At 35.2% G+C, this 133,408-nt stretch overlaps 3 protein-coding genes across 7 annotated transcripts in view; all 3 read left to right on the top strand.

Annotated features, from left to right (window-relative positions):
• Positions 1-4,900, top strand: part of LOC123682447 — an 8,078-nt gene extending 3,178 nt beyond the window's left edge. Inside the window, exons 3-6 of the mRNA XM_045621054.1 lie at positions 1-15; positions 4,308-4,463; positions 4,529-4,615; positions 4,683-4,900. The exon at positions 1-15 is cut by the window's left edge and continues 87 nt beyond it. Coding sequence (XP_045477010.1) covers positions 1-15; positions 4,308-4,463; positions 4,529-4,597 — 240 coding nt within the window. The 3' untranslated portion in view covers positions 4,598-4,615; positions 4,683-4,900. The remainder of the gene's footprint in view (positions 16-4,307; positions 4,464-4,528; positions 4,616-4,682) is intronic.
• A 58,773-nt stretch (positions 4,901-63,673) lies between these two features.
• LOC123681649 (uncharacterized PE-PGRS family protein PE_PGRS54-like) lies at positions 63,674-112,463 on the top strand. Of its 4 annotated transcripts, none has more exons than XM_045619875.1 (7): positions 63,674-63,865; positions 91,736-91,837; positions 99,629-102,205; positions 102,302-105,864; positions 106,506-107,891; positions 108,832-109,695; positions 112,044-112,463. In XM_045619875.1, the coding sequence occupies exons 2-7, from the start codon at positions 91,777-91,779 to the stop codon at positions 112,353-112,355; spliced, it is 8,763 nt and encodes a 2,920-aa protein (XP_045475831.1). In that variant the 5' UTR covers positions 63,674-63,865; positions 91,736-91,776; the 3' UTR covers positions 112,356-112,463. The 4 variants fall into 4 exon arrangements, with proteins under 4 accessions (XP_045475831.1, XP_045475830.1, XP_045475832.1 ...); XM_045619874.1 differs by having other exon boundaries at positions 102,248-105,864; XM_045619876.1 differs by having other exon boundaries at positions 99,629-102,530; positions 103,251-105,864.
• A 632-nt stretch (positions 112,464-113,095) lies between these two features.
• On the top strand, positions 113,096-132,548 carry LOC123681650. Of its 2 annotated transcripts, none has more exons than XM_045619878.1 (3): positions 113,096-113,114; positions 125,403-125,576; positions 131,342-132,548. In XM_045619878.1, exons 2-3 carry the CDS (start codon positions 125,426-125,428, stop codon positions 132,472-132,474), a joined length of 1,284 nt encoding a protein of 427 aa, XP_045475834.1. In that variant the 5' UTR covers positions 113,096-113,114; positions 125,403-125,425; the 3' UTR covers positions 132,475-132,548. The 2 variants fall into 2 exon arrangements, with proteins under 2 accessions (XP_045475834.1, XP_045475833.1); XM_045619877.1 differs by lacking the exon at positions 113,096-113,114 and adding an exon at positions 125,221-125,345.
• The last annotated feature ends 860 nt before the right edge of the window (positions 132,549-133,408 follow it).

Below are 133,408 nucleotides of genomic sequence, written 5' to 3'. Positions count from 1 at the left end.
ATTTTCAGGGATCAAGTAAGTATATCTCAAAAATTATTAGTTTGAAGTGAGATGCATAGAAAACCGGGTGTGTCTACTTATACACCTGTATAATGGCTGTTTACGTATGTTATAATGGTTGTTTACGTATGCGCTCAGCAGTGTCTCAAAATGAACCTCAAGGGGGCGCATATCTACATCACCACGGACAGCCAAACCACGCTGAGATCCCTGGAATCGTGTTGAACGGGGTCTCTGCTGACTGGGGAGTGCCGTAACACCATAAGGCAACTGGCCAGAGGAAATAAGGTGACTCTACAGTGGGTACCAGAGCACTGTGGGGTTGAAGGAAATGAAAAAGCTGATGAACTTGCAAAAAGTGCCTCAAGGTTAACATCTGCTGGACCTGAGCCTTTCTGTGGGCTAGGAAAAGACCAATATAAAGCTGCGGTCCAGCTTTGGGAGTTGAACAACAGGATAATCCACTGGACTAACACTCCTAGACTTGCTCAGGCAAAGAAATTCGTGACTATTTCACCTACCTATGCCAAAAAGCTCCTGAAGCTGTCGCGAGCCGAGCTTCGGGTGATGGTGGGACTGCTGACGGGGCACTGTCGGTACAAACATCATTTGTTCCGTATGGGAAAGTCAGCAGTCGAGATTTGCAGGCTCTGTGGATCGGAAGCAGAAACAGCCGAACACATGGTATGCAAGTGTCCGGAGCTGGCTGGCCTAAGAATCATTCACATGGGTAAGCCGGTCCTGGATACCAGACCGTTAGGCCAAGGCCCCTAAGGAGGTTGTCAGTTTTATTAACGTCATTGACTACCTCCTTAGGTTTCTATAAATGAGTAGGGTAGAGAACAAAAGATCTGCATGGTCGCAGTTCCCGGAAGGCTTACCGAACCAAAACGACCCCAGTTCAAATAATAATAATAATAATATACACCTGTAAAACTTTCATAGAAAACGGGCGATTTTTGAGATTTATACCTACTTGATTTCGAGGGATTGCGTTTGTTTCAGATGGCGCATACATCGTTTATATTTCTCTTGATTCTCGTCTCTCGTGACCTTTTAGTATAGAACAATAATATTTTATATTCTATGCTCGTAACAATCTTCTATACTCTGTCATTATATTCCATTCATTTCATTGAAAATTCGATAGGAACTGAATTGTAATTTATTGTGAAAGTTTGTAAAGTCTGAAATCAGTATTTTGGCGCGAGGCAGATAGCGGGAATTTGAAAATTTCTGAAGAGCGCTACCTTACAGAACTCTGGTGAAGCAGAACACCAAAGCAAATATCTCAAAAAGTCTGAAACAGAATCGAATCAGTACACACCAGGGATTCTATGCATCTTAGTTTGAAGCAAAGGTCTACGAGTATCATATTCTTATTTATCTAAGTTTTATTTGAAATTTTTGAGACTTCAAAAGCTTTAGCAGTAGAATGCCGGTACTTCTAATCAGATTAGAATATCATATTTCTCTGTAATTCAGAATATACTGCAAACTATGGTTTATTATTTCCAGTAGAGTACCTATCTAAAATCAATTAAAAAGAGCGACTAGCAATAAGAAATATATTCTGGAGAATCATATGTTTTAAAATTTAATTTCTTGATATATCGCCTTCAAAATCAATGAACTGGGAGGATGAACTGATTTTTGTACCAAAAGATTTTAATTTAACTTGAACATTATACACATTTCAAAACATCTTTTTCTTCGTGTTCAGCTCAGAACGAAAAGTTGCCCTGGGGTTTTTCAGCCATGATATTCTTTCTTTACTGTAGTGACTCCAAAGTAGACTGCAATTATTTTGATCTATGTCTATGTTATTCTGTCTGGTTATTGATTTTCGTGTTCTACTGGAAAAGTAGAAAGACTAGGCAATCTTGTATGTATTTATCCTGACTTTTCTGATATCCAGGTACAATTTTATCACAGGTACGATTTTATCAACTTCGTTCATTTGGTTTGAATTTTACTCATCTTCATTTTGTATAATAGTCCTTGGTGCCATATTATATCGAATGCTATATCGAAAGTGATAATATATACACCCATCCAATCCAAAAATATAACACTGGTGGCTGCAGATATAATCATATTCTTCTTTATCATCGGTGAGTCGTACCAATTGGTGTATTGTTGAGTGCTCTTTGTGATCAGGTATTATTTTCTACGAATCCTTCTATGCTTCAATGGATCCGTTTTTTTATTGATTTGCTCGAAGCCTATAGTAAGCTTATCGGTCGGTAGTTCATTGATACTTTTGGGTACTTTCCTTTCTTGCATATTGTAGTTGTATTGTATCTGCCTTTTTCCATTTGTTTGGGTAATATCCTATTTTTCATATGGCTTTTGCTTTATTTGTGATTTTATGCCAAGCTCCAACTTTTTTTGTATACCATCTATTTCGGGTGATTTTATATTTTAGTGTTTCGATAACTTCATGATTTCTTCTTTAGTCACTTCTTTCGGATTTTTTTCTCCCAATCTTTGTTTAATACTCGATAAACTCTGCATTTTACTTGGTTGATCAATTTTTTGAGTACAGTTTTGTCTTCGGGATTGAGTATTCGTTTATATTGTTTCTTCGATTTTTTTTTGATCTAATACGTCTCTTTCTTTCACGTCTGAAGCTAGTGGACTCTTATTTCGGTATTCAGAGGATTGAGCTTGAGCTTCTATTATTATTTTCCCTAAATCCTCGATTACTTAATCTATCTGTACTTCCTTTTCTATCTACATGCTTCTTGTTTGAAAAATTTCTTGGAATTCCACCCAATTAAATGATTTTCGGCCCGTGGCAGTTCTAATTTCCTCCTTTTGGTAGTTAAAAGGTTATCGATTGTTTCAACACGTAAACTGTCAAAATTTGATGAAAAAGCCCTGAGAATAATTAATAATAATATAATAATAATAAGGGTTCTCACTTCTCGCTAAGAGGAACATTCACTCAATCCCAGATATTTTAAATATCAGAAGGGTAGAGCTCGGTCGTGTCCGGTCCTAGTGGTCCCCCTGGTTCTCGTCGAACTTCTGGTCCTCTTACACGCGATCCTTGGACCTGTCCTTCGCTTCCTAGGAATTTTCTCACCGTTCTTGCAGTACCTAAAAGAACAGCTTTTTGCATTATATTATATATATATACTCACTAAGTCCTAGTTGCTTGATATTTCTCTTGAGATTTTTGGGTACTATTCCTGTTGTTGAGATGATAATTGGAATAGTTTTCGTTGATATCATTCCCCACTGGCGCTTTATCCGAAATTCGAGGTCCCTATATTTTGAAATTTTTTCGACCTCTTTTTGACGCATGTTGTTGTTATTAGGTATTGCTACGTCGATGAGTATTGTTGCTTTTTGATGTTTATCAATTAGCAATATATCTGGCCTGTTGTGAGGGACTGTTTTATCAGTCAAAACTGTACGATCCCAGTACAGTTTATAGCGTTCGTTTTCCAGGATGGTTTCCGGTCGGTACTTGTAGTATGGCACTTCTTCAGAATGAATAAGTGTTAATTTAGTTGCCATTTCTTGGTGTAGTATCTTTCCTACTGCATCGTGTCTCTCTTTATATTCATTTCCTGCAAACATTTGACATCCTCCCGTGATATGTTGCATTGTCTCATTCGTTGGACATCCATAACGGCATCAATCGTCAGTAATAGTTCGATCCTTTATGATATGCTTGCAGTAATTTCTTGTTGAGATCACTTGATCTTAGATGGCAAAAAAAAATTCTTCCGTTTCTGGATACATTGCACCTAATGTGAGCCAATATTTCGACGCTTCAATGTCGACATGATCCTGGTTCACCTCGTTGAAATGTCGTCCATGTAGTGGCTTTTCTCTCCGTCTTTGCAGTTTTTCTTGGATTGTCTGGAGGTTGTATGAGAATTGCTCCGTGTGCAGTTGTAAAGGTGATGATTCGTCTGCTTCACACAGTACTTTGTAGACCTCTGACATGCCTGATTTGTCTTTGAAGTATATTCGTAGGCATTCAATTTGCCCATGGGCAAGTTCCATGATGACTAGCAGACCTCTGCCTCCTTTATTCCTCGGCAGTGTCGTCCTCTCAATGTCATGTCCAGCGCCGGCTCCAGACACGCCCTGACGAACCTCAGGCAGCGGTTGTATATTCCTATTCCTCAAATAAATAATAATAATGTTTATTCAACATAAATAAACATGGTGAGGTTTTCAATTCTAAAATTAACTACCTGTGCGTAACTAATTGGACATAATAAACCAAAATAGAAGTATTGAAGTCAGAAATTGACCAATACTTTATCATTACAATAATATTTAAGAGAAATGAATTATGGGATGTTCTCATGGATTGTCAATGGTTCAATTGGAATAACAGGAACAAAAGGACTTATCAAATGTTTCTCAATCATGTCAATGAAGAGAGGTTGATGAAACCTGGAGGACTTATTATATTAGACTCAACTTTTATTATTTGGGTAATATTTTCTGAATTTTCCTCATGAATTTTGAATACCCTAACTTTCATTCATGCAATTTTCAGTTCGGAAGGAAAACAGTTTCTGCAGTTGCATTTCTATCTACTATAGAAGAAGTGAATGCTTCAAAATAAATCCACCTGGATGCAACTGTGAGTTGAACGAATGAGGAATATGCTAAATAAACATATTTTTAGTTACTCACATGAATTCTTTTAGGATCGTTAACTACCAAAAATTTCGATGGAAACCTTGGATCTGCTCAGCCTACTACACTTAATAACATCTGGACCAATCCCTCACCAACGTTTTTTTCGATCGTAAAAAAAATAGTGTCTGCAATCAACTTCAAATTATATATCTCCACAAAGTTAATTTGATTATAATTTCACAATGAATCTGATTTTGTGAACTGAACAAGTTAATCAGTATTGGCAATATTCATAACAGTATTTTGATCTTATCCTTTTTATTTTATAGCCGTAGCCTTGGTTCCTAGAAAAGCATAATCGATAATTCACTTTAGTTATGAGATGAGTATTTATCTAACTTGTCGTGATTCTGTCTGCCCGAGAGGTGGCGTTATAGACTTCACATCACATTCTAGTGCGGCCCGGCGGGTTTACAGTGGCTGCCGCAATACAGCAGAGTCACTCCTCCACAATGTATTGGGAAGGTGTATTAGACAGAGATCACTGGGTTGCCTAACCGAAGATTTCTCCAAATTTCGGGATGTAACACCGGAATCCACAAAGAGAATTCAACGCAATGAAAGAACTCGTAAAATTCAGGAATGACTATCAAGTTATGAAAGTACTTGTTTGGTCCAGTGCGCAGGACCCCATGATCCTAAGAGGGTACTTCACGAAGCACAAAAGAGCTTTTGTTTTGCGAACTGTGATTGCAAAATTTCATTGCGTTGTTAAAGCGTGTATCTTTCCATTTTATGGTGGATTTATGCACCAGTCCTAAGAACTAAGACTAAACCTAAGAACTTAGAACTAAGAATTGAACACTAACAAATCAATGAGGGCGTTTATGCACGTTTCCTAAGAACTAACACTAGCAGACCAACTGTTAACTAAGAACTTGGGGCTCAGGTAAAATATAGAAGTGCGCGTGCGCCACATAGAATTGCAATATTAACAAGTACCAGTTTCTATCATTTTATGTTCTTTATTCGTGTTTATCGATAAAAAGTATTAGGAGTATTTGAAAAAATTAAATTAAATTTTTTCACAATAAATATCAATGTCAACCATCAAAGAATAGAACAAATAGAAAGTAGTTCGAGCACGTGCGCATGCCTTAACTAAGAACTAACAAGAGTGTGCATAAACGCCACTGAATTCTTAGGTTTAGTTCTTAGTTCATAGTTCTTAATCCTTAGTTCTTAGGTAGGTACGGTGTATAACACCACCATAAGTAATGACTTAGTTTTTACTTATCAAATGTTCAAAAAATGACAGCTGCCCAGAAAGTGCGGGCTATTCAAAATGAAACCTCTTATTGGAAAACACTTTAGGTGAGTGTAGTTATTTCATCAACCTCGAGCACTTCCAAAATTTTGAAATTATTGTTTCACGAAATATTTATCGATGAATTTTTAGAGAACTGAAGTCTTGATTCTTGATGAGGTGCATTGGAAGTCTCGGTTTGCAACTCTTCAAAGAACTCGTCATCAACAGCGATTATTATAGCGTTATTGGATCGTTTGAAGGATGAAATCATTGAGAAACGGCCCCATTCGAAGAAAAAAGGTGCTGTTTCATCAAGATAATGCGCAGTGTCACAAATTAATGAAAACAAATACAAGATTGCATGAATTGGGCTTCGAATTGCTTCTGCATCCACCGTATTCGCCAGATCTGGCCCCCAGCGAATTTTTTCTATTCTCAGATCTCGAAAGAATGCTCGCTGGAAAGAAATTTAGCGCCTTGAAAAGTACACGCTGAAACTGAGGCTTATGCTCTCGTGTTAACTGAATTTTATAAGCCTTTATGTCTTTATGCAAAATACAGTGTAATCTCGTTTTTGTATTTGCCAAAATCGATGAGGAATCCATAAATCTGGGTTTTCGTCAACACTTCGAGCTACAGTAGTAATATTCTCATTTGTTCTTGACGGACGCACACGGTTTCGATTCTTCCCATTACTAGCTTACCTTAACACCTCGAATTTTCCACCAGTTTACCTATTGACGTGCTTCAATACGACCCAAAAGTTCTCTAGTTTGGCGAACTGTGACTGCGAAATTTCCATCATGTTTGTAATCAAAATCAATGCGTTGTTGAATCGTGTATCTTTCCATTTTGGCATAGTTTTTACTTGTCGAATATCAAAAGATGACAGCTGCCCAGAGAGCAGGCTATTGCTGCGGGCCATATGCAGGGGTGTCAAAGAAAATTTCTCAAACTTCTCAACTAAACCACATTCAATATATTGTATTAGACAGAGATCATTGGGTTGCTTAACCGAAGATTTCGCCAAATTTCGGGATGTAACACCACAATCTCCACTTTCAACGCTATGAAAGAACTCGTAAAATTCAGGAAGGAATATCAAATAAATACAAATGGGTGACACTTGGTAATGAATGAAGGAAAAATGAAAAAAGTAATTGGAGAAGTAGTTAGGTTTTTGTTCGCTGGGTGGCGCATCGCAGTAATCATACTGCTTTGCATCTGCCAGCGTTCAATAAGGTTCGTTTGTTCGTCATCTTAGGTTGAGTTATGGGGTACTGATGATCCCTAACAAGGGTGAAACTGGTATATCGCTACTCTCCTTTGATGACGTGCATTCTCCTCGGGTTACTTTCGATTATGATTCCTACGTAATAACGTGGAAATCTTCTAATTGACAATGGTTATGTGGATGGCATTTTGCCGAAACATTAACCAGATAAGTAATATCTTATGATATTTATATACACTTGGAAATCGTACTTTTTTCATTTTTCATTCAAGGAATATCAAGTTATGGAAGTACTCGTTTGGTCCAATGCGTAGGACCCCATGATCCTAAGAAGATACTTCACTTCTTGTTTTGCGAACTGTGACTCCAAAATTTCCATTGCGTTGTTAGTTTTTACTCATCAAATGCCATAAGATGGCAGCTTTAAAAAATGACAGCTGCCCAGATAGCGCGGGCTTTTCAAAATGAAACCTCTTATTGGAAAACCCTTTATGAGAGATTAGTTACTTCATCAACCTTGACCACTCCCAATTTTCGAAATTATTGTTTCACGAAATATTTATCCATGCATTTCTAGAGAACTATTGTCTTGATTCTTGAAGGGGTGCATTGGAAGTCTCGGTTTGCAACTCTTCGAAGAACTCGTCATTTCGAGTGCTACAACCTACAGCCCATATCTGGATAATAGGCTCTAGACCTCATATTATTACTGTTTGCTTTACCATTTCTAGGAAGCTGGTGTCCTTGCGCTTCGGAACGACCCCAAGATTTAGTACCCGTTGTCGATGTCATCGTTCTGCAAGTCTGAATTAATTTCTTGATTGTGTCACGTTTCGAACCGTTACGACAATATTGAAGCTTTAGCTTTAGCTCCGGTCACGATCATAGCATACGTGCCAGAACGTATGGTGATTTTTCATTCGGATAAGCATTGTGGCAAGCAAGCGGTTGATCTTCCTCATATAAATAATCTCAAGCACGATTTTTTCGAATTTTTTTTTCCGCACATAGTGTCGTTAACAACATTGGGTTTCCATTTGTCTAACAGGGTTTTACAATATGTGGTCTCATTTTTCGCAAAGGCTGCCCAGATCCCCCGATCTTTCGGCCTTTGGGACATCATGGGTAGAAATTTACTCCAACACCCACGGACTTTGGCGGCTATGAGATATGAAGTACAGGTAACTTGGGATAGTATCCCTCAAGAAGAACAAGAATAAATAGATCATCTTATTGCATCAATGCCGAGATGTGTTGGGGAGTGTATAGATAATCGCGCTGGACAAACACATAATCAACAAATTTATTAAAAAAAAATGTAAATCATTTGGTTTTTTCTCCAAATTTCAATCATTGACTTCCTTCCTATTATATGTTTTTCCAGAAAAAAATTAAAATTTAAGCAGCTTCTTCTGGGTATTGCAGTTTTTTTGTCAGTTAGTATATTACATTATTTCGAGAATAATGAACCGATTTTGAAAATTTTAACTGGGTTGTGAACAGAAAATAAATAACTTTTGAATAAACCAACACTCTATATCCCTTTCCTTTTCAAAAAATGTTGGGGATTGATGCCACCTTCATGGGGGTACTTCTTTCGGAACAAACTCATGATAGAAATTCAATCCCCCTAAAATAGAGGCTGACTTTTAAAATCTTCGAGAATTCTTCGTTTCTGAGTTATTGGGGAGGGATTAAATTTTTGTTGAGACACCAAGTATACTTTTCCAAGGACTCTGCAAGAACTAATAGTTCACATTAGGCAGGACTTGACGAAATACTCACTATCTGGTAAAAAGGTATAGAAACCTATATCTGGAATGATTTTCCAAGTGGACTAATATAAATCTATCGATATATAAATATAAAGAATTTACATCTTTGTGTCTATTCCTTCACAATAAGATATCTTTGTAATATATTTGGTTTATTTTTGTCTTGGAATATAATTCCAATTCTAAAAATAACGATAATTACCAACCGAAAATGAATTCAAAATAACTAAAACTGTACGAATTGGGTAAACGGTTATCAAATTGAATAAAATTTAGATACAAAATTCCGAAACGTACGTCTATCTTTATATTAATTCAGTTATTCGATTTGAAAGCCGTTTACTCAATTTTTACACTGTTAGTTATTTTGAATTTTTTATCAGTTTTGTCATTTTTAGAATAGGAAATATATTACAAGACAAAAATAAACCGAATATTTCACAAAGATACATTATTGTGAAGTAATAGATACAAAGTTGCCAATTTTTTATATTCATATTGAATATCCTTCATCATTTATTGATTATGAGTCATTACCAATCAAAGGATAGATTTAAAATTCCTAAAATTGTGTAATGTCGATTTGTATATGTATTTAATGAGAATAACAAGAAAGAAATCTATGACTACCTGAAGTAATTGCTTTCTCTGTGAATCCTTTCTAGATAAAAAATTACGTTTAGTTAGTTTGAACGTCCTCATCAATTTCAATTTTTGTGAAGTATATATAAAAGTGGAGAGTTGGTAAATTCAGTAATTTTCTTGAACAATAAGGCACTGATGAGGAAAAATTGTATTATTCAGTACAAAAATTTCGAAACGTACGTCTGACTTTATGTTAATTTAGTTATTCAACTTGTTAACCGTTCACTTAATTTGTACAGTTTTAGTTATATTGAATTTTTTTTGGTTTATTATCAATTTTGTCAGTTTTAGAATTGGAATTATATTCCAAGTCGAAAATGGACCAAATATATCACAAAGATAAATTATTGTGGAGGAATAGACACAAAGTTCTCAATTTTTATATTTATATTGAAAATCCTTTATCATTTATTGATTATGAGTCATTACCAAACAAAGGATGAATTTAAAATTTCTAAAATTATCTTTTCAATTGTAAATGATGATTTGTATATGTATTTCATGAGAATAACAAGAAAGAAATATATGGCTACCTGAAGTAATTGCTTTCTCTGTGAATCCTTACTAGATAAACAAGTACGTTTAGTTAGATTGAATGTTCTTCATCAACTGCAATTTTTGTGAAGTAGATATACAAGTGGAGAGTTGATAAATTCAGTAATTTAGTTGAATTATAAGGCACTGATGAGGAAAAATTGTATTATTAAATACAAAAATTCCGAAACGTATGTCTGTCTGTATGTTAATTTACTTATTCAATTTATTAACAGTTTACTCAATTTGTACAGTTTTAGTTATTTTGAATTTTTTTTGGTTGATTATCAATTTTGTCATTTTTAGAATTGGAATTATATTCCAAGTCGAAAATGACCAAATATATCACAAAGATACCTATATTATTGTGAAGGAATAGACACAAAGTTGACAATTTTTTATATTTATATTGAAAATCCTTCATCATTTATTGATTATGACTCATTACCAACCGAAGGATAAATTTAAAATTTCTAAAATTATTTTTTCCATTGTAAATGCTGATTTGTATATGTATTTCATGAGAATAACAACAAAGAAATATATGGCTACCTGAAGTAATTGCTTTCTCTGTGAATCCTTTCTAGATAAACAATAACGTTTAGTTTGAATGTTTCTCATCAATTGCAATTTTTGTAAGTAGATATTCAAGTGGAGAGTTGGTATTTAGTAATTTTCTTGAACTATAAGGCACTGATGAGTAAAAATTGTATTATTAAATACAAAAGTTTCGAAAAGTACGTCTGTTTTTATTATAATTTAGTTATTCAATTTATCAACAGTTTACTCAATTTGTACAGTTTTAGTTATTTTGAATTTTCTTTTGGTTGATTATCAATTTTGTCATTTTTAGAATTGGAATCATATTCCAAGTCGAAAATAAACCAAATATATCACAAAGATATATTATTGTGAAGGAATAGACACAAGGTTGTCAACTTTTTATATTCATATTGAATATCCTTCATGAAGTAGACTCATTAAACCTTCATAATTTATTGGTATGTTCCTTTATCATAAAAAAATTGGGAACACTTTCATTCGTCATTTTTCTTTTGGAGATTCATCATATAATGTGATGGCTTCAGTAAAAATTCAAATAGGTAGCCGTCCTTACTAGTTCTTCTTTGCACGCCAATGCAATTGAAAATTTCAGCACAATGCAAATAGACAAGTACAGAATCCGAAACGTCGGTGCCCTGTACATAACTCTAAAACAAAGAAAAACCCATCTTGTTCGACTTTTGTTCATTCCAGCGCGTGGGTAAGGCCGAAGAAGACGCATAGAGTCAATTACTGACCTCCCATATCTACGATAGCAGCAAATATTTCGCGAATTTTCAAACTACATGTAGCACGTCGACCGGCGAAAGAAGTCCAATAAAATTTTCCGAGAATTGGCAACTTCTGTCCTTTTTAAAACCGTTTCGATGTTTACGTGGGAATAAATGGCCGTGTTTCGAGTAGGTATTCGAAGAAGGTTCGAATGTTTGCTATCTTCGAGTGGTATAGGCTGGTCGATAGCCTTTTTTTTCGATGCAGTAATTTTAGGTTGGCTCGCATCGTTTTGTATAATTAGATGGTTATGATGTTTGTTGACGAATCGTTAATTTGTTAGTGTTATCTGAATGTGTAGCCGAGAATGCTACTATTGATAATCATGGTAGCCTGGGCTAGATACAGAGCCGTCGCTAGCTAAACTGACGCCTAAGGCAGAGACCCAATTTGCCGACCTAACATAAGTCAATTCTGCGGAATGCAGAAAATTTTTATTGGGTAAACGTAGAGCTGCATTCAAGTCAAACTAGTTTGATTTTACTTACAAACTTGACTTGACTTGAAAATCAAACTTTTTATGTAAAAAAGTTTGACTTGACTTGATTTCTGTATCTTTAGGTTTGGCATGAAATCAAATAGTTTGGAGCTTAAATAACATATTGCGCAACGTGTCTGAACCTGCCCAGGATGGGCAAATTTCGATGTTTTAGCACTACAACTTTTAAACCAGAGGAGATAGACAAAATCTGATACCCCTTCTCGGTCTTTTTTTCCGAGAAACTAACAAGGGTACTATTCATTTTTGGCCTTCTTTTGTTTTCGAGTTATGAGCGAAAATTGGAAAAATGGCGATATCGAAAAACATTTATATCTCCGCTAATACTGATGATAGAGCTCTGAAATTAACACATTATACAGGCTCTTTTTTTACGTAGAATCCAGTGGCGTGCTTGTCCTTTCGAAAGGGTCTTTAATTACGAAGCTATGACCCAAAGTTATGTTTTTTCAAATGGGAACAAAAGATTTCTGTGCCATTTTTTGAATACTTTTTCCTGATTTCAAAAATAAATAACATCGTATGGTTTGTATAAAATAAATAACAGAAAATGGTCAAGAACCTTTTTTCATCTAAGAGTCTCAATATTTATGTGGTTTCAACTGTTGATGAGCACAGAAAAAATTGAGCTTTCTATAACAAGAGCAGAGTCCTTCCGTCAATCTGATAAGTTCTATGCTTTTTACTAATTTGTACAAAATTCAAATCTAGATAGATTTTATAAAAATAGTATTATTAGTATTATTGTACGCTTAATTTTTATTAGCAGGTGGCTCTAGTGCCAGATTTCTTGTTGACAGCATTCACTTAATTTGTCAAAAGTACTGAAGTAAGAACTTTACTTATCACGAAGAATTTTTGAGGTGACAAATTGGAGTTGATTGAAAAAGAGTATGAAATAGTGTATTTTTTTGTTTTCAATTAATGTAGATATTTGTTGTACCTAGTTACTATATCTAACATAATATTTTTCCCATTCAAGGTATATCTACTAAATAAACTCTTTCAACCTAGTTTGACACAGTTTGAATTTTCACACCTGTAACAATTGTCCAGTTCGATTTGACTTGAATCATTTGTCAGAAAGATTGACTTGAGTTTGACTTAATTTCAAGTCAATCTCCAACATTCAAGTTGAACTTGTGCAACTGTAGGTAATCGGCGTCTTCAACCGTGAGTTGAAAAAAATTATTTCATCACTTTGAAAAAATTTTGATAATAACATAAAGGAAATATTCTGTACCAAAAACCAACAATTTCAAACCTGTACCAAAATTTAAATTCATTTTAGGATTAGTAGGAAAAACTAAACCTTTGTCTTTTCTCTTCATATTACTCGCATTATCGTATCCTTGTTCTTTTATATTTTTGAGCGGTCGAGATTTTTTTTCTAGTTTGCTGATAATAACGTTTTCAGATTATCTCTAGCAGTTTTCCGAAAAGCACAAATCCTGAAAAATACTCCATGATTCTGATAATTTATTTATCGATATCATTCACTAAATGATTTGTGGAACAACTTGGTATACCTAGAAATCTTGTTATAAATGTCATCTATTTTACTTACATCGTAGATATTACCCATTGCCAAAAAAATTATTTAAAAAATTTGAAAAATTATAGAGCTTACTTTCATTAACTTAATTTGAAGTCCTCCAGGGCCATCGGTAGGAGGAGGCAGGATAGGAGGTCGCCTAGGGCGTCAAAATTCAAGGGGGCATTTAAAGCTTGATCAACACAATCACATGTATAAAATTCCAAAGTAGGTACTAAATGAGATTTAATTTGGTCAACAACAACAGTAAAAAATACCGTCAAATTTAATTAACATTATGCATTATACGCATAAATATCCCGATGTCGCGTTATTGACGTTAAAAAAACACATGTACCCATCAGGCGTTCGCTTTGCTGAACGTTTCCGAATTTCATTGCCACTTGGAGCATCTTCTAGATTATTTTTCTTTTCAATTCTCCAATCAGAATGTTGGTTCCTCAGAATGGAATGTAAAATATATGAGAAACGATTCCATTTCATCATATCCATGTTTTAATTTCAAATCACATTCCATTATATTAAAATATTTAAAATTTTTTATATCAAATTAACTAGTGTTCGGCATGAACGCATGCGAATTCAAAATAAAGGTTCATACGATTGTTTTACTCGATAATCCTAACCAAAAAAAAATTGCAAATTTTTTATAAAGTCGAAACTGAGCAGGAAGAATCTGAAACTGCAGAGCCTGCTCTAGAGAGACGGAAAATCATGGAGGGCGGCATTATCTTTCGAGAAATTTGAATTCCTGGAAGAATGAAGAATTTTGTTTTCAATTCCAACGAATTCCACAATTAAATATTTCATCTTAAATATCTGTTCATCGGGAATGTTTGCAACATCTTATCGAATCAAAAATGATGGTTCATCCGCATCATTCGGTTGTTTTGTTTTACTTAAGCATATTAAAAAAAACGAAATGTTCGAGTGTTTTATGAAGTCGAAACTCAACAGAAGAATCTGAAACCTGAATTCAACTCATATACTTCAGTTGAGTACGTTTATTGTTTATTACATTATACATTATTGTTTCCTAAATCATCTATTCGATTCAAATTTGAATCCATAAAAAATAACTACACTTAAAATACATTTTTTTTTCTGAAATAGTCTTTATGAAAAAATGTGGAGTTTTTCTTAGTTGAATCTCTGAATACAAATTCACCCTCTCCCCCCACTCTTATACTTAGTACAAAACCCCAAATCTGCAAGGGCGTCGACTTGTATTTTTGCTGGGGTGGCAGAAACGCTAGAGCAAGCCCTGACCCCGATTATCTAATTATAAATTTTTGACATTCTGTAGAGTTAGCTTCTGTTAGGGCGACAATTTGGATTTGCCTAGCGACGGCCCCGAAGTTCTCAAATCCAAAGGTAACTTGAAAAGTAAGATCACATTCACTTTGCTCATACACTAAACGATTAAACAATATTGTGACATGAAGAAAAAACAATTCCTATATTTCTTTAGAATGATAAGATGGAAATGGTTTTTCCAATTTTTGGATTCCTTTGAGGAACGAACATTTTGGTTAGAGAATTGAATATAAAAATTATTCCTGAATCAAAGAGCCGCCCCAAAAATGGAATAAAGTCTGCAAAGTTTATCAAAGAGAATACCGAGAGGCGGCAAGCCTGATGTGGTGAGTGCATGAGTTATTACTAGGAGGATTACGAGTCATCTGAGATATTTATGATTATTATGCATAATGCTGTACTTCTGGTGGTTTTTGAAATTTGAAGTTGTCTATTCATTCCTGTTGTTTATGAAGAACTTCGATACATGAAATTTTTGTTGATCAAAATTGAAATGCCGCCACTGAATTTTGCCGACCTAGGGCCTAGGCGACCGCCTATCCTGCCTACCTTCTAGTTACGACCCTGACTATATATCACCGTTTCATGGTTATTCAATGAAAACTATATCGTTTTGGCTTGGTGGTGACAAGCAGATTCCTGAAATTTTCAATCAAGGAATTAATTATGTCCTTAGTGAAGACAAGATGAATCAACCCATTAGTACCAAATTGTTTTCATGAATAAAGATGGCATACTGAATTAATAATCATGCGAATTTTTCGAGTATATTAAAATCCGTTACCATATATCAATGTTAAATATATTCACTAACCGAATGCCAGTTGCAGAAGTCTGGCTATTCATCAAGAAAGTTGCCAAGTACCTATGGGATAATTTATTGTGAAGAATTGAGTAGTTGGAACATGTATCCGAAAGTATCAAATATCTCAACTGCTTTATTATTTGAATTAATGAAAGAAAAACCATAAATAATTTTAGACAAATTTCCGAATTTGAATGAGAGCTATCTAGGTACATTGTTTTCTTTATTTCAATATCGTAATGAGTTCATTACAGTACTGAAAACACTGCTGTAATGAACTCTTTACAGCAAAATTTTCAGTTATATTTTTCGTTTTACACTGACATCCGAACCTATCAAATTTCAATACACGTCAATTGTCAATATAATATAATTTGGATATAGTGAAAGGATATGCAACATTATTCGCAATTTCTCTTAATTCTAGTGGTGTTAAATCGATTTCGTCAGACATAATTCACGAAATTAGTGCGTAATTATAAATTATTTCAAAATTGAAACGTACGATTCAAATTGTAATTCCGTAATCTGTCAATTATCGTAACAGTCACACCAACTGCCAAGATACAATACAAAAGTCACTAGGATGTATAATCTGAGAAAATATCTTCTGATACTCGTTGCAAAAGGCAATTCCAACACTCATTGGTGTTGGAATAGGAGCCCATTCTGCAACTTGTCTTAGAATATACTAGGTATTATTAAACGTAAAAGTTCGACTTTTCACTATGAAATGTTTCACAGTTTTTGTCGAACCATAAGAAGAGATTTTGTCTGAATGGGACACGATTCTTTTCCGAAAACAGAATTGAAATTACAGGACTCAATTTGAAAAAAAAAAGAATAATTTCAAAAATTTCAAATCAGCTGAGATTTTATAACTACTGTAATAATAGATTATATGTGGCTATCATTAAACAATAAAAATTCTACAATAATAATTGTCAGAAATATTCAGAACCTAGCACGTCACTCAATAATGAAAAATGAAAGTTACAGTTAAGTAGTTAAGATGGAAAATATTGGGTAACGAATACAATATATCAATGAAAACCTGTTAATTTCAATCAGAGCTTTTGGCTATTGTCACAACCATCTTCAGTGATCGAAAAGCGAGTTGTTCGTCAAAAAACTGTTTCATCCAAGAAACTGATCCAATTGAAAATGTCACACAATAATAATCATCAATGATCTTACAATGTCCAATAATTATTTCCAATTGTCCCATAGAAAAACTCAATATCTTTGAAACTGATGATATTTTCAAAAAACCTATAATGGGATGCTGTTGAATAAATTTACGGCTGAAAAACTGGTCCATAAAATATAGGCTGTTCCACTTAAAAAACACCAAACTCTTCTCTATATCTGATTATCATATGAACCAGAAAAATTACTAAAAAAATACCTTTCAGAATTTTTTGAATACTTCAAACAGAAACCAAGATATATCGAAATATTTGTAACAGTAATTTTTTCAGAAAGGCCCTACGATCTACTTTCTGATATCATCACTGTTTCGAAAAAAAGAGATCGGGGTCCGTGAAGATTTCTTTCTCTAAGTCTTATAATTCTCTAGATTCTCTCAGTGATCGTAAGCATCAAATTTAGGACTCCCTGCACAATATAAAAGTGTAAGCTTTACCCCATAGAAATTCGAAATATCCAGAGTACCTTTCCATACTAACAGTCAGTACACTCGAATATCTTTGGAAGACATTCCTTAGGGCATTACATTTATTAAAGTCACACGTGATCCGATTAAAACCAGTTGAGTATTTTTCGCAGAACACATTTTTCAATATTTCAAGGGATTATTTCGACCTCTATATGGCTCAACATTCCGAGGTACTTTATGTTTAATTCATGTGAACAAAATTGGCCGTATCTATGACGGAATCGGCAGAATTATAGGAGTAATGGACCATATAATTTTGGAACGTGGTGTGGTTCTTCAACCAGAAGGGGTAATTAAGATAGTTGTATCAATTATGTGACCATTGCTGAAGTGATCTCTGAAAAATTTATTCGTTCGTAAAGATAATTTTGGCGTCTTCCGAAGAGGAAATATCATAATTAGTTATCGGTTTTTATTGTTTAAACTGCTTTTCGGTGGTGGACCTACTGAATAAAATAGTCATTGGAATAAATTGAAGCACACAAAAGAGTATGGTTTTCAAGGTTTAAATCGATTATTTTAGATTTAACATTTTCGGAGCATTAATAATTATGATGCCAAATCATAATTAGATGTGTTATCTTCACGGGTCCTTCCAATTCGACTTTAATTTCTTTGTTACCACGCAGATTGAGATTGAGCTATGAGTTTGCATCCAATTCTATAGCTTTAAATAAATCTAATAACTATTACGATAGCATTTATAGCTTTTTATGTATAAAATCTCCATTACTTAAATTTAAATTCAGACACAACAAATTATATATCTCAGAGGATTCTGGTGTTTCATCTCGGGGCCTCTGATGGAATCACCAGCATGGCACTCAACGAAGCCTTTGACTCCATCTTTCGAGCTCGCAAACTTCTAGCACAAAAGAGTAGATATGTTCACCAAAATTCTTATCACATCTCCATCATAATCCTTGATCTATTATCTGAAATGAGAATAGTAATGATGTGAAATCCAAATTTCATAAAAATGGTATTTCTACGACCAATCATTCCCCTCATTGGGAAATGGGTAAAAACATTTGAAGAGACCAGTTCAACATTAGATAAACGAAAACTCCAGGCTTCCAAGATTATCAGATTTTGAATGTATTGGCTCCATTCTGAAATCAGTTTTCTACACTCGATCGCTATGCAACGCGAAACACGCAATTTGACCCAAGAGGAATGTGCCCAAGCGGTAGTTTTACGAGAAGAATGGTGGACATACACAAGAATTGCAGAAAGGTTTGGAGTTTCCCATACAAGTGTGTCCAGAATGTTGCAGCGATTCAGGGAGACAGGTATGAATGTCCGAAGACCAGGACAGGGTAGACCACGGGTAACAACTGCCATTCAAGAACATTACTTGAGAGTTTCTTCGTTGAGACAACGGTTTGCAACCGCTCGCCTCCTTCAAAATCAGCTTGAGCAAACTCATGGGGTGCAAATTAGCACTCAGACAATAAGAAATTGCCTCAGACAATATGATATAAGGACTCGTGTCGCGGTAAGAAGCCCAGCTCTTACCCCAGCCCATCGAAGGGCGCGTTTGGATTTTGCGAGAGAGCATATCCATTGGGAAGAGGCTGATTGGGAAAGAGTTCTCTTCACAGATGAGTCTAGATTCAGCCTCTACCATTGTGATCGACGTTCCCTTGAAAGATATGCTCAGTGCAATTTCCTGAATACTACTTGTTTCGGGGGAGGATCGATTATGGTATGGGGTGGAATATCTTTGACTGCCCGCACAGACCTAGTGGTCTGTGAATGGCTATGAATGCTGATAGGTATATAAGGAACATTCTTGAAGAGCATGTAGTGCCATTTGCCCCATACATTGGTGAAAATTTCATTTTTTTGGACGGTAATGCCAGATTCCATCGTGCGCGCATCGTTCAGGAGTACTTTGAAGAGGTTGGTGTTTCTCGAATGGAATGGCCAGCAAGAAGTCCAGATCTTAATCCGATTGAGCAAGTTTGGGACAACCTCAATAGAAGGCTGAGAAGTTCAGAAAATCATCCAGCTACTCTTAATGACTTAGGAATCCAACTCAGAGAAATCTGGGAAGGATTAGATCAGAACATTTTAAGATCACTCATTTTGAGTATGAACCGTCGTTGCCGAGCTGTAATTAACGCAAGGGGTGGAAATACCAAGTATTAAATCACTTAACATTCCAGTATTTTGAAAATTGGTTATTTCTTTCCTTTCACATAAGATTCGGTGAAATCCTGAATTTTTCTTCTATTTAATGTGTCTTGTTTCATTCAAAACCTTCCCGAGAGAACATAAAAAATAAGTTATAAAGTTAATGTAGAGTTGACTTTCATTAAAATTGAGATTTTCAGAATGTGCGTTAATTTTTTTGCGCAGTGTATATCACAATCCGACAACGTAATCTAACCATGTTGGGGACATGTAAAAATTGCTTATACTCCCTCTATCTATGTTTATTACTCTATGGAAAAAACCAACCAAAAGTCATTCAACCTCAAATATCGAACAATAACAACATCAACGAATAACCCTCCAAAACAAAAGAGCAGACTTTTTCAACCAGACGTTTTAAGGCGTCAACTTTCCAAGTGAAAAATCACTTCGATAACCCGTATATCACAACCCATAAAGTATCAGCGTTCATTAAATACATTTTCATTATCCGACAAGGCCTCTCCACTTAAAAGTGCGCCTCCTCCAAGCAGAATTAACTCGTTTTCTGTACAGTTACACGGCTGAATAACGGACACGTCAGGGTTCATCCCAGATCTACTCCAAAACGCCGATAAACAAAAATATATTTCGACAAAAACAAACGACCTACAAGAAGAATTCATTAACTACCACCTCATCGAAGCCACAATTCATTTATAATCGGTGACATTAGACGTGTTGAACTCTGGCAGATTTTTTTTTTTTGTTCACATTATACATTAGCAATTTGCTCAATGACAATGCGAAGAGCCAGAACTTCAGTTTCTTAGATGATAAAGCTTTTTTTTGCGAAACAGATACTGTTATTTTACTCCATCAAAAGATGGGGTTAAGCGAGTATAATAATAATAATCTTCTTCTTTATGTGCCGTCTCCTTTAAGAAGGTTGGCTATCATCATGGCGATTTTTACCCTTGAAGTTGCGAATCTGAATAATGATAATAATAAACTTTATTTAGCACTCGGCTATTGAAAACAATACAAATCCACGAGTCTTTAACCCCCCAGACTAAAAAACCATATCTTACTTAATTATTCGAGATTATTTCAACATATTTATTTGATTATTGATACCTCCCCTAAAAAAAGGTTATTCGTTTTGTGGTTCGGAAAGTAAACGTAAATAAAACACATTCTCATTCAGATTATTGATCAACTTTTCATTTCAATATAATGCTTGCATTCACAATCATTCAAATTTTTTTCTTGTGATCTCTTACAGGACTTAATCCTTATGAGGTAGTTTAGATGACTCGCCGGCAAATTTAGGGCAATATCTCACAAATAACTTCACATATGTTGGTTTTCAGATCGTCAATAGTCTGAGAATTATCAGCATAAACACAATTCTTCGCATAGCACTACAAAAAAATATCCAAAGGTGATAAATCACAAGATCTTGGTGGCCAATTCACGCCGCCGGAACAAGAAATTACGAGTCCTGGGAATTTTCTTTGCAATAAAGCCAAAAGGGGTCGTATTTTGGCTTATTGCACCATCTTGCTGGAATCACATCTCTTCTAATTCCATATAATTTATTTCAGGACAAAAAAAATCGGTAATCATTTGGCTATAGCGATTATAATTTATGGTTTGAGTGACACCTTCATCATTTTCAAAGAAGTACTGGCCAATCGCTCCACCAGACCAAATTCCATATCATATATTGACTTTTTGTGGTGCTAATGGTCTCTCAGCGGTTACATAAGGATATTCACAGCCCCGTCTGCAACAATTTTGCTTGTTTACATAGCCACCAGGGGAAAAATGATTTGATCGCTAAAGAAAATTAGATGCGAAAAATCGTCATCCAAACGTTCTTGTTCAAACACCCAATCAACAAAAGTTCTACGCATTTCAAGGTCAGGTGGCCTCAGTTCTTGTTTCAACTGAACCTTATAAGAATATAAATTCAAATCCAAATTCCAAATAAGCCAAAGCGTGCCGTGAGAGAGGCCCAAATGTTGAGCGCGCAGGGAATAAATAAATGTGGATCTTCTTCAGCACTTTCACTAGCAGCAGCAGTAACAGATCCAGTCTTTTCGAATTTTTTCACTCACACTGAGATGAACAATGATGTCGACCCCGACCATAATCTGCCCGGAATTCACAATTTTCACACGTTTTTCGAATTCTATTGCCGGCTGATAAGGTGCTTCACGATTTACCAAAACTGCTTCAGTTTTGCAAACTGCGACTTCAGAAAGTGACGGTTTTGAAGAGATTTTTAAAAATTTCGTGTATCGTTCCATTTTTAGTAATGGCGTAGGTTTTACTTGTCAAATGTCAAAAGAAAATAGCTTCAAAAATGACAGCTGTCCAGATAACGACCTATTCAGAATGAAATCACTTATCGGAGAACCCTTATAAGAAGGGTATTTTATTATTTTCGGTTCTTGTTAAATTGTAAGTATTAATATAGACATCGGTAAGACATTGAGGTTTCGATAAAATTACTTACAGATGCCTTTTGTCCAGCAGTTATCATTTGAAACAAGACCTACAAGCAATCAAGAAAGCTGGATCATGCAATAAAAATTTCATCCTGAAGGTGATCACAAAGTTTCCTTCTACCTTCGGTAAATTAGGAAATGAAATCACGAATTACTAATGATTCTTTTTGGGCATAACAGTTCGTAGCTCACAATTAAATATTTGATTTGATTTAATTTATTCACAAAGGAATACACACAGGTGATTTTCACAACCAAAGGGTATTCATAAAATATTATATAAAAATTTTCAGGCTGTCCCAGATCCGATGCTCATTGGAAGCATCTCGAGAACTATAAGACTTTGAAAAAAATCTTCAAGGACCCCGATCCCTTTTTTTGAAATAATAAGATAACAGGAAGCAGATCATATAGATATCTTGATTCGTTCTCAAGTTACAGGGCGTTTCTGAAAAATAACCATTTCAAATAGTTCATTCTATCTTGGTTTCTATTCGGGATATTTGAAAAATTTTAAAATGATTTGTTTAGTAATTTTTATGGTTTATATGATACCCATACTCATAACTCATAACATTAATAATCGTTCCAGAGATATGCCGCAGATTTGTCGAATAGCATCCCCTTTTATCGGTTTTTCAAAAATGTGACCCGTTTGAAAGATATTGAGGTTTTCAACTTTTTGATGGCACACCTTATATAAACATTTTTTATAAAAACATTTTTCATTTATTTCGAGTTTTAATTCATTATGTGACCATTGTTTAATTGTAACTACAAAAAACTGCTTGATCAAAGACAGAAGGAATACAAAAAAGCAACGGAGATCAAAAGTAAGAGATCAGCAAGTCTGCGAGAAAGTAGAAGCAGTGTAAACAGTCCTTAATTTAGATAAAAAAAAATCGAGTCATATTTAATGAAAAATTATTTATCGTTTAAGAAGTATAGGGAAGTGTTGGTGTTTTTTAAATGGGCCCAATATATTTAACTTGATTACAATTTCGACAATGTACATAAAATGAATCAAATCTTGAAATAAATGAAAAATATTTACTCGTTTATAGAGTGTCCCATCGAAAAATGAAGTAGAAAAACGGAATATCTTTGAAACGGATAACATTTTTGAGAATGAAATACTTTTTGGCAAATCTGCGGCTGAAAAACTATAGGGTGTTCCAGTTAAGAATCACTTTTTTTCTCTATATCTCTAGGACAGTAAATAATTTCTATGATCTTTGATGAATATCATAAAACCATTAAAACTACTGAAAAAAACGTTTTAGAATTTTTCGAATATCGAAACCAAGATATAGCGAAATATTTGAAATGGTCTCTTTTCAGAAACGCCCTGTACCTTGAGATACCTATGAATTGCTTTCTAATATCTTATTATTTCGGGGTCCTTGGAGATTTTTTTCTCTAAGTCTTATAGTTCTCAAGATGTTTTCAGTTGGTATCGAATTTGGATACCCAGTACATTTGATAAATTATCGGTTCTTTTTTAAAGAAACACTATCACATTGCCAAAAGATGAGAAATCTCGTTTTGGGTACAACCAACGTCATAGAGTATGTTTCGACAAAAACAAACGGCCTACAAGAAGAATTCATTAGCTACTACCTCAGTGACGTGGTTATCGTCGACTCTTTTTATTTATTTAGCTCATCCAAACGACTGCATAGAATCGTGTTTATGAAAATGAGTTAGATTCGCGAAGGTCCATCATTTACCTCCTGACACTAGACCAGCGTCCCCGGGGTACAGTCCGTTGTAAATTTCATTACGGCGTAAGATCCCGCCGTTTGAACGGGCCTTAATCGTTCATCTTTAACTTTACGGAATTACCTAGAAATATCGCGAAAAATTTCACGAAACGTTGTATATAAAAACAGCGGGACGTCGTCCGTTCCGAGAAGTGAGGGAATAAAGTGTAATTTTAATTGGCTCGCATGCTGATTCCTCGTTTGATAAAATTTGAATGATGTATGGCTTTCTGCGTAATCGGAAAAACGTTCGAGATGGATACAGATGCTCTATTGAGGTTCAGTGTTCTGCATCTTAGATGGAATTGACTGAGAATAGTTATTTATAATACAAGTGCAGAAGGCAGTGATATTCTTCCACGAGTTCAAAATTCAAAAACGAGCCACGAAGTGGCGAGTTTTGGAATGAACGAGTGATAGAATGAGCCTTCTGTATGAGTATTATACATTATTTTCTCTAATTCATTGCATTTTCATTGAAATTAATGAAATATTTCCATAAATATAATTTAGTGATTTTTGCATTGAAAAATGTTGGTTGGCAGAACTAATTTCTTTAAGGCAATTTGATGAATTGACAGATAAAGCCGTAGCGGAAAGTTCGGAGTGCCAACATAGAATAATAAAATATAACCATGAAAACTGTGCGTTTCTGATATATTCTCGCACGATTTTGTTCTACAAGATGTGGAAGAATGAACGGAATAACCACAGAATTAGAGAAAAGCAGTTTTTGACACTTTTGACAGAATTTAGCGGGAATGTTTTACTGTGAGATAAACAGGTCCTACATAATTAAAGGTACAACGTTTCTCACGAATCTCATTTGAGAGATTCCCTGGATAATTTTGAGAAGAAAAAGTTCGATAAGCATGGGTTTGCATTCGCAAGCGCTCTGTTTTCGAGATACAGGATGTTGAAGTTTTTTTATTATAGCACTCTTCCTTCACAAGATATTGAACTCAAAGAAACAGGCAGTAGCCTAAAAATTATCACCTGTTAAGTTTTCTGAATTTTTCGTATTTTGTAGATCTGACCTCCTGGACAAGAAAGACTATGGGGACCCAATTGAATCCTATGACTAGTTTCCGAAATACAGGGTGTCGAAGTTGAAAAATTGCATTTCTTTGGAGTAACACTTCACATGGAAAACATCAAACATGGGAGCATCTCGAGAACTATAAAACTCAGAGAAAAAATCTTCAAGAGCCCAGATATATTTAATCGAAATAAGAATATAAAATAAACAGATACGCAGATCATAGATAGATAACTATTCGCTTTCGAGTTACAGGGCATTTCTGAAAAATTACTATTTTCAATATTCCGAAAATTCACATCATAAAAATCCAATCAGTAGATAAGCCGTGATGAATAAACTAATAGTTAGTTTTGGTGTTTATTTTCCCGATATGTAGCAATAAATCGTAATAAATTCGTATAATCATCACAAAAAAGTAGGATTACAAGGAATACCCTGTATCTCGAAAACAAAGCGTTTTTGGGTCCATCTTCATAGGACATTTTGTTCTTAAAATTCAATAATACCCCATTCTCGTTCTCTTTTTCTGAAACACTAACAAATTTATCATTCATTTTTTGCCACTTTATTTTTTTTTCCAGTTTTAAGCGAAAATTGTAAAAATAGCGATATCGAAAAAAATGTATATCTCGTTAATACTGAGATAGAGCTCCGGAATTAAAACATCATAGAGGCACTTTTGTACGTAGAATCCAGAGTACGTTTTTTTTAAATGGTTTTCAATTACGAAGCTATTCCTATTTCCCAAAGTTATATTTTTTCAAATGAAAACACTAGATTTCTGTGCCATTTTCTGAAAGCTTAATTTTTCCTGATTTCATTATACAACATCGTCTGGTTTCGATGTAAGTAATAGAAAATGGTCAAAAACTTTTTTTTTTATCTAAAAGTGTCAATATTTCTATGGTTCCAACTGTTGATGAGCTCAGAAAAATAAAGCTTTTTTTAACAAGAACAGTGTCCTTTATAGAATAGATAGATATATTTTCTTATATAAAAATTTTAATAAAAGTGACATTTTCATGTAAAAAAATCTTTATTGAACCCAACAAACAAACAAAAGTTCAAATCGCTATCCGTCAACCACTTATAAATATTTTTGCACTTATCATTGTTATGACATCTGGTTCATATTTGGTGGATGAAACAAAAACAATTACTCTTGAATTTCACTTCTTAAGAGCAACATTTGAATGATTGCAGTGAGATTGCAAGGAAGGCATATCAAAGTTTTAGGCGAATAATTTTTTATGTTGAAAAAATGGCTCATTTAAGAGGGATCACCACCACGTGGCATTATTACGTGGCATATCAGTCAAACTTTGGTACTCATTCATTCCTCTCTGACGCTCCTGCGATGACCAAATTTTATACGGTGTTCAATGTTGTACATTCACTTCATCTTCTTTTTTTTATCGAATCGAATAAGAAGAGGGCAGCTTTCACGGAATAATGATTGAACCTATATTGTTATGATTTTTGATAGGTTTTTTTCACGAATATTTCAAAAATATATCAGTGCTTTGTATAAAGTACATATCATAAAGTTGCGAAAAACGAAAACTTACCAAAATAATTTGTTTTTTATCCACAAATTATGCAAATATTTGCATCCTTTCCTGTGGATTATCAAAAATTATATGATAACCCCATAAATATCGGTGATTTGTAAGAAGACATATCTCTAATTTCGTTTTGATCTGAGCAGCCACGTGGTGGTGTTCCCTCTTAACTGAACGGGATCGATTAGAAATTTATATAATGGTTGGATATGTTGATAAGCTAAGCATACATGTGAATTATTCAACTGAGGACATCCTGACAGTCTGCCTGTACCAAGATGCACAGTAAGTATAAGAATATAAGAGAAAAATTGAAGTAAATTGGTCCATCCTTGATTTGCCTCGGTAAAGTCGACTTCGGCCAAATGAAGAAACAATATTAAATGTGTAAGTTGAAGCTGAAGAAAATCATCACCTTTCTACAAGACTGCTAACCCTAAATCATAACGTGGACCACTTTTTGTCGCGAATTTGTTCAATAAAGAGAAATATCATCCTTACAAAATTCAATTGGCTCAAGAATTAAACGAGGATGATCCAGACCGACGTTTGCAGTTTAGCGAAGAATCAATGTTACGCTGCGATGAAGACACACATTTTTTAATGAAATCGTATTTTCTGACTAAGCCACTTTTTGTCTGGACGGGACTGTAAATCGTCACAATTGCAGGTATTGGTCAAGAGCAAATCCTCACTGGACTCAAGAATGTCAAAGTAAACGCCGCGACAAATTGAATGTTCACTTCGCAATAATCGAAAGGCGTTTAATAGGGCTTTATTTTTTTGAAGAAAACCTTACAGACGAATGTTATTTGAACTTTTTGCGATTGGATTTAGTGCCTGCTCTGGCAGCAATGATTCCAAATGATGACGAAGCAGATGTACCCAATAAGGATATTTGGTATCAACAAGATGGGGCTGATCCTTACTTTGGAATAAACGTCGGTCAATATATTGACGCCACAGTTCCTGGAAGCTTGTTCCTCTGACTTACCCCCTTTGTGGGGTCATTTGAAATAAAAGGTTTCTTTCAATAAGCCAATCAATTTAGAAGAATTACAGCAAATAATTTGCGTTGAAATGGAGCAGGTCACTCATGAAATCATCATGAAAAGTGTACAAAATGTTTACAATCGGTCAGTGTCAAATGATTAACGAAGCACAAATTCAACATTTGCTTTAATTTCGTTTGTTTTTTGGAATGAATAAAAATATTTTCTTCCATTGTTATCTGGTACCAATTGATCTGTCCAAGCATTTTGATTGAAAGCATTCAGTTTTTTTTGTTACTCACTTTATCCACACACTGTATTCGTTTCAAATGTTGATCATATAATAATAGATAGATATATACCAACACAAAGTTGTCCAGAATAGTATCATCTTCATTGCTTCCATAATTTGACGTGTTGTCTGGTCTAGTCTCTGCAGTATGTCAGTAGAGACTTATGGTAGTCTCAAAGATATTAGCTCTGTTCTCTAATCGAAGATATTAGTTGGAAAATATCGTATTATTCGGTTGTGATGCTTTTCGGGCTGCCTTGATCGCTTGTCCATAGACCTCAGCTTCCAGGTTACCAGAGCTTGAATTTTCTATACCGAAGTAGCTGAATTTCATTTCTGGTCATCGACAGCTGAATTGCCTCGATGTTTCAAAAATTTTAAGTCTTTGCCAGGTGATGCACGTATCACTATTTGAAAAAAAATTTCTTCTTCTTCTTCATCTTACGTTAGGACTTAGTCCTGTGTTTTCTGCAATGTTCCTCATTCTTGGGATGCCGACGTCCAGCTCTCGTACCATCGTTTTGGTGGTCTTCCTGGGAGTCTCGAGGTATTGGGCTTTTCTGTTTTTGCAATTTTGGGTAGTCGGTTGTCGGGCATCCTATCTACGTGGTCTCTCCAGTGTCTTCGTCTTATTCTGGCCCATCTCACCACGTCTTGTAGTCCACAGATCTCTCTGATTTCCTCACTTCTCTTATGGTCGTACAATGTATAGCCCGTTATACTTCTCAGTACTCGCATTTCCGTTGTTCTCAGTTGTCTTTTGGTTTGAGCATTTTCGGCTCGTGTTTCAATGCCGTATGTCATGACTGGCCTCACACACGTCTTGTAAATTCTGACCTTGCTAGCTGTGCTCAAGTGTTTGTTCCTCCATACTATATCGCGTAGGTATCCTGATATCAGGGAAGCTTTTGTTGTTTGGCTCTGCACCTCTTCTTTTAAATTTCTGCTACTTGTTATTTTAGAGCCAAGGTATGTGTACGACATTACTTGCTCGATACTCTTATTATACACTGCCAGCTTGCATCTTCTCGGTTCCTTAGATACAGAAAGGCATTGGGTTTTTTGGGTTGAGATAATCATGTTGAAACAGTCTGCCGCTCGTTCGAAAGCATAGAGAAGTCTCTGAAGGTCATCCTCATTTTCAGAAATTATCACAGCGTCGTCCGCGTAGCACATGATTTTAATTTCTTTTCTTCCCATTCTGTATCCTCGACTCTTGCTCTTAACCTGTCTTATGATCTCGTCCATGACCACGTTAAAAAGTATTGGGCTCAGGCTGTCTCCCTGTCGTATCCCTGACGCGATTGCTATTTCCTTCGTCAGCCCCGATTCCGTCTTGATGAATGTTGAGGTGTTGGTATTTAGTTCGCTAATGAGTCTTATTATGTTTGTATCTACTTTTCGTTGTTTTAGTAGTCGCACTATGTCCGTGAGGCGTACTCTATCGAATGCCTGGGTGAGATCAATGAAGCACATATAGGCCGTTTTGTTAAATTCTATGGCTTTTTCGGTGATCTGTCTGATGGTAAATATGGCATCTATCGTCGATCTGTTCTTTCTGAAGCCTTGCTGTTCCTCGGATATTCCTGTTGAGACTACCTCGTCTGATATTATTTTTGTTAGTAGCTTCGATACTGTGCTTAGGAGGCTTATTCCTCGATAGTTTTCGGGGAGGGCTCTCTCTCCCTTTTTGAATATGGGTATTGTAATACTTTGTTTCCACTGTTCTGGTATTCTTCCTGTGGTAATTATTCTGTTAAACAAGGTGTGCAGCTCCTGAATTAGGTCATCCCCTCCGCACTTCAGCATTTCATTGGTTATCTCGTCCAAACCAGGTGATTTTCTATTTTTTAGTGCATTGAGTGTTTGACGTATTTTCTCTTGGGATATTGACCAATTCCCATGTTCTTCCACATCCCCATACTCACATACCACTTTGTTGGTTTTGCCATATAATTGATGAAAGTGTTTTTCCCAAGTGTCCGATGATATCCTTGTCATTTGTATATGTTCGTTAACTGGCTTTTTCCTATTTCTTAGCATGTTCCATACCTTCTTTTGTGCTCCATACAGATCATGCTCCATGTCCGAAGAGAATTTTTCCCAGAAGCTTCGTTTTATTGCCTGTATTTGCTCGTTTACTCTATTTCGTACTAATTTATACCCTTCGCATGTTAGCTTCTTACTTCTGAACTGAAGGTATGCGGTGCGTTTTTCTTCAGCTAGCGTTTTCACATCCTCTGTAAACCAGGGTTTCGTCTGTCTTTTACCGTTTGAAGTGGTTCTCCTTCGTCCCAGGGCTTCTTCTGCGGCTGTGATGATGTTCGTCCTCAGTTTTTTCCAAGCGGATTCGACGTCATCAGCTTCCCTGATCTTGTTGTTGTTTATCTGTAGTGCTAGTCTCCTCTGATATAGATCTTTTGTTGAATCATTTGACAGCGATTCAATGTTAAGCTTTTCAGTTTGAATGGCTTGGGTTCTACGCTCTCTTTGTACTTTGTTCCTGATTTTCGCTAGGACGAGGTTGTGGTTGGTTATGGTGTTAGCTGAGCTCAAGACTCCCACGTCGAGTATTTTCGATGGATGGACGTTTTTGTTAGTTATCACATAATCTATTACTGATTTTTGACCTCTTGAGTTTTCGAACGTGAAGCTGTGCTGCGGTTTGTGTGGGAAGAATGTGTTATTTATTCTTAATTCATTTTGTGCGCATGTTTGAATTAGTTGTTCTCCATTTTCATTGATGTTTTCTTCGTTGAATCGGTTTTTCAGTCCTCTTATCACACCGTTACCAACTCTAGCGTTGAAGTCTCCGAGCAGCATGATTTCGTCCTTTCCTGGTATTCCGTCGAGTACCCTTTGCAGGTCTTCATAGAAGGCATCTTTCTCTTCTGAGGGCTTAGATATATCCGGTGCATATACGCTTATAATATGGGTAATACTCGTGTCCTGAAATTTAAATATTGCCTGCAGTATCCTGTCATTGACATATATGACATTTTCTATGTTCGCTTCGAGTTTTCCATGTACCATCAAGCCGACTCCCGATGTAGCTCTTTCGTGCTTTCCTTTCCCGCTATATATGAAAATGTAGTCTTCGTATTTGATGTTGCCTTTACCTTTCTTTTTTGTTTCCGAAAGAGCACATATGTCAACTTTGTGTCTTTTGATCTCTATCAATATCTCTTGATCCTTCCTGTTAAAAGATGTCACATTCCAGCATCCTATCCGCAATATATTCAGTTTCCTTAATCGTTTTCTCCTCTTTCTCGCCGTGTCGTTATCCGATTGATCAATCCTGTCCGAGGCAACATTGTTAGTCCTAGGAGCATTAATTGTTTTTACCACAAGTAGGTTGCTAGCCTCACTTGTGAACCCTCCTCCTTTATCCGGGCTTGGGACCGGCAGTGACCCCGATGAGCTACTCAATTCACCCATGGAGAATCACCGGCGGAGTTAAAAAAAAAAAAAAAAAAAAAAAAAAAAAAAAAAAAAAAAAAAAAATTTAGAATCATAAATTGTTTGGATCAAATAAGAGAATGTTCTTTTATTTATTTAAAGGTCATCGAACAGGTGTTCTTGTACATGGAAGATTATTTTAACCCATCAAAAGTATATGGGGAGTCAACATCTGAGGTAGAAACAATATAAAAAAATAAACACTGCCTGAATGTTGAAGGGCAAGGTTGTTAGCGTGTGGTAGAATAGTCATGATGAAAGTTCTTCTTCTGAAAAGTATCTAGTTTATCATGAACAAAGAGTACACAGGCCAGGATCAGGAGAGATGGTAACGTTAGTATAGAATCCCTAACGAACAAACCTCTGCAGCTATCCAGGCGTCCTGCACCACACAGTGCCCTAATGGCCTGTTTTTGCTTAATAAATATCTCCACAGCATGTGAACTATCACCCCAGAAGAAGATGCCATAAGATATTACACAGTGAAAGTAGCTAAAGTATGCTTTCTTTGCAGATTGCTGGCCGGCAAGTTGTTGAGTTCTTCTCACAGATTTCGGATGGTGAGCGCGTCTTGTCCTCCTCATCAGCTGAAACAATAGATGGCAGGTCATTTATGTACAATAAAAACAGTAAAGGTCCTAGGATGGATCCCTGAGGAACACCGACTTCAATTTGTTCCGTATCTCATGTTTCATCGTCAGTACTCGTTGGGTTCTATTAATAAAATAGCTATTTATCAGGTCTAGAGCAACCTCTCTAATGCCATAGTAATTTAATTTACTCAAAAGCACCACATGGTCTATCCTATCAAATGCCTTGTTGAGATCGTACGCAGAGAGTCCACACTTCTCCACCTCATCAAATGCCCTCGCAACCGCATTGAGAAGCTCAGTTAGTGCCGTACCTTTTGATCTTCCATTCAAAAATCTATGTTGTTCATCGAAGAATATACTATTTTTAGTCAAGAAAGACACGATTCTACTCTTGATGACAGCCTCCAGTATTTTGGAGAAAGCTGGTAGAACCGAGATTGGTCTATAATTACTCGGACAGCCTCTATCTCCGGCTTTGTGTATTGGGATCATTGCTTCTTTAAGTTGAGATGGGAAGTTTCCCTTAGAGAGACATCTGGTGAAAATCTGGCTGTCTATATAGACCAACAAGAGGAGACTGAATATGAATACCAATCACCAGACATCGATCAAAATTATTCGGCAATTAAAATCGTCAGTCTTTTGTCATCAATAACGATAAAGAAGAAATTGAGAATCCTACTTTAGGGTATTTAGAAAATATGATTGAGATGTCATATTCGAATCCGAAGAAAAAACAAGGCAAATACTTGTACCTAAACATATAGAGCACGTTATCATTCGTTCTTTTATTTGAATGCATTTTTGAAAAAATAACATGAATGAGCTCATTCATAATGTTAAGTGATATAAAATGTTGTTTTGCTAATAACGACTATCAGTCATAACGACCGAAATTTTCCGGTCTCGTCAATGTTGTTATAGGCGATATATATGTAATTAGGCAAACATGATTTTCCGGGTGTCATCTACACGACTATGTAAGTTTGTCCAGTTTATAACGAAGCCTCCTGTATACTAGTAAAATATTCTCGCTATGAATTTCATCTATTTCTGTCATCACGTAAACCAATAACGAAATTCTTTGAATCAAGCATTTTATTCCCTTGGTGTATAATCTACTAATGCAAGCGGTTCTTATCTCTAGTGATTCAATATGATCAGTAGGAACCCATACAAGACGTTCAGCAAATAAGAACAAACTACACATTAGCGTTCACAAATAGTGGCTCTGTTTAATTCAATCAATAAATGGACTCCTCCTGAAAAAACTTTCCCATCTTTTGGGACAGTCAACGTGTTAAGACAAGTAAACAGGAATACGGATCATAAGTAATATTGGGTCCTTTCAGATGGGTCGTTGACAATGCTTGAACATGAAAAAACATCATAAAGTGCTACATAGTTAACAAATTATGCGGAACATTTTGACCTTAGATGCTTTGTTCGTAGGAAGAACTGTAGCAAATTTGAAATACAAAAACATAATCATTAAGAATAAGCCTTTCGAACCCCAACCTTCAGCAATGTAATACAGCTTTTAAGCAGGAGGGATCATTGGAGATTATTTTTGATCTAATCAGTAAATTGATTGTGACTTGTTTAATGAATTCTACAGCCAGCATTGAAAATGATTCTACATGCTAACATGATTTTCGAGGCTAACTTATTTTTCTTCTCCTTTATTGGCTCTTCAAAATCCACTCTTGGATATAGGATAGGCCTCTTTTCTTCTCTATCCCAGGCTAACTAAGTTTTCAAAACGAATGTTTTTCAACAACTTTTTCTTTTGAGGTTGAAGTGAAAGAGGATATTATAACGATGTTCTTCAGTCAATACAGGAAACGAAAGAGAAAATGCATTCCATTATCAACGAAAAGAAGCGCAAAATGTGTAAAAATTCAATAGAAAGCCTTTTGGTGATATAATAAAAAGTTTCCCAATAAAAGGTTTCATTTGAATAGCCCACTATCTGGGCAGCTGTCACTTTTGAAGCTCTATTCTTTTGACATTTGACAAGTAAATACCAAGCCATTACCAAAAATGGAATAATATACTCTTCAACAGCGCATTGAAATGTTCAAAATTCACTTCAAAAATGGAGAAAATTTTGCAGTCACAGATCGCAAAACTGAAGCAGTTTTTGGTCATAGTGAAGCAACTTATCGGCAGACAATAGTGAAAAAATTTGAGCTGTTGAGACAAGTTCGTAGTTTGAAGAACCCAAAACGTTGCGTCGCTCACGAACAGCTGAGAATATTGCTATTAGAGCCTGTAGTGTTGACGAAAATCCAGGTTTGTCGATTCTTCGTGTATCTATGAAATTTTGATTAATGATTTCTTATGACTGGAATTGGAAGAATTGATGTGGACGATGTTTATTTTCAACAAGACTGGACTATGTGCCACACAAACGATGAAACAATTGCAATTTTGAAAAAAGTTTCCTGCCTGTATTATTTCTCGAAGAGGTTATCACAATTGATCGCCTAGACCTTTTTCGACTTTTTCTTTGGAGACACGTGAAAAATAAGATATCTATGCCAATGCTCCACAGGGGATTAAACACCTTAAAGATGGAATTCGTGACATTATCGAGGACATAGATACAGCCGCGAATTGATCGTGGAAAATTTTATGACAAAAATATGGTGCTGCAACCATAGGTGTGACGGTCATTTGGCTGATTTTTCATCCTTAATTGCATACGTTTTCTTTCTACAATCAAAAGAACATTCATTGATTTCTCAAAATAAAGCCTCTTATTGGAAAACCCTTTGCGTCGTTTTAAATGGCAAGTTTTCTTCTATTGAATGAAGCAAAATTTAATTATTTCAAAATAAAACAATAACACGTTTTGCAAACAAATAAAAATGAAACATCTAATTGAAAACCCCTTTATGTACAGAGTAGGTCAAATTGGACATACGTCGACCATGACTTCAGAAAAATATCAAATTTGCTATATTTTTGTAATCGTAATTTCAGGCTCTATCGAAATATATGGGGTGCCTGATCAAAAAAAAATTATGGCTATATCCCATAAAATATTGGTATTGCGGTTTTCGCCAATTGAGTTTCTCATGAAAATTGGCCCTCAGACATCGACATCAGTTTTCGTCTATCTAGTATAGAAAAAGGACTCCCAATGTGGTCCACCATGTACTTACGAGGTGAATAATGCTCTCCTTACAAATCACGAACAACCTTCAGATATTAGGAACATTATCTTCCTACGTTATTAACTGTTACACCTGTTATTTCGAAAATCCTCTATGTGGATAGAACCACAGCTAGAGTATCATCACAAATTACAAGCTGCCAAGTGACGTGCAACTTAACTCATCTTCCTCTTCGAAATAACCATAAAGATTATACCTCTTTAGTGAGAAACATTTTTGTAATTCTTCTTGCCATTTATCGAGAAATACCTTTTTTTCAATCATGGCACACTGGTGAGCTTATTTTTACATTCTGAAATGTGTTCCTACAATTCAAACATTGCTAAGCATAAATAAGATGATTCTTTAAGGTATTTTTACATTCTACCAAATTCAAGTCATTATCTCATTAAACAGAACGTAGACACCCTACTGTCCCAAACCTGCAAATACCAAGAGTTCCAAGAAGAGCTTTAATACATACCATACTTTCATCTTAACGATCTTTGCGATAGCCGTTTAACCGATAAATAAGTAGGCCATTTGTCTTATTTTTTGAAGGTGTAAAGGTACTTTGGGAAGATCGGAACAGGTTCCAGGATTAACCGTTAAATCTGCATTGTGCCCTCGATTACGTAAGATAAGTGCATCATCAACAAAAGAAGCCTCTGGCCGAAATTTGATCGGCCGCCTATACTTTTTGCCAAATCATGACACTTGAGAATGCAGTGAACTTGAGTTTGTTATTGTTTTCTTTCGAAACTTGTTCTGGACGGAAGAAGTTGGACTGTTATGTGTAATGAAGGTATGATACAAGTGTTGAGAAAAATTCCGGTGCTTTTCTGTATACCCACTCGGATATTGTAATGATCGAGCTAAAATTCCTTTGAGCTATAAGATGATTCAGACAATATTGTGGATTCCTTCAAATACATCGTCAAAAGTCTTGACCGCCTTAGGTTTCACAAGAAATGAACAATCTGTTCTGGAAATGATATAAATATTTTCCTGTTTCAATTGCAATATACAGGGTGGCCATTTGAAAACGAAACAGACGAGATTACAGACGAAATAAAGTTTTTCGATAGAAATGCTCGGACAGGACAGGACAGGAGGACAACTTAAGATGTAGGTTACGGACGCATAGCGCTTCAACCCTTGCTGCTACAACCCCCACCCCCAATTTTTGAATAGGGAAGATGGGGTGAGTGATACCTCAATTTGAAGGTATTTTTATACTGATTTCAGCACAGTAATTGTTTTTTCATTTTATGCATTAGTTCTCGAAATATTCATGCGTTAGTTAGTTAGGAAGGAAGCCACAGTCATGGTTGTTTTGAAGCTCAAAATGTCGATTTTTCACAAAACACTACAAGTGCCATGAAAACACCACTTCATTTTCAAATACTTAGTTAAGAATATTTCGAGAACTAATACATAAAATGAAAAAACAATTACTGTGCTGAAATCAGTATAAAAATACCTTTCAAATGAGGTATCACTCACCCCATCTTCCCTATTCAAAATTTGGGGGTGAGGGTTGTAGTAGCAAGGGTTGAAGCGCTATGCGTCCGTAACATACATCTTAAGTTGTCCCTCTCGAAACAGAAATCGACCTGTCCGAGCATTTCTATCGAAAAACTTTATTTCGTCTGTAATCTCGTCTGTTTCGTTTTCAAATGGCCACCCTGTATATATTTGATAGCAAAACTTCGTTTATTATTCTTTGCTTCATGCAGGATGAGACAAAATAGGAAAAATGAGGACAAACCTAAATTTATCGATATTCATTTTTGACGAATTATAGTTATTCCACAACTGAAGCAAAATTCAATAGTATGCATTACCACCTCTTCTTTAAATCAACTGCCAATATGCATAAGCAGCCCACGAATCCAGTCATTAATGAAATTTTCAGGTATATCCATTCTTCCTGGAAGGCTAAACTCAATTCCTGAAATGTTGAAGGTGAGTATTGGCGATTGGGTATTGCTCTCCCTAAGTTATACCATACATGCTGAATTGAATTTATGTCTGGTGAGTTTGATGACCAGTTCATTATCTGGATATTGTTTTGAACACTTCGTGTGCGGTGTGGTGGGGAGTTTGAATCCTGATAAATGAAATCATCCCCAAATTCCTTGTGCAGAGGAACAATGATTGGTTCAATGATGCTTTTTACGTAGTTGACACCAGTCATTGTTCGTTCAACGATGATAATAGGGGTACGGCGACCGAACATTATACCCTCCAGGACAATATTGATCCACCTTGAAAGGGCACAACTTTCCAGGCAAAATTGAGTCGCTCTAGTCTGCCTGGACCTCTCCAAATCCTTTCTCGTCGACTATCACTTTGTAAACCTAATCGTGACTCGCCCGAAAAAAGTACGTTGCACCATTGTGGTAAAAGCCAGTCTTGGTAGTTTTCTGCCCATTGCCGACGGGTAGCTCTATGCCAAGGTGATAGCCGAGGTCTTCTTGTCCATCGATTTGAGGAATGCAACCATCTCCTTATGGTACTAGTTGAGATTATCTGTCTATAGCTCCTCAAAAAATTACTTCGAAGGGCTGCTACAGATACCGTTCGAGTAAAATTTGCGATATAATGGTTTTCCCTTGCAGATGTCACTCTAGACTCTAGAGTCTAGGTCGACCAGGCACCGATCTTCGGGCAACGCTGAGGTTTCCATGAAAAGGGCCACTATGCACCTCACTGAAGTCCGTGGAATATTCAAACGTTGCGCAATCTGGTGATTCGACAAAGCTTCTTGATGTAGGGCTACTATTCTTCCCGCATAAACTGAGAAATTGAATGTTCCGGCATTTTCCGAAGAATATTCTCAATATTACAACTGTAATCTCACGAAGAAAAAACATTTTTTGCTGGTTTATCAGTTTCCTTCAAGTGATAAGGTAGTGAAGATTCCACACACAAAAACTGTCATATTATACATTCAACAAGTTTAGAGTTGATAGATGGGGCAAGATTTATGACGGTATGTGTATAATTTTATTTATGTAAAACTAATGTCATAACATCATCTCAAAATCAAGTTTAATATCTAAAGATACTTTCAGTGCAGTACTTTCGGTATATTTTTATCAGGAACACTCCCCTCTGGTGGGATCGTATATGCAAGTAGGTAGTGGTTGGAAAGAATGCGTCTGGTTTAGGTGCATAATATGAAACAGTCAACAGAAGATATCAAAGACAGTCAGCATCTAAGGTTGTAAATAAAATTATGTTAAATAGAGTTCCTTTATAATTTACCAGTCAACCACGTATTAAGATCTACATTATGAACCACACTTTTCTTCCAACCTTTTTCATTTCAATGAAATATTGTTTGTATTATAATTGGATATAATTCCTCCATGATTTCCAGAGCTACTTATATTTGCACCTTTTTGCGAATAAATATAACAGATACTTTCCCCATTAGATTAAAGAATTCATTCTTTACATTTCAGTATAGTTGGGTTCTGGTGTGATCTATTCTTGGGGACCAGGCACAATGGATGATTAGTGTTTCTTCTCTCTTTTGGAATGCTGTATATTTCAATTATTCAATAGCTTCATATTTATCCTTGGGTAGTAAAGCTGTTGACATTTGAGAGAATCTTTCGAACAATCAAATCCTTCCATATCATGATTAAACTGGTTGGAGCTCAATAGTTGCACCACCTAGTAGCGATAGTAGTGCTATACTCCACTAATAGTTTCATAAGATCCGCTCCATTTTTCAAAATTGTAGATAGTAACTGATAAAATGAACTATAAGATTCGATAAAGCTTTCGTAGGCATATTGATTTAACTTTCAGAGGATGAGCTATCAAATGCAATAAACGGCTATGAGCAAGATGAGTAACAACGGTTAACAGCAGAAAGGACCAGGCATCAGCCTAATAAAAAAATTGTCACCCGTTAATATTTCTAAATTTTTCGTCTTCCTGAACAAGAAAGTCTATGGGTCCAACTCATATGACTTGTTTTCGAGATACAGAGTGTTGAAGTTGAAAAATTACATTTCTCTAAAGTAACAGTCCACATAGGAAATCATCTTGAATGAAACACTTTTGCTCGACAAATATTGCTTACCCGAAAGGTGATAATTTCAGGCTGGTTATATTATTGTTATTATTATTATTATTGTTGTTTATTATGGTTATATTTATTGTTAGATACGGAGTGAGCCAAACGTTATTAAAAAAAATCTTTTAGTTCATGATTCGCCCTTATTATTCTCAGTTCAACATTGTTATAATGTCAAACAGTATTGGCTTTACTATGACCAGTTTTTGAGATACACAGGATGCCTTTTAGTGCCTGGTGTGCATATCGTTTTCGAAAAAGGTTTCGCTGTGCTTACTGCACTATATTTTTATATAATCGAGAATCTACAATTTCCGATTTTTACAACATGAAAATCCCCCTTTAATTTTGTACAGAGATTCCCCCATACAAACTTTCACACTTATTTTTTAACACCCTGTATAAAAAGAAGATTATTTATGAGAAAAGTGAGCTGATCAATAGCAGAGGAGATAGAAGAGCATAGACGATGTTGAATACTTCAAGATCCTCGCATAGCTCGCCTCCGTATTTCTATATCAATTAGCAGCTGGAGAATCCTATTTATTTCAACAATTCTCTGATAGTTAATTGCTCACATGAATAAAGCAAAAGGGAGCTCGCGATAGAATTCTTTTATTTCAAATGAAAAACGAGAAGTTTGAGTTATTTCAGCAGATGTAATGAGAAATGCAAATATTACTAATCATAGAATGGATTCGCCTTAGTCCTTTTCTCAAGTCGACATTTGAATGAATGGATAAAACTGATTCAGAATTGAATAGATATATGGTAAGAACCCAAGAAATTTTTGAAAAGTTATATGATGAATTGCTTCCCTTGAAGTTTAGTTGGGGGAATTCAATTCATTTGGCAATTTTGATAAAGATTGGAAGAAAAGAGAATTTTCGAATCAATAGTTATGCAAACATGTTCATTAATTAATTGATTTTAACTGAAGAGTGTCCAATAAGAAGTTTCATTATGATGATAAAAAAAAGCTAGTAAGAGAAATCAATACATATTTATTTCATTGTAAAGAGGAAGGTATGTCAAACTATGGGATTCTCCACATCACTTACTTGTCCCAACAGCTCAAATTTTTTCTCAAATTTCACTTTTGCCTTTTGCCATCCGAGAAGGAGTTTCACAACGACCCCAAAGTGCTTTAGTTTTGCGAACTGAAACTGCAAAACTCTCATCAATTTTGTAGTCAATTTTTACAATTTCAAAGCGTTGTTGTAGTATGGATCTTCCATTCTTAGTAAATTCATTTGAAATCAAATGATATGATTTTCGCTATTTGACAAAATTTGACTTGATTCGAGACAAATAATCTGCTAGAATATTTTTTGGATGGTAAGGCTCAATATTTATCGAACCATCATGTGAATTATTAGTTGCTACACGAAGCATAAAATACAGGTTGTTTCCAAATTAGACGTGTTATAGTATGGCTCATTTGCTGTCGTTCGATTCATATTTAGTAATAACCAAAAATCAACAGTTTATGAGATATTCGAGTTCTTGTGATTTTCAAAAGATTTCTCACCTTACTTCGTTTTTCGTCAATTTTTTTAGGTTGACCAAATTTGATTATAATTTTGGATTATTTTCGTGGCCAGACCTAACACCATAAGAATAGACAAAGCTGAGAAGATAGAAAATAAATTTCAGGCGGAAAGTAATAATTGAAGAAATAAGAAATAGGGCACGTACTTGAATAAGGAAGGGTGGAGGTCATTTCAAACATAATTTTCGAATACCTACATTTTCTACTGAAATTTTGAGATTACTAGCAATAAAAAATATTTAATTCATTACTTTCCTTTCTCTGCTTCTTTCCTCTTTCAAATCAAAATCTGCTGAAACAAAACTAGTGCCTGCATTCTAATGAAAACTATTTTAGGCAATGAAGAAGAAATTTACCAAGTTTTCAAAATAATTTCGTCATACCTAAATTGTGGAATTCGAAAATTATATTAGAAATTTACTATTCTTTTTTCATATAACAACTTCCAAATCATACTAATTCTTATTCTACATCTAATACAACATTGTTTTGCTTTTTTCATCTTATCCTAATTTTTTCTATTGGAAATAATACAAAATTTGAATCAAACTTGTTCGACTTAGAAAAAATTGACGAAAAATGAATTAAGGTGAGAAATTAAAAAAAAAAAGAACTCAATTATCTCCGAAACTATTGATTTTCGGTTATCAATAAATATGGCTCAATCGACAGCAAATAACAAATAAGTGAGACTAACACCTCCTTTAAGGTTCAAGTCTAATTTGGAAACACCCTGTATATTGTTTATTAAAATGTAGTTCGGGGTTACCGTTCACGTATAACATTTTTGCGAAAAAATCAAAATTCTTCCTGTGGAGTCTGGGATGACCTAATCTGAATTATCAATATTTTGTATTTAAAATCATGAAATGATTTATTATTGAGATTGGGCCCAGACACTGTTGTTTTTTTGGTAAATTATATAATTAATTTGTTATTGTTATATTTGATGATCCACAAGAGGGAAACCATCATTATTCTCTCTTCAAATGTCAATTTCAAGTCTTGATGGAAATCAATAATTAATTAATTAATTAATTAAGAATGACATTAAGGAATTGTTGTTGATGAACTGTTTTTATGGTGTCAGCGAATACTTGGATTACTCTTTTGTTTAAGGAATTCTAATCTTTTGTAGATCAAATTTTCTGTTTCAGTTACTAATTTGTTTCTTTTTTCGTATTATTATTGTTATTATTGTATGCATATTCATTTTGACGTTTTCTATACAGTGTACTCTGTCTTAAGGAAATAAAGAAATATTATTATTATTATTATTAATAAATGCTAAACCAAATACCGAATTCTATAATCAATGAATTCAAAGATTTTTTCATGAACGTAAGTTATGCAAGTTTGATAAAAGATAAACTGCAGTGTGAAATCAACAAATATACAAACATTCATGTCTGAAAACTTACAACAACTTCAAAACAATGCAAAAACTACGATTTTCACACATTCAGTAAAAAAAATCAACTCAATTCGTTGAGAAACACAAATAACAGTCTGATATTAATTCGTTTCTATATCCTCATCAATCAAGTGATGCTTTACATAACTATTTCTAATGAACCCATCACTTTCTTCAGACTAAAAAGTGTACACAATGATAACATCTCTGAAAGAAGAGAATATTTGGCTAATACGTTTTATGGCATCATGGAAATAAGATGTTGACGATTGTACGACAGCAATCAAACGTAACGCAGGCATAAAAGTGAGGAAACAACTTTTCATCATTGATTATTATCGATTGTTCCCTTCCTCGTCAAGAGGTCTTAAATAAATATTTTGTAAGAGTCCCTATCGCAGCTGATCTGATTCCTGACAATGGTAACTGATCGAATGATGAGAATGACCTCGATGATGGTTAGATTCATCTTCATGTAGCGTTGCAAGCTTTGTTGTTTCACTCGGAAATTGAACAAAACATTTGTATAGGGTGTCCCAAATTTGATGGTCACTCAAACCATCTCGAGAACTAAAAGACTCAGAGAAGAAATCTTCAAAGATCTCTTCTTTCGAAATATTAAGATATCAGAAAACAGATTATAGATATATTGATTAATTCTCGAGTTACAGGGCGTTTCTGAAAAATTATTGTTTCAAATATTTCGCAGTGTCTTGGTGTCTGTTCGAGATGTTCAAAAAAATCTAAAACGTTTTTTTTTTCAGTAATTTTTATGGTTTATATGATACTCATAACAGATCATAGAAATTATTACTTATTATTAGAATTACAGTTTTGCAGATATAGAGGAGAGTAAGTGTTTTTCAAATGGGACACCCCATAATTTTCAACGAAGCTTTTTAGCCTCAGATTTGTCGAAGAGCATCGTATATATTCATAGGGAAAGCAGGAAGTCACTATTTTAAATGCTGGAACAATTGATATAATTTTACCTGGATATGATTTAACAGTGGAAACAGTGGAAACTACAAGGAATACCACTCATCTATAAATGTACAATTATTTCATATATTCATGTGTTAGTTCACAGATCAGATGATGAATTTCAAAAATTCTCTGTAGAATTACTGAAACTAGAACACAACCAACAAAACCGACATCAAGCTATAAATAAGATCTTTAAATAATAAGTCTTGCTATTTCCATCTATGGTTCACCTATCCAATATTCTATTCTGAAATTAAATATTGTTACATCTGTTTTTTGTTTATTATTCAGTAACCTGAAAATGAAATTAATTCTAATGAATTTTATTTATCCGGAAGATAATCTTGTGGCATTACATTTCAAATATGATTTCTGGCATATGACCGCCACGGCTGGCTCGGATGTAGTCCAATCTGGACGTCCAATTTTCGATGACTTTTTCCAACATTTGTGGCCGTATATCGGCAATAACACGGCGAATGTTGTCTTCCAAATGGTCAAGGGTTTGTGGCTTATCCGCATAGACCAATGACTTTACATAGCCCCACAGAAAGTAGTCTAGCGGTGTTAAATCACAAGATCTTGGAGGCCAATTCACAGGTCCAAAACGTAAAACTAGGCGGTCACCAAACGTGTCTTTCAATAAATCGATTGTGGCACGAGCTGTGTGACATGTTGCGCCGTCTTGTTGGAACCTCAGCTTCTGGACATCATGGTTGTTCAATTCAGGAATGAAAAAGTTAGTAATCATGGCTCTATACCGATCACCATTGACTGTAACGTTCTGGCCATCATCGTTTTTGAAGAAGTACGAAGCAATGATTCCACCAGCCCATAAAGCGCACCAAACAGTCAGTATTTTTGTATGTAACGATGTTTCGACATACACTTGAGGATTAGCTTCAACCCAAATGCGGTAGTTTTGTTTGTTGACGTAGCCATTCAACCAGAAGTGTGCTTCATCGCTAAACAAAATAAAATGGACGTAGTGCGCGATACGCACAGAACCATTATTTTCGAAATAAAAGTGCACTATTTGCAAGCTTTGTTCAGGCGTGAGTCTATTCATGATGAATTGCCAAACCAAACTGAGAATAAATCACTTGACAGCTGTTAAATCGGTCGCCATCTTGAACAGTAATGCCAACTTAAAGTTATATACCTCGAAAAAAACACCCGTTACATGGTGGTTTGAATTACAAAAAAGTTGCTTATTTAGGGATTAGTGTGTTGGTATGAACAGATCTGAAATATCTCCATAATTACATAATCATGCTGATACCAACACTCTACTAGGTACTTCAGTAAGTACATAAATCAAAATTCGAACAGTATTTGGATTTTTCTCTACTATGAACAAACCTGTAAATAAATTATGTCATTTTGTCAACAAAATTACATCGATCAATATGGAGGTTTATCTTAGATTAATCTTTCCGAACTGTAATTTGCCTATGTTTTAAAATGTAGAAATAACTGTTCTGCCTACCAACTTTCAGGTGGAAAAGTCGTTTCCTAGTCCGGTGATTCATCAAGAGTAGAGACGCATAGAAAAATGTGATCGAACGGTTAGACCATACCTAATAATATAAGCAGTGACATAGAAATCGCAATGCGAAGAATGAATAGGAATTAGAATTTTATCATCGAAATTAGCCAAAACAGAATTACTTAGTAATAACGCGAAAAATTTCACGAAACGATGTATATAAAAACAGCGGGAGGTCCTTTATTCCAAGAAGTGAAGAGATAATATGAGATTTTAATGCCAATTAAAATTATATGAGGGACCTCTCATGCTGTTTCTGCGTTCGATAATTTTTGTATGATATATGGTTTTCAGCGTAATTGAATGTAGGTGCTCTGTTGACATTCATGATTTTGCATTTCAACAAAATGGAATAGAGATAGCTATTTGTTTAATAATATTCGGCAGAAAAGTTGGGAAATATATTGTAGACACATTGAATAAAGCTCAGGGCATTTATGAAAGGAAAAAGTATTCAAAAAGTATTCAAGATTTAGTAAAGCCTTTTGTTATTGTTAAAAGAGGGAAAATGTGAGAAATATTGGAGTAAGGAAGAGACTTTCTTTTTCAGAAAATAGCAAATCTATAAAAGCTTCAACTTTATGAAGTCAATTTTCGATGTTAAAAAGCTGTCTGGCAGAAAAAAAACATGTTGATAATTCACTGCTGCATTTCTTAAACGAGAAAATTTTGACTGAAAAACACTGAAAATGAATTATTGAGAAGATATGGTATGGAAATAAATAAAAAAAAAGGCAAAGATCTTGTCAATCAATGACGAAGAATGAGTTGAAGTTGGAAATTGATGAGTAAAAAATTGAAAGGGTGAAATATTTCAAATATCTAGAAGTGAACAATGGACAACAATGAAAACCAAGAGCAAGATATTGAAAGGAGAATAGAAGAAGCCAGAAAATTGTATTTCACAATGATTCGAGAATAACCTTAGAGATGAAGAAATAAAGGACAAGACGAAAATGACAGCGTCATGACTGTAATAACACCAATTTAATATGACAATAATATATGATTAATTTTATCGATTATGAATGCTAATACAACACATTTCGCTATGGTATAGCTCCATCAGATTGGCGTTAAATTTGTTTTTATTACTTTTGAGACGACCCACTGAGCTTCTAACTGAATAATCTTAACAGAGTTGCCTGATCATTTAGGAGAATGTTTTAAACTTCGAATAACCTATATTTAATTATTTGATGAGTAGGTACAACTTGAGGTCTTCTTTGCTACCAAGTCTAGGTAAGCTTCGTGATCCGATTTCTGACATTTCGCTCGTGAAATCCATTCCAGACCATTTTGAATAACTTTTTTTCGTGTCTGTTGATCTGTGTCCTCAAATCGGTATAACAGGCTTAACTTTTGATTTCGATGAAATTTGGTTTAAGTAGGTATGTAATTTGGGTCATAGATGCTCCGGTACCAATTTCAGATTTTCCAGATACCTATTGTGGCGGCTTCTCATAAAGCTCCACATAGCAACAATAAACACCGCAGTCGGTAGCCTAGTGGTTAAGACTGTAGACTCACTCACCGAGATGCGACAAGGTGCCGGGTTCGAGTCCCGGCGGCTCCCGATAATAATAAATTCCCCAAGCGTCTGTGACACGGCACACACAAATATACCAAAGTCACACTGATGAGTCCGGTGTGTGTGCCAGGGACGAAACGCATAAGTAGGAATATGTGAAATCCTACACTATAAAAGGTTTTCTAATAAGAGGTTTCATTTTGAGAAAATCGTTTCCTGGAAAGCTACCACTTTCAAAGCTGTCTTTTTTTGATATTTGACAAGTAATAACGACACCATTACTGAACTAAAACGATACACGCTTCAACAACTCATTGAAATTGTTAAAATTTTCTATAAGAATGGTGTATTTTACAGTCACAGTTTGCAAAACTGAAGTAGGTACTTTTGGATTGTCGTGATGCACCTTCTCGGCCGGCAATAGTGAAACAGACTTTTGCTCAGGATTTCCATCTTAAAGTTCTTGAATCGATTGTGGAAAATTGGCATATACCTTTTCTGTCCCTTGGCGCTAAAGAAAAAAATCTAAAGGTGTCGAACCACTAGATTTCAGTGGCCAATTGTAATCACCTTTTCGAGAAATAACTAGCCAGGAAATATTTCTTGCGAAATGCTATTGTTTCGTTGCCTGTGTGGCAAGTAGAGCCGTCTTGTTGCAAATGAGCGTTATCTACATCAATATCTTCCAATTTCGGCCTTAAAAAATTGATCCTAACTCAGTAGTACAATCCATTCCCAGTTGCATCAGCCTTATTTTCGAATAAGTAAGGTCCAATCACACCACCAGCCCAAAAACCACACAGTAACACCTTGAGGATGGAGAAGCATTTCAACAATCATTATTGGATTTTCCGAGCCTCAATAGCGACAATTCAACTTATTATCGTATCCTCCGAGGTAAAAGGTGCCTCATTACTGAAGATGAATTTTCGGTGATAATCATCATTTTGATGACCAATTGGCTTGAGTTAATGTGTTTACTGAACTTCAGAAGCTTTAAGACCTTAGTCTTCATGAGAAATACGTTATAATGTTCTTTGTGAAATGCCTTATTCCCAAGATCAACAAGGAATTGACAATCCTCGATCTTCACCAGCACTACGGGCTACAGAAATAATATTCTCACTTGCTTTTGAGCGATGAACACGGTTTTGATTCTTGACATCACTAACTCGTCAAATTTTTCCAAATTCTGTCGGGAAGGTGATTCACGAAGACCCAAAAATGCGTCAGTTTTGCAAGCTGTATTATTATTATTTCATTGAATCGGGGTCGTTGAGGCTCTGTTAGCCTACCGGGAACTGAGACCAATATTGATCTTCTGCCCTTAACCTCACCTATTCATATAAACCTCAGGGAGGCCGTCGATACTGTTAACGAAACCGAAGATATCCTTAGGAGCCTTGGCTAATTCTTGAGTGGTCAAAAGATGACAGCTTTGAAAGCGAAAACTGCTCAAATAGAGGGCTATTCAAAATGAAGCCTATTTTTGGAAAAACCTTTATTTGCAAGCACAGAGGACCGACATTCATAATAACGGGTGTTTTTTTTCGAGGTATATAACTTTAACTTGGTATTACTGTTCAAGATGAGAACCGATTTAACAGCTGTCAAGTGATTTATTCTCAGTTTGTTTTGGAAATTCATCATGAATAGACTCACGCCTGAACAACGCTTGCAAATAGTGTAATTTTATTTCGAAAATAATGATTCTGTGCGGAATACGTATCGCGCACTACGTCCATTTTATTTTGTTTAGCGATGAAGCGCACTTCTGGTTGAATGACTACGTCAACAAACAAAATTGCCGCATTTGGAGTGGAGCTAATCCTCAAGTGTATGTCGAAACACCGTTACATCCGGAAAAACTTACTGTTTGGTGCGCTTCATGGGCTGGTGGAATCATTAGTCCGTACTTCTTCAAAAACGATGATGGCCAGAACGTTACAGTCAATGGTGACCGGTATAGAGCCATGATTACTAACTTTTTCATTCCTGAATTGAACAACCATGATGTCCAGGAGCTGTGGTTCCAACAAGACGGCGCAACATGTCACACAGCTCGTGCCACAATCGATTTATTGAAAGACACGTTTGGTGACCGCCTAATTTCACGTTTTGAACCTGTGAATTGGCCTCCAAGATCTTGTGATTTAACACCGCTAGACTACTTTCTGTGGGGCTATGTAAAATCATTGGTCTATGCGGATAAGCCACAAACCGTTGACCATTTGAAAGACAACATTCGCCGTGTTATTGCCGATATACGGCCACAAATGTTGGAAAAAGTCATCGAAATTTGGACGTCCAGATTGGACTACATCCGAGTCAGCCGTGGCGGTCATTTACCTGAAATAATATTTAAAATGTAATGCCATAAGATTATCTGCGGATAAATAAAATTCATGTCAATCGAATAATCCATTGTTGTTTTATTGTAGTTTAAAGTTCTATAGCTCTAAAAAAACACCCTTCACAAGACAACAATGTTGTTCAGAATAAGACCAAACATTTAATTCATTCCAAAAGCGATTATAGCTATTCTCTCTACCTTCTACCGGTAGACTCGGAAGAAATAACGTAAATAGCACTTAAGCCCACCTCGAATGCATCGTGTTATTCACTGAACGTTCTTCAGATTAGAAATGAACCCCACACGGCTTCTTTGACGTCTTATAGCGCTCTGATAACGAATTATTTTTATGCATCGAATGGTATTCGAAGCTGGGTGATGCGTCTATTGTTCATTCGGCAAAATAAACATTTTTCAACCCGTTTCCATTGTCGAAGGCAACGTACAGGTGGGTCAGGAATGTCGCATATAATTTCCATAATGAAGTTAACGATAATATCGAAGTTTGGAGCAATAACCATGTCTCTCTATCCGTGATATATCCTCGAAATGGATAATAAACTATAACTCGGGTATCAAGTTCGGGTTCCGATTGAAGTTTATGGTTGGGATGACTTGTAAAAATTACAGCATGCTTTGTATTGTAGAAAATTATTACGAGTTGCTTCTCGAATGTCTTGCATATGCTCCCAACTCTGCGTGATTACATTCCTATAACTTATTCAACTATCGGAATACAATAACGAGCATGGATTTTTAGATACTAGTAGTTTTTAAATAATAACTGCAACGATTTTGCACGCTTCGGTCCATGTTACGTTACTGGAATTTTCGAAGACGCGGTAATTTGTCCGTTGATCGTGTACCATCGGTCGGAGCGCGGATCTAGAGAGAATCTTCTGAGAGATTTTCAATAGTTGTCAAGACTTCAGCAAGGATACGTACCTATGATTTAGATTTCAGTCATTACTAATTTAATTTGAGATTTGGAATATAATTTATCGGCGAGAATTGTGTCGGGATTCTCGCACCTCCCGTGGAATTGGAACAACAGAAACCTTTCTTGGGATTGAAGAATATCAAGAAGTACTTCCTTGAGATACATAATTTGGAATAGTACGTATGTTAAACCACTTTAGTTCCTCAATCTGAAAGAATACCTGCGTAATACCTGGCATTATCACATCAACTATGTGGCGGCTTCTCATAAAGCTCCACATAGCATCAATAAATACAGCACTCGGTGGCCTAGAGGTTAAGAGTGTAGACTCACTCAGCAAGATGGGACAAGGTGCCGGGTTCGAGTCCCGGCGGCTCCCGATAATAATAAATTCCCCAAGCGTCTGTGACACGGCACACTCAAATATACCAAAGTCACACTGATGAGTCCGGTGTGTGTGCCAGGGACGAAACGCGTAAGTAGGCATATGTGAAATCCTACAACTTCGTTGAATGGAGATTGAAGTACTATAGCTTGCTGATAAGATCTGGTAAGAAGGCTGAAAATAATTTACAGAAGAGGTTCCATCCTAATAGCAAGGTAACTCATTTAAACCCGATTTAAATTAAGTTTTTATTTCATTATTTGTTTAGAGTGAAAAGGATCGATCATTGTATATTTTAATTTTATTAAATTTGTAAAAACCTGGGTAGGAGTTTTGTTGCCAAATAAGCCAAACCACCCCTAGAAATTAGTCTTTAGAGTCTCATGGGCAATTGTAACCTTACACAACTTAAAACTATAAAACTTCTCCTCTTTGATGGTGGTTTTATATTGAATGGCCTTTTTCGTTTTCTCCAACACTTTACATTTATTGTGCTGTATGACGAGTGAGTGTGTAGAAATGGTGATGCAATAACATTCTGATGTCCAATCCCCTTTAGTTTTTAGTGAACAGTTCAGACCCAAACAATAGTGTTATGGCCTCTTAAATTTTCTGGTGTAGGGTACCTCCGGTTTTCTTGCTTTACAGGAGGGTATTTTAAAACCCTATAATCTGCTCTGCTTCAAAACTCCGAAATTTTTTTCCTGTGTAGGACCTCGATGTGTTCAGATAATGTATAGGTATTGAAGCAAAAATGTATTCACTTCGATGGCTGTTTATGGAGAACTGATCACAATTTTGTGCTGAAAATTTACATGATGGAGTTTGAGATAATGATCTTTCTCCCTAAAATATTTTCAGGTCTCTACAACTTCCGGTTATACCGGAAACAGACCACTACTTCCTTATTTCAAATAACACATCCAGTATATTATGGCAACATTAGATAGCTTTTTTTATGATAATTTCAACTATATGCCATACCTTGGGTGAAAACTCAACGATTCATGAGTTAATGGAATTCTCATGAAAAAATGATCGCGATGAGGACTCACATTTTTTCGAATATTTCTGTAGAAAAAGTTGTTTTCGAAAAAATCTTCATCATTTTCGATTATGCAAATACGAAATATTATAAAACAGTTTGCGGTTCAGATGAAAAATGTACAGGATGTTCATCAAAAGATCATAAACTTGGACAACTCAAGTTCATCAAAACTCAAGATTTTCAAATTAAAACTTATATTTTTCATTATTTCAGTCGATTCTACATACAAAAATAGAGGGGTTACATGAGCAAACCCTATACCTGAAATAATTACTTTGAGAGTTATCGAGTAAGAACTTTAAATAGGAAAAACTGCAATTTCTAACTGTTTGAAGTAGTCTGTGACACAGAAAAAAACTAAAATTCAATGTTTCCATAACTATGAATTTGGCATTTTAAGAATTGTAATGAATTATTCGTAATGGAAAATTGTATTGGTTTTTGAATTTCTCAACAATGCCATTGAAAAATTAGTTCTTATTAATGAAATGTAGGATTTAGTTATCCAAACATCGAATTTTAATTTCTTTCTCTGTTTTCCGGAAGTCACAGACTACTTCACACAGTTAGAAATTGCGATTTTTCTCAATTCAATGTTCTTCCTTGATAACTCAGGGTAAATGGTTCGATAAACTATTTTTGTACGTAGAATCGACTGAAATAATAAAAATGTATAGGTTCTAATTTGAAAATCTTGAGTTTTGATGAATTTGAGTTGTCCAAGTTCATGATCTTCTTATAAACACCATGTACATTTTTTATCCAAACTGCAAAAAGTCTTTTAATCATACGTATTTGTCGAATTAAAAAAAAAAGGTCCCCGTCGCCACCATTTTTTTTATAAGAATCCAATTCACTAAAGAACCTTTGAGTTTTTACCCAAAGTATGGCATATTGTATTCAAAAAAAGCTCTAATGATAGAATAATGATTTAAAATAAGGAAGTAGTAGTCTGTTTCCAGTATAACCGGAAGTTGTAGAGATCTGAAAATATTTTAGTGGAAAAGATCTTGTCTCAAAACCCATCATGCAAATTTTCAGCACAAAATTATGATTAGATTTCCATAAACGTCCAATAGGACATCGCGGTGAATCGCCCTGGGTAAGATACGTATTTTGTGAACAAATTAGATAAATACAAATTTAAAAACAAGGGAACCAATACTGGTGACTTTACGTCAGTGCTTATCTCATTGATCTTGGCAGATCTACCATCATCTAGGTAGTGGCAAGATGCGTACCTACCGGTATAGCTCTAATTTAGTTCCAAGCAAATCATAGCGAAGAAAGATGAAGACAAAGTCAGCAAGCCGAACGGAACAAATATCAAAATATAGATGACGATATACCGGATGTTCCAGCTCGTTTTCGCCATCCCGACGGCACTTGGCCGAGAACAAAAGGAGAACGATACTAATCTCTCGGAATTATTGAATCTGAAATGATTCGCACGTCGTCCGCAATCCATTTCTCGTTGTGTTGTCCTAGATTTACGACTTCCCGTGCACGTAACATTCAGCTAAGCGATTTTCTAGGAGCAATTTTTGGCACAGAAAATCGATTCGATCTCTCGGATAGGACCGAGATCGTAAATGGTTCGGATTTATGCAGAGTTGCCATGTTGCTTCATGGAATACCCCAGATGATACCAAATATTCCCCCAAAATCATGATATTTTTTCGGAGAATCCCCGAAATTTTCATATGTTGATTTGTAACCTCAGAGTAATGAACATAGGTAGAGGAAGCATATGTCATTTTCAGTGAGCAAATTTTGTCCCCAACATGAACTATCAAATTTGACATGAAGCTCACGGAAATGAAAACATATCAGTGATACGATATTTCACTCAATTCGCGAGTTTCTTCACAAAGAACGCACTTCTTATGACCTATAGTGGATCAACGTTTCATATTAACTCAAAATATATTGAAATAAATACCTAAATATATCAGAAATTCAGAAAACAAACTTCAAGCGCGCCAAACAACGTGAAATAACCGATGACACAAGAAGGGCAAAAGTTGCCAAACCTTGGATTTCAGCAGATAGATACAGAAAATAATAAATATTCTGCACATTATAAATTCGACAATTAGGAAAATATCGGATTCCAAATATTCAAACTTCCATATTTAATCGGGAATCGCTCAAAGAAATATATTTCATTCAAATTAATATACATTCATAACGATATAGTACAATTTGAAAATATATCACAATCCGACAACGTAATCTAAACATGTTGGGGACATACAAAAATTGTGGATACTCCCTCTATCTATGTTTATTACTCTATGTTTGTAGTGTTTGTACCACTATAGTTTATATGTGTCTGCAAAATTAATATTGGCTGTCAATCGAAGAAAAAATAATTTTTCATTCCTTGAGTAGGCTTCAAATACCTGATTTTTTCATTAAATGAAATCGCTCTCAGAATTGATTCTATGCTTGAAATGGATAACCTATTTCTCAACTCATTTTTTATAATGTTCACTAAGAAAATTCTCTTTCTACAGTTGCATTTGAAAAATTGAGCGATAGAAGAGACTACATCTTAATTTGTTGTTTCATAATTCTATTCGAAAGTTGTTTATTTTCATTGATAAATAGTAATGGGGTTCAGTGAACAATTTGGCATACAGGGTGTTCCTAAATTGGAGATACAAATTAAAAGGAGAGATTCCATAGATAATTTCAAGAAGAAAAGTCCCATCAACATGGACCTGCAATTGCTTAATCTTCGCTACAGATTGGGTAAAAAAAGTACCAAAACTTATGATTAATTCATTAATCATGGCTTACTAACTTAATCTTCAAAAAAATTCGGATTTCCTTGAGGATTACTAAAGAATTTATCGAAGAAGTTCTAGAAATCAGTGGCAAATACCAAAAAGTATAAATAAGTATAAGTACATAAAAGTAAAAGTGAAAGTGAAAGCAAAAGAAAAAAAGAAAAATTAAAAGAAGAAGTGAAAATAATGGTAAAAGTAAACGTAAATCTGAAATTGATATTACAAGTATAAGTATAGGTAAAATTAAGTATAAAGAAGTAGTACTGCATTAAAGCTTTTTTTTTCGCATTTTTCTGAACTACCAGTGGTCCACTAAAAAATAGTTTTTGTGGAAAGAAGTGGCCACTCTTCCTGAAAAAATATCACCCTTTAGATTCGCATACGAAATTAGCTCATCACATGACAATTGGAATATCTTTTTCAAATTTAAGTCGAATATCTTGTCAAGGGAAGGTAGGTACTACGACAAAAAACTTGAAATATAATCAAACTTTACCACCCTGTATCTCAAAAACAAAAAGTTTGTAGGTCCATGTTTATAGGACTTTTTTCTTAGAATGATCCTTGGAATCTGCCATTTTGTACCCCTCCAATTCAGAAACACTCAACACCCTGTATAAATAATGTTAAATTTGAATATTTCTACCCTAAAAATGAAACAACTGAAAACCCTAAAAATTACCCTTTGGACTATTGTCCTTCAAATTTTTCAAAAATCTCGCAAACTTGGAGCAAAATATCCCAACACGGCAACCCTGGATTTATGAAAGAAAAATCGGACGGATCATGGAAGATTTCCGGTCTTATAATACGTCGCTATGAATTTCATTTACATACGTTCTTGAGTTCGTTGATTCCACTTTTAATTATGCAGAAGGCGGAATTTTTGGCGGTGTAAACATCGCTGCAACAATTAGGAACTGGGCGTATCGGATGATCTATTTGAGCGAAACAGCCTTGAGGCGTGATAATGGCCTGGAGATTTCAGCTTCTTGATTTGTTGCTTCACTTGTCAGCGTATTGATACGACGCAAAAATATCCTGCGAATTTCATATTATCCTTTGGTATTTCATTATATGAAAAATTTTCAAATCAAATTAAAACGGATCTTCGAAAATAAAAAAGCACTTGACCTTTTTAGTTCTCATCATTCATGCACTTCTCATGTTTTTAGAGCTATAGAACCTTAAATTGCAATAAATCAACGATGGATTATTCGATTGACATGAATTTCATTTATCCGCAAGATAATCTTGTGGCATGATTTCTGGCATATGACCGCCACGGCTGGCCCGGATGTAGTCCATCTGGACGTCCAATTTTCGATGACTTTTTTCAACATTTGTGGCCGTATATCGGCAATAACACGGCGAATGTTGTCTTCCAAATGGTCAAGGGTTTGTGGCTTATCCGCATAGACCAATGACTTTACATAGCCCCACAGAAAGTAGTCTAGCGGTGTTGAATCACAAGATCTTGGAGGCCAATTCACAGGTCCAAAACGTGTAATTAGGCGGTCACCAAACGTGTCTTTCAATAAAACGATTGTGGCATGAGCTGTGTGACATGTTGCGCCGTTTTGTTGGAACCACAGCTCCTGGATATCATGGTTGTTCAATTCGGGAATGAAAAAGTTAGTAATCATGGCTCTATACCGATCACTCCAAAACTCTTGTCTGGGATTCATATATTCCACGTGGACAGGTAGTATCTCATAAGTTTGCGGAAGCGGGTTGAGTAAATATGCAGGTTTGTCGTCTCTATCATGAGCCATGTTTTATCTATGAAATTTTAAAAACAAATACTCCTGACTATCTGATGCAGCCTTTACTTTTCAGGGAAAGTGTTCATAGTAGAACATCACGATTACAAAGTTTGCTGACCATTCCTAAGCCTAAGCATATAAATCCAATCTTCAAAAGATTTTTCACCAACAGAATCACTCATGTAATCAATGAGGTCAGGATTTTTGATTTTGTTCCTTCGTACGCTTATTTTAAAAAGAAAATCGAGTAAAGGCTTATGTTGCGTTCCTGATGGATGTTCACTTCCTCTTTTCCGTTTGTTTCCGGTACTAACTTGAATCCAACATGTGTACGAACTGCATCTTGTTGATTCGTTTTTCCATTTTTTTCTATCTATATTATGTATTATCCCTAATACTGTATTATCCCTAATACTGTATAATAAACCTTATTATTCTTAAAAATTATAGAACGATTGGTTCGGAGAACGAGCACTTAAAAAGTGCCATAATTTGCTTTCAAACTTGATTTTATTGCTGAGATGAGAGTTTTTAAGGAATTAGTGAACATATCTATTCCTACATAATAGAAAGTGATTTCAAGATATGGGTTCTAGCCTATTGTAGAGCTGAAGCTGTTTACAAGAATTCACGGATATGCAGGCAGACACGAAAACAAAGTTGTCCAGAATAATCTGAAATGCATTTTTTTTTCAGCCCAAAAGTGATCACGAAATCTGAGTGAACTGACACATGTTATGACTTGCGGTTCCTTTTATTGTTGAAGGATGGTTATTTACCCCAGCGGTCATTTTCCTGTCAAAACCTCAGCAGAGGAGATTAGTATTTCCTCCAGGCCATTTATTACTCCATCGGATCATGTTAAGCAGAACGCTAATTATCAAATTCTTATACCGGTAAAATCGATCATCAATGATCCTATTCTCAACATCACGAATTAATTTACATAAATTTCGTAGGTTCATCGATTCCTATAAATTATAGGTGCCATCATCATCAACCATCGAGATAGTTTCTGGGCGAAATGAAAAAATAAGTTTTCGATTTTTTTCGCGATCAGATCGATTGCGGAGTTCTCGATAAACGTTGGCGCGTTTGAGGTCGAACTTGAATAACTCTATTCGGATTCAGACAGTGCAACAGCACGAGTGTAACAGCGGGCATGGGTTTGAAGAACTTGCCGGGGCTTACAAGTCTTTCTATTTACATGAATTTCGCGTAAAGATAGGATCTCCCTACGAGAAATCAAAACTGGTTCGGAAAGAACCATTGTACATTGTGGTTGAGTTTCTGTACTCCTCCTAGAATGTTAGTTCGACGTCTCACCTACGTTACTTCGGGGAGAATGATGCCCCATGGAGGATGGTGGATGTTTCTTCTTGTTTCGAAGCAAAAAAATGCTGCGAATTTTACGGGTGGTTTATTAGTGCCTTTAACTGACAGAATGACTCAGCCAAACGACGAATACTTGTTAATAAATTTTCTCCTGCTGAATTTTGACTGTGGGTACTGGGTAGTTCGATGAATATTCGAGACAGGACTGAAAAAAATTTAATGATAATACTGCAAGAATGTTTCTTTTTCGAATACTTAGACCAATGAGAGGAGCACTGACGTGAAATCATTATCTCTTGGACATTAGTTAGTTTTTCACGAAAATTGATTAGCTTTTGGCTTCAATATAAAGGATGTTTTTTTAGAGCTATAGAACTTTAAATTGCAATAAAACAACGATGGATTATTCGATTGACATGAATTTCATTTATTCGCAAAATAATATTGTGGCATTACATTTTAAATATGATTTCTGGCATATGACCTCCACGTCTGGCTCGGATGTAGTCCAATCTGGACGTCCAATTTTCGATGACTTTTTCCAACATTTGTGGACGTATATCGGCAATAACACGGCAAATGTTGTCTTCCAAATGGTCAAAGGTTTGTGGCTTATCCGCATAGACCAATGACTTTACATAGCCCCACAGAAAGTAGTCTAGCGGTGTTAAATCACAAGATCTTGGAGGCCAATTCACAGGTCCAAAACGTGAAATAAGGCGGTCACCAAACGTGTCTTTCAATAAATCGATTGTGGCACGAGCTGTGTGACATGTTGCGCCGTCTTGTTGGAACCACAGCTCCTGGACATCATGGTTGTTCGATTCAGGAATGACAAAGTTAGTAATCATGGCTCTATACCGATCACCATTGACTGTAACGTTCTGGCCATCATCGTTTTTGAAGAAGTACGAACCAATGATTCCACCAACCCATAAAGCGCACCTAACAGTCAGTTTTTCTGGATGTAACGGTGTTTCGACATACACTTGAGGATTAGCTTCACTCGAAATGCGGCAGTTTTGTTTGTTGACGTAGCCATTCAACCAGAAGTGCGCTTCATCGCTAAACAAAATAAAATGGACGTAGTGCGAGATACGTATTCCGCACAGAACCATTATTTTCGAAATAAAATTGCACTATTTGCAAGCGTTGTTCAGGCGTGAGTCAATTCACGATGAATTGCCAAACCAAACTGAGAGTAAATCACTTGACAGCTGTTAAATCGATCGCCATCTTGAACAGTAATGCCAACTTAAATTTATATACCTCGAAAAAGACACCGGTTACCTACTCAAATCAGTCTTCCAAAGTAAAACCTTAAGTCAACATTCTAAAAAGTTTTCGAATAAGAAGTTTCATTTTGAATAGTCCGCTATTTGAGCAGCTGTAACTTTTAAAACTATCAGCCTCTGACATTTGTTAAGAAGAAACTACGCCATTACTTCAAATGGAACGAAACACTTTCAACAACGCATTGAAACTGTTAAATTCACTACGAAATGGCGAAAATTTTGCAGTCACAGTTCGAAAAATTGAAGCACTTTTGGGTCGTAGTAAAGTCCCTTCTCAGCCGACAAAAGTAAAACTGACATAAAAATTTGAGCTCTTTGCATAAGGTATTGAATCGAATCAAAAATCGAAACTACGTGCGTCGCTCAAGAACAATTGAGAATATTGCTGATGTAGCCCGAATATCCATGTTTGCCGATTTCTCATCGATCTTACAAATTAGGCATTCCACAAGACTATAAAGGGCATTAAATTGAAAGATATTGAAGTGGACGGCGCTACTTGCCACACAAGCAACATTCGCAAACTTATAAGAAAACTTTGCCATCCGTGTTATTTCTCGAAGAGGTGATCACAATTGGCCTGCGAGATCTACCGATTTAACACTTTCAGATTTTTTTTTACCATTCCTTCACAATCGATCCAAGACCTTAAAAATATAATTTATGAATTTATTCGAATTCCTCTTAAAATATTCTAGATGTTTTTTTTCAATATCAAAATGAATCCTCCTCTTCACAATCTCATACATATTTCATTTCTTCGAAAATAATTCTTTAGGACAAAGATAAACATTTATAAAAAAATGAGAAAAGTACTGAAAGATATAGTTGAACGCTCATTTTTTCATGCACCATACATACCAATTGCGCCTGAGACCCCAGCGATGTCTGAAAGTAATGCGCAATTGACCCATGGATGTTCTGCTCAAATTTTCCATGGTTCTAATGATGCGAAAAACAAGTAAAGTAAGATTTTTTATACTAAACTGCAAAATTTGAATTCAGTAAGATATGTTGCGGCTATATAAGGTAATTTTTTTTCGATATTCTGGTTGAAGTTTCTTTGATTCTAATGACATGATCTGCTTGAAATGAGTGGGAGTTGCTTATGCAAACCCTTTACCTGAAATGAAAACGTTAATAATTATCTAGAATGAACTTGATAAACTGCAATTTCTAACCGAGTGGAAGGAGTCTGTGACGTCCGAAAACTTAGAAAGAGGCCAAAATTAGCTGTTTCGATAACTAAATTGGACTCTTCTATATTTATACGTCGAATTGACTAAAAGAATAAATAATTTAGGGGGTAATTTGAACTTGAGTTTTGATGAATTTCAGTTTGTCCAAGTTGTCACCGAAAATTGTAAAGGTTTGAAAATATTTAGGAAGAAATATTGTTGTCTCAAACTTCAACGTGCAAATTTTCGGCACAAAATTATGATTAGTTTTCCATAAACGTCTAATAGGCCATCGCGGTGAATCTCTCTGTATTTACTTCGTAAATCTCAACTCACTTCGTTCTGTAGTAGGTAGGTATATCTGATATCTGTAAAATCAAGTTTTCTAATGATGTGATCAACTTGAAATTTCGCACAAATCATTGACTTGTTATTTGACATTTTTATTTGAATTGGCTTAGACAACGGATTCGTTATAAGTGACTCGAATTTGATCGTTTGAGACCAAAATTCTATAATTGCAGACCAAAAATACAACAGGCGACAAAAATGTCATTTTTCAACGAGATAATGATCATGCAAAAATAGTAGGTATCACATATTGGCTGTTCGGAACTTCGCAGCATTTCGTGACGTCAAAATCCGAAAATTACAGGCATTTTGACGAAATTATAGAGCGTTCTCTCAAGCAACGAGTGCTCAATAATTAATACATGCATTCGATTATTCCCTTTTGTTGTATGCCATTATACATCAGCATAAAATCATGAAAGAAGAACACACAACATAGTGTTTTTTATAAATGAATTCTTGATAAGATTCAATTTTACAGAATTCGATAGAAAATATTGAATATCATTCAAAATTCGTTCAGACCATCTTGGTGCTCTTCGCAATCACAAGACTGTTTAGGCATTTTCCGGAAAAAACTCATACTGGACGAAATATCAGGCTATATTGTTTCATATGGGCCACCCGTTATAATTATTATTATTTTTTATAATTATTTTCGATTTTTGAATTCTTCAGAAAGAGTAAAATTCATGTCAAAATATTCCAAAATAATATGTCAGTAATTCCCTTAAAAATGATGATTCAAAACTGTCTGGAAAGACACGATCTAATTCAATTCTCGTAAAGGTAACCTTACTCATGTATTGAATAACCAGAAGTGACGGAGTGAAATATTACTATCGCTTATGATTTGGCAGTTCAATACCGTTTTTACATTGGACAACACGACAGGGGGTCCTAGTCAATTTATATGTTCCCAATATTGTTAAGGCATGTTATTTTTCTTCGTTCGTTATCGTTTTCTAGTATAATCGCAATTCTTATGAGTGAAAATGAAACAGAAAGATATAATAAATGAATTTTGATTCATGATTTTTCTTCTTATTTTATTACATATCGAAAAATTAGTTATTACAATGAGGCCCAGTTTAATCAATAAATTCTCAAAACTCAGTTATTATGTACAGGGTGGGCAAATTTCGATGTTTTAGCACTACAACCCTTAAACCAGAGGAGATAGACAAATTCTGATACCCCATTCTCGGTCTCTTTTTCTGAGAAACTAACAAGGGTAGTATTCATTTTTGGCCACCTTCTTTTGTTTTCGAGTTATAAGCGAAAATTGGAAAAATTGCGATATCGAAAAACATTTATATCTCCGCTAATACTGATGATCGAGCTCTGGAAAGATAAACGCTTCGAAAATCCATTGAAATGATTAGAATTTAAGTACTACAAAAACACTTCACAAAACTAAAGTACCTTTGGGTTGCAGTGAAGCACCTTCAAGTCAGGAATTATGAACTGGCGGAAAAGTAAGTGATGTGAAGAATCGTAACCGTGTGCGTCACTCAAGCACAATTGAGAACATTGCTGCTGGAGCTCGAAGTGTTGACGAAAATCCAGATTTATCGATTCCTCGTCGATCTTGGGAACTAGGCATTCCACAAACAACATCGGAATTGGAAGATATTGATGTGGATGACGTTTATTTTCAACAAGAACACTCTACCTGCCACAGAAGCAACAAAACACTTGCAATTTCTCGTGAAAAATGTTATTTCTCGGAGAGGTGATCACAATTGGCCACTGATATCTTGTGATTCAACACCTTTAGAATGAATTATTTGAGGATAAGAGAAAGATGAGGTATATGCCAATTTTCCACCATCTCTTCAAAACCTTAAAGATGAAATTCATAAAGGTATCGAGCCGCAAATGTCAAATTGATCATGGAAAATTCAAAGGATATGGTGATGCAACCTAAACCGTGGCGGCCATTTGGCTGATATCGTTTTCCATCGTTAAAGGTATACTTACCTTCTTTTATACAATGAAATAAATATTCATTGATTTCTCTCAAAATACACGATGTATAGAGGTTCTTCCTATAAACTTTTTTTGAGCCTCCCCCTGCTTAATTACAGGCGTTACAGCCCCCTAAAGATGGCGCCTGAAAAGTAGTTTTAATTTTGTGAAAAGTTGAAATTGTTTTTTTTTGTTACATTTATTTTATATTTATTTCAGTTCTAAATGAAAATATCGTTTTGGCATACGTCTATTGGATAAATTTCAAGTCAAAAATAATTCCAGCCTACAAAACTCAGGCATATTATCTGCTGATAATTTTTTTCTCAAAAACCGTGAATTTTAGCAAAAAAGTACAAAAGACCTTATTCATTAAAAATGGATCAGTCTATTCAAGATTTTTTTTTATTGTAAAATAAAAAAAAAGCAAGCAAAACAAGTTTGAGGGGTGGATTTTTCACCACTTGGAATTATAGAGGAACACCACCAAAATAATTTTTGAATGCCTTCTCGCTCGTATAGAATGTTAGCTCAAATCCATTTTTGTGAGTTTTTTGGTTTTTAAGAAAAAAATTGAAGTGGTTTTAACTAAGCAGAAAAGGGCTAAAAAAAAACAAGGACATGGAATCACCCCCTTTTTCATCATCAAACAGAGAAGCACCTATACCCACGTCTGATCATAACAGATTAGAAAAGTTATTATAAAATCTATGGCTATTGCACAATTTATCATATTTCGAGAATTGAATAAAAAAACATTCATTTCCTTAGTATAATAATAATGATATGAATATTTCTAGATTTAAAAAAAATCAGTAACAACTGCACAATAATTAATGGAAAATTTTGGAGATATTGTAAAAAACATTGTTTACTTACTAAAAGACAATGTTTTTAAAACGAAAATTATAGAACTTTCAGTCAATATAAATTTTTTTTCCAAAGATTACTCTGATGAAAATCGGTATCAGAACTTGTGAAGTGAATCCTTGTCGCCATTAAATGCTAAGAGTACGAATTTCGTTATGTGATTCGATTATTTAATTGAAGATTGAAAAGTGAAAATCAGAAGATCAAATTTTGAAATCCATTTTGAAAACAAATTTCAAAATGGCCAAAATTATGCATTATAATGAAAAATTTACAGTTTATTTCGAAAAAGAGAGGAAAACACTTCCTTCATAATCTGAAGGCTTTTCGTGTTAAGATAAATTTGCAAAACGATAATAGAATATTCGTCAAAATTTTTTATTTTATAGAAATTATTTTCAGAACAATTATTTCATGTTTAATGATACCATTACATCTTTAGGTGAGGTGAAGATTCAGTTTTGATATTCCCAAAGAAAAGTCATAGTATTCCAAATTAACATTAATCTGGTAGCAAACGTATTCTGGAAATATCTCACTGAAGTTGAAGGGAACCCTGCAGGTACATCTCAATAAAAATCAAATTTAAACAAACATTTGTACCTCAGTACTCTTGTTAGATATTTGAATGCATATTTATCCGATAGCAGTACCAAGTTTCCTGGAGATATTTCAGTAAAAATCCCTGGTATTCAATATCCAAGAAGCCAATTACTGAACATCTAGTCCTTCAATAGTCACTTTATGGAGAACAATATTGAAGGATCTAGTCAATTTCCACTAATAGTACTCTGGTACTCACATAGAGATATTTCAATAATAATTTCTTTTATTTGAAATTCAGTCGTACATAACTAATATTCGATTGAAAGAAGCGAACTTATGTAATATTTGGTACTTCAATAATCATGATGTAGTAAACGATATTGAGGGAAGCGATCTAGTTCATTTCCTCTAATGGTACTCTGGTACTTACATAGGGTACTACCTGATCAATAAAATACGAACTTCAACGAGAGAGAATAAAAAAGTGGTGGTTTTTTCTTCTAATGATTTTCACTACTTACAGTACTCAAGGTGGTACTTGGGTATATACATAAGTACTACCTAAATAATGAAAAGTTAGCGTAACGAACTTTTTTACATCGGAATAACCACAACGTTGAAGGAAACATGATGAAAAAGTCGTGGTACTCCGGTACTTCGGTGAAATTTTAAGGACAACGATGGTACCTCGACATTGACACAGCCGGATCCTTCCGCTCCGGCAAAACTGAACAAAATGTCTTGGATGGTACCATTTTCAGGCGCAAATACGTCACACGCATGCATCCATTGCGGTGTATCATCTTCGGTGGCTCTTCAATTCGCGAATCTGAAGAATTGTTTCACGGTCAGAGTGGGGGATTATAAGTAAAGCGAGCACCTTTGGGCGTCCAAGTCATGCGAAAAGAAGCGTCGTGACATTTAGCTAAACGGTGCCCAAAAAATTTTCAGTGCGAAGGGTAGGCTCTTGTAACAGTGAGAAGAGTCAGCAATAGGGAGAGTGGTTGCAGCGAGAATTTTCGTGTGAAAATTTTGCTAGCAGATCCGAAACAGTTGGAGAAGAGATTTAGCCTTAACTTAGGGGGTGAGTACTCAACTATTTTTCGTTTTTTTTTTTTGTAATTCCCCTGAAACGAAAAAAAAATTTTTTAGTACTCCGATTTTTATTTTTTTTTTTGTAATTTTTGTTTGCAAAAACTTATAGTATGGTTTGGAGGACTTCATTTTCAGAATATTTTCATTTTCGCCTTGATTTCAATAAAAAAAAACGAAATATGCAAACTTTCACGAAAATTGAGTTTTTATGAGAATATCAGAACACTCTATACAATGAACTGAAATTGATTTTGAATATAAAAAAAAAATAAATAAATAAAGATTTAGTTGAAATTATTACCTTCTTTTATAGATTCTTCCGGATGAAGTGTGAATTTAACAAAAATTATTAGAACATCCCCTATTGGACCCTATTAAAATTAATATTCTCATCAATATTTCTAACAATTTTGCTCTTCCAAAAATCAGAGAAAAAACACAAAAGTTCTTCATTATAATTCTCAGGAAATTTTATATGTCCCATAAAATGTTACTAATATCGGATACATTCATCCAAATTTATAAACTAAACAAACATGGTAAACGTCTACATTCTGCTTCCATTTGAATTATCAATCGAAATGGGGATGAATGAATGAAATTTGAATGTTTATGTACTGAATCAATGTTTTTTAAATTTCTGTACAAAGTTGAAAAAAACTGTGTCTGTAAAGTACGCACCCACATTTTCGAAAATAAAGATTTTTTTGCATTCGTTACTAACTATTTTTAACACCTAAATTTTCATTTGAACCTCAAGGATACTACTAAAAAATATCGTTTTCTGCTAGGGTGCTAACGATACTTTTCGATTTTTCTTAAAAAAATATTCATTTTGAAATCATTATTAACTGTTTTTCGAAAAAAATCGTGAAGTTAGCACCCCAGCAGAATTCGATATGTTTTTACCAGTATCCTTGAGTACAAACGAAAATTTTGGTGTTACAAATAGTTACTAACATCACGAACACAAAAAAGCCAAAAAGATCGCAGTTATATTCAAAGTCCACTACTTTTAGGTACGTGAAGAATTTGTCTTCTTCGACACATTCAGATTATCAATTTGTAATATCTATTTTCTTATGATTTAAAAACTTAAATGCTCCTTCAAGGTTCAAGTTCAATATGTATTTACAATCTTGCATTCAACTATTATACATCCCAAGTCAGTAATTATTCACCGCTTTCATGGTAAAATTAAGCAATTAATATTATACATTTTCCATTAAATGTAAGTGGATGAATCTTATTAGGTATATTCAAAATCTATAATGATTCCAACGTATTGTCTTATTTATTTTTAAATTCTTTACATACAAAAATGAAGATGAACTACAATTTTCAATATAATCGAAAATTGTTCACGTCAACTGAATCTTCATCAAATTTTAACTGTATCAATTGGATTATGAATGTTATGATGCTAGAAAATTCAATTTAACCAAAATTATCAGGACCAAAAAAACTTTTCAAGGATGAATATTGTATTCAAAATCATCGTACCATTACTCGATGTCGAACTCATCACAGTTAACATTTTTAAACCGTGGGAAATAATTTAATTTTTATTTGAAAACCTTTCAAACTTTATGGGCAGAATTTTTCAGCTATAGGAAGATTAATATTAAACAATTTTTTACCAAATTTCAATTAAAATGCTTTCGAAATTTCCAAGGAGATTCTGAAAAACTCAATACAGATTGTTTTTTCGATATTTTTAATTCTCAACTCAACTGGATTTTTTTCTTGAGCACTTTGAAACATTGTTGACAATCATAAAAAAACAATTTATTTGAATTTTGAGCCTAGAATAGTCTATAATGATTGGGTTCGAGTCACTTATGAAGAGTTGGAGCCGCGTAAACACCAGACTGTTTTTTTTTTTTTGAATTGGCAAAATAAGCTAGATGATTCCGAAAATATACATATATTTAATTTTGTTTGTCCAATTATTGGGAAAATCAAATTTCAAATTAGTTGCAAAATACCGAAACCAATTTTCCTCCAAAGGGATATATTTCATGAGAATCGTATAATTAGGAAGATTTCATAAGGAATAAGAAATGTTAAATGTATTGTATAAATAAGTTTTTCTGATCTGATAACGCCTTGAAAATCAAATTATTTAATGGAGAATAGACTGTTTTATATAATTCTTCGGATTTTTCCGGTTATTTACGTGGATACCTAACCAGATCTGAAAATATTCAAGGACGAAACTTAAGTAGAGTATCTAGTTTATGGCAAGAACATGCATTATTCTTCTTGAACAATCAGCATTCTTAAACGAAAAATCAATCTTATCCTAAATAAACAAATTCAATCCTTTTCTCTAATACTGAGGTAATTCTGTTCATTTTGCCATACCTTGTAGAACAAAATCGTGCGATAATATCACAGTTTCACATAGATTCAATGGTCATATTTTATTATTAAATGTGGGTACTCGGAACTCTCCTGTCAAGGATTTATCTGTCAAATTTGTTATACAGAAAACAGTTTTTCCTACCTACATTTTTCAACGCAAAAATCACTGAACGATATTCATGAAAATATTCCATTAATTTCAATAGAAATTCAGTGAATTAGGGAAAATAATATACAGGGTGTATCTGAATAACACCGAAAAAATGTGAGAGGTGATTCTGTGATGAAAATCAAGGTAGGTATTTGGTATAAACTTTTTCGAAAAACCTCCCCCCAGAAAAGTTATACCTTTCTGAAGATCAACAATAAATTGTTTTTTTTTTGTAGTTTTCATGTTTTATTGAACAGAAGACACGAAACTTGGTAAATATTATTTTTCAATAAAACTACACATTTCGGAATTTGTTCAACCCTGAAGTATGCTTAGAAGGGGTTGAAATAGTCAACCATTAAAATATTTGAGTTACAATTTTTTTGGATGAAAATTTTCCTTTCATTAAATATGGCTGGGAAGCTCAATTTATTTACATTTTTATCTTTAGAAGTTTTCCAAAAACTTGAACATTTACGAGAAAAACATAAATGTAATGCAAGCTCATGTCAAATACCATTTCATTTAACAAGAGTCAACCAAATTATGATTCTACTAGGCTAAGACTTTTACAAATGAAACAATAGTGAACCTGTCGAATATCGACAATACAGTCAAAATATTTGTTGAAAATGTTTTTGTTAATCTTCGGAGGGGGAAGTTTTTCAAAAAATTTTTTACCAAATACCCACCTTAATTTTGATCATAGACTCACCCCCACATTTTTCGGTGTTATTCAAATACACCCTGTATATAACTTCTACAGAAGGTTCATGCTAACACTCTGTGGCTTTTTTTTTAATTTTGAACTCATCAATACCTTCTGCACTTGTATTATAAATAACTTCCACTATTTAGTGACGATGTATAATGGAATAAAGTGAAAGGGAAATTTCCATGCATGCGTTTATTTTTTTCAAATGCGTAATCTATTATGATAGTTTGGAAGAAAGTTTGGTTGTCTCCAGTTGAAAATCAAGACAGGATTACTCAGGACGAATAAAAAAATGCGTAGTAAGAAAATTCATTTTTTCAATATCTCCCAAATTAAGGTAAAGCAGGTTAAGTCCATAAATTGATTGGTACATAACGGTTTGAAAGTCCATTGGAAATTTGAAAAAATTACATAAACGCGAAACAAGCTCCTGTCATCACGTCGTTCTCGTTTTTTGTAATTTTCGTGTGTGTCTTTAATATAGTTCAAGTAATAGCTTGAAAAAGTATTACATTATAACTTCTTCAATCAAGATAATATAAGAAAAACTGTCAAGAAAATTTAATTCTCCATCCCCATTGGATAAATGAAATATGTATAATGTTGATATTGAGGAAATGCTCTACCTAGGTTCGATGGATCCTTCTACCTATTGTTTTCTTTGAAAAATAAAATCGTCCTTCAAACCTCAAAATGGCATGATATCAGCTGACTCATATAAATTCATTGAACATGAGAAGATAAATCAATAATAAAATCAATTATGTCTAGCACTATACTATCAATTTGTATACATTCAATAATAATTGATAATTCATTTATCATCAAATTTATCACCACCAGATGGTCAAATGATGAACACATAGGACTTCTTTATGGTTCACCATTCATTCTTGACATAGATTTCCTTACAGTGCAATCATTGATGATATTTAAGTAAAACTTTTTCAATCTTATCATTTTCGTTATGACCGGCTGAATCAGTTACAGTACATATTCAAATAGTTTTCAACTCGAATATTGTTCCATCGCATCTTTCAAACTGAATTGGTGAAAAAATCTTGAATACGCGAAATAAAGTTCTTTGTTTGAAATCGAGATCAAGGAATCTATTACTGACTACTGACATGTATCGAATACTGCTCAAATGCAAATTATTGTACATTTGAACAATGTTGTAGATTATGGTGATAGTTAGACCAGGAAACACGCTGCATTTCAATTCCTATGGTTTTGTTTCTAGTTTTCATTTCAATACGAATTTTTCAGAATAATGATATTTTGAAATTGTCGATGAATTACCTACCCCCTTATTTTCCAATACCACATAAATAAAAATGAAATTATTATTTGTACATAATAGCAGGTCACTCAATAAGATCCTTGTCCAAATTATGGAACGTTGGATCTGGATGAAGATTGAGTTCTACATTTGATGTTTGAAAAATAGATATAAACGAGTTTCGTTGAATGATAACACGCAGTTTTTTATGTGAGAAAATACTGTGCAAGCAATGCAGTGTTTCGATACTTAAGTGTTATTCAGACTGACCTTAAATTTGGTCGAAGAATATTCTAGTCGCTCGAATTCGGTAGATGAAAACATAAAAAAAAAGTCCAAGAAATGGTTTTTGGCGATCGTAAATTGAAGTTACCTAAGATAACAGTGCAGTTGAAGATATCAGAAGGCATTCACTATTTTGCATCACCATCCACTGCTGATCGAGAGCAACAATGCATCATCGATTCTGAACTCTATTTGGAGGTGTTTGAATGGAATAAAAAGGATTTTTGGCGTCGATATATGACAGTGGATGAAACATGGATTTATCACTATACTTTTTAGTTGAAGACAGCGTCAGCTGAGTGAAAACCACTGTCCAAAACAACAAAATTGTCAAACATCAGCTGGAAAGGTTATGGTAGCCGTATTTTGGGACATGCATGGTATATTGTTCATTGACTATCTTGACAAAAATGAAACGATCAACAGTGAATATTATATAAAGTTGATTAAGTGCAGAAATTAAGAAAAAAAGTCCTCAAATGCAAAAAAAATGTCTTTCAACAAGACAATGCTATTGGTCATAAATCGATTTTAACTTCTTGACTATCCAGCTCAATATCTAGAGCTGACCCCCAGTGATTACCGACCTTTTGCTTACCTCAAAAGAATGCTTAGGGAAAGAAATTTGGCTCTAACGTAGAAGTGATTGCTGAGATTGTAGCCTTTTCAAAAACAAAGACTTATCTGTCTGCAGAAAATGTATTGAAAAATTAGAGGAGCGTAGAAGAAATGTTTGTATAGTGGTTAGGTATGGGACTTATTGAGTGGAGTGTTATTTATAACAAAAGAACAAATACTGATATTTTGCAAATTGATTAGTGATTCGGTAATTCATTTATTGGTTAGTTTAAAGTACCTAAGGCTTGATGAAGTCTGACTACATAGAAGAGCATTCGATAATACGGCTTGAAAAAGGTTCATTCAGTTCATGGTGCTTGTAAATTGAATTAATTCCGAATGGTAGTTTCTCTATTTCAGTATCGTAATGAGTTTATTACAACACTAAAAACAATAATGTAATGAACTCATTATAGCCTTGTTTTCAGATATATTTTCGTTTTGTGGTTGTCTACACTGACTTTCAAATTTGAACACACGTCAATTGTCAATATAATATGATTTGGACATAGTGAATCGATTTGCAACATTATTCGCAATTTCTCTTAATTCTGGTGGTGCTAAATCGATTTCATCAGACAAAATTTACGAATTTAATTATAAATTATTTCAAAATTCGAAACGTACGATTCAAATACAAATTCCGTAATCTGTCAATTTTCTTAACAGTCACACCAACTGCCAAGATACAATACAAAAGTCACTAGGATGTATAATCTGAATTTTTCATTGAATTTCGACAATATTTCACAAAACTCGACTGAAATAGAGAAAATATCGTCTAATACTCGTTGCAGAAGGAAATTCCAACACTCATACGCTCGAAAACTCGCTCCTTCAACGCTCGTTTTCGATTTTCGCATTCGTGTTGGAATGGGAGCCAATTCTACAACTTGTTTTAGAATAGTTATTTATAATACAAGTGCAGAAGGCATTGATATTCTTCCACGAGTTCAAAATTCAAAAACGAGCCACGAAGTGGCGAGTTTTGGAATGAACGAGTGGTAGAATGAGCCTTCTGTACGAGTATTATACATTATTTTCTCTAATTCATTTCATTCTTATTGAAATTAATGAAATATTTCCATAAATATCATTGAGTGATTTTTGCATTGAAAAATGTTGGTTGGCAGAACTGATTTCGTTGAGGCGAATTGATGAATTGACAGATAAAGCCTGTGCGTTTCTGACATATTCTCGCAAATTTTGTTCTACAAGATGTGGAAGAATGAACGGAATAACCACAGAATTAGAGAAAATACTATTCTCTAATTCTGTGGTTATTCCGTTCATTCTTCCACATCTTGTAGAACAAAATCGTGCGAGAATATATCAGAAACGCACAGTTTTCATGGTTATATTTTATTATTCTATGTTGGCACTCCGAACATTCCGCTACGGCTTTATCTGTCAATTCATCAAATTGCCTTAAAGAAATCAGTTCTGCCAACCAACATTTTTCAATGCAAAAATCACTAAATTATATTTATGGAAATATTTCATTAATTTCAATGAAAATGCAATGAATTAGAGAAAATAATGTATAATACTCGTACAGAAGGCTCATTCTACCATTCGTTCATTCCAAAACTCGCCACTTCGTGGCTTGTTTTTGAATTTTGAACTCGTGGAAGAATATCAATGCCTTCTGCACTTGTATTATAAATAACTATTACTTGGTATGATAAAGCTTGACTTAACTCAGATGGACATCAATGAGTTTGTCCGCACGGTATGCAGAAAAGTGAACCTAAATTTGTGCACAATCGTAGGAATAGTAATATTTCTCTTAGTATTCTTCGAACCACAATGTTCGAGATTATTTCAAAATAATGGATAATATGCTCTGAAGATCGCACAAAGATATGGAAATTGTTAACATTTTTTTCGAGAATTTTTTTTCTTCATTTAGTTCCTTGATTTTTGCTTGATATCGTAGAGTAAATAATCTGCTCGAAAAAAATTTGTCTGTTTGGTTGAGACAATCGAAATAGTGTTAAAAGAAGTCAGAGAATTACAAATGCTTTCTTATCTTGTCTGAAAGATGGGCTGTTAAATTTTTAAGACTTAGGTAACATTCAAATCAGATTTCTTGTCATGATTTAAAAATTTCATATTCCGTTAATGTTTTTTTTTTATATTAGCGTAATTAACCAGTTCGTAGGTTCTTCAACTTCATTATGTGTATATCAAGCACATTAAATGCATACGAACTTCTATCATCGGTCAGCTCATCACAAAAATAATAGTTAACAAAATATTACCTAATCCAACATTTACACGCCATAAAATTAATGTAAATCACCTATACGCTACAAAACAACAAACAAGAACGCTCCTGTAAATACAAAAAATGCAGAAAATTCGATAAGCCCCGTACAGAACAGCGATAAAACCTAACTGTGCCAAAAATCCAGTTTTTTTATTCATTTTTCCCCAAAATCCGTAGAACCGAAGTGTCAGTCAACAAAATTAAATGCCTCCGTGAAAATGAACCGTTCAAAGTCAGGGTTATCCACCTATTTCTTTACTCCCGTTATAACGACACTGGTCTTCAACACTGATGACTTTATTTTTTTTTTATTGTTGGACAAAATGTATAAGAACTTGTATTCGGTGATTCAGAGTGGGACTGGTCAGAGGACTGGAGGAGTTCAGATCTGCACAAACAACGGTCAAAGATAGGCGCACCTAAGCAATCTTCCATGTTTATTATAATTCTATGCTAATGGTTCGATCTGAATCAATTTTATTTTTAACACTTCGGGGAATTTGTATTGGCGATGATATTATTATACGTCGATAGTTGATGATTTCCATTAGGATAGCTGATATTTATCTTGCTGTGGAATATTTATCGATTTCGGAGAGATAAAGTTTGGTATTTTGGCAGAACAGGACACTGGAGTAAATAGAAAGCTGATAAATCATTTTCCAATAAGAGATTCCGTACTGATATTGAAAAATTCAGCGTTTTTTGGGATTCATTAATGGATTTTTATTTCATTTAATGATTGAAAATAAAATCAGTCAATACCTAATAAAGGTTTTTTTAGAGCTATAGAACTTTAAATTGCAATTAAACAACGATGGATTATTCGATTGACATGAATTTTATTCATCCGCAAGATAATCTTGTGGCATTACATTTTAACCATAACAATTTCCATAACAAATAAAATCGCTCAATTTTTTCTTTTCAAAAATATATAACATGATATATAAATTTCCTAGCAAACTATAAAAATCATCAAAAATATCAGTTTCTCACGGTAAATCAACCAAATGCCTGTCTATAATAATCTGTGAACTTCAGATAATTAATATTCGGTGGCCACCAAGGTCTCCAGATTTATCACAGTTAGATTTTTTCAACATTTACAAATTGATAAATTGATAATTGATGAAGTATTTTAGTTAGCTGAAGTTTAATCTTCTAAGTTCAATCGACTCACTTTTCGCTAAATAATGTCGTCCATAAATTCTTTTTAAATTTATCTCAGTATACATACTCACAAATGGGCCCAGATTTCGATAAAATAATTCAACAATTTCAAATATTTCTAGAGAAAGATTTGTATATATATTTTTCCATACTTAAATGGAAAAAAGTACTCAACACAAATGATAAAATAAATAAAAGCACTTATCGTTCCTAATATCAAAAGAATAGGTGAAGGTATCAGTCACAAGGAACTATTTATGTATAATTTATTCAGCAGCAACGTTTCTTCTTATTCACAAGCCTGAGGAAGGGAATAAATTTCCCGAAACGTTGCTGCTGAATAAATTATACATAAATAGTTCCTTGTGACTGATACCTTCACCTATTCTATTGATAAAATAAATGTCAAAAATAAAACACAGTATTGCCATTATAACCATTCTGAATTGACTCATTTCTATTGGAGAACCCCTCTTAAACCACGCTTGAATGACGAGCGCTTAAATGCTCCTAATGTAAGTCGGTGCTTTTTTTCGAATTTTAAAACTTATCAAAAAAATTTCTATTTCTTTCATTTTTTCCATCATATACGATTGTTAATGAGAGAACGGACTCAATGGACTTATTCTTCAAAAAAATCAAAATATATCCTTGAAAAGTTGAATGGTATATAGAACCTAATTTGTTGCTCCTTTCTTTGTCGTATATCCCAACAAAGACAATTCACAATTATTCACACTTTGTCAAAAAAAAAATACCCTTTGTACTGTAACAATCATGGACTTCTTCCTCATTGAAAGCTGATTTGCATGTTGCGAATCGAAAAGGCTGATATAGTATAAAAAAAAAATGAGAATTCGTATCGAAGGTTCTCACGGCGTTTTGAAATCTATATTTATCGAGTACGAAGCATGAAAAAATAACATTGTTCACTGACTGAAATTAATATTGATCGATGTTATCGTCTTCCTAGAATTCCATTTAAAATCTCCTGTTCAAGAGGATGACTTACTCAACCGTGGCTCAAAGTGAAATATCATGAATTGGAAGTACAAAAAAAATATCCTAATTACACTCTTCCTCATATTTATTGATTGTTCTCAAGAGAGTTAATGATAGGGCAAGAAGACATTAAAATTTGCGTAATGTGCAGATGATTCCATCTATTTTGAACACTTAGGTCTCACGTCATGTTTCGAATTAGTATTTGAATTATATGCCTTGAACCATCTACGGTTTGTGTTTTCGTTGGATGACTTTATTCTTCATAAGTAAATTAGTCCCTATTTATAATTTCTAGTATTTCATCCTGAGTCTTAACAAATATTCGTGATTGAATATTTGGCAAAGTGTTTATTTTCGATTAAAATAAAGTTAAGGACTTTGCGATATTCATAGTCGATATATAGTGTTCCTAAATTGGAAGTACAAAGGAAAATGAGAGATTCATTGGATAATTACAAGGAAAAAAATCCTGTAAACATAATCCTACCTTTTTGTGATGAATATACCAGTTTATCGAATCTTTATTAATCTTCACTATACATATATTGGGTAAATAAGTAGATACCAAAACTTATCATGAATTTATTGACCGTAGCTTTCTAACTGGATCTTTATAATAATTTAGATTTTCCTGAGGAATACTAGAGGATCGTTTGAATTTTTTCTCGAAATCTGTAGCAGAAACGACAAAACTGTGTATGACAAAAGTATAGAGCTGGACCTAAGTTTCTTTATACATTTTTCTAATCTACAAGTGGTCCAGCATGAAAAATTTCTGGAGGAAAGAAACGGGAATTGTTCCAGAAAAAATATCACCCTGAAGATTTGCATCCAAAATTAACATATCACATGATAAAAACTTCAAATTGAAATACCTATACCAAATATCTTGTGGAGGAAAAGAAATCAAATCGAACTTTAATGCCTAGTAATTTAAAAACAAAGCCATGTTTTTAAAGAACTATTTTTCTAGAAATAATCCGAAGAATCTGTCATTTTCATTTGTACCTCCAATGTAGGAAGACCCTGTACACAATTGTTGTAGAAACTCATTTGAAATTTTACATTTGTCTGTTTAAGATAATCCGGTGAAAAAAATCCGGATCATTTTGATGCATTTTAAGAACCCTACCAGCAAGGATACAACGTTACTGGTGATCGAATGGGTTGAGTTCTTGTGGTAATAGAACTTTTAAAGCCTTGAGACCTAAGTCTCTATGTAAAATACGATAAAATGTCGTTTATAGAATGACTACTTTTTAAGATCGACGAGAAATCGACACGAACTAGGGTTTTCGTCAACACTTCGAGCTAAAGCAGCAGTATTCTCTGTTGTTCTTGGGGGACGCACACAATTTAAATTTTTCACATCACTAACCTGCCCAACAGCTCAAACTTTTTCACCAGCTTCACTATCATGTCAGAAGGTGCTTCACGACGACTCGAAAGTGTTTTAGTTTTACAAATTGTTACTGCAAAATATTCACTATTTTTGTAGTGAATTTTAGCAATTTCAGTGCATGGTTGAAGTGTGCATCATTATTTTTTTAGTAGTTTCCAATTGTGGAACGTCAAAAGATGAAAGTTTCAAATGTGGCAGCTACCCAGATGAAGGGCTATTCAAAAGGAAACCTCTTATAAAAAACCCTTCATTATTTTAGAAAGAAAAAATTGTTAAGGTATACTTTTCCCTCGGAATTAGTTGAACCCAGAAATCGAATGAACCAAATCCTTCATTCAACCATTGTTGCGGAAACTATCTCACATGAAATTTAATACAAATATCCGTTTTGCTACCGTATTGATAATCAATAGAATTGGAAAATACCGGGCTTTTTAGACGTGGTCTAGTCGATTTTTCACCTGACGTTTCGCTTACTACTGCGGTAGTACTTTAACACGTATATCAGAATAAACTATTTCACCTCAGTTTCAATATCCATCGATATCACACAGAAAATAATAAATCATTGTCTAAAATTCGCCGTGTTTTTCTATCAACCAAATTAAAATTAAACTGGACCCATAAATTCGCAACCTCAACATCCAAGTTGGCGTAATAAACGTATCAGTTTCCGAACCCATACGTCTTTTCCGATAAAAATGAACAGTCCAGTTCATTAAATCGAACGACCGCATCGTTATCCAAAGAATGAAACGTAAAAACATAAATTTATTCCTCTTCCTTTTGAAGACAACGATATCGTTATTTCGGCAACAAAATAAAAAAACTGTAACGTCAACCTCACCGTATAAAATTAATGTAAGATTGCAACTGCGCGACGAAATAACAATGCAGTGACAACTTAATTGTAGTTACAGTGACGAGAAAATAGCAGTTTCACTATCTGAATCCGCAGCCGTGAAGAATCTATTAGAACTTTCGATTTCGATCATCTTGGTTCGGTTGGATGAATAAATAAATTAATAAATAATAAATCATTGTCTAAAATTCGCCATATTTTTTTATCAACCAAATTAAAATTGAACTGGACCCATAAATTCGCAACTTCAGCATTCATGTTGGCGTAATGAACGTTTCCAATCCTATACATCTTTTCCGATAAAAATGAACAGTCCAGTTCATTAAATCGAACGACCGCATCGTTATCCAAAGAATGAAACGTAAAAACATAAATTTATTCCTCTTCCTTTTGAAGACAACGATATCGTTATTTCGGCAACAACAAAAAAAACTGTAACGCCAACCTCACCGTATAAAATTAAGGTAAGATCGCAACTGCGCGACGAAATAACAATGCAGTGACAACTTAATTGTAGTTACAGTAACGAGAAAATAGCAGTTTTACTATCTGAATCCGCAGCCGTGAAGAATCTATTAGATACTTTCGATTTCGATCATCTTGGTTGGATGAATAAATAAATCAATAAATAATAAATCATTGTCTAAAATTCGCCGTGTTTTTCTATCAACCATATTAAAATTAAACTGGACCCATAAATTCGCAACTCCAACATCCATGTTGGCGTAATGAAAGTTTCGGATTCTATACATCTTTTCCGATAGAAATGAACAGTCCAGTTCATTAAATCGAACGACCGCATCGTTATCCAAAGAATGAAACGTAAAAACATAAATTTATTCATCTTCCTTTTGAAGACAACGATATCGTTATTTCGGTAACAACAAAAAAGACTGTAACGCCAACCTCAACGTATAAAATTAAGGTAAAGGGTGTTTTTTTTAGAGCCATAGAACTTTAAATTGCAATAAAACAACGATGGATTATTCGATTGACATGAATTTTATTCAGCCGCAAGATAATCTTGTGGCATTACATTTTTAATATGATTTCTGGCATATGACCGCCACGGCTGGCTCGGATGTAATCCAATCTGGACGTCCAATTTTCGATGAATTTTTCCAACATTTGTGGCCGTATATCGGCAATAACACGGCGAATGTTGTCTTTCAAATGGTCAAGGGTTTGTGGCTTATCCACATAGACCAATGACTTTACATAGCCCCACAGAAAGTAGTCTAGCGGTGTTAAATCACAAGATATTGGAGGCCAATTCTCAGGTCCAAAACGTGAAATTAGACGGTCACCAAACGTGTCTTTTAATAAATCGTTTGTGGCACGAGCTGTGTGACATCTTGCGCCGTCTTGTTGGAACCACAGCTCCTGGACATCATGGTTGTTCAATTCAAGAATGAAAAAGTTAGTAATCATGTCTCTATACCGATCACCATTGACTGTAACGTTCTGGCCATCATAGTTTTTGAAGAAGTACGGACCAATGATTCCACCAGCCCATAAAGCGCACCAAACAGTCAGTTTTTCTGGATGTAACGGTGTTTCGACATACACTTGAGGATTAGCTTCACTCGAAATGCGGAAGTTTTGTTTGTCGACGTAGCCATTCAACCAGAAGTGCGCTTCATCGCTAAACAAAATAAAATGGACGTAGTGCGAGATACGTATTTCGCACAGAACCATTATTTTCGAAATGAAATTGCACTATTTGCAAGCGTTGTTCAGGCGTGAGTCTATTCATGATGAATTGCCAAACCAAACTGAGAAAAAATCACTTGACAGCTATTAAATCGATAGCCATCTTGAACAGTAATGCCAACTTAAAGTTATACACCTCGAAAAAAAACACCCGTTATAAGATCGCAACTCCGCGACGAAATAACAATGCAGTGACAACTTAATTGTAGTGACAGTGACGAGAAAATAGCAGTTTCACTATCTGAATCCGCAGCCGTGAAGAATCTATTAGAACTTTCGATTTCGATCATCTTGGTTGGATGTTGACTCGGCGCATACATATAGATTAACTGCCGACCACGGCCGGTATTCCATTCATAAGTTGGCACGGTAGACGGTAGTAGATAAATCCTTGAATATTATCTTTCACCAGCTGGTGCAGGATTATGTGAGAACGATGTGTCAAGTCATTCGGCTTCAAGTTCAATGCCGTTGACATAACGCGACCTACAAATTTAACGACGCCTTCAGTGATTACGACACATCTGTGGTTCGATCTTTAAACAGCTATTTGCTACTTTGGGATTTCGTTTAATAGGGAATTTTACGAGGTGTAAAGCCATCAATTGGACGTGGAGTGTGCAATAATTAGATATGTAGCTTCGGATGAAGATTTTATCACAATTATTCTAGATTTGTTTGGCTCGGGTTTTGATAAGGCGTTCTACTGGTAGATGTTGAATCGTATTTTATTACCTAGAACAACTGGGATTAACATTTAAGCCCATTCTTTGCAGCTCCCTTGTTTATATGTAACTGGCAGCGTGAACTTAGTCGTTTGCTGCGCGAGTTGTCTTGACGTGAATAGGTAGATCTAGATAGTATGGAAATTTTGGCAGCTCAATTCACATTGTCGGCGAAAGTCAGTCAATATTGGCTCCTTAAATTTTTTAAATAAGTTCAATTTTGAAATTTGAATTTGTAAATTTGAAAAATCTCAAAAAAAGGTTCTCTCTTGGGGAGTTAAATATATACTAACTGAAAAAGAAACTGCAACACCCAGAAGGAGCTGTTTGAATTTTAATTTTTTTTTTGGTTAACATAGATAGTATAGCAAGGAGTAAATGATTGAATTTGGAGAAAAAATTAGTTAAGGTTTTTTCATGTAAACAATTTTTGTAACTTCATATTGCAGTCGTTTTTTGCGAGTTTTTCCAATTTGACAACAAACCAGCTGTTCGAGGACATCCAGAGTCCATGTTTAGTTGTTGTTAAAATGCCTAGAGCACGTGTACGCGGAATTTATTGCCAGCTAAGTGAATTATTGGTCTACGGGAGACGGGGATGTCATATCGAGAAATCGCTAACTGTACGAACAGAAATCCTACTATTATGAGATGTTGTCAAGCGTGGTTTGATAATACCCAAAATCGAAAAAGAGCAGCCACCGGACGTCGAAAGGGCACAAATGAAGTTCAAGATCAACGTCTAAGACTTATGGCCATTAGAGACCGATTTGCAACAACTCGATCTTTGGCTGATGAGTGATTAGGAGAACAAGTCCATTCTGTAACAATCCGAATGGTTTACCGCCAGATAAAGTATTTTGTACTGCAGCATTATCGACCCCATCTTGTGTTACCTCTGACGGTTGAGCATCGCCGACAACGATTACAGTGGTACAGAGAACGTCAACATTGGAATGATGAATCTCGATTCCCCTTGGGTGCACATGATGGCCGAAGAAGGGTTAGACGAGGTCGGGGAGAAAGACGTGAACCTCAGTTTGATGTTCAGCGTCATGGACACCAGACAGTAGATGTTATGGACGTTATGGTATGGTGTGCTGTTGCACATGCAAATATGTCACCTTAAGCCTTTATTCGAGGAAACATGAGTGCGCTGCGTTACCTTCAAGAAATAGTGGAGCCATATGTTCTCCCTTACCTTAACCGGCTTGAGAATCCAATATTTCAGCAAAATAATGCCCGTCCTCATGTTGCCAGAGTTAGTTTAAACTTTTTCGAAACGACCCATGTGAATCTTTTGCCATGGCCGCCCAGATCCCACGATCTTTCGCCCATAGAGCATGTTTGGGACAAAATAGGTTGAAGGTTTGGAAATTCACCTCAGCCCCTACGGATTTTGGCGGCTCTGAGACATGAAGTACAGTTAGCTTGAGATAGTATCCCTCAAGAAGAAATAGACCATCTTATCGCATCAATGCCGATCATTGTTGGGAAGTGTATAGATTAATCGTGGTGGACAAGCATATTATTAACAAATTTATTAAAAAAAATTTGCAAACCCTTTGCTTTTTCCTTGAAATTTCAATCATTTTCTACTTGCTATGTTTTACCAAAAAAAAAATGCTGAATTCAAACAGCCCCTCTCGAGTTTTGCAATTTCTTCGTCAGTTAATATAATCAAACACTTGTTCAATTTTTTTTTATTTAATGAATTCAAATATTAAACTAACCTTATAGTATGTCCCAATGCAATTTTTTCTCAAAAAAAGAATCCCATTTCATCAAGAACATCCAAATAAATCACAGAAACGAGTATAGGACAATGCAGATGTGACGAAAACACGCAATCTCGTATTCAAAGTATGATTATTTATTTATACTCGACCCGTGGTGACACATGTGCAACACTCATTAACTAAAAGTTAGAACGTGCCAATGTGGCCAATGCACGCGACTCGGGTCCCTTATGTGAGACTTGAATCTCAAGAAGGTGCATACGACCGCGCTGCAATTCGACACTGACTAATTAAAAATTGCAGAGATAACATCAACGTTTAGTGCACGCGATTAGTCCACGCTTGTTGAATTTCAGCCGGAACTCGAGTAAATTATGTGGAGATCGGTTGCATCTCTAATAACTCGAAAGAATTACTGCCTACGAGAACTGTCAATATCAGTACTTAATAACGGATGGTTTTTTTCGAGATATATAACTTTAAGTTGGCATTACTGTTCAAGATGGCGACCGATTTAACAGCTGTCAAGTTATTTATTCTCAGTTTGGTTTGGCAATTCATCATGAATAGACTCACGCCTGAACAACGCTTACAAATAGTGCAATTTTATTTCGAAAATAATGGTTCTGTGCGGAATACGTATCGCGCACTACGTCCATTTTATTTTGTTTAGCGATGAAGCGCACTTCTGGTTGAATGGCTAAGTCAACAAACAAAACTGCCGCATTTGGAGTGAAGCTAATCCTCAAGTGTATGTCGAAACACCATTACATAACTGACTATTTAGTGCTCTTTATGGGCTGGTGGGATCATTGATCCGTACTTCTTCAAAAACGATGATGGCCAGATCGTTACAGTCAATGGTGATCGGTATAGAGCCATGATTACTAACTTTTTCATACCTGAATTGAACAACCATGATGTCCAGGAGCTGTGGTTTCAATGTAATAAACCCCTCCTTTGGGGGTATATATGTCAATGGAAGAGCGGCTTTCCACTGACTAAAAATAAAAAAGATATGATGTTATTGTGGGTTCGGCCCGTCGCACTAGGGACAGGTCTTTTTGTTGATTTTTCTTTCTTGGGGACAGGATTATATTTCCAGGTTAATCAAACTCAATTGATTCTTCAAAATTAAATATAATAAAGCAAAAACCAAAGTTACAATATTCAAAAATTTGTACTATTTGACTCAACGGCCAAAACTTTCAATACAGAAAAATATATCTCAAATGATCCACTACTTATTCATTGAACATTGAATTTGGGAGAATCAGGACTACTCAACAAGACAAAAATAAAAAGAAACCCAAAAGATCGTTAAACTGTTACTTGCCCTTATCCCACGGGGCTAGGTTGGTATACCTAGTTTCAATAAACTCCTTTTCAACTTTTCTCACGAGACGTGTAATTCTTTTTTTTATTCACTTCACCCCCGAATCACGCACTCAAAGCTAATCTATCTTTATAACAAAACAAAATTGAAACTTTATCAAAGACCCCTGTTTTTCTACTTCTGAGAATGACCTAGCTCGTCCTTTCTTAGAGTAAAACAATTTCTTCTTTCTTAAATACTTGAAGTTCCTTGAACTCACTCATCTACTAAATTTTCCTTTTTATTTAACTCAACCATAAAAATAGGACTCTAATCTTCAAAAAAAAATTGCTTTGCTCTAATTCCGGTTTCGCGACCGACGTACTATCCCCGTTACTATTGACTTCCCTGAGTCCCCGATCGATACTGCCTAATTTTTCTAATCCATTTTCCCAATTGATCTCTTACAGAGGGGCTTAGTTGAGGGAATTAAAAGCAATTTCATGTTATTTACCAAATATTTTTCCAAAGAATTATTCCGTTCAAATATATTAGATCATCATAACTGCGTATTGAACCTTGAAAGACAAATTTAAAAACCGTGTTGACCACTCAATTTATGTGGCATTAATGATCAATATACTTGAGATACAGAACAAAGAAAGTGCTGAAGGATCTAATTATGAATTATCGACAATTCGAACTTCTCACACTGCGTAGAACTTGGTTCGATTTAATTTGGAAGGTTTTTCCTATTTCCCATATATTACACCAACAAGACGGCGCAACATGTCACACAGCTCGTGCCACAATCGATTTATTGAAAGACACGTTTGGCGACCGCCTAATTTCACGTTTTGGACCTGTGAATTGGCCTCCAAGATCTTGTGATTTAACACCGCTAGACTACTTTCTGTGAGGCTATGTAAAGTCATTGGTCTATGCGGATAAGCCACAAACCCTTGACCATTTGGAAGACAACATTCGCCGTGTTATTGCCGATATACGGCCACAAATGTTGGAAAAAGTCATCGAAAATTGGACTACATCCGAGCCAGCCGTGGAAGGAGAAGAGTCCTTACACACTTTCAATTTCCGTTTATTTTCCCTTGCTTTTAAACCTTCCAAAAATAAAATCAACTCACGTAACAAAAAAATTTAGACTAGTGTAGCAACGCTCTCTCTTATCGAACCTCAAAGTTTAATGAATAACCCTATAGGACATACGAATACCCAAATACGAATAATTCAATTTAATACAAATCTTAATCTCAATATTTATTAGTAGGTATTGTCTTCGATCCATATACATTACTACTATAATTTTTTAGATGCACTGAACAAAATTCTCATTTGTAGTTACAAAAAGTGCAAAACGAAAACCGTCAAATAAAACGAAAATGAAATGTAAAATTCATTTCATTTCAACCTTGCGTGTTCACGTATACTTAGTTAGATTTTTCAATTAATCTCGCAGCTTTAAATAGTCTATTCTGGGTTGCATCGAAGCGAGATCCAATAAAATTGATATTTTATGATAACGCTGGTAATTTACACCTATTGGCAACTGCACAGAACAAGTTTTATATGTAGTGAACGGACAGAGGTATGAGAAATTACAGGTTGAACGAGCGTCAATTAATGAATGGACTTATTTATACATACTGAGGATATGAATTACAGATAAAGTAGTGCCACTATAATTGATTAATAATGTTAAAGGTTCTGGCAAAAGCCAGGTCAAAGGCGTCTGCTAGTAGGTTCAGTAATTGTTTAATGAATTTCACTGTTTGAATTAAAGAATACGATAATCTGCTTATTGTTAAAAAAACGTAGTGACTGTATGTTTTGAGCCCGATATGTTTCTGTTTATTCATGTAATAGGTGCTGTCCTACTGACATTAATGTTTTTGATGTTACTCGAACCTAATTTACAGATAAATCTTATGTATCTTTCTGTTCATGTTAGTATTTCATTATTATTTCATTAATAATTTAAATAATAAAATAAAACTATCTCTACGTACTATAGGTAGTAGAATATGTAGTAGGTTTCAATAACATCGCATCGATAAGATGGAAGCTTCAAAAGTGCAGTCCAGATAGCTGGCTATTGAAAATGAAATATTTTTGGAAAACCACTCATAACAATATAATCGAAGTGAAATTTTAGTTTATCATATCACAATAGAGAAAATGTTGGCTCCAAATCTTCGATTGATATGATAGTATGTTGCTTCGACAATTTGGCCAATGAAATTTTTTGTGAAATTCAAAACCGTTCAGACGAGTGATTTTATCAAAACAAATGTCCATAGCGAAATTATTAGAAAAGTTGAAAACTAGGAGAATAAATTAATTTCATTATAATGAAATATCATGAGATTTGTAGAAGATTTTCCGCTGCAAAATCATCATGTAGGTTTTGCCGATCTGAACAAGAGGTGAGAAATAATGAAAAGACTGAAGCAATTTGAAAATACCCATATAAATGTTGCAAGTAATACTTGTAATGTTTCAAGTTCTGCCGCTAGAAAATTATCCGTTGCTATGGTATTTTGCCAGTATTAAACAATCAACTGGAATAGTCCGAAGAATCTGATGATTGTAGGAACTGGTATGATCAGTATGTCAATTATTCTATAGCTATAATAGAAAGTTATTCCTCTGAACGTTTTCTAATTTCAAGAATATACAGGGAATTCCTAAATTGGAGGTAGAAAGAAAAATGAGAAATCCTTTGGATAATTTTAAGAAAAAAAAGTCATATAAACATAGGCCCGTCAACCCTTCGTTTTCTTGTAGTCCTACTTTCTTGCAATGATTTTATACCAATAATAACAAATAAGTATCAAAACTCATAATTAATTCATTCACCACAGCTTACTAACTGGATCTTTATAATAATTTGAATTTTCCATGAGGATTACTAGAAAATTGTTTCAAATTTTGTTCTCGAAATCGCTAGCAGACAAAAGTACAAAATACTAAAAAGTGTAGTTCTCTACCAAAGTTTCGTTCTACATTTTTTTAAACTACCAGTGGTACACCAAAAAAAAGTTCTGGAAGAAAGAAGCGGGCACTTTTCCAGAATAAATATCACCCTGTGGGTTGCATTCAGGGAATCTAATCCCGCACCGAAATATCAATCCCACAAATCCGCGGGATTAAAATTGTCAAACCCGCGGATCCGCGAGAATGCGGGATTGTTAACAACATATAGGTATACTTTTTGTACTCTACCTATTAAACATGCTCATAAGAAGGTATTATGCTACTAAAAACATACGATAGTACAAAAGTATTCATTTCATGGCAAAATCTGAAAAATTTTGCCGCGAAAAAATTCGAAAAATCTGACACAAGATACAAAGATCGGGAGGGCATGCAAAGCTTCGAAAAGTAATTGGGATTAAAAGCATGTGTTCCGCTGAAAACATTTGGCATTTTACAGATACTAGTTCTGAATGCAAAATTGTAGGAATTTTCCGTATATTGAATGTGTAAACAACTTCCATAAAATTCGAAGCAAAGACAGTGTTGTTTTTCGTCTTTGTGAAGTACATTCATCCCTCTTTCAATTAGGGTAATAGGCAATGCTGTTTATATTGGTTGGGATGCCATGTGTTATTTATTGAACAAGCGGCTTAGTACAGACGCTTTGGAGATTTTTATTGCAGGGAATATTGATAAACGCTGCAGAGCGGACTAACCTGATATTGTTTTTAAGAATCAAGGCTATATTTTTTTAGAAATATGAAAAGGCGGCCACAAACTGGGCTAATTTGCCGCCCTCGAATAAAGGCGTAATTTATGAGTGGTTTATTGCTTTCTGGGGCGTTTCAAAAAACTTTCGCGCTTTTATTGTCTAATATGCAGTTTTAATATTGAATCCCGCAGATCCCGCATGGAAAATCCAGCATTTGCGGGATCAGGAATTGGAAAATCAATATTTTCTTCAGTAGATTTTAGAAATCATTGCATAAAATGTTTAGATAGATATTTTTCAATAATCAAAACGCGCCTAAGAGTACCAAACCTACTTGGAATCTAAGTTATGCGAGTACCAAATTTGGCCTTCGCTAAACGCTTATTACCCAGTGTTACACCTGTCCGACCGTAACTGTACAATTTGATCAGGAAGATCCTTGTAAACAACAAATTTATGCTAACCCACTAAACGTTTTCGGCATACAAAATCAACGTGATAGAGATCGGCATTGGTTGGTTGTTTGCGCGCACCGTTTATATTGAATAATTCAGATATGCGAATTTTATGGGAAATGGACCAATTGCGACCACACCCCGTGTCTAACTGTACACCATCACATCATGGCCGAGTTATTTAAGGTGCCTCTGCATTTTTCGCAAATTCAATGGCTATATTTGAGACAATAAGGATTATTATGTGGGTAGATGTAAGATAAATGTTGCTGTACCTATACGGTTGTTTACCATTGTTATTAAATTTTACCGGGAATATTAATTGATAATGTGCAATTTATGAATCATTTCTTTATAGGTATACGATTTGAATTTTTATTAGGCGTCTTTCCGGGTTTTCGAGAACTATGTAAGTTTTTGAGGAAGATTGATATGTCAACGACTGTAATATTCGAAAGAACTATATGGAAATTTTGTCTCCACTGATTTTTATTCTGGAAAGAATAAAATTTCTTCAAATGCCCACTTACTCAGTCATAAAATTAAAAAAAAAATTGTTACAATGTTTATGTTTTTGCACTATCCATATAAATTCTTTCCACATTTTCTGATCAACTTAGCAGCACCATAATGTTTTTTGAATCTATTCTCTAAATCCTGTCATTTTAATACTCTTTAATGAAAAAAGTTTTATTCGGAGGAGAGCACTTATTTTGTCTCGCCACCCAAAGTGCGATACTATTGCTGCTAATAACACAATATAATTTCTGCAAGATCCAGTTTCCTGGCCCACTAGGTTATTAAGTTTTTCACTGACATCTAAATTAATAACCGACTTTTTCATAACAAAATGGGTTTTCCAATGATACGTTTCATTTTGATTTGAAAAAAACGAGTATGTTTTTCAAACAATACATGTTTATTTCCTCGTGAAGAGCTAAGCCATTAAAGACGGAAAACCATTTCAGACAAATGGCCACCACGGTTACGGTTGCAGCACCATATCATTTTCATGAAATTTTCCATGACCAATTTGCACATTTGTCGTATATCCTCGATGAATTCAAGAATTCCATCTTTACTGTCTTGAATTGATTGTAGACCTAATCTTTCAGGTGACCTCAAAGAAAAAAGTCTAAACGTGTTAAATTACAAAATCTCGGTGACCATTTGTGATCACCTTTTCGGAAAATAACACGACAAGGAATCTTTTCTTGCAGAATTGCGATTGTTTTCGTTGTTTTCGTTTCGATGTTAAGACTTGAATCTTTATAAAGAGTGTTTTTTTAAGAGTTATGAACTTTGAATTGCACAACGATGGATTATTCGATTGCAATTAATTTTATTTATCTGCAAGATAACCCAGTGGCATAACATTTTAAATATGATTTCTGGCATATGACCGCCACGGCTGGCTCGGATGTAGTCCAATCTGGACGTCCAATTTTCGATGACTCTTTCCAACATTTGTGACCGTATATCTGCAATAACACGGCGAATGATGTCTTCCAAATGGTCAAGGGTTTGTGGCTTATCCGCATAGACCAATGACTTTACATAGCACCACAGAAAGTAGTCTAGCGGTGTTGAATCACAAGATCTTGGAGGCCAATTCACAGGTCCGAAACGTGAAATTAGGCGGTCACCAAACGTGTCTTTCAATAAATCGATTGTGGCACGAGCTGTGTGACATGTTGCGCCGTCTTGTTGGAACCACAGCTCCTGGACATCATGGTTGTTTAATTCAGGAATGAAAAAGTTAGTAATCATGGCTCTATACCGATCACCATTGACTGTAACCTTCTGGTCATCATCGTTTTTGAAAAAGTACGGACCAATGATTCCACCAGCCCATAAAGCGCACCAAACATTCAGTTTTTCTGGATGTAACGGTGTTTCGACATACACTTGAGGATAAGCTTCACTCCAAATGCGGCAGTTTTGGTTGTTGACGTAGTCATTCAACCAGAAGTGCGCTTCATCGCTAAACAAAATAAAATGGACGTAGTGCGCGGTACGTATTCCGCACAGAACCATTATTTTCGACATAAAATTGCACTATTTGCAAGCGTTATTCAGGCGTGAGTCTATTCATAATGAGTTGCCAAACCAAACTGAGAATAAATCACTTGACAGCTGTTAAAAGGGTCGCCATCTTGAACAGTAATGCCAACTTAAAGTTATATACCTCGAAAAAAAAACACCCGTTATACATGAAATACCTATAGTAATCGAAATGTTATAAGGAAAATCAACCTCTCAACTCAAACTCTCAAAACTAATAGAGCCAAATTTGAAAGAACTGAAACTCTTATCTACCGACGAATTAACTTGTTAATTTCAGTTTAGAATATATGGTGAACCCAAAAATAAACTGAAACTGAATTATTTGATTGTGACTGTCAGGTACTGCGATTACATTTTTATGACTCATCAAGTACAGGGAATTATAGAATTCTCACCATGATTACATGAAATACTCTATGCTGCTTACCGGCTGAAAAAACTTAGTGATAGACGTCCCTGTCATCAACTGAAAATAATAATAAAATAATATTTCCCCAAGAACAACACCAACACACTCCACATAGCCGGGGAATTACAGACCGTTAAATTTTATTGAAAACTGCAAACACCCTACGATGCGTCCATTAAAAAAAACCCATAGGCAGAGAAACAACTCCTAATGGAGCCCAAGAATGCCAAGTGGACATGTTCCTGGTATTGCAGCTAATTAAAATCCGAGAGTTGAAACGCATACATTTTTTCCACTCGATTCGGTACACGGATCCACTCTTCTTTTTTTTCTTCTTATTCTTTTTTTTTCTTCTTCTTTCCCGATGTACATATCTTATCTTCGTTCCTCCACGCAAATTAAACCAACGCCGCATCGATTCGTACACGCAGTTGACAGGATCATTTATTTCAGCTGGGGACCAGAGGTGGGCTCCAAGCGGGTCCTTAACCCCTTTTTCTCGGTCTGTCCGATGGTCTAATTGAATTTTGAAAAATTGGTTTTGGACATGAGTGGGTATGAAGGCGGAAAATAAGGATCTGCTACGGTCACTTGAAGATTTATGCCTATCTTGATTGTGAATCATCGAAAAAACTTGTTGACTTCCGGATACCAATTTGTTTTATATTTTTTGTATATCTTCCTACACCGATGTTGTCAGCACTCTATGGACGGACTTTTTTGTTAAAACAGGGGACAACCCTCTTAAACAAACTACCTTAACAGGTCAATCGAAAAGTCCCCGGTCTACCATAGTTAAACACTTTTTTTTGGCTAAATTCGATTCTATTATTCAACATAGTTGCCTTCCAGGGCGATACAGCGATTATAGCGATCTTCCAACTGTTCGATACCATTTTTCTAATACGATTTGTATTTCGCTTCAAAATATACCTCAGTTTCGACGATTACTTCTTCATTTGCGCTAAATTTCTTTCCAGCAAGCATTCTTTTGAGGTCTGAGAACAGGAAAAAGTCGCTGGGGACCAGATCTGGCGAGTACGGTGGATGCAGAAGCAATTCGAAGCCCAATTCATGCAATTTTGCCATTGTTTTCAATGATTTGTGACACTCCATTGTCTTAATGAAACAGCATTTTTTTTCTTCAAATGGGGCCGTTTTTTCAACGATTTCATTTTTTAAACGATCCAATAACGATATATAATAATCGCTTTTGATGGTCTGGCCCCTTTGGAGGTAATCAATGAATATTATACCTTGCGCATACCAGAATACTGATGCCATAACCTTGCCAGCTGACTGTTGTGTTTTTCCTCTCTTTGGATTAGGTTCTTGGGTGCAGTCCATTCAGCTGACTGTCGATTGAACTCCGGAGTGAAATAATGGAGCCATGTTTCATCCATTGTCACATATCGACGCAAAAATTCAGGTTTATTACAATTAAACAGCGTCAAACACTGCTTTTAATCAATAACACGTTGTTGCTTTTGATGGATTGTGAGCTCGCGGGGCACCCATTTTGCACACAGCTTTCTCATGTACAAATATTCGTGAATGATATGATGTACACGTTCAGATGATATCTTTACAATGTCTGCTTTCTCGATCAACTTCACTTTACGGTCATTCAAAATTATTTTGTGAATTTTTTTTGATTTTTTTCGTCGGTGAAAGCCTCTTTTGGGCGTCCATCGCGTTCGTCGTCTTCGGTGCTCATTTCACCACGTTTAAACTTAGCATACCAATCAATGATGATTGATTTTCCTGGTGCAGACCCCAGAAACTCTTCATCAAACCAAAATTTTGCTTCAACTGTATTTTTCCCTTCAAAAAGCAATATTTTATTAGCACACGAAATTCTTTATTTTCATCTTTTTCCAAATAACTAAAGTAGCTACACTCACAACGAAATATCTCACAAACTAATGGTCGGACTGCTGTCAAATTTTGACACGTATCATTTGAAGGTTGGTAATAACTAAAAATCATATAGATTTAATACTGGCACCGCCATATGTGCATCAGACCGTGGACTTTTCAATTGGCCTAATATAACACTAACCCGATGCTTGGAATTAATGAGTCATAGGCTTCTTCATCCCAAGATGACAACGATTAAATGGCAGGAATTGAAATTGTCTGTCGAGAGCTTTTAAAAAAGATACATTGTCTGAACAGGCCCTTTGGGGGCTAGTACAACGACACCATTCACTGAGGGTTATCGAAAAATTATATTTGGAGTACAAGCTTTGGACCCTTATATCTGGAGGAAGATTCGTGTCGAGGGAAATTCTGACTAATCAATTGGGGGTTTGCATAATAAATATCAAAAAATTGACAACATGGTGTCCTTTTTATTCACAGTAATATAACTTTGTGATATATTTGGTTTATTTTTATCTGGGGATACAGTTCTAATTCTAAAAATGACAAAATTAGTAACTAACCAAAAGATGATTGAAAAAAACTATAATGAATTGTATTCCAAGACAAAAATAAACCATAAAGATATATCATTGTGAAAAAGAGTACTCAATGTTGTCAATTTTTTTTATATTTATTTTGAATTACTTTTAGCAAGTAGACTCATTTAACTTTTATAAAATCCCACAATTTGAAAACGTTGTTTTGGGTTTAAACGATGATGAATTGTCAAACCTGACTGAACAGAAATGTCAACATAGTATGGCATTCTCAACTATCAAACCATAGACACCTACCTTCGAAAACTCTCATGAAGCTAAAAAACTATTATTTCTACTATAAACTTTTTTCTATGATCAATTATTTTCTTCTATTTCTAAAAAGAATTCATGGATCGTTTTCTTCAGCTAAGAGAATCAATTTCTAGCGAATTTCTTCCTAATGCTTTTCTCCCTCAACTTTCGCATTAGTTCTCAGACAACTAAATTACAAAACCATATCAGCGAAAAGAGATTATAGCTCCCGCTGGTCATTCTATAGTACCTACTTTGACCTTCACCACCAACTATTTCCGATCTTCTTGTAAAGTTGAAAATTATGGAGACAATAACCATTCAGTAACCCTGTTTAAGTCCTAATTCTATACAATCGAAACCTGTTCGACTCGAACGTCATCTTCGCCATAGAAAAAGAAACATATTTCTCAAAGGCGTAGAACAATACCTTCGAATCTGTTTTTCTCCAGCAACAAGCCACTTTGCAACGATAAAATTACGATCTCACAATTATGGTACCTAGCATGTGTTTCTAGATCATAAATAAGTGGATAACTCGAGCTGTTATACACGTTACAAGTTCTGGTTTTTCGAACGCATCTCTCTGAGCAAGAATTTCGAATTCTCAGCGGTGCAAAACATATACGAAAATGCGATATAACTATTTAACAAATGGCAGAGTTATTTATCTGGATACTTTGGATGTCGATGAACCAAGAGAAGGTAGCCACCAATTTATGTACGAGATTTGGTCATGCCCATAGAATCAATTAACAGGATTTTAAATCTGGACTGCCCACTTTTGGATATAATTATTACATGGTGTCCCCTCTAATTATATGTTCGGTTGTGGTATGTGATTTTTGTAATTTGCTAACTCGATCTTCCTTTTGCAGATGAACCAGAACTGGTGAACTAACTGGATACACGACTTGAAATGAAGCTTTTGGGCGCCTTTTTGGCGTTAACAGCGTCCTTTTCGCTTGTTATTGGTACAGGTAAGGAAACATCGCCATCTTCGTTTGAATTATTAATTGAATATCATTTGGGTAGAGCTCAAACTTGCAAAAGTAGTTTAAAAGATTAATGTTCGATTTCATAGAGGCCTTTTTTCAATACTGTTGCTAACACTTGAACATGTGACTGACACTTCACTCAATAATTACTGGGCCTTACTAGTAAAAACAAATTGTTTCTTTACAATTCGTCACCATAGTAGCCTTAAAGCATTCTCCGATACTTCAAGATGAAAATAAAATAACAGAAATAATAAATCAGAATCAGACAGAATATTTTAGAGATGTACAATTTTTTTTGAAGTGATGAAGATTATGTTCTTAAATTTAAGAAATAAAATGTTAAACAAGTACTCCAACGCTCCGCTAAGACCTTTTCTCTAGAAAATTTTATCTTTAATTTCGAAATAGGCTTCAATCTCGGCATTCATTTCTTATAACGGGTGCTTTTTTTCGAGGTATATAACTTTAAGTTGGCATTACTGTTCAAGATGTCGACCGATTTAACAGCTGTCAAGTGATTTATTCTCAGTTTGGTTTGGCAATTCATCATGAATAGACTCACGCCTGAACAACGTTTGCAAATAGTGCAATTTTATTTCGAAAATAATGGTTCTGTACGGAATACGTATCGCGCACTACGTCCATTTTATTTTGTTCAGCGATGAAGCGCACTTCTGGTTGAATGGCTACATCAACAAACAAAACTGCCGTAATTGGAGTGAAGCTTATCCTCAAGTGTATATCGAAACACCGTTACATACAGAAAAACTGACTGTTTGGTGCGCTTTATGGGCTGGTGGAATCATTGGTCCGTACTTCTTCAAAAACGATGATGGCCAGAACGTTACAATCAATGGTGATCGGTATAGAGCCATGATTACTAACTTTTTCATTCCTGAATTGAACAACCATGATGTCCAGGAGCTGTGGTTCCAACAAGACGGCGCAACATGTCACACAGCTCGTGCCACAATCGATTTATTAGAAGACACGTTTGGTGACCGCCTAATTTCACGTTTTGGGCCTGTGAATTGGCCTCCAAGATCTTGTGATTTAACACCGCTAGACTACTTTCTGTGGGGCTATGTAAAGTCATTGGTCTATGCGGATAAGTCACAAACCCTTGACCATTTGGAAGACAACATTCGCCGTGTTATATTGCCGATATACGGCCACAAATGTTGGAAAAAGTAGTCGAAAATTGGACGTCCAGATTGGACTACATCCGAGCCAGCCGTGGCGGTCATATGCCAAAAATCATATTTAAAATGTAATGCCACAAGGTTATTTTGCGGATAAATAAAATTCATGTCAATCGAATAATCCGTCGTTATTTTATTGCAATTAAAAGTTCTATAGCTCTAAAAAAAACACCCTTCATGAGCCAAATTTCTTCCCCTAGAGCAATTTTTACCCAGTGTTCTCGATGAAGAAGAGTCTAAATAACACTTATCAATTACCATTGCGTTGCTTGCACAGTATTTTTTGCTATCAAGAATCAGTTTTTCATCAATACACGAAACTCGTTTTCATCCTTTTCTCAATCTACAACAAATGTAGCGTCACTTAACCTTCTATATCTCGATCACGACTTGTATGTTCCTGTATATTCCAAAATATTGACAAGCATCTTTTGAAGCATGGTACTAAGGAGCCCAGAGATTATTGAGTGCTAACGTCAACAAGACTTACCGATGTCTTCATAATAATATATTCAATATCACAAAAATGAGAGCCAAAAATAAGAAAATTTGATTTCAGGGTTGTTACTGAATATAATGATTGTTTATGATATGAACTGGCATTTGATAGGCAACGTTTCGGGCAGTGCCCTTTTTCAAGCCTTCTTATTTAGATATACATATACATATTCTATTTTTGTTTCACCAACTCATTACGTCCGACGAAAAAAACCCTTTACTTTTTTGTATGCTCACGTCCAGGACACAATACACAATCTGGCCACAACAGTCACACTTTTCCTCGTGATCAAACAATACACTAATTTGTTGCAAAAAATCTATACCAACCTCGTTCTAACAATAACAAATATATTGGTAATAAATTAGAATAACTAGATGCAATCTTTATATTTAAAACATAGACTCTACTGATTAATATTCAATTCACAATTTTTTCTCTAACTATTCTAGATTTATTATTGGAAATAATAAATCAAAAGCTCATGAACTTGTGCAGACAGTTATCTAATTATTTCTCGCATGGAATCGACTGACTCATCAATATTCAATCGAGTATTCAGAATACTACATAATAATTGCGTTGGATGTATTGCGTGTGTATTTCTTCTGCAGTTTTCAACATTGAAAAGAGAATCGTGCAATTAAAATAATAGAAGCTGGCTAAATAAGAGCAGCACGTAAAGGTTGTCTGGATTATATCTGATCGATTGCATTTTACCAGTTTACCTACAGGTAAAAACGCGAACTGGCCAGTTTTTACCTGCTATGTCAAGAAATCGATAATTTTTTTTATTTCGTTGAAAAATTCGAAAGTGTAGCAAAGGGTGATCCAATTAGTGCTTTAGAATTCCAATTTGAAATAAAGTCAACACTGTTAGATTCAATAAAAACATTATTCGATATAAAGGGTGTTTTTTTTAGAGCTATAGAACTTTAAATTGCAATAAAACAACGATGGATTATTCGATTGACATGAATTTTATTTATCCGCAAGATAATCTTGTGGCATTACATTTTAATAATGATTTCTGGCATAGGACCACCACGGCTGGCTCGGATGTAGTCCAATCTGGACCTCCAATTTTCGATGGCTTTTTCCAACATTTGTGGACGTATATCGGCAATAACACGGCGAATGTTGTCTTCCAAATGGTCAAGGGTTTATGGCTTATCCGCATAGACCAATGACTTTACATAGCCCCACAGAAAGTTGTCTAGCGAGGTTAAATCACAAGATCTTGGAATCACCAAACGTGTCTTTCAATAAATCGATTGTGGCAGGAGCTGCGTGACATGTTGCGCCGTCTTGTTGGAACCACAGCTCCTGGGCATCATACTTGTTCAATTCAGGAATGAAAAAGTTAGTAATCATGGCTCTATACCGATCACCATTGACAGTAACGTTCTGGCCATCATCGTTTTTGAAGAAGTAGAGACCAATGATTCCACCAGCCCATAAAGCGCACCAAACAGTCAGTTTTTCTGGATGTAACGGTGTTTCGACATACACTTGAGGATTAGATTCACTCCAAATGCGGCAGTTTTGTTTGTTGACGTAGCCATTCAACCAGAAGTGCGCTTCATCGCTAAACATAATAAAATGGACGTAGTGCGCGATACGTATTCCGCACAGAACCATTATTTTCGAAATAAAATTGCACTATTTGCAAGCGTTCTTCAGGCGTTAGTCTATTCGTGATGCATTGCCAAACCAAACTGAGAATAAATCACTTGACAACTGTTAAATCGGTCGCCATCTTGAACAGTAATGCCAACTTAAAGTTATATACCTCGAAAAAAACACCCGTTACTTTTAAAGCTCGTTCCATGAACGTTATATCATTTCATCAATATGTCATTAATTTTCGAATTGTGAGCCAACGATGGTCTCAACCAATAAGGTTCGACTCACTGATGACGAAATCATCCCCAAATTAAATTCTGTCTTTCCGTGAATACGATAACTCTCGAACGAAAAGACCTAGACACTTTAAATTTTCGAGGTAGGTTCAAATCTCGAATGCAGCGGTCAAGTTCATTAAAAACCGGCAAAATCCGACTAGGAGTTCCGTGAAATTTTGTGTTTTTATTGATTTCAAATCTACCAATTCCATCGAAATGAAATTTTGCATTCAGATGTACAGGGTGGGCAAATAATCGAGGTAAGCGGCTATATCTCAGGATCCACTAATCGTAGAGACTTGCGGTAAAAATTTTTACCACTAAAGTGTACAAGAAAACACACTGTAAATTGTTTTGAAGTTCATACCTGCACCGCTAGGGGGCGTAATAGCTATCGTCGAGTAGAAAAATGAATTTTACTCGAAAATGTTTCATATGAAGTTGAAGAAAAAATATCATCACTGTAATCCTTGGAAAATTCTCTATCTTTTTAAATTGTCACTTTCAATTTTACATCAAATAAGGGTAGGGGAAAGGGAGAAATCTGTCTGATTGAAATGCCTGTAACTTCAGTTTGGCTCAACATTTTTGAGCAAATTAGATCTCGTCTGAAAGATAATATTCTGTTGATTGAGGACAAAATATATTCATGATAAATTTGATTTTGCTGCCTTCTATAGGGGGCGCTAAGTCAGAAGTTCATTGTTTTGTTCATTTTACTCCGAAATTTAAAATGTAATGATAGAATTTTCTCAACAGAAACAGAAATTCCATCAAATTTGCATGAAAAAACCTGCAGGTCGCAAAGCGATAGTTTCAGGCGTTCTGAAGTTATGGTCGAAAGAATATATTCTTCAACTGATGCACTGCGGAAAACCAAATTGTGTCTTCAAGTTCTGACAGAAACAGAAATCCCATCAAATGTGTATGAAAAAACCTGCAGGTCGCAAAGCGATAGCTTCAGGCGTTCTGGAGTTATGGCCGAAAAAAGATATTCTCCAACTGATGCACTGAAAATCTATATTGTGTCTTCTTTCGGCCATAACTCCAGAACGCCTGAATCTATCGCTTTGTGACCTGCAGGTTTTTTCATACAAATTTGATGGGATTTCTGTTTCTGTCAGAACTCTTTGAAATGAATAATAATGAAGACCTCATATAAATCGATGGTCTCTAGCGTAAAATAAAGCGTACCAATTTTTGAACTCATCATTGAAACACGGTATAGACCCCTCTTTTCTAACTCGATTACAGAGCCATCTGGGACGAGTCGTGAAAAAATGTTCGTACATAAATTGTGTATTTTTTGCCAGAGAATACGAATCTGCAATAAAAAACAAGGGTTTCAATTTGAAATTTCAAAGTTAACCCCCGTACCCCCCAACAAGAGGGAATTAAAAGGAAGAGATTCTGACATAAGTGGACTTACCTCTCAAAACCATCAATCCTTCATTCGAAACATTTTTCCGTAAGATGTTTCTTTTTCGAGATTTCTCACTGTTTCAAATTGAAAAATCACTAGGTATATGTATGTTTAGAATAACAATTTCACCTCTTTGTCAAAACCATATAGAATTCAAACAAAATTTTCTGATTGAAAATAACACCAAATACGAACTTAAGTTTCAGTTTCCATAGCTATTCGAGGATGACAATAAATTCATAAAGAAATACATTTCATCTGAAGAATTTCTGAATTACAAATATGAAAATCTGTAATTCTAAAGATACAGCGAGTACACATAAGATTTCTCCTATATAGATGTCAGCTTGACGTTGAGTTATACACAGGTATATCAATATGCAGGAATTCGAACAAGACACTCGAAGAACTCCACAAAAAACTCTCAAGTGTTCTGCAGATTTTGTTCGAACAACGCATCATTTCAAACTAGGAGATATATTATTTATATGAACAATACAAACACAAGGTTTTTGAAGTTATAAGTATCAACTAGAACTAAAAAATAATTTGGAAAATCATCAAAATGTTTTAATGGATACATAAAACAAAATTTTTCAAGTGTTTATCAATAAATCAAGAAGAAAACTGACTTGGTGGAAGCTTTTGAGCGCTCGTTTCTTCATTCATTAATATTGTGCATATTCCAAATGACAAACCCCGTATTTTATTTTCTCATTTAGTAGAAAATTTAAGAAAATAAAAAGTACTTGCTTTTCAATAAAAACTTTAAATAGAGGGTGTGCCATTTGGAATATGCCCGATATTAACGTTTGAATAAGTTATCAAGGAATCATCTCATTGAGAACTCTAGTGGGTGTTCAAAAAAAGTCTGTTCTTACCTTGATTCATTCATTTCTAAGTTATAAGATTTTTCCAAGGACCCTTCCTTCCATTTATGATAAATTGAAATATCCCAAAAACGCTCAGTTTTAAGCATATGAAACGTCCAACAAACTTGGGTTCGTTTATTTCAAATAGAGATAGATGTAATCTGAAAATTCAACAAAAAATACGGTGTTAAAAAAAAAACATATGTTTGGTAGTTTACACTGGTACACTCTGTGTAGTTTCAAAAAATTTTCAGAATGTATCTCTAATGGAGCCTAATGATACTGTGTCGAAAAAAAACGAAATTTTCAGCGCTTAAAGGGTGGAACACCCCGTATATCTTAGCTACCATTAATTCTACATCAACCAATAAATACATGCTGAAACTATTCACATTCCTCATTAATTTCACATTCAATATTCTTCAGAAGGTAATAAATTCAATACAAAAGCAGAAAAAGATTAAAGCTCTAGTTCTCCTGGAAGAAGGTTCATAATTTCATTCTAAAACGTTTGAATTCAATTTAGATACATCGTCCAGTTTGTATCTACTGAAGAATGAGTAATATACCATTTTGAACCGGTTGATTTATCCTTTGTTTGTTTATTCGAACTTACGCCTCAACAGTAATGAATTATTTCAAACATTAGCTGCATTCGAAGTTGTCTTTTTTTTATTGTGAATCCCAGCATGACTTGTATACATCCAGACTAAAGGATCAGTCTACGGTCTTATGCTTTTATTGGGAATTATCATGAGAGTATTCTTCAACAAAAAAGGAACAACATTTCACGTTGTTAATTCCTCATAAACTACGAATCCTACTGGTTTCATTCGATCCTGATGACTTACACATAGAAATAAGACCACCCAACAATAATATTACATTCTACTGATGCAGTTGAAGAATAACCTCAATGGACTAGTTTTCATTTTTTTGTTAAGGATTAATTCTAAAAATTTAAGTAAAATGAAACAAAAATGTGGAAGAATCATTGAAATATCTCTAGAAATGAAAAAGTTATGGGACTTTGAAGTTGCGCTTGGAAGAATAATTTCATAGTACGTGTAAGTGTCGTGACGTCACACACTAGACGACTGGTATTCGCAGAGTGCTTACGAATTCATTGGTGTACAATCACTTGTGCCGTTCGTGTCGTGTTTTGTTCGTTACACGATGGCTGAAATAACTTACTATATACATACATATAAATTACTTTTTTCTCTTTTTACTTTTTACGGCTCACATAAATATGTTTTGCCATTGATAGACTTCAACAACCAGTACTCAACTACAAACTGTTTATGAAACGTTTTTTAAATAAATCATCGTTATAAGTTGAACCATGATGAAGCAAACTCAAAAGTAGATACTTACTTGAAAAGTTTAACTCCTTTTATATCAGCATTGACATAAAATGGATTTGAAGAAAAAAACTCCATCACTGCGAATATATCTATTTTAGGCAAATTGTCACTTTGTCCTTTCACGAAGCCTTCTTCCATTATGGTGACATAAAAACAAAACTCGAGTTAAAACTACACTGTATAACTACAAACGGCGCGAGAGCCTTGGCGCGGCTAAGTATTTAAACGTAATTTATGGTGTAGCGATCACAGGCAAGTGCCGTGACGTCACAGACCAAAGACGTTCCGCGCTAAAATACGTAAATTTAAATAATCTATTTCTCAGTCATTTATTGATGGATTTTCAAAATAATTTCACTGATTTATCAGTTTTGCTCTATATTTTAATTCTATCGTGTCAAATATAGTATTATCAACATCACTAAACTAGTCCATTCACAATTACTTTGAAATTAAATGATTATTATGATTAAAATCTATGATTTGTTCAATTCTTTTTTCAGAATTTCTCGACCTACTCGAAAATGCCAGACAGCTAGAAGTAATGGAATACAGCTCCAACATCAAATGTAAAAGCGAAGGATTTCAAATAGATCCACAAGACTGCCGAACTTTCTACAGATGTGTCTCAGATGCAAAGAACAATATCAAAGCGATCAAATTTGAATGTGGTGCCGGTACCATTTTTGATCCAGACCTTAATGTTTGTAACTACCCACAAGCAACAAGTAGGCAAGAATGTTATGGAAATGAAATAGAGGGCGACAATTCGAATGGTCAGAATCAAAACAATGGTCAATGGAACAACCAAGGGAGTAGTTCTAGTGGTAATCAATGGGGAGGATCAAATAGTCAAAATCAAGGAAGTTCAAACAACCAAAATCAAAATAACAATCAATGGAGCAATGGAAATAATATGAATAATCAGAATCAAAACAACAATCAGTGGAATAACCAAGGAGGTAGTTCAAGTAACAACCAAAACCAAAATAACAATCAATGGAGTAACGGAAGCAATATGAACAATCAAAATCAAAACAATAATCAGTGGAATAACCAAGGAGGTAGTTCAAGTAGCAACCAAAATCAAAATAATAATCAATGGTCAAGCGGAAGTAGCACATCTAATAATCAAAACCAAGGAAATTACCAACAAGGAGCTATCAATCAAAACCAGAGCCATAATTCTGGCAGCAGCTCCAATAACCAGAACCAAATCCAGGGAGGATCTTCGAATAGCTCAAACAATGAATACCAGCAAGGTCAACTCAATGGAAAGAACTGCGCCAAAGAAGGTTTTGTTGGCGATGAAAAGAATTGTTCCAAATTTTATAGATGTGTAGATAATGGTAAAGGAGCTCTACTTCAGTACACCTATACTTGTGGACCTGGTACCGTGTGGGATCAAAGTCTTGGATCTTGTAATCATGCATGGGCAGTTGAAGGAAAATGCAAACAAGAACAAAATAATCAACAAGGCAGTCAAAATCAAAACAATAACAATCAAGGGCAATCAAATAACCAGAGTAGTTCTGGTAATCAGAACCAGGGATCCAATAGCCAGGGAAGTTCAAGCAATCAAAACCAAAACAACAATAACCAAGGTGGATGGAGCAACCAAAATCAAGGAGGATCCGGCAATCAAGGTGGATCCAACAACCAAAACAGCAACAATCAAGGAGGATGGAGTAATCAAAATCAAGGAGGATCTGGAAACCAAGGTAGTTCAAGCAACCAGAACAACAATAATCAAGGAGGTTGGAGTAATCAAAATCAAGGAGGATCCAGCAATCAAGGTAGTTCAAGCAACCAGAACAACAATAACCAAGGATCATGGAGTAATCAAAATCAAGGAGGATCCAGCAACCAAGGAGGTTCAAGCAATCAAAACAGCAATAATCAAGGTGGATGGAGTAATCAAAATCAAGGAGGGTCAAGCAATCAAGGTAGTTCAAGCAATCAAAACAACAACAACCAAGGATCATGGAGTAATCAAAATCAAGGAGGATCCGGCAATCAAGGTGGATCTAACAACCAAAACAATAATAATCAAGGAGGATGGAGTAATCAAAATCAAGGAGGATCCGGAAATCAAAGTGGATCCAACAACCAAAACAACAATAACCAAGGAGGATGGAGTAATCAAAATCAAGGTGGATCAGGAAATCAAGGTGGTTCGAGTAATCAGAATCAAAACAATAACAACCAAGGCGGATGGAGCAACCAAAACCAAAACAACAATCAAGCAGGATCAGGAAACCAAGGTAGTTCTAGTAATCAGAATCAAAATAACAACAGCCAAGGCGGATCGAACAACCAAAACCAAAACAGCAACCAAGGTGGGTCCAATAATCAAGGAACTTCAAGCAATCAGAACCAAAACAACAACAACCAGGGAGGATCGAGCAACCAAAATCAAAACGTCAACCAAGGAGGATCCAGTAATCAAGGCAGTTCTAGCAATCAGAACCAAAACAACAACAACCAAGGTGGATGGAGCAACCAAAACCAGAACAATAATCAAGGAGGAACAGGTAATCAAGGAAGTTCCAATAACCAAAACAATAACAATCAAAGTGGTTCGAAGAATCAAACAAGTCAAGGACAAATTGTTGGATCGAACTGCGTAAAAGAAGGATTTGTTGGAGATGATGCCGATTGTTCCAAGTTTTATAGATGCGTAGATAATGGTAAAGGAAGTTTCACGAAGTACCAATACACTTGTGGATCAAATACTGTTTGGGATCAGGAGAAAATGTCCTGTAATCATGCTTGGGCTGTAGAAGGCAGGTGCAAAAACGAACAAATAAATTCCAATAATCAAGGAAGCTCATCAAATAATCAAAATAATCAGAGTGGAACCAATAATCAAAACTATCAAGGAGGATCAAGTTCACAGAACCAAAATAACCAAGGAGGATCAGGTAATCAAAATAACCAAGGTGGTTCCAATCAAGGAGGATCGAGTAATCAAAATAACCAAGGTGGTTCAAATCAAGGAGGATCAAGTAACCAAAATAATCAAGGTGGATCAGGTAACCAAAACAATCAAGGAGGATCAAGTAATCAAAATAACCAAGGTGGATCAAATCAAGGAGGATCAAGTAACCAAAATAACCAAGGTGGATCAGGTAACCAAAACAATCAAGGAGGATCAAGTAATCAAAATAACCAAGGCGGATCAAATCAAGGAGGATCAAGTAATCAAAATAACCAAAGTGGTTCAAATCAAGGAGGATCGAGTAACCAAAATAATCAAGGTGGATCAAGTAATCAAAACAATCAAGGAGGATCAAGTAATCAAAATAACCAAGGTGGATCAAATCAAGGAGGATCAAGTAATCAAAATAATCAAAGTGGTTCCAATCAAGGAGGATCAAGTAACCAAAATAACCAAGGAGGTTCAAGCAATCAAAATAACCAAGGTGGATCTAGCAATCAAGGTGGATCAAGTAACCAAAATCAGGGTGCCAACCAGGGTTCTTCTAATAATAATAGTAATAACACAAATCAGTCAAGTGGACAGGGACAACTTACAGGTTCAGAATGTTCAAGAGAAGGATTTGTGGGGGATGAAAATGATTGTGCCAAATTTTATAGATGCGTAGCTAATGGAAATGGACGTTTTATAAAATACCAATTTACATGCGAGGCAAACACAGTCTGGGATCAGAAATTACTGGCTTGCAATCATGCATGGGCCGTGGAAGGCAAATGCAAAAATGCCGAAAACAAAGGACCTAACAATCAGAACAACCAAGGTGGGTCAAACAGTACTGGAACTAATAACCAAAATAATAATAATCAAGGAGGATGGAATAATCAAAATCAAGGAGGATCCGGCAATCAAGGTGGATCTAACAACCAAAACAATAATAATCAAGGAGGATGGAGTAATCAAAATCAAGGAGGATCCGGCAATCAAGGTGGATCTAACAACCAAAACAATAATAATCAAGGCGGATGGAGTAATCAAAATCAAGGAGGATCCAGCAATCAAGGTGGTTCCACTAACCAAAACAGCAATAATCAAGGAGGTTGGAATAACCAAAATCAAGGAGGATCCAGCAACCAAGGAGGTTCCAGTAACCAGAACAACAATAACCAAGGGGGGTGGAATAACCAAAATCAAGGAGGATCAAACAACCAGGGTGGATCAAGCAACCAAGGTAGTTCCAGCAACCAAAATAACAATAATCAAGGAGGATGGAGCAATCAAAATCAAGGAGGATCCAGCAACCAAGGAGGTTCAAGTAATCAGAACAGCAATAATCAAGGTGGATGGAGTAATCAAAATCAAGGAGGATCCAGCAATCAAGGTGGATCTAACAACCAAAACAGCAATAACCAAGGAGGTGGGAGCAACCAAAATCAAGGAGGATCCAGCAATCAAGGTGGATCCAACAACCAAAACGGCAATAATCAAGGAGTATGGGGTAATCAAAATCAAGGAGGATCCAGCAATCAAGGTGGGTCTAACAACCAAAACAGCAATAACCAAGGAGGTGGGAGCAACCAAAATCAAGGAGGATCCAGCAATCAAGGTGGATCCAACAACCAAAACGGCAATAATCAAGGAGTATGGGGTAATCAAAATCAAGGAGGATCCAGCAATCAAGGTGGATCTAACAACCAAAACAGCAATAACCAAGGAGGTGGGAGCAACCAAAATCAAGGAGGATCCAGCAATCAAGGCGGATCCAACAACCAAAACAGCAATAATCAAGGAGGTGGAAGTAACCAGAATCAAGGGGGATCTAGCAACCAAGGAGGTTCAAGTAATCAGAATAGCAATAACCAAGGTGGAATAAGTAATCAGAACCAGAATGGTAATAACCAAAATAATAATGGATCGAAACAAAACGGTACAAATATAGCTCAACCAGGACAATTGAATGGTTCTGAATGTACGAAGGAAGGTTTTGTTGGAGACGATAAAGACTGTTCTAAATTTTATAGATGTGTTCCCGGACAAAATGGTAAATTAATCAAGTATCAGTATACATGTGCTCCGAATACTGTCTGGGATCAAGACAAAATGGCCTGTAATCATGCTTGGGCTGTTAGCGGAAAATGTGGATCTAACACCAATAGTCAAGGAGGAGCGACTACCTCAAATAATCAGAACCAAGGAAATAATCAAGGCGGAAACAACAATTCCAACAATCAGAATCAGAACAATAACCAGGGAGGAAATCAAAGCAACAACCAATGGAATAATGGTAATAATAACAATCAAAATCAAGGAAACAACCAAGGAGGTAGCAATAACTCCAATAATCAGAACCAAAATAATAATCAATGGGGTAGTGGAAGTTCCAACAACCAAAGTGGAGGAAGTAGTTCCACTAGTAATCAGAACCAAAATAATCAATCGAATGGTGGAGGTAGTTCCAATAACCAGAATGCAGGTGTTAATCAAGGAGGAAGTAACAACAACAATACTCAGATAACAGTAATTAATAATCAGAATCAACAAGGAGGAAGTGGTTCCAGTAGCCAGAATCAAAACAATAACCAATCAGGAAATGGAGGCAATTCAAGTAACAACAATAATCAGAATCAGAACAACAATCAATGGGGAAATGGTGGAAATTCCAACAATAACCAGAATCAAAACAATAACCAAGGGGGAAATGGTGGAAATTCCAACAATAACCAGAATCAAAACAATAACCAAGGGGGAAATGGTGGAAATTCCAACAATAACCAGAATCAAAACAATAACCAAGCAGGAAGCGGTGGTAATTCCAACAATAACCAGAATCAGAACAACAACCAAGGGGGAAGCGGTGGAAATTCCAACAATAACCAGAATCAGAACAATAACCAAGGGGGAAGTAGCAGTTCCAACAACCAAAATCAAGGAAGCTCTGGCAACAAAACACAAATACAACAAGGTCAACTTGATGGAGAAAACTGTTCCAAAGAAGGTTTTGTAGGTGATCAGAAAGACTGCTCTAAGTTCTACAGATGTGTGAAAGGAGGCAATGGACGCCTGCAAAAATATCAATATACCTGTGGTCCAGGCACTGTATGGGATCAATCACAAGTTTCTTGTAATCACGCTTGGGCAGTAGAAGGAAAATGTAAAAGTGAAAGTGGAAATCAGCAAATGAACAATAATTCAGGTCAAGGTGGACAACAAAACCAAAATAATCAACAGAATCAAAATAACCAACAAAATCAAAGTAATAACCAAGGAAGCAATCAACAAAATCAACAAGGTCAAAACAACAATCAGTGGAATCAAGGCAACAACAGTCAAAATAATCAACAAAATCAAAACAATAATCAATGGGGCCAAGGAGGAAGCAATCAACAGAATCAAAATAATCAACAAAACCAAGGAAATCAACAGAACCAACAAAATCAGAGTAACAATCAATGGAACCAAGGTAGCAACCAACAAAATCAAAATAATCAACAAAACCAAGGCAATAACCAATGGAATCAAAGTGGTAACCAACAAAATCCAAGTCAACAACCAATATCTGGTGGAAAGGGAAATTGTACCAAAGAAGGATTCCTCGAAGACCCCAACGATTGTACCAAATTTTACAGATGTGCTTTGGGAGATAATGGCAAGCTAACCCAGTATCAATTCACATGTGGACCAGGGACTGTATGGGATCCAACCCAGCTAGTTTGCAATCATCCTGCCAGTATTTCTGGCAAATGTGGAAATAATCAAAGTAGTGATAGCCAGAATAATAATTCTAACCAAACTAACAATCAGGTAAAGTATTACTTTGTATAAATCGAATATAACGGCAGTACTTGCATAAACAATATAACATCATTTACTGCTTTTATATTTTTGTAAATTAATGCCATATCATTCCCTCTTTAGTTAAAGTAAAAGCTTCATTCCCAACCTCAAAATAATTTCCTTTTCAGTAGGTAGAATTGTATACAGCTTTCATCCAAAAATATGTATAATAAACCCTAACATCCCTTTCAAAATAAGAACATTAGAACATTAGTTATTCAATCCCTACCTTCCGCAAAGTAGCCAAAGCTGGAAATAAATGCTGTACTTAGCTTTCGAGTAGAATTCTTTAATTTCAATCACATCACCACATCATTTTAAAAAATTCGCCAATAGGTTTCTAGCATTTTTAGAACGAAAACGAAAAATAAGCGTATTCTTTCATGAAAGAGTTTCTCGAAACGAACAATTGTCAAGTGAGTACCAATTTCTTTGAAATTTTTGCAGTTATGTTTAGCTTTAAGTTTATTATTGTGAAAACTACTACGATTAATCGGTAAAACATTTGTACGAGTTCCGCCTACTGATAAGGAATTTCTTATAATGAAGATTAAGTTTCCTGAATAGAGAATTTAACTCACTAGAATTTTCAAATAACACATTTATAGAACCCGTCAAATGGAACGTTAAATCCAAATTCGGATGACAAAGGTCCCAATAACCAAAATATGAATAACATCAATGGAGGTTCTAATAATCAGAATCAAAGCAGCAATGGCGATTCCTCTAACCAAGAAATGAATGATGGTCAAAATCAATCGAACAATCAAAACCAGTCCAATACTCATAATCAATCTAATGGTCAAAATCAATCTAACGAACAGAACCAATCTAATGGTCAAAATCAAGCGAATGAGCAGAATCAATCTGATGGACAGAACCAGTCCAATAGTCAAAACCAAAACAACGGTCAAGATTCATCTAGTAGCGAAAACCAGCCAAACAATCAAAACAACAACATGCAGAACCAATCAAACACTGATCTTAATAACCAGAATTCTACCAACAGTCAAAACAATACCAACAATCAAAGTGGTAATAATCAAATAAACAGCTCAAAAGGAACAGAATGTAAACAAAATGGTTTTTTGGGCGACCCCAAGGACTGCAAGAAGTTCTACAGATGTGTGGAGAAGGGTGATGGTAAATTTACAAGATACGAGTTTGCTTGTGGTACTGGAACAGTGTGGGATATAGAATTGGCAACATGCAATTACCCTTATGCAGCCAATCGTGAAGAATGTAAAAACCAAAGTTCATCTGAGGTTCCAATTGAGCCAGATACTCCAACTGAATCACCTCAACAAGAAACAACTTCCGGACCATCAACTTCTTCAGGAATGGAATCAACTACAACTACTCCAACAGATCCAAATCAGCAAGAATCTACTTCCGTAACATCAACTTCTTCAGGAATGGAATCAACTACAACTACTCCAACAGATTCAAATCAGCAAGAATCTACTTCCGTACCATCAACTTCTTCAGGAATGGAATCAACTACATATACTCCAACAGAATCAACTACATCAAGTCAAATAACACAATCAACTTCTAGCTCCTCGGAAATCGAATCTACTGAAAATCCTCAGACGACTAGCTTAAGTTCCGTTGATTCAAGCACAAGTCAAACGACAACTTCTAACCAAGAAACCACTTCGTCAGGAAATGAATCCACAACAAGTTCGCAAGCTATGACCACGACAGAATCTTTCCAATCAAGTACAACGACAAAGCAAGATTCTTCAACATCATCTTCGAATAAAGCTCCCACATGTACTCAAGAAGGTTTCATGGGAGATTCCATGAACTGTTCCAAATTTTATAGATGTGTTAGTAAGGAAAACAACAGGGGATTCACTAGGTATGAATTTTCCTGTGGTAAAGGTACAGTTTGGGATCAAGACAGCTTAACTTGCAATTACCCATCTGCTGTATCTGGCAAATGCGGAAACATTCCTGATGGAGCTGGAACTTCCTCAGTTCCTCAATCGGTAAGTTGAACACTTTCAATTTCACTTTATAGTTCTTCAATGGACTAGTTTTCATTTTTTTGTTAAGGATTAATTCTAAAAATTTAAGTAAAATGAAACAAAAATGTGGAAGAGTCATTGAAATATCTTTAGAAATGAAAAAGTTATGGGACTTTGAAGTTGCGCTTGGAAGAATAATTTCATAGTACGTGTAAGTGTCGTGACGTCACACACTAGACGACTGGTATTCGCAGAGTGCTTACGAATTCATTGGTGTACAATCACTTGTGCCGTTCGTGTCGTGTTTTGTTCGTTACACGATGGCTGAAATAACTTACTATATACATACATATAAATTACTTTTTTCTCTTTTTACTTTTTACTCCTCACATAAATATGTTTTGCCATTGATAGACTTCAACAACCAGTACTCAACTACAAACTGTTTATGAAACGTTTTTTAAATAAATCATCGTTATAAGTTGAACCATGATGAAGCAAACTCAAAAGTAGATACTTACTTGAAAAGTTTAACTCCTTTTATTTCTGCACTGACATAAGATGGATTTGAAGAAAAAAACTCCATCACAGCGAATATATCTATTTTAGGCAAATTGTCACTTTGTCCTTTCACGAAGCCTTCTTCCACTATGGTGGCATAAAAACAAAACTCGAGTTAAAACTACACTGTACAACTACAAACGGCGCGAGAGCCTTGGCGCGGCTAAGTATTTAAACGTAATTTATGGTGTAGCGATCACAGGCAAAAGCCGTGACGTCACAGACCAAAGACGTTCCGCGCTAAAATACGTAAATTTAAATAATCTATTTCTCAGTCATTTATTGCTGGATTTTCAAAATTTTTTCACTGATTTATCAGTTTTGCTCTATATTTTAATTCTATCGTGTCAAATATAGTATTATCAACATCACTAAACTAGTCCATTCAATTTGGTTCCAGACATCAACAGGAAGTTCAGCTACAACAAATGGGGAAGTCACTTCTACAATAAGCTCGATATCTACTAGTGTTGACAACACTGATACTACAATTGGAGAAATAATAAGCACTACCGCTTCTGGGGAATACACTACGGAAAATTTTTCACAAACTAGTGAATACTCAACACCACAAACTACTAGTACCACAGACGTATCCTCATCATCTACGTTAGAAAATATAGCATCAACATCTTATCCAACATCTGGAATGACTGAATCTGATAAAACAGATTCTACAACTCCCGTCTATTCAACCACATCTACAACTCTTGGAACTGAAAGTACTGGAACAACAACCTCTTCACCTGGAAGCACTACACCGATGATATCAGATTCTACAACTAATTCGTATTATACTACAACTAATTCAAATTCCTATTCATCAACAACTCTTGGAAATGAAAATACTGCTTCAACAACCAATCTAGGAAGCGAATCAACCACATCATCAACTGACTCGATGACAGAATCTTCATCAAGTTATGGTTCAACTGATTCATTGCCTACAGAAGTTGCCTCAACAACAACCTCCAGTGGTAACTATTCCACGAACTGCCCAGTGAGTGATCTCGAAGGTCATCAAGTGGCTTTAGTATGTCCGACAGGGTTTAGAAGACATCCGAAATACTGCAATCTTTTCTATCAATGTACCAACAGTGAGAACAGTCATGATTTCAAAGTTCTCGTCTTGAGTTGTCCTAATGGCACTATTTACGATGCAGAAAAAGTACAGTGCCTTCCAGAGAAGGAAACTTCAAGATGTCAAGGGACTTTCGCAGGAAAATCACTTTATGCGAAGACGTCCCACAATGCTTTACCAACAGTAAGTTTCTTAAAATGAATTAAATTAAATGAGAAATGCATTAACCTGAAGTCAGAAGCTATACATGACTAAATGCTGTTCAGAACACTGTTAAAGTAACCTTATGCGAAATTTCTTGAAAAATTCACATGAATACGAATTTGAACAATTGGACTAAACTCTTGACTTCACGTTAGTGTTTTAATGTTTTTTCCTTTTTGTTAGAAAGTAATTTCACCATTTCATACCAATTATTACTCTAAATTGTTATGTGTGTGGTAATTATTTAATTTTGTTGATATAATTATTGTTGTTGTTCATCCATATATTCTGTCGTTAATTCATCTTGCCAAAAAACACTCGAGCTTTTCTTTTATCAGATAAATTTCTCTTCAACTCAAAGTTTTGCCAATCACTAAAGGACCCCGCACGTTTAGTATGGGAAATGGCTTTCCGTGAATTTGGCTGAATTTTTGATATGTTGTAGTTCTTGATGAACTGATCAGAAAAGTCCTTAGCCAAAAAGCTCAAAAATGGACATTAGATAAAATCGCTCCTTATGTCGTTTGTTGAATACCTAATACCCAAGATGGACGAGAAATCGACAAACCTAGGTTTTCGTTCAACACTACGGGGTTGTTCTTGAGCGACGCACACGATTTCGATTCTTCGCATCACTAACTTGTCTCAACAGCTCAAATTTTTCCCCCAGCTTCACAATTGCCGGCCGAGAAGGTGCTTAACAACAACTCAGAAGTGCTTTAGTTTTACGAACTGTCACTGCAAAATTTTCAACTTTTCGTATTGAATTTTAACCATTTCAATTCGTTGTTGAAGCGTATATCATTCCATTTTCAGTAATGGCTTAGTTTTCAGTTATAGCATGTCAAAAGATGAATTCTTCATAAGAGACAGCTGCCTAGATATCAGGCTATTCAAAATGAAAGCTCTTATTGGATTAATGATTATTTATTTATGTTTTTTGCATTTTTGCGGGTCCCATATGAGCAAAAGGCATATCCAAATCTTATTAGCAAATAAGTTCTACCTCTTTTGTGATGATTTTTGTAGATTTTTATTAATATTTCAAAAATATATCAGTGCTACATACATGGTGGGCAAATAAGCGAGGTAAGCGGCAATATCTCAGGATCCACTCACCGTAGAGACTTGCGGTAAAAAATGTAGAAAAAGAAATCCCATCAAATTTGTATAAAAAACCAAAAGGTCGCAAAGCGATAGCTTCAGGCGTTCTGGAGGTATGGCCGAAAGAAGACACAATTAGTTTTTCAGTGCATCAGTTGAAGAATATCTTTTTTCGGCCATAACTCCAGAACGCCTGAAGCTATCGCTTTGCGACCTTTTGGTTTTTTTATACAAATTTGATGGGATTTCTGTTTCTGTCAGAACTTAAAGACACAATTTGGTTTTTCGCAGTGCATCAGTTGAAGAATATCTTCTTCCGGCCATAATTTCAGAACGCCTGAAACTATCGCTTTGCGACCTTCAGGCTTTTTCATGCAAATTTGATGGAACTTCTGTTTCTGTTAAGAAAATCCTATCATTACATTTGAAATTTCGGAGTAAAATGAGCAAAACAATGAACTTCTGACTTAGAGCCCCCTATCGAAAGCAGCAAAAACAAATTTATCATGAGTATATTTTGTCCTCATTCAACAAGATATTATCTTTCAGACGAGATCTAATTTGCTGAAAAATGTTGAGCCAAACTGGGTACAGGCATTTCAATCAGTTAGATTTCTCCCTTTCACCTACCCTTATTTGATGTCGTAAAATCGAAAGTGACAATTCAAAAAGATAGAGAATTTTCCAAGGATTACAGTGCTGATATTTTTTCTTCAACTTCATATGAAACATTTTCGAGTAAAATTCATTTTTCTACTCAACGGTAACTATTACGCCCCCTAGCGATAGAGGTATGAACTTCAAAACAATTTCCAATGTGTTTTCTTGTACGTACACTTTAGTGGTGAAATTTTTTACCGCAAGTCTCTACGATGAGTGAATCCTGAGATATAGCCGCTTACCTCCCTTATTTGCCCACCCTGTACAATATCATCAATTCTTTTGAGACAAACGAAAAGTTACCAAAAAAAATTTGTTTCATTATCAAATTAAAAATATTCTCTTTCTACAATGAAGATTATTGTTTAAGGAAATTAAGTCGAAATCCCATAAAAGTTGGTGATTTTTAGGAAGAAATATCTTGTTTTGAACTGAGCAGCCACGTTGTCGTATTCCCTCTTAAGGCTACCAAATGATGCAGACAAAATTGTTGTCACTGCTTACCCTTGATACTAAATATTCTACCTCCCCTTTAACAATTCACAAATAATCAATTTTTTCAGGTTCCAGTCCATCGCCGTGGACCTATCTGTCCCACCGAAGGTTACCATGAGATCGAATCAGCTGATTGTACCACAAGCTTCGTGAAGTGCCAAAGATCAAGCGGAAGAACTCAAAAAATGGAGGGTTATATGTACCAATGTCCTCCAGGTTTCGCCTTCTGGAACATCAGCAGAAGATGTGAGAGATTCTCAAGACAGCCTCACTGCTCCGGCATCAACTTCTTGGAGACCAGATGGGAAGTACCCATAGAATACTCCAACGTTTCATACAGAAGAAGGAAGGGACCCTGGTGGCTCCAATGGAAAAAATAAGGGGTTCTAGTGATGTTTTGAACTCGATAATTTCTAGAGAGCACTAAATTCTAGTGAAGTTTCTTCAAACGTGATATTTATATTTACAATTTACAAATGACGAAGTTACAAGAATTTTTTTTTCAAAATTTCCGTCTCTTTGTATATTTATTTGTACGTTGCTTCATTTTCGCGACTTTAATTTCGTACATGCGAGCGAATAAAAATTTTTTCTGAACTAACCTATCTTAGTTCACTTAAAATTTACGTATTTCGGGTAAGATTTTCGACTAACACTATTTATTATTTTCGAAAATGCTCACCCGATCGCTGGGAATATGGTTTTGGGTAATTTATTCTTAATCTTTTATTTATTTTCCGAATACTGCCGTCTGTGAATGTATGAAATCCTATTGATAATAATTTAGTAGCGTTGTTTAAGGTTAAGTCAGTTTGTACCAGAATTTTATAATAAAATTCTAAACATATATAAGAATGGATTTTATTTCAATCACCGTTGTGTGACCAATTACACTTATTGAACTGATTCTCGGAGCTTGCATATTGTGTGGGTTCGTTCATTATTTTGCTTTACGGCATGTACATGAATTGAAGACAAACAATATTCTACAAAACACGAGCAGTTCGTAATATTATGAGCAATCTTTAAGCAGGTATAGATCCGCAGTGTGCTGAATGGTGTTTTCCGAATATTAAAGTATGGTGATAACTGTGGATATGGAAATTTTGATGAAACAATGTTGTAAAGAAGTCAAATAAGTAAGTCAACATATAAATTAAAAAAAATCTAAAGCAAGTGTTTTTTATAACGGTGTGGTCCTAAAATTTTTTATAAACATGTTAGTGGTTATTTACATAGATGCCTACTTATACAAACTAAATTTCATTCAAATCTGTTGATAAGGAAATAGAAGGTATTTTAAATTTTTTGTTTATATTTTCTCTCGTCCTGTTGCAATAGATTCGAAATTTTTTATCTAACTTGTAAATGTTATTTTACGTCTATACGCAAAATTTCAACTTAGTTGAATCCTTTGATATTAGGTTTTTACTTTTTTAATTTATTTACTTTAATTACATTCAGGAGAAAGATGTCCTATAGTCCATTCATAAATAATACTAATAGTACACTTGAATATCTGCAAGAAGCGATAGTATTATATAAATTAACAGTATGTGGATAAAAGAAAAAATTCATAACTGCATTAATTATTGAATGTTTTTCAGCAAAACGATCGGATGAGTCTAAATTGGTTTTTAATTTATCACCATATGACATCAAAATTTAACTCATGACGTCATTCATCTTTACAGAGTTACGTAATTTTTTTTTAAATGACTACCCCAATTTGTTTCGCTAATTTATTAGATCTAAATTATGGTGTGAAAACATTGTTACCACAGATAAGAATTTTTTCGAGAAAATAAATGGAAAGTTTCATGAAAGAGAATCCTATTAAACCCACCAAACAAACGAGAGTACCAGGCAGCAGCCTAATGGAAAAATTATCACCGAATAATTTTTTGAATTTTTCATATGTTGTGAAGGGTGTTTTTTTTTGAAACTATAGAACTTCAAATTGCAATTAAACAACGATGGATTATTCGATTGACATGAATTTTATGTATCAGCAAGATAATCTTGTGGCATTACATTTTAATAGTATATTATTCAACGATCGGTAATGTAGGTCATAACTCACGCAGATGATTTTTGCAGCACGAGCCGCAGGTGAGTGCTGTAATTCATCAAGTGAGTTATGACCATTACCGCAATTTGAATACTATACTTTATCTACGACTATATCGTCTATATCAATAAATACTAAGAAAAAAATTCAGACTCAGAATAAAGTGCTACCAATCACAATCGAACTAGCTTCGGCTAGCTCGAATCCAGTACAGAGTACAGACATAGAAATTTATTGAAAAATCTTAAGAAATGCCTATAAAAATGCATTAAAATATACCAAAAAATATTCCCTGTAAACGATGACTTAATGATCTTACTGCTACACCAATCTTGAAAATTTTTTCAAACTCCTTTATATTTTTTCGGGCAGTTAATTCTGTATGGTAACATCAGCTGTTTGTCTTTTGGAAATGTATACCTTTATAATATTTCATCTTCACTATCTGACTTAATCGTTTTCAGCAAAACATTCACAATAATTAGATATCAACTTAATTTGAAAACGTCAAAAGTGACATTCCCTCGGACATTCCTCCCCTCAATAACAATAATGGAATGTTCCCTTTCGGCCAATCGAATAGAAGCAGAGAAGTATAGAAGCACAGATCCATATTTTCCGATTTATAATAGTGAGTTATAGTAGTGAGTTATTATAAATCACGCTGTTTGTTAATAGATACTATTAATTGCTCAAAAGCAGTTGAATAATGAGTTTATAATTCAATGGGAGTAGATAAATATGATTTCTGGCATATGACCGCCACGGCTGTCTCGGATGTAGTCCAATCTGGACGTCCAATTTTCGATGACTTTTTCCAACATTTGTGGCCGTATATCGGCAATAACACGGCGAATGTTGTCTTCCAAATGGTCAAGGGTTTGTGGCTTATCCGCATAGACCAATGACTTTACATAGCCCCACAGAAAGTAGTCTAGCGGTGTCAAATCACAAGATCTTGGAGGCCAATGAACAGGTCCAAAACGTGAAATTAGGCGGTCACCAAACGTGTCTTTCAATAAATCGATTGTGGCACGATCTGTGTGACATGTTGCGCTGTCTTGTTGGAACCACAGCCACAACCAGAAGTGCGTTTCATCGCTAAACAAACTAAAATGGACGTAGTGCGCGATACGTATTCCGCACAGAACCATTATTTTCGAAAAAAATTGCACTATTTGCAAGCGTTATTCAGGCGTGAGTCTATTCATGATGAATTGCCAAACCAAACTGAGATAAATTACTTGACAGCTGTTAAATCGGTCACCATCTTGAATAGTAATGCCACCTTAAAGTTATATACCTCGAAAAAAAACACCCATTTATCTAAATAAATCAACAGTATGTGGATAAAGGAAAAAATTCATAACTGCATTAATTATTGAATGTTTTTCAGCAAAACGATCGGATGATTCAAAATTGGTTTTTAATTTATCACCTTTAGTTACGTAATAATTTTTTTTTGAATGACTACACCAATTTGTTTTGCTGATTTATTAGACCTAAATTATGGTGTGAAAACATTGTTACCACAGATAAGAATTTTTTCGAGAAAATAAACTGAAACTTACATGATGAAAAAACGAACGAAAGTACCGGGCAGCAGCCTAATGGAAAAATTGTCACCGGTTAATTTTTTGAATTTTTCGTATGTTGTAGAACAAAAAAGTCTATTGGTTCAACTCAATCCTATATGACTATTTTTGGAGATACAGAGTGTCGAAGTTTGAGAATGGCATTTCTTTAAAATAACATTTCTCATAGGGAAACATCTTGAATAACACACTTACGCCGAGGAATATTGTGAAATTGCATTCTTCCAGAATGAACAGGGCCGTCCCTAGGGTATAGAGGCACATTAGGCGGTCATCTATAGGCCGCAAAATTCAAGGGCGGCATTTCAAGCTTGATCATCAAAAATCACATGTTAAGAAAGTACCGAATGCTATTCAATTCGGTCAGCAACAAAAGGAAGGAATATCATCAAATTTAATTAACATCAAAAACCATCAAATGTACCGCATTACGCATTATATATTCATAAATATCCAGTAATCCCCTCATAGTGCTGTTTACAAAATATTGACGCTAAAAAAACACATGCACTCATCAGACTTCTCGGCGTTCGCTTTGCTAAATGTTGCCAAATTTTATTGCCACTTGGAGTGGCTTCAGGATTAATTTTCTTTTGAATTCTCCGATCAGAATATTGATTCTCCAGAATGGGATGCAAAATATACGAGAAACGATTCCATTTCACCATTTCCGACTTGTCCCTCTTAAAAAATGTCATTTGAATAAATTCATTCATTTTGGAGTCATTAGGTCTCTCCAAAAACCCTCCAATACAAGTAATTCAATAAACTCTCTCTCTATTACAAATATTTGAATTCATATCAGTAAACGGTTCGTGTTTTGTTTCACGACTTTGCACGATCATACTCGGTTACACATCGCTTTGGATTGGTCAGTATCGGGTTTTAATTAATGTATCCAATCAAAAACAACGGAAAAAAGATCGAAATGGCAAGTATGACATTGCGGCGCCGCCACGAACTAAAACTAATATTTTCAATTTGGTCGAATGTCATTGCATTCAAAATTTGACGAGTGCATTCACCATGTTTTTAGACATCTTACAGGATTCAAAATTCAGCGTTGAAACGTCAGAGTAATTTATATAATATGTTAATTACTCTATGGTTGAAACAAACAAAAATGGATGCATTTAACGAATCAGATCTGGAAGTTTTAAATACTCCACCTAAAATTATTAAATCAGCTCATACAAAAACCGAAAGCAGGGCCCCCCGCAACCGCGCGTGCAACGCGTGCACCGCACGCGGGCGCCACTCTAAAGGGCGCCGAAATCTCTTATAGACCGCATGAAAAACCGAAGGACCAAAGGTTTTTGAAAATAGTATATTGTGCAACAAGTGGGGAAAGTCATACTTTTCTCGCGAGTGTGGAAGTTTGTGGCACGAGCCTGAAAGGCGAGTGCCGCAAACACACGAGCGAGAAAAGGACTTTCTCCACAAGTTGCACACTATACTTTTCCTACAACTACACAAAAATCAATAATTCAAGTAATGGACTTGATTCAAATCAAAATGACCTTCGTTGACAGTATGTGCTAATTTATTGCGTTTCTATAGAAACGACTCAAATGCCCAATTTCATTGGTCTACCAAGCGAGGTGTTGGCAAAGTGCCGTGGGGAATAATATTTCTCTAATTCTGTGGTTATTCCGTTCATTCTTCCTCATCTTGTAGAACGAAATCGTGCGAGAATATATCAGAAACGCACAGTTTTTATGGTAATATCACGGGCGTAGCCAGGGGGGGGGGTTTTGGGGGTTCAAACCCCCCCCGAAATGTTAGAGATGTCAAAAAAACTTTTTTTTCTCAAAATCTCGAAAATATTCTTTAATGGAATTTGTAAAAAGTGAATGAAATTATCACTCTCAGTTCAATTAATTTGTAATGTGAAATTTGAATTGAATTACCTCTACGTAATCTAATCAATTTGTGCTCACATGTGCCCCTCAAAGGAAAATTATGGTTTAGTTTGATTTTTTCGATCGTATGTAACGGGTGTTTTTTTTTCGAGGTATATAACTTTAAGTTGGCATTACTGTTCAAGATGGCGACCGATTTAACAGCTGTCAAGTGATTTATTCTCAGTTCGGTTTGGCAATTCATCATGAATAGAATCACGCCTGAACGACGCTTGAAAATAGTGCAATTTCATTTCGAAAATAATGGTTCTGTGCGGAATACGTATCGCGCACTACGTCCATTTTATTTTGTTTAGCGATGAAGCGCACTTCTTGTTGAATGGCTTCGTCAACAAACAGAACTGCCGCATTTGGAGTGAAGCTAATCCTCAAGTGTATGTCGAAACACCGTTACATCCAGAAAAACTGACTGTTTGGTGCGCTTTATGGGCTGGTGGAATCATTGGTCCGTACTTCTTCAAAAACGATGATGGCCAGAACGTTACAGTCAATGGTGATCGGTATAGAGCCATTATTACTAACTTTTTCATTCCTGAATTGAACAACCATGATGTCCAGGAGCTGTAGTTCCAACAAGACGGCGCAACATGTCACACAGCTCGTGCCACAATCGATTTATTTGAAGACACGTTTGGTGACCGCCTAATTTCACGTTTTGGACCAATTGGCCTCCAAGATCTTGTGATTTAACACCGCTAGACTACTTTCTGTGGGGCAATGTAAAGTCATTGGTCTATGCGGATAAGCCACAAACCCTTGAACATTTGGAAGACAACATTCGTCGTGTTATTGCCGATATACGGCCACAAATGTTGGAAAAGTCATCGAAGACGTCCAGATTGGACTACATCCGAGCCAGCCTTGTCGGTCATATGCCAGAAATCATATTCAAAATGTAATGCCACAAGATTATCTTGCGGATAAATAAAATTCATATCAATCTATCGTTGTTTTATTGCAATTTAAAGTTCTATAGCTCTAAAAAAAACACCCTCTATTTTTTTGGGTTCTGAATCCGAATTTGAGGTTTGGCACCAAAATTCTGTGACGGAACATTCAAAAAAATACAAAAAAAATTTAATCTTCTGTTATTTTCTTCCATAAAGTTTTTCGTCCGAAAAACCTGGCTCAAACGATAGTTCAAAATTGGCGTATTATATCTATCTCTGCTAAAACTCAGTTGATGGGGTAGTTTTAATTTCTTCGATTTATTTTCTCTGTTTCTGGGGTACAAAATTCGAATCTGAAGTTTGCCACCAAAATTTCATGATAAAACATTGAAAAAAATGCAAAAAAGGTGATAACTATCATTTTTTACCGGTTTTTTGCATATAAACTTTCTACTCATAAATTTGAATTTGAGTACTCTGTTGTATAAATACAACGACGGTATTTTTTTCCTAAACATATTTATAGGAATCGATGTAAAGAAATAAACTAAATTTCAAAAAGTGATTTTGAAAATGCTTTTTTTCTCAAAACATACTTGAAAAATAAAACTAGTGAAAATAGACTGAATGGGTTGGCTCTGTTAAAGTTGATACATTTAAAAAGAAAAACATAAGATTTTTTTATAATATGTAAACCCCCCCGAAACTGAAACCTGGCTACGCCCGTGGGTAATATTTTATTATTCTATGTTGGTACTTCGAACTTTTCGCCACGGCTTTATCTGTCAATTCATCAGAAATCAGTTCTGCCAACCAACATTTTTCAATGCAAAAATCACTAAAATATATTTATGGAAATATTTCATTAATTTCAATGAAAATGCAATGAATTAGAGAAAATAATGTATAATACTCGTACAGAAGGCTCATTCTACCACTCGTTCATTCCAAAACTCGCCACTTCGTGGCTCGTTTTTGAATTTTGAACTCGTGGAAGAATATCAATGCCTTCTGCACTTGTATTATAAATAACTATTCCCACAGTATGAGCAATACATAGTTTTGGAATTGAGTAGGCTGTGGAGAATACGCTACTTTTCATAGCAGTTGTAGGAAAAGTTTATTTTTCAATTTTTTCAACAATTTTCAACGTGCAAAGACATCTATTACACATCCAAACAACTTTTTTTCAATTTATGCAAGTTCCCGAACGTCGCAATCCGTATAAAATAGCCTCGGCCGCAGATTGCAATTATACGATTCTTTTCGAGTGAATAAATCATAAATAATCATCTCTTTGTCGGTACAGGATTTCTTTATGGACCACTTGCACCGGACGGCGGGCACCATTTCTTCGATTATCACAAGCACACGCATATGGTAAACATAAACAATCATCAATACCGAAACGTCCGAAACGATAGCTTTTAGTCAGGGGAATTACTGAAAATTGCTTACGTATCCATGTGTAGAAAAATACTACAGGTTACGGAGAATTTCTGAAACTACCAAAATCTGCAAGCTACGCTTTAACACCAGAAGGCGTCGTAATCCAAATAATATTTATTTCATTTCGAAACGTTTAAGGGTCAAGACGCAAAAAATTAAAATACTCAGATAATTTAAAATTGAAAAAGATTTGTATTTTGTGTAATTGTGGTTTGTTTCACTGTTTTTTGTTGTGATGGTAAGTACATATCCACATACAGCATTATCATTATTCATTTCATTAGGTCTATAAAATTCGTTATTTTATTTTTTCTGCTTCAAATGGTGCAACTTCCTAAATTAGCCCATACCTATACAGGGTGTCTCATAAGTGGCACGTCACAGTGACACCGGAGGTAGGTCAGCTAAAGAGGGACCTAACCAGCCTAACATGACCCCAGTAAAAGTTGCATGGTTTTCGAGTTATTACCAAATTACGTTTTTCAGTGAATTTTCACCTTTTTTAACATTGTCAGGGTCAGAATTCTGCTGGAAAGCTCTCGAAGCTTATTTTTTTTGTTGTAATGGAATCTTAAATAGTTATTTGAGATGACATGAGTATGATTCTGTCTAAAAGTTATGAGGATTTCCGTAAATTAATGGATAAATCTTGATTTCAATTGCTAGCAAAACGAGAGAAAAAAATCCTTGAAACAAAACGAGCAAGTAACATCAAAAAATTGGTCATTTTAGACAGATTTAGAAATGGTACAATACACGAATCTTATGCCCATAAAACTAGGTATTTTCATCATTTTACCGATGCCCTACTTAACTAAGTTGAAACTAGGAACCCCGCTATCAGGTAATTTTGCCGCTTGCTATGACATTACATTTGATACCGGGCTTTGTTATTATTTGTTAAAGTCACAATAGGGAAAAAGATGGATTAGGGGAAGCGAAAAAGGAACATTATTGAAAAAAAAGGTAAATTAATTAAAAACAGACTTAACTTATGGTCCGGGCTGCGTCGAATACGCGTTCACGCAATTCTTCCTCGCTTCTTATTCGACGCAGCCCGGACCATATCGGAAATTAGTTTCTATGTTGGCACTCCGAACTTTCCGCTACGGCTTTATCTGTCAATTCATCAAATTGCCTCAAAGAAATCAGTTCTGCCAACCAACATTTCTCAATGCAAAAATCACTAAATTATATTTATGGAAATATCTCATTAATTTCAATGAAAATGCAATGAATTAGAGAAAATAATGTATAATACTCGTACAGAAGGCTCATTCTACCACTCGTTCATTCCAAAACTCGCCACTTCGTGGCTCGTTTTTGAATTTTGAACCCGTGGAAGAATATCAATGCCTTCTGCACTTGTATTATAAACAACTAAAATTGAATCGTAATTTTATAAAACGGTGTCATTTATGCATTAGAGTCCGAGGGAAACAGTTTGAACATTTACTGTAAGTTAGATTTAAGCATTAAATAAATAATCGAAAGTTAAGTCTGTTTTTAATTAATTTACCTTTTTTTTCTATAATATTCCTTTTTCGCTTCCCCTAATCCATCTGTTTCCCTATTGTGACTTTAACAAATAATAACAAAGCCCGGTATCAAATGTAATGTCATAGCAAGCGGCAAAATTACCTGATAGCGAGGTTCCTAGTTTCAACTTAGTTAAGTAGGGCATCGGTAAAATTATGAAAATACCTAGTTTTATGGGCATAAGATTCGTGTATTGTACCATTTCTAAATCTGTCTAAAATGCCCAATTTTTTGATGTTACTTGCTCGTTTTGTTTCAAGGATTTTTTTTTCACAGCAGGTGTCCAAAGTCGAAGTTCTCGTTTTGCTAGCAATTGAAATCAAGATTTATCCATTAATTTACGGAAATCCACATAACTTTTTGACAGAATCATACTCATGTCATCTTAAATAACTATTTAAGATTCCATTACAACAAAAAAAATAAGCTTCGAGAGCTTTCCAGCAGAATTCTGACCCTGACAATGTTAAAAAAGGTGAAAATTCACTAAAAAACGTAATTTGGTAATAACTCGAAAACCATGCAACTTTTACTGGGGTCATGTTAGGCTGGTTAGGTCCCTCTTTAGCTGACCTACCTCCGGTGTCACTGTGACGTGCCACTTATGGGACACCCTGTACATAGGTATACCATAATATTATTTTTATTTCCCTCAAATAGGGAAGTATTGTTTGTAATCGTGAAAAAATCGAATCGGCTTTGATATTTTGAATTTGTAACCTGGATCCACCATCATATTAAACTTAATTTTTTTTTTAACATGCACCCTGGATCTGTATTATTTATTTAATGTTTGTAGCCGTTTGACATTCTAAAAAAATTATATTTCACCTTTGCCAAAAATTAATTATTATAACAAGAACAGGGTATGTGCTTCAGATCGGGGGACCGCCCCCCCCCCCCCTAAAATTCTGCTGGCCCAGCCTAAAATGTGACATACTAAGGCTAAAAAATTAGCAGAATTAGTTTCGCTTTACTTTGGCCCGCCCAAAAAAAATCTGGCGCCCTCTTGGCCACCCCTGTTTTCGAAAGCTGGCGTCGCCACTGATTATCTGGTTTGGCCATCTTAGCTATAGAGCAAGGGATACTCGATAAAATTGATTTTGATGATATTATAAAAGAATTCGCAGCAGCCAAATCTAGAAAAACATCCATTTAATTTGATCCTATAATAGAATATTTTATTTGTTATTTGTTTATTGTTTGGTTTATATATTTATGAATAATTTAAAGAAGAATAAAGCTCAGGTTTTGAAACCTCTGTAGTTTCATTACAATATTAATATAAATAAAGTTCTTAAGGCATTCAATAAAGGTTGCTGATAATTTTTTTTAACCCTTCTACACTAAATTCCTAACAAAAACCGAAATTTTTTTTCCGATTATCTTGCGACGTTTGCCTCCACTTCCCCCCTTTAAGGGGCGCCAAAATATTTTCGGCACGCGGGCGTTGATGATCCTTGCGGGGGCTCTGACCGAAAATTTACTACCTCAGAAATCAAAGGATACATAAAATACTCATTTTGGAGAAGGAAAGAGAAAAGATTCTTTCTCAAAATAGTTATTTGTGGCATATTTTAATTATTCGAAGTAGAAGTTGCTGAAGGACACATTGATAGTTCAATGCGAAATGGGATGAATAGATCAAATATCTATGTAGATTGTTGTTTTGAGGATACAATCGTTTCGTGATGTTTTGTTAACCTGTACCTAAATTTTTCCAGTGGTTATTGAGTTATCAGTTTGAGCATTCAATAAGAAGGAAGCGCGTCAAAAAATTTACAGAGTGGTTATAACAACATAAAGAAATTAGTAAAATTCATAAAACCCCTTGCATTCCCTGATAAATGTGATGTGATTCATTTTTATTACGATATAACGGTTGTCGGTTAGATTAACTAAAGGAGGATTTGTAATGATAAGATCCTCCTAAAATTCGACATGAACATTCGAGTGATTTTATAGGCACAAATTAAATTTCAACTTAGTCGGATATGTTGTTTAGGAAATATTTCTGTCGCTATTTTTTCCTGAAGTTTTTCAATATAAGCTTGAAATTCTTTCGAGAATTTCGAATTTTCGAGATTATAAGGAATAAAATCGAACTAAGAGGGGTTTATACCAAGTGGCATTCTCGTGACCTGCCAAAGTTCAACTAGTCCTCTCTCCTCAGCGTTTTTGAGATCCCACCACTTTTCATGATGAGTGAAGCAATATCAAACGTTTCTATAATTTACTGTCCTTTTCTACCACATGCAAGAATTCAAAATACGTTTTTTCGTCTTTCTTTTTTATTTTAGAAGAACCGCATTTCAACCTTCGTTAAAGTCTTTTGTATAATATTTTTATGTGAAAATTCATGAAAAAATAAATGTTTGTTCGGAAAGATAATTCATGCATTTATTTTTCTTTCGATAAAAAATCCATTTAATTCTTTTTGTTTTCCATTTCAAATAATTACTAAATAAGTGACGAACCCTTTAAAATGAATAATATTACAAACCTTATAACGGGTGTTTATTTTCGAGGTATATAACTTTAAGTTGGCATTACTGTTCAAGATGGCACCGATTTAACAGCTGTCAAGTGATTTATTCTCAGTTTGGTTTGGCAATTCATCATGAAGAGACTCACGCCTGAACAACGCTTGCAAATAGTGCAATTTTATTTCGAAAATAATGGTTCTGTGCGGAATACGTATCGCGCACTACGTCCATTAGCGATGAGGCGCACTTCTGGTTGAATGACTACGTCAACAAACAAAACTTCCACATTTGGAATGAAGCTTATCCTCAAGTGTATGTCTAAACACCGTTACATCCAGAAAAACTGACTGTTTGGTGCGCTTTATGGGCTGGTGGAATCATTGGTCCGTACTTGATGATGGCCAGAACATTACAGTCAATGGTGATCGGTATAGAGCCATGATTACTAACTTTTTCATTCCAGAATTGAACAACCATGATTTCCAGGAGCTGTGGTTCCAACAAGACGGCGCAACATGTTACACAGCTCGTGCCACAATCGATTTATTGAAAGACACGTTTGGTGACCGCCTAATTTCACGTTTTGGACCTGTGAATTGGCCTCCAAGATCTTGTGATTTAACACCGCTAGACTACTTTCTGTGGGGCTATGTAAAGTCATTGGTCTATGCGGATGAGCCATAAACCCTTGACCATTTGGAAGACAACATTCGCCGTATTATTGCCGATATACGGCCACAAATGTTGGAAAAAGTCATCGAAAATTGGACGTCCAGATTGGACTACATCCGAGCCAGCCGTGACGGTCATATGCCAGAAATCATATTTAAAATGTAATGCCACGAGATTATCTTGCGGATAAATAAAATTCATGTCAATCGAATAATCCATCGTTGTTTTATTACAATTTAAAGTTCTATAGCTCTAAAAAAAACACCCTTTATAAATCGATGGTCTCTAGCGGAAAATAAAGCGTACTCAAATTTTTGTACTGATCGCTGAAATGGTGTAGACCCCTCTTAATGGACTCAACTGCGGCATATGAGATCCTATCCTGAAAATTTCAAGTTTTTAGATTTTTTCGATTAATTTCATTAGAGTACATTACCATCTTAAACTTCGAAGAATACAGACTTCGTGACTTGCTAAATACTAAATAGTAACACAAATGTTTTCGGCCTACCTACCATATTATCATATGATCTACAATTTGTAATGGATCATAAATCATCCATGTGTTTATAGATAATTTCCATCTTTATGTCGACTGTCCACTGCTTCGACTATATTTTCCCAACTATTAATTTGAAATATACAGTGGGCTCTCCCTTTTGTCTCCTCGAAATGTCATTTTCATCGATATCACTGAAATGTCAATCTAATTCTTCATATTTTTTCGAAAATATTTCACGCAGCCAGTGAGACAAAGCCGACTTCTTGGAGAACAGAAACACCCTTAGCATAATCTGTTTTAGAAAGTGATGATTCTTCGAAGAAAATGAATTCTAATACGAAAAGCGACGAAAAATATCCACTGCTATATTTAATTGTAGACAAAGATGATGGAGGATCCAAAAACAATAAAAAATTTTTCGACAGAAGATCTGGGATTACAGTGGGAGCTTCTAATATACTGGAACAATGGCCAGGTGAGTATTTTGCAATTTAACAAAACTTGGCAATTGTTTTTAAGTTAAATCTATGTTGTGAAACACTGCAACTTATTGAGCATTATTAGGTACCTACCTATCTTTTCCTCTTTACTCATGGTGAATTGAAATTTAATAAATATTGAATGAAAAGAGACAAATATTATTGATTAACTTTACCCGAGACATTACCTAGTTCCGAATATCATCACAATATTACGTATTTTCAATATCGTTGAATTTCAATGTGAATTTAATTTGATTCTTTGATTTGAAATAGGAAATTTTCACTGTTCACTTTGCGAATGAAGTATAATAAAAAATTTTAGACATAAACAGTCCTCTGAGAATGTTTTTTTGTCACTGGGTTATCACAAATATCGCTATCATTCACAACTCGAATATTCTGAGAACTTTACAATATGATTCATTGCTTCTTTTATTATCCTATCAAAAAGGTAACGGATTGTCGGAATTTTCTTTGTCGTTATACTCAGTTTCATCTGCCATCTAGTTATCCTAGTTCAAAAAGAAGAAATCAAAATGCTTTCAAATAGGAAAACAATACTTTTTCTGATTTTGCATGGGGGTCAAAATATTAAGGGCCTCGAGAATTCATCAATTGTATCAAGCCTGTGAGCGTAAAATCTTAAAACGCCTTGTTTTAAAGGTAATTCGATTTCTTTTTCAACGAAGGTCAGACACTTCAAGTTTTTTGTTAGTGCTTACCATAAAGTAATAAACAAAGATAGGGAGATTATACGCAATTTTTATATCTCCCCAGCATGGTTAGATTACGTTGTCGGATTGTGATATATTTTCGAATCCACAATTTTGCTATATCGTTATGAATGTATATTATATTGAATTAAATATGTTTATTTGAGTGATTCCCGATTAAATATGCAAATTTGATATTTGGAATCCGATATTATTCCTAATTGTCGAATATATAATGAGCAGAATATTTATTCTTTTCTGTATCTACCTGCTGAAATCCAAGGATTGACAACTTTTGCTCCCCTAGTGTCATCGGCTGTTTTATGTCGTTTGGCGCGCTTGAAGTTTGTTTTCTGAATTTCTGATATATTTAGGTATTTATTTCAATATATTTTGAGTTGATATGAAACGTTGATTCACTGTGGGACATAAGAAGTGTGTTTTTTGTGGAGAAACTCGAGAATTGAGAGAAATATCGTATCATCGATATGTTTTCATTTCCGCGCGCTTCATGTCAAATTTGATAGTTCATGTTGAGGACAAAACTTGCTACTGAAAATGACACATGCCACATCCCTCTGCCTAGGTTTATTACTCTGAGGTGCTTCCAAACACAAAAAATACACTAGTTACGATAACAAGAGTTGCAATGAAATATGAAAATAATGAGAAATTTGCACTATTAAAGATTTTCGAAATGTTGTCTATTATTTTATAGGTAAAGTCTGGAGAGCGAGGTGGTCATTCGATCGACCCTCTTCGTCCAATCCATTTCTCTTGGAAATGATCTGTTACTGTTCTATACTTTTTTTATTTTTTGGGAAGTACCCATTAACAAAAAAGGTCGCGTGTTTCTCATTTTTGAAAAGGGAATCGAATTATCGAATGAAAACAAGGTGTCACTCGACCCCTCCTCTTTCCCATTTAACATTTTAGGGGTTGCTGTAATTACGCTTACAGAGTTGATACAAATTGATCGAAACCAACTATATAAAATGTCCCGCTACGGTCCAAAGTTTACTTTTTTTTTGCATTTTCCTAATTCATTACTTTTTGCAGTGTACCATTCTTCGTCCGATCAAATACGCCTTGTTATTTATTATATAATCTCTCCGGCATACCCCAAATAACATTGAACTCTTCGTTTCTAGCTTCATTCTCCATATCGGATGGCAGATCATCGTTTGAATTCGAAATAAACAATTTTCAGATAAAACTCTAACAAAGCTTAACATAAAAAATTTAGTGACAATTATTCCACTTATGCCCGTTGCCAAGGTGAATCACACTCTGAGTTTTTGAATTCCATACTGTATTATTAACGCACCCATGTCATTAAACAGCCGCATCGTTTAAAATTTAATGCGTTAATAATATCTATATCCTACCTGTTACGTAAATAAGTACTCACATCGCCAAAATTCTTGGATCCCCTTATGCTTGTCGAAATAAGACACTATTATTATAAGTCGAGAAGTGTATTACAAAGAACATATAATTAGTTTATATAATGGATGAATTTAATCTTAACTGAACAAGAAAAATATTTCAAACGAAAAATAATGCATAATACAATGATTAGCAGAAACTGAAATCCACTTTCGAGCGAAATAAAAATGCATTAATATTCGGTCTCTCCTCCTCTGTTCTGTAGTAAAGTGTTTACGCTTCTGTGTATGGAAAAAATAAGAGAGTTTATGGTATCCATTGGGATTTTGTTCCATTCTTCTTAGTTCTCGAGTATGAGTTCCTGGAGGTTACTCGGGGGATTAATTCTGATTGAGATTGCTCGTTTAACAAAATGTGCTACATGTGCTAAATGGGATTCATGTCTGGCGAATTTGCTGGCCACGGTAATCTATGAATATTCGCTATATCTAGTGTATTTTGTACTCTTTTCGTACGTAGCCTAGCATTGTCATCCATAAATGTTGAACTTGCTCCAATTTAATGTGGGAGAGAATAAATAATGGGTTCAATAATGTTTCGAACAGATCTTTCCCCTGTCATAGTGTCTAGAATGGTAATAAGCTACGTACGATGACCTCGATGCCTTCTCAAAACTTTACTGATCCTCCTTTATATAAAACGACTTGCTGAACCTCTCCAAACTCTGTGTCGCCGATTATTACTAACTCAACCAATTCTGGTTTCGTTCGAAAGAAGAACATTTCGCCACTGACCCAACAGTCAGTCTCTGTGTTCCTGTGCACACTAAAAACGAGCGGCTAAGTGTCTGGGAAGTAACCTGGGTATTCAATGGTCTCCTGGATCGCTAATTGGCTCTAGCAAGCCTCGGATATATTATGGTAGGTACTGGAAATTAAGCGACCAAACGTTCTTCTCAAATGACTTCGGACAGCTTAGACTGTTATGGTTCGATTTCAACGTACATATCCCGCTAGATACCGACCTTCTCTTGCATTAGCTACACAGGGTGTATCAGTTTTAATCGTTAAAAATTTAGGTAATGGGATATTCTCCTCGTTGTCCAGATTCGAAAAAATGTATATTATATTCCTCTATCACGATCCATAAGAGAGAAAAAAAAGAGAATAGTTATTTATAATACAAGTGCAGAAGGCATTGATATTCTTCCACGAGTTCAAAATTCAAAAACGAGCCACGAAGTGGCGAGTTTTGGAATGAACGAGTGGTAGAATGAGCCTTCTGTACGAGTATTATACATTATTTTCTCTAATTCATTGCATTTTAATTGAAATGAATGAAATATTTCCATAAATATCATTTAGTGATTTTTGCATTGAGAAATGTTGGATGGCAGAACTGATTTCTTTAAGGCAAATTGATGAATTGACAGATAAAGCCGTGACGGAAAGTTCGGAGTACCAACAAATAATAATAAAATATAACCATGAAAACTGTGCGTTTCTGATATATTCTCGCACGATTTTGTTCTACAAGATGTGGAAGAATGAACGGAATAACCACAGAATTAGAGGAAAAAATTTTTATGCAATATCTTCCATAAAAAAGCTTGGATTCAAACGAAATTTTGCATGCCTACTCTACTCCCTGAGGTCCATTTTATAAAGATATTTTCGATTTTGGGGGAACACCAGTGGCGTGCAATTCGGTCACATCTCAATTATTTATTTCGGAGAGAAAAGTATATTGCTGTTTTTTTGAAGGAATGAATGAAGCAATATCGAACTGCTTGTTCAATTTGGAGTAAAATTTGCTTTTACAGAACAAAATTTGAAATTCCAGATCCAGAGATTATTATTTTTTTCGAAAGACGTAATAACTCGAAATTGGCTACACATTCATAATTTAGTCAGCCACGAACTGAATTCGGTAATATCTCGGAGAGATATCTCGAAACAATCGATTTGACTGTTTGTTACATCAAAAAGAAAGTTTATAGTAGTCCCGTGACAACCCGTGACAAGCTGATCCTGCGAAAAAAAGATGTCCACGTTGAGATGAGACAAAATCAGGAAATGATGAAAGATGCAGTTAATTCATTAGTTCGCCGTTGTCCGAAATGCGTCGTGGCTGACGGTCTGCATTTTGAACATATGCTGTGATATCATATCTATTTTTCTCTACCTTTTGATTTTCAATAAATTTCCTATTTTATTTGTAGCCAATTTCTAGTCAGCACGCCTTTTAAAAAATCTAATTATCAATGAAACAGAAATTTTTAATTTTTTTTTTAAATGGCCCTTAGAGAGTAGGGTAGGCATGCAAAATTCCGTTCGAATCCAAACTTTTTTATGGAAGCTATTGCATGCAAATGATTTTTTCTCGTGAACTTCAAACACCCTGTATCTCTCTTAAGGATCGAGATAGAGGTATATAATATACATTTTTCCGAATCAGAACAACAAAGAGACTATCTCATTAAATTTTTAATGATTGAAACCGATACACCCTGTATGTAGCCCAGTTCCACGTCTCCAGAGAAAGCTGTTTCCAAGTAAAAATGCACTATTTAGATTACTGAAGTGAATCAATGAATGTTCTTTTCAATGATATCAGCCAAATGACCGCCACGGCAACGCTTGAAGCATTATATCCTTTTCATTAAATTTTCCATCACCAATTCGCACATTTGCGGCTGTATGTCCTCGATAACTTCACGAATTCCATATTTAAGTTCTTGAATCGATTGTGGGGCATTGACAGAGACTTTATATTTCACGTAGAATATATAGAAAGATATGAAAAGAGCCTCAAGGTGTTAAATCACAAGATTTCGGTAGTCAAGATTCGGTAGTGGCATTCATGCCACATTATCAACAGGCTTCAGTCCGTCTTGTTAAAAATAAACGTCATCCACATCAATATCTTTCAATTCCAACCATAAAAAATCATTAATCATAGCTCTATTACGCAATCCATTCACCGTACCAGTTTCACCAGCCTCATTTTCGTACTTATCTAAAGTAGAAGCTGTTTCACGATGATCCAGAAGTGATTCATTTTTGCGAACTGTGACTCCACAATCGTCACCATTTTTTTAGTGAATTCTAACAATTTCAATGCGTTGTTGAAGCGTGTATCGTTCCATTTTTAGCAATGGCGTAGTTTTTACCTGCTAAATGTCAAAATATAACAGCCTCAGAAGTGACAGCTGCCCAGACAGCGGGCCATTCAAAATAATAACTGAACTTTGTGACCTGCAATATCTTTAGCTGCGGGCTCGAGATTCAATGAGTCTTTTGAAATAATTCTTATAAAGCAAAAATATATGTTCATGCGAATTATTTCAATGTGAAGGCCTTAATATGTGAAGGCCCCATCATCTTGATGATGGAAACCACCCAATAAACTATCTAACACACAGTCCATCATCAATTTCAAGACAACAATTACATCGGTACCACCCTGGAATATTACCTACAGTCAGTACTTGAAAACCTCAAATTCTTCCTAAAACGTGCAAACTTCACTCTTTAAGCTCTTTCCTGACTTGTCGTTGTGATGTATACCGCACACCCATACTGCACCAACAAGTCAAGAAAGAGCCCTACTCAACAAATAATCTCCATTCAAACCAATGATATTTCTTCTTTAAGGATACCTCAGTACCTGCTGGGTTTCATCTCTGGTATTCATCCTGGCCATCCTGTCGATGTTCGTCTTACTCATGACCGCACTATCCACGTACAAGTTCCACCGCATACCAAGATGTATCATCGGCGACAACCCAATGTTAGACAACAGCACCATCCACCTGGTGCACGGATCTGATCCGTGGAACCAACAGCAGCTGGACATGGTGGAGAAGATCATCCAGGTCTTCCCCAACCATAGGATCCATCTGATAATGATCAAGAGACAGACGTTCCCGACCGTGTTCGAGGAGGTGGAGGCCACCACCAAGATCGAGAGACCTAGCCCAGTCCCCCCATCTACCGTGGTCACAGCGTCGAGCAGGAAGCTGCTGAGGCTCCTCGACGACCCGCTGGACAAGACCAGCAGCCTCTTTGGTAAGGATGACATGGCTAGTGACTTGACCAGCGATTCTCTTTTCGGCTGGCCATTTTTTGACCCAAGAGACTTCATCAACACGTTCCTGAAACGATCGATACGAAGGCCGATGAAGAGCAGGTCGACCACCGTTAGACCGACCAGGGTGACCAACATAGCGGCGCTGCTTCTTAGGTACCCTTCGATTTTCGTCGAGACCTTCACCTTCGAAGGAGTGTTTGAGAAATCACCCTTATTTTTGACATGGCACCATTTGAACGACGAAACTAAGATATTCGCCATCAGGGTGCTGCAGTTGTGGCAGTATGGCGGCCTCTCCTTCGATTTGGTGCGGACCAAGAACATGTCCGAGGTCTATTCCCCCACCACGGAGAATTTCCTGGTTACCACTGACCGTGTCAGGACCAAACTTGTGAATGGCACCGCTTTGAAAGAGGCCAAAAAGGAGATGCAAGAAAAAGACAACGACGATTCCAACACTTATGTAGATTCGTTGCTCTACCTCGGATATTCCAATTTTCAAATGATACCTGGTGGCATCGTTACTTTAGCTGAGAATGGATGTCATATGGAGACAAAGTCGGCTTGCCATTCATTCTTCGGAGAAATATTGCTCAATTTGAAGTACGCAAGTAGACTGACCACCCCTGAAGATGTCATAAAGGGAGCGTTGAAATTTTTTTTAAACCCTCCCCATAAAAGTTATAGGAAACCATGAGGATGTATAAGTAGTAGTAGATGTGGGGTGATTTTCTATGTTTTCAACATATGTATAATATATTTACTTATTTATTTGGTCTTTGTTCATTTCATTATAGAATAACCTGGATACATTTTGTATGTTCTTGAGAGGGTATGAAAAAAACCTCTAGTTTTTTTTTTATTTCCAAGAAAAAACTTCGGTATGTATGGAGAATCATACGAATAAGTTCAGAGTAAACGATAACATCAAAGAGTCCAATACCTATGTAAATTATAACCCCACAAATGCAAGGCCGTAGAAATATTTCCAAAATATAAAATTTCAGCATTCTCTCTAACTCTAAGACGAAGAACAAAAATTCTTCCATAAAATGAACCAATACACTTTTTACTTTTCTCTTCACGGCTATACACTTACCGTTGTTTTCATTATTTTGTATCATTTTCCTCACAAAATATTAATACTGCAGTTATCAAAGAACTGAACTGAGTTATTCGCATCGAAAAATTGTCTGTGCTGTGTTTTACAATTCAATGTGTTTCATTCAAATTGCAATTTATTTGTAGAGACATCAGTTTTGAATTGACTATACTGGGTGTTCCTAAATTGGAGGTACAAACGAAAATGACAGATTCCTCGGATTATTTAAAAAAATAAAGTCCTATAACATGGGTCCGGTAACGATTTGTTTTCGAGATGAATGGTGTTTTTTTAAAGCTATAGAACTTTAAATTGCAATAAAACAACGATGGATTATTCGATTGACATGAATTTCATTTATCCGCAAGTTAATCTTGTGGCATTACATTTTAAATATGATTTCTGGCATATGACCTCCACGGCTGGCTCGGATGTAGTCCAATCTGGACGTCCAATTTTCGATGACTTTTTTCAACATTTGTGGCCGTATATCGGCAATAACACGGCGAATGTTGTCTTCCAAATGGTC

This window comes from Harmonia axyridis, chromosome 6 (assembly GCF_914767665.1).
Source record: "Harmonia axyridis chromosome 6, icHarAxyr1.1, whole genome shotgun sequence".
NCBI classification, from domain to species: domain Eukaryota; kingdom Metazoa; phylum Arthropoda; class Insecta; order Coleoptera; family Coccinellidae; genus Harmonia; species Harmonia axyridis.
This window is presented reverse-complemented; position numbering and strand designations above follow the sequence as displayed.

Excerpts from the sequence above, each read along its gene's own strand:
- LOC123681649 (XM_045619873.1), top strand. The coding sequence starts at position 91,777 with ATGAAGCTTTTGGGCGCCTTTTTGGCGTTAACAGCGTCCTTTTCGCTT. Across the intron at positions 107,892-108,831 it reads CTTCCTCAGTTCCTCAATCG|ACATCAACAGGAAGTTCAGC; the intron begins GTAAGTTGAACA and ends ATTTGGTTCCAG. Across the intron at positions 109,696-112,043 it reads CCCACAATGCTTTACCAACA|GTTCCAGTCCATCGCCGTGG; the intron begins GTAAGTTTCTTA and ends CAATTTTTTCAG.
- LOC123681650 (XM_045619878.1), top strand. The coding sequence starts at position 125,426 with ATGAATTCTAATACGAAAAGCGACGAAAAATATCCACTGCTATATTTA. Across the intron at positions 125,577-131,341 it reads TATACTGGAACAATGGCCAG|GATACCTCAGTACCTGCTGG; the intron begins GTGAGTATTTTG and ends TTCTTCTTTAAG.